Below are 115756 nucleotides of genomic sequence, written 5' to 3'. Positions count from 1 at the left end.
GGAGATGATTGCCCCCTCCCATAAGACATAAAGGAGGAGCAAACGGATGTGAGCTTTTGCAGGAAGCAATTTAGTTCATCTGGTCGGTAAAAGCTCTGGAAAAGTTCTGTTTTGGCCTTGCCCTGCGTGTGGCAATTAGTTCTCTGGCAGCATTCCAAGGGAGATAAGGTGGGTGTTTGTAAACACTCCCCTGAAAGACTGTTTGAGAAGCCTTTCGGACTGGGAATGACAATAATTCGCAGCCGTATGAAGTAAAGAGGGTAGAAAGGCTGGGCCTACTTGTAAAGTTTGAAAAAGCGCTTTTATTGAAATGTCCCCGCCCACCTCCCCACCCTCCAAAAAAGGTGCATTTCAAACACGAAAACCAAAACGGGGGTGGGGGGTGTTAGTGCTTCGTAACAGATGTGCCTGAATATCAGTTTCACACGTCACGAAAAAGAGAAAAAGGCGGCCGATGCTTGGTAGTAATTATATTTCTTTACAAAATCAGCTCCGATGCATAAACTTGATTGTACATGACATTTACATTAGAAAAAATGGGGTACAGCTCCTCAAAGCCTTGGGGTGGGGTGGGGGCGGGAATGGGGCGCTGATCCCTTTAACCAAATGTCGCCCCACAGTTAGGACACGTTCGTTGTCTCAAAGCGAGGCAAAAGATGATCCCGACGGGGAAAAAAAAGATGGCGCACAGGATGCCGAGACAGGTAAAGGTATCTTCCAGCACGCCAACTCTGCGAAAGGAAACCACACAACAGGAGTTACTGCACTGCGATGAAACCCAGGTGTTGCACACATAACAGGTGGTCCTCGACTTACGACAGTTCCATTTATAGTGGCCGTTCAAAGTTAACAATGGCACTGAAAACAGGGGTTTGGGACAGTTTTTCACGCCTGCAACCTTTTGCAGCCTCCCCATGGTTTATATTCAAATTCTTGACAACGGACTCATACTTACAACCGTTGCTGTGTCCCCCCGATAATCCCCTTTTGAGACTTTCTGACAAGCAAAGTCCATGTGGGGGGCCGGGGAGACAGATTCACTTAACGACCAGGGTTACTAATTTATCCACTGCAGTGATTCGCTTAACAACCGGGACAATGGAAGTCATAAAGTAGGGCAAAACTGAACTGCCTCACTGAGCAACTGAAATGCTGGGCTCGATTGCGGTTGTAAGTCGAGGACTGTACTACCGCCCCAGAGTGTTAACAATACACACACACACGCTCATTCTGTAGGGTGGTTTTCCCTCAGCGTCGGCCATTTTGAGATGCGTGGACTTCAACTCCCAGAATTCCAATGCACAAGGCTCCTCCCTTGATTTATGACCACAACGGAGCCCAAAATGTCTCGTCGCTAAGCAAGGCAGTGAAGTGAGCCTTGCCCCATTTTACAACTTTTCTGCCACAGCTGTTAAGCGAATCCCTGCAAGTCGTTAAGTGAGTACGGCTGCGGTCCTTAAGTGAATCTGGCTTCCCCCCCATATCGTCTTTGCTCGTTGGAAGCTAGCTGGGAAGATGTGCCATCGCGGGATCAAAATTCAGACTCTTGGCAGCAGTACGCATTTACAACGGTTGCATATGTCCTGGAATCTTGGATTTACCTTCTGTGACCTTCCTGGTGGGGGGAGGGGGGGGGATAGTTCCAACAAGCAAAGTCAGCGGGCGAAGCTGGATTCACTTAAAGACTGATTTGCTTAGCGGCCACGGCAAAAGAGGTCCCAAAATTGGGTGCAAGTGACTTAAAAACGGCCTTCGTTTGCCACGGAGATTCTGGAGAACTAGCCATTAATCTCTCTGCAGTTTTAAACGTTGCAGAAATTTTCTCGGCAAAGATCACAGCTTCGGCGAGAAGGCAGAGCGCCATAAAACTTTCCAATTCGAGAAAGGCTAATCTTAGCTAATACAGTAAGAATTAGCCGGGGAGGGGAGGGGGGGAATAACCTGAGTGACTTTCCCGTGTTTTACAGTTGCCGATCCCCGAGGCCGTCTAAAAATAGGAGAATGTTTACATTCCCGTTTAAAAGCTGGGCTTGCCCTGTTCGGAGTGTCACAGACACTTCAAATCTGAAAAAAAAAAAATCTTTTGGGATTTTAACTAATTCGTCGCGCACCAAGGACGGTTTATTTAACTGAGTTTGTTTTTCGACTTGGCGATTTTACTAAAAAGAAAAAAAATAGCACACCACGGAAAGAAATGAGCATAGAAGGAAATACACAGCACGATAAAACAGGATGTTTGGTCCCAGCTGGGATGTTAAACAGGATCAGGCCTGGTTAATTCCTCGGAGGGGGTAAATCTGGAGACTCCCAGGCCTGTCAAACCAGTCCAGGAAGTAGAAAACATCCCGGAAACCACCATAGAGGCACACATGCAAATCTTTGAACCAACTGTTATTTTGGAAAACCGAGAAACCCCAACGTCCGTAGAGATTCTCCGTCATCCAGGTCACGGTTGTCCCAAAGGACCAAGAGACAACTTGGACTTCCTTTTGTTTTTTTTCTTTTGAAGACGTTTCGCTTCTCCTCCAAGAAGCTTCTTCAGCTCTGACTTGGATGGTGGGGAATGGAAGGATTTATATTCCTTGCAGACAGCTCAGTGGTGAAATCCTACTGGTTCGCACCGGTTCGTGCGAACCAGTAGTGATAAAAGCTACCGCTTGGTCTGAACTGGTATTTCCAACAATCAGCTGTGCCACACGATTTATATTCGCTAGAAAGCAGGAAATTTATAATCAAAGCAGCGGTGAAATCCTTCCGGTTCACACCGGTTCAGGCGAACCGGCAGTGATAAAAGCTACCGGTTGGTCTGAACTGGTATTTCCAACAATCAGCTGTGCCACACGATTTATATTCGCTAGAAAGCAGGAAATCTATCATCAAAGCAGCGGTGAAATCCTTCCGGTTCACACCGGTTCAGGCGAACCAGCAGTGACAAAAGCTACTGGTTCATCCCAACCGGTATTTCCAAAGATCAGCTGTGCTGCATGATTTATATTCGCTAGAAAGCCGGAAATCCTGCTTTCTGGCGAATCTAAATAGCGCGGCACAGCTGTTTCCCCCCCCCCGTCGCTGTTCTACTTACCTTAAGCATCCTTTTTCTGTGTGAAGTGCGCATTTGCCGCGCATTGCGCATTCATGCATGTGTTTGGTGGACTATGCATGTGCATGCAGCGTGCGTTTGGTGCGCACCGGGCATGTGCGGGCACCAAACCATGGAGGATTTCACCACTGAGACAGCTGGTCATTTGCATCCTTTTTAGAGGGTCATTGAGGCCACTTGGAGGTTTATGTGTGTCCTCAGGTATGTCCCCAACCCTGTCGGGATTGATGGGTGCTGTAGTCCCGCGGACTGCTGAAGTTGGCCAAGGCAAGTCCAGACTTGGAGAGGACGTTTCGTTGGGGGGTGTTACTTGGAATCCTGACACGGAAATTCTGATCCCAACAGTCTTGTTTCCTCCCACCCACCCAGATGGGATTCAGCCGGTTCGGGCCTTCCCACCCGGCCACTTCCAGGAATCCTCACCTGCCCTGTTTTGGCTCCCAAGTAAGTGCAGGGAGGCCTCCTAGGCCCAAAATTATGCTCCCAGGGGGGTGCAGGAGGCAGAGTGCTGCCTGTCACACACCCCTGGCCACACCCACTCAGCCGGTCACACCCACTCAGCCGATTGTTAAATTATTTGAATCCCACCACTGCACCCACCCCAAAAAAGGAAACTTACCTGCAAGCTGGACAGCCACCCACGACTATGACAGATGTGGTGGGAGGGGGCTGCTGGATTATTGTATACGTAGTATTGGGATAGTTGTGCGGCTGTGAACTAGCCGGAGCAGTATATCCTGGACAGAGGAAACAAAATGGGAGAGAGAAACAGTTCCGTTTAGTGACCGTTACAACGGCACTGGGAAAAAGTGACTTTCACACTTAGGACCACCACAGCGTCCAAGTGGTCACATGATCAAAATGCAGGTGCTTGGCCACTGGCTCGTATTTATGACGGTCGCTGTATCCCGGGATCACATGATCCCCTTTTGAGACTTTTTGAGAAGCGAAGTCCATGGGGAAGCCATGTTCACTTAACAACCTGGTTAGGTTGTTAAGAGCCTGGTGGCGCAGCAGACTAATAGCCTGTTATTAACATTCAGCTGCCTGCAATTACTGTAAGTTCGAATCTCACCAGGCTCAAGGTTGACTCAGCCTTCCATCCTTTCTAAGGTAGGCAAATTGAGGACCCAGTTTGTGGGGGCAATAAGCTGATTTTGTATAAATATACAAAAGTATGGAGGCTATTGCTTAACGCATTGTAAGCCGCCCAGAGTCTCCAGAGAAGGGCGGCATATAAATCAAATTAAAAAAAAAAAAAGAAAACTGCATGACTCACTTAACAACTGCAGGGATCGGCTTAACGATGGTGGCAAGAAAGGTCATAAATGGGGCCGAGCTCACTTAAGCAATGTCTCACTTAACAACATAAATTTTGGACTCTATTGTCGTAAGTCAAGGACTATCTATACTAGGTAACTAGTGAGCTCCTTGTCCCGTTAGAACTAGAGACATCTCTCCTCCTCTGGTCATTCAATGATCAAGTCTTCATTTCAGAGGTGGACTTGGTCCAAAGAGGGTCAGGAACACCTGAAGTCCAGAAAAAGCCATCGAGAAGAGCAGAAGTTCAAAGCTTGGGAGAAAGTCACCACTGACATGCAAGATCTCCCACCAACCCCCAAAAATTGACCACCAGAGTCCTTTTGGACCTTAAGCGAGTCCCCTTCGCTTGTAGCTATAAGCATTGCTTCTCCCAAATTAAACCAAGACCACAACTCTACTCAACACCACAAAAAGAATCCTCAAAGTATCTCCAACCCTTTTAAAGCTGAAGTCCCCTTTTCTGAGATGTTCTTGGTTGGTTCCATCTCCACGTGTCAACGGTATCCATTCAAACGGAGCTCCGGGAGAAATTCTTCTCAATGCCCCATAAATCATTTTCTTACTCCCCTTAGTAACCTGGTCCTTCTGCTCTTCTTTGTGTCAAGGCCTAATGACATGGTTCTGGGGTTAATGATTAACTTCTCCAAACAGATCGTTGGCAGGACCAGAGCGGGGAGAAAAAGAATAGATCAGCTATTTCCAAAACCTTTTTGCTCTCTGAGCTTGCTTTCTCGCAGACGTTTCATTCCGCAAACTAGCTATCATCATCAATGCTAGTCACAATCCAGTTCAGAGAACATCAAGGACTCCTTATTTCAACCCTGAGCTACAAATATTCTCCTTTATTGGTACTTTTTCCAAACCAGACAAGGAAAAAGCCAAATCATTTTAGATGCACTCAAATTTCAATGCATCTGTTTCTCAACCTTGGAAGCTTGAAGATGGGTGGACTTCAACTCCCAGAATCTCCCAGCCAGCAGCAGGGGAGGACTTCCATTTTAGCCTTCTGGGAGTTGAAGTCCACCCATCTTCAAGCTTCCAAGGTTGAGAAACACCGATTAGCTCATTGCATCCATCTATCTTTTATAAGCCCTGATGCAATTTTCTTGGTGGGGTTTAAATGCAACAAACAGACCAGCTCTGCAGATGTACCAATCATGGTTTCCGCTCTAAAGGGAGGCACAAACCCGGTCCGTTGGGGGTTCAATCCACAAACCATGATTAAAGCAAAGCCAACGTGGTAGACGGACCAAACATTTCTGCGGCGGATATGGTAGCAGGAGTGGTTGTTAACAAATAGCCCCAAATCAGGAGTTTTGTAAACTCTTTTCATATTAATTATTATTATGCCTTATTATGCCTGGCTGGGGAATTCTGGGAGTTAAGTCGATCCATCTTAAAAGTTGCCAAGTTTGAGAAACACGTCGTAAGTCCCTCCTGGCTGGCTTGCACAAGTTTCCAAACCATAACCATGGTTACATATTCGTTCTTTGGTAATAATTATGATTTATTAATGACTTCTGCATTTTATAGAAAGGCCAGGGTTTTTTTCCCCCTCTTTTAAGGCTCCGTGTATCTTTGCCAGCCTGGTGGTTTAAAAAATACAGATGATCCACCAGTCCTCACAGGTTACACTGGCCGAGTTCACACCTTACACTAAACCACGAGCAAACTACAAAATATTCCAACCCTTTCTCCTCCTGAACCACCATCATGGCTCCTAATGGGAAAAAAAAAAGGGGACTTTTCTCATTTTCGAAAGCGATAGTGGAATTCAAAGGCTGGTTTTGAACCAAAGGAAGCGATTACAAAACAAAGTATTTTTTTTTAAGTCCTTGAAAGTTTCAAATGAAGCATCACAAGATTCAACCATGTTACCCAAGGTTTTTTTTTCTTTTCAAATGTGCACATCCAAAAGGCCTCTGAATCACAGATGCCCAGTCAGCAGAACTCAAGTTCCCCAATTTTTAAGCTAAAAAACAACAATAACAATGGGTTCCTTGGTGGGGAAGAAAAAAAAAAAAACTTTGGTAGAAGTTTTTGGGAGAAAAAAAAAGTCCTTCTCCCAACTCAGCTGGCTGTTTTCCACCTGGGTCCTTCCTTTCTTCCTTCCTTCCCTTCCTCTCTAACAAATGTCTTCCTTCCTTCCCAATTCCTTCCTAATTCCTCCCTTCTTAACAAATTCCTTCCTCCCAATTTTTCTTTCTTTCCTTTCTTCCATCTTTCCCTTCCTTTCTTCCTCTCTAACAAATTCCTTCCTTCCTCTCTAACAACTTCCTTCCTTCCTTCCAATTTTTCTTTCTTTCCTTCCCTCTTTCCATTTTTTCCTTCCTTTCTTCCTCTCTAGCAAATTCCTTCCTTCCTTCCTAACAAATTCCTTCCTTCCTAACAAATCCATTCCTTCCTTCCTATTTTTTTCCCCTTCCTTCCTTCTTTCGTGCCCCCCTCTCCACCCCTCTTCGCCAACAAGGCACCTGCACCCCTGCCAGTTATGTCCGGACTGCAATCCCCAACCCCATCGGGATTGATGGGTGCTGTAGTCCCACGGGGCCGCTGAAGTTAGGCAAGGCAAGTCCAGACTTGGAGGAGGAGGAGGAGGAGGAAGAAGGAGAAGAAGAAAGAGAAGAAGTAGGAGAAGGAGAAGAAGGAGTAGGAGTAGAAGTAGGAGAAGAAGGAGAAGGAGGAGGAGTAAGAGAAGGAGGAGGAGGAGGAGGTGAAGGAGAAATAGGAGGAGGAGGAGGAGGAGGAGGAGGAGGAGGAGGTGGTGAAGGAGAAATAGGAGGAGGAGGAGGAGGAGGAGGAGGAGGAGGAGGAGAAGAAGAAGAAGAAGAAGAAGAAGAAGAAGAAGAAGAAGAAGAAGAAGAAGAAGAAGAAGAAGAAGAAGAAGAAGAAGAAGAAGAAGAAGAAGAAGAAGAAGAAGAAGAAGAAGAAGAAGTTCAACCCCACCCCACCCCATACACCCCCCTTTCTCAAGAACTGGGCTTCCCCTTCTCCAGCTGGCAAGCCCGGAAAGCCACTCTCCCTCCCTCTCCCATCCCCCCAGGCGAGAAAGAAACCCCAGGTAACCCTTCTCCTCCCTCCTTTCCCCCCCCTCCCCATCCTTTCCTTTCCTTTCCCACGCCGGAGAGGCACTCTGCCCGCGCTCAGAGGCACTCTTTCCTCAGAGGCAGCACCCTGTCTTCTTCCAAGGGGCGGGAAACCAACCCACCCACCCACCCACCCACCCTTCCTTCCTTCCTTCCTTCCTTCCTTCCTTCCTTCCTTCCCCCTCTTATTCTCACCTGGTCCGGTCCCCGCGGGGAACGGGTAGGGAGGCGCCGGCGGGATGGCCCCATAAGTCTGGGCTGCTGCATAGTTGCCCGCTGGCCCGTAAGGGCTGTAGGGCGGCGGCCGGTCCTGCAGCAGCGGCTTGCTGTCCATCGCGATGGGGGCGGGGGGGGAGTCGGGGGGGCGGACCTGAGAGAAGACTGGAGCTAGCTGGAATTCTCTTTTTTTTTTTTCTTTTAGGTGGGACCGAGGCTCAGACCCGGGAAGGCTGCTGGGTCCCGACTGCAGGCAGCAATTGCACCCAGAGCCGGCGGGGCATGGGGTGGGATAGGGACGGGGAGGGGGGGGGCAACCCCGGAGGAAGCTCCGCTCGGAAGGGTCTCTTCCCACCCCGCCGCAGAAGAAGAAGCAACAGCAGCAATGCAACTGCTTTGTGCCTGCGGGGCGGCGGCAAGTCAGCCCGGTCACAAGACTGGAGGTCACGTGATTTCCTCGGATTGCAACATATTCCTCCCTCCCCCCCCCCCTTTTTTTTTTTTCTTTCTCTTCCTCCTCCTCCTCCTCCTCCTCTTCCCCCTCCCCCTCCCGCCCGGTGACTCCTCCGGAGAGTGGGGAGGGGAGGGGAAAAGTAGGGGAGAAGAAAAAAAAACCTCTTAAAGGGAGGGGAGGAGGCGAATATAAAATAAAATGCTCTTTTTTTATTATTATTATTATTATTATTATTATTATTATTATTATTATTATTATTATTATTATTATTATTTATTGGTTAATCTTTAGTGAGATTCACAGCCTTTGAGGCCGGTTAATAGCTCAGCAGCTCGAGTCCTAACCAAGGACCTAGGAACTGTTATTATTATTATTATTATTATTATTATTATTATTATTATTATTTATTGGTTAATCTTTAGTGAGATTCACAGCCTTTGAGGCCGGTTAATAGCTTAGCAGCTCGAGTCCTAACCAAGGACCTAGGAACTGTTATTATTATTATTATTATTATTATTATTATTATTATTATTATTTATTGGTTAATCTTTAGTGAGATTCACAGCCTTTGAGGCTGGTTAATAGCTCAGCAGCTCGAGTCCTAACCAAGGACCTAGGAACTGTTAAGGTATCGTCGGAGGATGTAAGCTGTTCCGAGTAAGGTGGTTTTTTGTAGAGTCAAAATGTTCAAGTCCGGCAAATTATTATTATTATTATTATTATTATTATTATTATTATTATTATTATTATTATTATTATTTTAATTTGATTTATATGCCGCCCTTCTCCGGAGACTCAGGGCGGCTTACAATGCGTTAAGCAATAGCCTTCATTCTTTTGTATATTTTATACAAAGTCAGCTTATTGCCCCCACAAACTGGGTCCTCATTTCACCTACCTTAGAAAGGATGGAAGGCTGAGTCAACCTTGAGCCTTGGAGAGATTCGAACCAGCAGAAATTGCAGGCAGCTGTGTTAATAACAGGGTGCACTAAACCCCTGTACTATCAATTAATTTTTTATTATAGACAAACATACACATACAAACATAGACGTTTAAACAAACTATACATAAACTAACTATACAGTGAAATCAAGTCATAGAGCTTGAACTTTGAAAACAGAGCTACTTCGGTAATTATATATCTATATATCTGTATATATTATCCTTCATCACGTATCAATGTTTATATAACGATATTTCATTTTATTTCCTTATTTTTGTATCATTGGGTGGTATTCCCTTATTTCGTGTTCTTTTTATCTAACCAGTTGTACCATTTTTACCAAATTAAGTAATAGTCTGAATCTTCTTTTCCCTGTATTTCTTTGGTCAGTTTATCCATTTCCGCACATTCCATTGTTTTTTTGTATTATTTTTTCTTCTGGTGGCGTATCTTCCAATTTCCACATTTGTGCGAAAACGATTCTAGCTGGGGTTAGGATGTGTATTATCAAGTATTGTGTCTCTTTTTTATAGTCCTTTGTCAGTATTCCTAATAGGTATGTTTGCGGTCTGAGGGGTATTATTATTATTATTATTATTATTATTATTATTATTATTATTTATTAGTTAATCTTTAGTGAGATTCACAGCCTTTGAGGCTGGTTAATAGCTCAGCAGCTCGAGTCCTAACCAAGGACCTAGGAACTGTTAAGGTATCGTCGGATTATTATTATTATTATTATTATTATTATTCTAAATGTTTTATAAACAAACATTTTTTTAAAAAAACTTTTTTTTAAAAAAAAACTTTTTTGATTGAATTAAAAACATCACACAACCCAGAAAAAAAAAAAAAGAAGAAGAACAACACAAAACAGGACACAACATATACAATATGTTGTATATATATACAACATATACAATATGTTGTATATATAGAACATATATGTATATATAACATATACAATACAAGTAAAACAGGACAGAACATATCCAACATTTAAAGGCGATATCTTATTTCTTAAGGAAAATAACATCGGTAAATTTTTAAATTTTTGTTTTTTAAAATGTTATCTAATTTGAGGTTCTGTTTTAATTGGGCCGAACTATGTTATAATAATAATTTGAATTAGCAATTTTATGATGTTTTGTGTATCTATGTTTTTTCTTGACCGTACACTGCCTTGAGTCCTACGGGAGAAAGGCGGTATAGAAATGTAATAAATAAATTAAATAAATAAATAAATAAATAAATTGTATTTCTCAGTATATATCCCCACCTCTCGCCTTATATAACGATACTTTTTGAAGTTTTGTTGTGACTCTGTTGTGTCTCATTGCTACACGATTAGGTTCAAATCTTTTAGGATCATCTTATTTTTATTTGGGTTTCCTTTTCTCCAGCCGTTGATACCACTTTTGCCAAACCAAATTCTTCCTTTTCTTGGATTTCTTTAGTGAGTTTGTCCATCTCGGCACATTCCATTATTTTTTATTTATTGATTTATTTGTTTTAATTTGTATAGCGCCCTTCTCCAGCAGGACTCAGGGCGGTGAACAGCCAGAATAAAACAGAACATACAAAATTTAAAAAGTTTAAAAATAATTAAATATTTTGGCCGCAATTTAAAACAACCCAATTAAAATCAATTAAATTTAACCAAAAACCGTGGGATCAAGCCAGCCCGGTATTATTCGATATTATTTTATCTTAGATTTGATCCAGTGGTGAAATCCATTTTTTTTACTACCAGTTCTCTGGGCGTGGCTTGGTGGGCATGGCAGGGGAAGGATACTGCAAAATCCGCATTCCTACCTCACTCCTGGGGGAAGGATAGTGCAAAATCCCCGTTCCCACCCCACTCCAGGGGAAGGATAGTGCAAAATCCCCATTCCCACCCCACTCTAGGGGAAGGATACTGCTAAATCCCCATTCCCACCCCACTTCACAGGAAGGATACTGCAAAATCCCCATTCCCACCCCACTCCAGGGGAAGGATACTGCAAAATCCCCATTCCCACCCCACTCCAGGGAAAGGATACTGCAAAATCCCCATTCCCAGCCCACTCCAGGGGAAGGATACTGCAAAACCCTCATTCCCACCCCACTCCAGGGGGAAGGATACTGCAAAATCCCCATTCCCACCCCACTCCAGGGAAAGGATACTGCAAAATCCCCATTCCTGGTGTGTGATTTAGCACACGTGGGCGAACCCGGCCAGTTTTAACTTATGGAAGAGACCAACCCTGGAACAAACCAAGGTTTGGTACCCCCCCTCCTGAACCCCTCCTGTGTGTTTTTAGGCCAGCAGCAAACCCCAGAAAAATGCTTGTTTCATAGGCTTGAAATCTTCCTGTTCCAAAGAAGCGAGTGGAGGGGGGGAGAAAACACCCCAAATTGCAGAAGATCCTGCCTTGGGATCCTTTCCCCACGACCTGCCGACACGTGTCTTGTCAGAAGCTTGTCCACTCCCGGATCGTGACGTCACACGGCCAAGAGAACAGCTGCTGCTTCCATCCGCCCGCAAAGAAGGGGGCGGGGGGAATGGAACGCTGTGTAACCATCTGATTCTCCCGCCGGCCAATCGGAGCCGAGGCGTCCGTGCTGCCAGCCAATTAGGAGGCGCCCCTTCAGTGGTGGTGGTGGTGGTGGGGAGGAGCGTTCTATTTCCTTGTGTTGCAGCTTTTGCTGCGCGTTTGCTCGCCGGCCGCGGAAGAGGCGAAGCCAAAGCGAACCGGAGGATCAGGTAGAAAAGAGACGGCTGGGGGAGAAAGAGGGATCCGATGCAACCCCTTCCTTTCTGGAGTGATCGTTTAGAAGATCCCCCCCTTCCCTCCCCAGAACCCCTTGGTTGTGATGGGCTACTATAGAAATCGAAGCAATCAATTAAATTAAATTAAATTAAATTAAATTAAATTAAATTAAATTAAATTAAATTAAATTAAATTAATTATTATATTATATTATATTATATTATATTATATTTATTATATTATATTTATTATATTTATTATATTATATTATATTATATTTATTATATTATTATATTATATTATATTATATTATATTATATTATATTATATTATATTATATTATATTAATTAAACTTTCAAAAACCAGGGTCTCCTTCGACCGCTTTTGCCATGACTAGCATCCGCACGTTGCCATTAAACTCCCCCACTCCCAAGATTGCCTCGGTTTTTACAGGGCGTGTTAAAAGAGGAGGGTAACAGTAACAAGAGCTGGAAGGGCTCCTTGGAGGTCATCTAGTCCAACCCGCCTCGGCGGTGCAGCGGACTAAAGTGCTGTTAAGCTAAGCTAGCGCTTAGCTGCCTGCTGTTAGTGCAAGTTCGGAATCTCACCAGGTTCAAGGTGGGACTCAGCCTTCCATCCTTTCGAGGTAGGTAAATTGAGGACCCGGATTAAGCCAGCTTTGTATAGAACAACACCGCTTGGGGGGGATGCCCTAATAAGCAGGTATATACGTAAAAAGTATGCAGGCTGTTGCTATAATGCATTGTAAGCCGCCCTGAGTCTAGGGAGAAGGGCGGCGTATAAATTGGACAAATAAATAAATAAATAAATAAATAAATAAATAAATAAATAATAAATAAATTCACCGCAGGAGAGCTGTCCTAGGGATTCGAACCGCCGAACTGCCGAACCTTTCTGATCGATAAGCTCAGTGTCTTAGCCACTGAGCCACCTAAGGGACAGCTGGTGACCTTTAGGTTATTTTTATTTCATTTTTTATTCCGCCTTGATTATTTTCTAGCCCAACTCCGGCACGAGTTCCCACCCACTATCCCTCTTCATTTCTCCCCCCCCCCTTTTCTCATAATAGTAGAATCGCAGGTGTGATGGGCAGCTGTAGAAACCGTTAAATCAAATAATATGCCCCCCCTTTTTTTCCTGGAGACTTTCTTCTTCCCCCCCTCCATCATCTGAACCCCAAAATCCCTTTACAATTGACTGGCTTTTCATTGGAAAGGAGCCAGCTGGCGTCTCGGGGTTTGGTTTAACTCTGGACCAAGTCCAGTTGGATTGAAGGGGAAGGGATATAGGCGTAGAGCTGGCTTTCCTGCAAATGCGATTAAAAAATAAATAAATCTAATCCGAAGTGCTGCCTGGAACTCCCGGATAGAGAGAGAAAGAGAGAGAGAGAGAGAGAGAGAGAGAGAGAGAGAGAGAGAGGGTTGCCAAGGCGACAAATCAAAACAATGTTTTGGGGGATAATAAATGAGCATTATTTAAGATATAGTGCAGAGTTGTGTTTTTGTGTTCCCGTTCCAGCTGACTTGCTGGTTGATCCTGCTTTGCCTACCGTATGACGTCCCTTTATATTGTTTTTTGCTGCCCCTTTGATCTGACCCATTTCTGTGAATTGTGGGACATTTTTCCTATTGCAGCCACCTCCCCCAGACCCTGTTCTGACTCCGGAAAGTAAAACTGGCCTTTGAGAGTAACCAGATTAGGGATGAGTCCTGTGTAACCCCCCTTAAAATAGAGCGTTTGTAGCATAAGGTGGAATTGTGAGGTCCTTGGTGATTTCTGAACTTGGTGGTTTTCTTGAAGATGAGCCAACTAGGTAACATCATCAGTGCTAGAAAGGAATGCAGGATGGAGGAGGAGGAGGACTGTGTGGTCCTTGGTGATTTCTGGGCTTGATGGTTTTCTTGTAGACGTTTCATGACCAAACTAGGTAACATCATCAGTGCTAGAGGCGACTTGTGAAGAGGAGGAGGACGAGGAGGACTGTGGGGTCCTTGGTGCTCTCTGAACTTGGTGGTTTTCTTGAAGATGAGCCAACTAGGTAACATCATCAGTGCTAGAAAGGAGTGCAGGATGCAGGGAGGAGGAGGAGGACTGTGTGGTCCTCGGTGATTTCTGGGCTTGGTGCGGCAGTGAAATCTGGCTCACGCGAACTGGTAGAAGGCTCCGCCCACCCGCTGGGACATTATTACGTCCTGTTTTTGACCCTCTGTGCATGTGCAGAAGGCTCTCTCTCCGCATGCGCAGAAGAGGCACATGTGAGCGTAGCGAGCGAGCGCTCGCGCTCACATTTCCGAACCGGTAGCGAAGGTAAGTGCGTTTCACCACTGGCTTGCTGGTTTTCTTGTGGACATTTCGTGACCCGACTAGGTAACATCATCAGTGCTAGAAAGGAGTGCAGGGAGGTGGTGGTTGAGGTCCTTGGTGCTTTCTGGGTTTGGTGGTTTTCCTGCAGACGTTTCATGAACCAACTAGCTAACATCATCAGGGCTAGAAGGAAGTGAGGTTGCTCTCTTTACATACAAGTGGCTTGTCAGTATCCGTGCTTGTCAGTATCCGTGCTTGTTCCTTGATTATAGTGTTGTTTATTGTTTCAATAAAGGAGAATATTTGTAACAAAATAAGACATCCCCTGATAATAAGCCCAATCGGGCTTTTAAGCGCATGCACTAAAATAAGCCTCCTCCGAAAATAAGCCCTCCCCGAAAATATTTAAACACATGCGCAGCCGGTTCCCGCCATTTCCTCTGGTTTCCTCCACGCGCCCCAAAATAATAAGACCTCCCCGAAAATAAGGCCAAGCGCTTATTTCGGGGTTCAAAAAAATATAAGACAGGGTCTTATTTTCGGGGAAACACGGTAGGTAACATCAATACTAGTGTTTATTATATGATTGTCTGAGTTGGTAGTTCCTTGATTGGAGCCTTAATTGTTGGGTCAGATATTAATCTTGATGTTAATCTCTGTTTATCTGGGTGTTGAGTGCTGGGAAGGAGGTCTTTCGGTCTCTATTTGCTTTTTGATTGCTTCTTTTGAACAGTGTGTAAATGACATTTATCTCTCTGTGCCTGTTGATGGCTGATTTGTCTGAGGCTTCCAGGAATCTGCTAACGTGTGTTTTGTTTTTTTTTTTGGACTGGCGATGCTCACAGCTTCCCCGATTGAAACGATGGCAAAGTCTTTTCCAAGTGTTGCGCAATTAAAGAGTAAACCCCTTACCCATCTCTGCCCCTTGTATTTTCCAGCCATGAGCAGCTCCCAATCGCTCCTGTGGGCTGTGGATATTTTTGGGAGAGTGTACACATTATCCACTACCGGCCAGTACTGGGAGCTGTGTAAAGATGGAGAACTGGAAGTGAAACGAGTTTCGGCCGTCAAACAATGCTGTTGGGGACTCGTTTGCGACCATCAAATCTACGTTTATGTCCACTCCAGTGATGTCCCCATCCGGTTCAAAGAAGAAACCTATGAGAATCAGGTACAGAGAGCGCAGACTTAGAGAAGGGGTCTTGGGCAGGGGTGAAATGCTACCCGTTCATACCGGTTTGAGCAAACCGGTAGCAGCAGTGGTGGGTGGTTCGGTGAATTGGTAGCGGCGGCAGCACGAGGCTCCACCCACCCGCTCGGAGGTCATTACTTCCTGGTTTTAACCAGGAAGTAACCTGTTTTTTACCCTCTGCACATGCGCAGAAGGCTTTGCGCATGCGCAGAGAGTCGAAAATTGCACATGATGCATGTGTGCACTTCCGAACCGGTTGGGAAGGTAAGTAGATTTCCCCCATGGTCTTGGGGGGGGGGGGGTGTCATCCAACCCAACTCTCTTTTGTGCTCGGTGCAGACTCCGCTAAAGGATTTTTTGAGCCATCTGGCTTGACGATTCTCCGTCCAGGAGAATTTCCACTTCAAGTGGCAGCCTGTTCCACTAGTTGACGGCTTTGTAGAGTCAGAAAGCAGCCTCTAAATTCTAACAAAATCTGCTGTTGGATGAGGTCATTGGGATGTGTGACTGTTTCTTCCTTTGCCCCCCTTCTCTGGTAGCGCTGGAACCCGGTGGTGGGCTTTTGCGACAGTCTGCTGCCCAGCGACCGCTGGCAATGGAGTGACGTGAGTGGGCTGAAGCATCAGCAGCTGGAAAGCTTTGTGCTGCCGTCCCCTCACTGGGAGTGGGAGTCTGACTGGTACGTGGATGAAAATTTTGGAGGGGAAGCCACAGAGAAAGGGGTAGGTGAACCGTATGGGATCTGCCTTCTTTGGGGGAAAAGCCGTGTTTAAAAGGGAATGTGGGCCTGGAAAAGTTACTGTCAGACTTCGATGCTATCTCAAAATAAATGAATTTCCAAACTGCCAATCTTTAAGGAAATCTTTTCTTTATTCGAGCACAGCAACCGGATCATGACTCAATGCGGACAAGACTGACCTTTTGCCCCCCCCAATCCCTCCCTTTCCGATCCCCAATTCTCTGCTTCTCATTGGCTATCTTCCAAGTCACTTTCCAAACTTCTTGTCTCGTCATTTCACAGGAATGTCTCCCCCCCTCCTCATTTCCACGACGACCGGGCTTCAAAGGGATTTAGCAGGCAAAAGTTCAGAGCTTATCTCTCCTCTCTATGCCAGCGCTGAGGCGCTGACAGTTACTTCAGTTCAGGGGTGAAATCCAGCAGGTTCGAGCAGAAATTTTGAGTAGTTTGGAGAACCGGCAAATACCACCTCTGGCTGGTCCCAGAGTGGGGTGGGAATGGGGATTTTGCAGTCTCCTTCCCCTGGACTGGGGAGGGAATGGAGATTCTGCAATAGCCTTCTCCTGCCATGCCCACCAAGCCACGCCCACCAAGCCACACCCACAGAACCGATCATGTGAATAGGAAAATGCAATTTTCTTTTTTCCCGTTCCCTCTACTCATAATAAATTACTGGGAAAATGCCCTGCCCCATCTCACAAAGTTACCCAAAGTTTTAACAAGCCTATTTTGTAAATCCATTTTTTTAAAAAATGACACGGGTTATTGTCTTAATTTGTTATTTGTATATCCCTTTTAAGACATGCTTCAGTTTATTTTCCTTTTTTTTTCTGACCGTGGTTTGATCAAAGAGGCTATTCATTCGCTCCTCTTTCAGAGCTCAAAAATTGCTGGAGGCTGCTGCTTCTGGCAAGGAGCAGCTGTCGGTAGCACTTGTGGGCAATCTCACGTCCTCTCCTTATCCGGAGTGGAATTATAAAAAACAAGACAACTCACTGGCTCTCCCTTCCTTCCTTCCTTCCTTCCTTCCTTCCTTCCTTCCTTCCTTCCTTCCTTCCTTCCTTCCTTCCCAAGCTATAGCAGAGTTATATACTGCTTTACAGCCCTCTCTAAGCAGGTTACAGAGTCAGCTTATTGCCCCCAATAATCTGGGTCCTCATTTTACCCACCTCAGAAGGATGGAAGGCTGAGTCAACCTTGAGCCGGTCAGGATCGAACTCCTGGCAGTGGGCAGTCAGCTTGAAATTCTGCATTCTAACCACTGTGCCACCATGGCTGGCTTCCTTCCTTCCTTCCTTCCTTCCCTCTCCTCTCCTCTCCTCTCCTCTCCTCTCCTCTCCTCTCCTTTCCTTTCCTCTCCTTTCCTCCCCTTTCCTTCACAAGCAATAGTAGACTTATATACCACTTCACAGTGCTTTTACAGCTCTCTCTAAGCGGTTTACAAAGTCAGCCTGTTGCCCCCAACAATCTGGGTCCTCATTTTACCAACCTCGGAAGGATGGAAGGCTGAGCCTGGTGAGATTTGAACTGCCAAATTGCAGGCAGCCAGTGATTAGCAGAGGTAGCCCTTCAGTACTGCACTCTAAGTCATAAAATGGGGGCAAAACTCACTTAACAAGTGTGTCACTTAGCAACAGGAATGTTGGGGTCGTAAGTCAAGGACTACTTGTACTTTGAGCTCTTTGCAGCCTTGATTCTCACGGGCTCATCACGTTCTACCTCTGTCACTTTGTTCTTCTTTTGAAGGGCTGGACCTACGCCATCGACTTCCCAGCTACGTACACCAAGGACAAGCGATGGAATTCCTGCGTCCGACGAAGAAAGTGGATTCGGTACAGAAGGTACAAAGCGCGGGACACCTGGGCAAAGGTGTGTGCTGCTTTCTTTCTCTCTCTTTTTCTTCTTTTTTTCTCGCAATGTCTGATATGTCCAGAGTTGGTTGAGCGTGGCTTCCTGAGAAAGCATAAATCACAATCTTAAGTCCCCAAAAAAACCTCTTTTTATTGAGACGGCTGTGAATTACGGTCATTCACAGCCCGTAACGATTCACAAACAGTCTGTGCAGATTCCGACTGAGGTCTGCTCGAGTGGCCACAGTCGTTCAGGGTAATGTTGGTAAGCACCCACCTTTTATCTCCCTTGAACCGCTGCCAGAGACCTAATTGTCAATTTCGTTTTGCAAGGCCAAACGGAGCACAGAGTCAAACGGAGCTTCTCAGAGCTTGAACGGACTATATGAACTAATTGCTTCCTGCAAAGGCTCACGTCCGTTTGCTCCTCTTTTATGTCTTACGGGACAGGCCAATCAACTCCAAGCCTTACTCCTGAGTCGCCCTTTTTTTTCCTTAATTGTTTTTGCCTTCTGGCAGATCACAACAAAGTGTGGCCGAGCACTTCTGCTTTGTTCAGGTAGCTGTAGTTTCTTGGGTGCTGAAAGGCAGATAAAAGTGAGGATTGTCCCCTCTCTAGATTGTTTAAGGATATTTGCAATTTTCCCACAATACCTCTTGGGAGAAAAAAATATAGATCTTGTGGTTTTTAATAAGAATTAGAAACCATGTTTTGTTTTTCCTAATCGATTTTTCTGGCAGGCCTCTCTGCTGTTTCTCATTTTAGAAGGTACTGTGGGGTTTCCAGAGTAGAGGATGTCCCATCATGTGGAGTTCAGCAAGGACTTCTGAATGCATTCTTCTGGCCTTCAGAAGAACCATTCAATAACTCTTAAGTCTTTCTCCTTTCCTTTTTTTTTTTTTTAAAAAAATTTTTTGAGATAGATTCCACCCCATCAAGATTCGAAGCAGTTACCAGATCCTTTTAATGACATCTCCGTGGGAGGCTGGGAAATCACCGATGAACCTCTGGGTCGACTCTCGGTCTGGACTGTCACTCTACAAGGCAAAGTAATGCCCCCTTCTTAATTATGCACTATGTGAAAATTCCTTCCCCCCCTTTTCTCTTATTGATTGATTGATTGGTTCGATTTATATGCCGCCCTTCTCCGGAGACTCAGGGCGGCTTACAATGCATTAAGCAATAGCCTTCATACTTTTGTATATACCTGCTTAGTAGAACTTTCGGCCCCCCTTAAGCGGTGTTCTTTTTTATATATATATATACAAAGTCAGCTTATTGCCCCCACAATCCGGGTCCTCATTTTACCTACCTCGAAAGGATGGAAGGCTGAGTCAACCTTGAGCCTGGTGAGATTTGAACTTGCAGTAATTGCAGGCAGCTGGTGTTACTTAACAGCACTTTATTTATTTTATTTTATTTTTATTTGATTTGATTTATATACCGTCCTACTCCCGATGGACTCAGGGCGGTGAACAGGCACAAGATAAAACACATAGAATACAAAAATTTAAGAGCAGAAGTAAAATCGGATTAAATCAATTTAGCCCAAGACAAATTTAAAACCCCAGGTTAAGAACAAATTAAAATTTTACATTAAAATTTACATTAAAAAGAGAATGGGAGAGGTTAGGCCAGACCAGCCTGGTGAAATAAAAAGGTCTTGAGAGCGCGGCGGAAGGTGCGTAGATCCGGGATCCTCCGTATCTCCGGGGGGAGCTCGTTCCAGATAGTAGGTGCCCCCACAGAGAAGGCCCTCCCCCTGGGGGCTGCCAGTCGACACTGCTTGGCTGACGGCACCCGGAGGAGCCCCTCTCTGTGAGAGCGTACCGGCCGATGGGAGGCTGTTTGTGGTAGTAGGCGGTCCCGTAAGTAACCAGGTCCTAAGCCATGGGGCACTCTAAAGGTGGTAACCAAAACCTTGAAGCGCACCCGGAAGACCACCGGGAGCCAGTGCAGCTCGCGCAGGAGAGGTGTTACTTTATTCAACAAATAAGAATGAAAAACAGGCAAGAGAGTTCAGAAGGAGCTCTTAACTTCTAGATTTTGCTTGGTAAGGAGGATAAATCAAAATAGGTCATTAAACATGACTTTAGTTTTCTTAATGTTGAGTTTCAAGCCAACTTTTTCACTCTCCTTCTTCACCCGCATCAAGAGGCTCTTTAGTTCCTCTTCGCTTTCTGCCATTAGAGTGGTGGTATCTGCATATCTGAGGTTGTTGATATTTCTCCTGGCAATCTTAATTCCAACTTTTGATTCATCTAGTCCCACCTTTCTCATGATGTGCTCTGCATATAAGTTAAATAGGCAGGGCGACGGCACACAGCCTTGCCGAGGTCAGTGCCTCTCTACATGTATATACCGTATTTTTCGGAGTATAAGACAAACCCTTGTCCCCCCCCTAAAAGGGGGTGAAAATTTGGGTGCGTCTTATACACCGAATGTAGCCCTGCCCACCCGCCAGCCCCCACCCTTTGGCCTCTGCCTCCCAGCAATTTACCTCCTTGCAGCAAACAGCAAGAAGAAACAGCCCATTTCAGCTTCAGCACAGCCTAATTAGCACAAGTTGATTGTCCCATGGATCGGCCTCCCGACTCTCAGCTGTTTTGCTGCAGCCTCTGCTGATTGCTGCAAGGAGGTAAATTGCTGGGAGCAATTTTTTTTTCCTTGTGCTAATCAAGCTATGCTGAAAACGAAACTGAAAGTAAAGCAGGCTGTTTGCTGTTTGCTGCAATGAGGCAAAATTGCTGGGAGGCAGAGGCAGATTTCTTTTTCTTGTTTTCCTCACCAAAAAAGGTAGGTGCGTCTTATAGTCCGGAGCGTCTTATACTTTGAAAAATACGGTAAATGTTTGCCTCCTTCTGAACAATTGTGCCTGAAAAAACGACCTTGTCTTCCTAGATCTGGTATCGAAACGATGTCACTCATCACAATCCAGAAGGATCTTCCTGGAGCTTAATCCCTGCTCCAGCCGAAGTCATACAGATCAGCTGCGGACCGTACGATCTCCTCTGGGCCACCTGCTGGGAAGGACAGGCGATTGTGAGAGAAGGGATCGACCGAAACAACCCCCAGGGTAGGCCCATGGGTGACCCCAAGGGAGCTGGTTCTCTGCTGTGGAGTTGTTCTGAGCTAGGCTCCCTTAAAAAGCGGGAAGCAGGAGTGGGTCCTGGCAAAACCTCTTTTATTTACACGACTGCGAATTCCTTTCATTCACAGTCAGCACGGCCTGTCCAAACAGTTCTTCAAAGGAATATTTATCAACACAGACCTTATCTCGCTTGGCAAGCTGCCATGTAACTTGTTTCCAAATACAGAGTAAGGCCAAACTTGGCACAGAGTCTCTTAGAGTCACGAACAGAACTTTCCACTCTTGAAACGACCGAACAAACGAATTGTTTCCTGCAAAAGCCCCCTCCCCGTTCACTCCCCTTTTGTTTCCTCTGGGAGGGGCCAATCACCTCCAAGGTGTGGCTTTACTCCCGAGTTGACCCTGCTTTCTGAGTTGTTCTCGTCTTCTGGCAGCTCTGAGCATGCTCACACTGGGAACGGGCTCCAGCTGCTCCTCTGCCTCACTACTGTCTATCTCCCTCTCTGCCTCCAACGCAGAGCCCTCGTCTGAGCTTTCCCCAGCCCCCAGGACCGGCCCATGTTCCTCCCCAACCTCCTCGCTATTTGACTCTGCTACCAGCTCCGCTGGCTGCCAGTGGGCTACAACAGGAGTTGGGATCATCCTTCTATTGATTTCTGCCTCTTTTCTTTGGGCAGGAACGTCATGGACAATTGTGGATCCACCAGTTGCCGACAATGGGATTTCGCACGTGTCTGTTGGAGTGAACGTAGTCTGGGCGGTCACAAAAGACAGAAAAGTGAGTGGCTTTTGGAGCTGTATAGGTTGGCTAAGTGGCTAGTCCTGTTGATTGTAGGAGAATTTTAAAAGACTGATCTTTTTTTTAACAAAGTATTTGTATTATACATTTTCCTTGGTTATACATAACGTTTCCATTTCTGCAACGGCAGTGTACTGTCTGTATCAAATCTCTTTTAAATACACATATTGCGTATTATTTGAGTATTGAATATTATTGAGTCTGTCATCTAGACCTCTATAATTGTCTGGTTTGGCTGTGCAACCCAACAAGACAGACACAGACTTCAGAGGATAATTAGAACTGCAGAAAAAACAATTCCTACCAACCTGCCTTCCATTGAGGACCTGTATACTGCACGAGTCAAAAAGAGGGCTGGGAAAATATCTACAGACCCCTCGCATCCTGAACATAAACTGTTCCAACTCCTACCCTCAAAACAAGGCTATAGAGCACTGCACACCAGAACAACTAGACACAAGGACAGTTTTTCCCCCAACGCCATCACTCTGCTAAACAAATAATTCCCTCAACACTGTCAAACTATTCACTAAGTCTGCACTACTATTAATCTTCTCATCGTTCCCACCACCCATCTCCTCCCATTTATGGCTGTAACCTTGTTGCTTGTATCCTTACGATTTATATTGATATTGTTCCTGATTGCTTTTTTTTTTTTTTTTTTAATTTGATTCATATGCCGCCCTTCTCCGGAGACTCAGGGCGGCTTACAATGCGTTAAGCAATAGCCTTCATACTTTTGTATATTTATACAAAGTCAGCTTATTGCCCCCACAAACTGGGTCCTCATTTCACCTACCTTAGAAAGGATGGAAGGCTGAGTCAACCTTGAGCCTTGGCGAGATTCGAACCCTGCAGTAATTGCAGGCAGCTGGTCTTAAGCAGCTTAATAACAGGGTGCCTTAAACCCTTGTACTACCAAGGCTATTCCCTATGACTATCATTAAGTGTTGTACCTTATGATTCTTGACAAATATATCTTCTCTTTTATGTACACTGAGAGCATGTGCACCAAAGACAAATTCCTTGTGTGTCCAATCACACTTGGCCAATAAAAAAATAAACTTAAAAAAATTCTATAGTTTTATACACACTATAATTACAACCATTATTCTCATAATACTTGCAATATAAGACAGATTTTTTATCCACTGCAAATGTTTACCTGAATAAAGATGGCCCATTCTGGGATTTATCTCAAGCAAATCTGGGATGAGACTGTTGCTCTTATTCATAACTTGTTCCAATGTCAGGATTTTAAGGGGCTCATTTTGGTCGGGGAAACCCCAAAGCTTCCATCCCTGACGTGAGGATTTTTCTCATCTAGATCTGGTTCAGGCGTGGGGTGAACTCCTACAATCCTTGTGGCACCAGCTGGGTTGAGATGATTGGTGAAATGCAGATGGTGGACGTGGGCTTAAATGACCAGGTGAGTCTCAACGGGGGGTGGGGTGGGGAGGTAGATTTTCCAAAGAAGTAACTGAGAACTCAACTGCATGTTGCTTCATTTGCACGTAGTTAAGATAAGCATTTTTGCAGTTTTCACTCTCTGGTTATGTCTGCTTCCCAACAACATCCTCCAGGAGAAAGTCAAAGGATGGATAGTTTCATGGTTGGATATCCCTTCTGGAGGGCAGATATGATGCTTCCTGTTCATCTCTCCTCTCCTCCCTTCCCCTCCCCTTCCTTCCCTCCTTTCCTCCTTCCCTTTATCTCTCTCTCTCTTCCTTTCCTCTCCTCTCCTCCCCTTCCTTCCTTCCTTCCTCCTTCCCTCTGTCCCTCTGTCTCTCTCTTCCTCTCCTCTTCTCCTTCCTTATTTTATATTCCCTCTCCTCTCCTCCTTATTTTATATTTCCTCTCTTTTCTCCTCTCCTTATTTTATATTTCCTTCTCTCTCTTCTCCTCTTCTCCTTCCTTATTTTATATTCCCTCTCCTCTCCTCCTTATTTTATATTTCCTTCTCTCTCTTCTCCTCTTCTCTCTCCTCTTCTCCTTCCTTATTTTATATTCCCTCTCCTCTCCTCCTTATTTTATATTTCCTCTCTTTTCTCCTCTCCTCCTTATTTTATATTTCCTTCTCTCTCCTCTCCTCTTTCCTTATTTTATATTCCCTCTCCTCTCCTCTCCTCTCCTCTCCTCTCCTCTCCTCTCCTCTCCTCCTCATTTTATATTTCCTTCTGTCTCCTTTCCTCGCCTCTCCTCCTCCCCTCCTTCCTTATTTTATATATCCTTCTCTCTCCTCCCCTCCCCTCCTTTTATCTTCCTTTCCTTTTCCCCCCTTCCCTTCCGACGCAGGTTTGGGGGATCAGCTGTGAGGACCGAGCGATCTATTTCCGTCAAGGCGTCACGCCAAGCGAGCTGAGCGGGAAAATGTGGAAAGCCATTGCCTGCAACCGAGAGAGCGACCAATCTCAAACCGGCAGCTCCACCAGCCTCCTTAGGTAAGCAACCGTTATCCAAAGCAGAGTACAGAACACCCAATGTTACAACCAGGGGTGAAATGCTCCTGGTTCGGACCGGATCACCCAATCCGGTAGCGATGGCGGCGGGTGGTTCGGAGAACCGGTAGCAAAAATCCCTGCGCCCCCCCACCCCTCACCATGCCCAGCTGAGCCGCACGATCATCAGAGGCTTTTTTTTTTTTCACTTTTAAATGCATTTTTTCTACAATCTCTTCCGACGAAAAAATGCGTTTAAAAGTAAAAAAATAAAAGCCTCTGATGATCGCGCGGCTCAGCTGGGATCGTCAGAGGCTTTTCAAAGCATTTTTTTCTGCAACCTCTTGGCCGAAGAGGTGGTTTAAAAAAAAATGCTTTGAAAAGTCTCTGACGATCCCAGCTGAGTTGCCTGATCGGCAGAGAGGCTTTTCAAAGCATTAGAAAAAATGCTTTGAAAAGTTAAAAAAAAAAAAAGCCTCTGATGATTGCGCGGCTCAGCTGGGATCGTCAGAGGCTTTTCAAAGCATTTTTTTTCTGCAACCTCTTGGCCGAAGAGATGGTTAAAAAAAATGCTTTGAAAAGTCTCTGACGATCCCAGCTGAGTTGCCTGATCGGTAGAGAGGCTTTTCAAAGCATTAGAAAAAAATGCTTTGAAAAGTTAAAAAAAAAAAAAAAAGCTGGCCACGCCCACCCAGTCACATTACCCTCCACCACCACCAAGCCACGCCCAAATTTGGTAGTAACAAATTTTACATTTCACCCCTGGTGTGCATGGGCATGCTGGAAACCAGAACAGCTGGCAATGGCGCATGTGCCCACAGAGAGGGCTGTGCACGCATGCCATAAGTTCGCCATCATGGCTTTATTTGATGTTGCAAGAAAAAAATAATTTTGGGGGGGGGGGAAAGACATACAAACTTAAATTAAATTATTAAACTCACCAGTGTTTCCATCCACCACAACTGGGATAACAGAGAGTAAGATCTGTTTTTCCCCTCTTGCGTCTCCAGCGCCGGCTGCTTCTTTACGGACGACATCAAAGAACAAAGCCCCTCCGTCTTCCAGAGCGATGGAGAGTCCCAAGCGGAGCCAGAATCCCTTGTGAACGATGCTCACCTTCCTGGACCTGGTCCCGAGACCCCTAAGAGCCCCCATCCGGTCCCGGAGCTGGATATTGACCCGTTAGCCACCGTTCTGGATGAAGCCGCCGCCGGATCAGATGGAGATCATCAAGCCGGCCCAGATAATAAACCTCTCTCCAATCTGGACTCGCTTCCACCGAAGCCTCAGTGGACCAACATCGACCTAAAAGAGGCCAGCAGGATGTCCAAAGCGACTGTGCTTGCCGAGACCTCCAGTTTGTCTTCATTCTTACCGGCTGGGGTCGAGGATCATTTTGTGACCGATGATCTTCCCCTCTGGATTTGGGTCTCCAGCAGAGGCTGCCTTGTAGATTCGCAGAGCCCGCTAAAATGGTTCACAGCTCAGTCAGGTGGGTGGTGATAGCAATAGCGCTTAGACTTATATGCCGCTTCGTAGTGCTTTTGCAGCCCTCTCGAAGCGGTTTACAGAGTCAGCCTGGAGGAGCAGTCAGGTATCAATTTTTTTCAGGACCATCGTAAATGGTTGAAAGTTGAGAACTAAATTTTTGTGTGTACTTGTTTTTAATCCTTGTTACCATCTGCCACTCAAGAGTCGTTGGGAGTGGAGCAGGATAGAAATACCAAAAACTTTCTAAGGGAAGAATGAAATAAGGAAAGGAAAGGAAAGGAAAGGAAAGGAAAGGAAAGGAAAGGAAAGGAAAGGAAAGGAAAGGAAAGGAAAGGAAAGGAAAGGAAAGGAAAGGAAAGGAGTTGGAATGGAATGGAATGGAATGGAGTTGGAATGGAATGGAATGGAATGGAATGGAATGGAATGGAATGGAATGGAATGGAATGGAATGGAGTTGGAATGGAATGGAATGGAGTTGGAATGGAGTTGGAATGGAGTGGAGTTGGAATGGAGTTGGAATGGAGTTGGAAGGGACCTTGGAGGTCTTCTAGTCCAACCCCCTGCTTAGGCAGGAAACCCTACACCACTTCAGACAAATGGTTATCCAACATCTTCTTAAAAACTTCCAGTGTTGGAGCATTCACAACTTCTGGAGGCAAATTGTTCCACTGATTAATTGTTCTCACTGTCAGGAAATTCCTCCTTAGTTCTAAGTTGCTTCTCTCCTTGATTAGTTTCCACCCGTTGCTTCTTGTCCTGCCCTCAGGTGCTTTGGAGAATAGCTTGACTCCCTCTTCTTTGGGGCAGCCCCTGAGATATTGGAAGACTGCTATCGATCACTGCTTGATCGGGAATTCTCTTTTTTTTTCCTCCCCTGTTATAGCTTTAACCTCCTGCTCTCAATCCTTGGCACTTTCCATCAGCCCCAGCCATACTGCCCAATGGAGGAAGCAAATATTTCGCCAGCTGTCGGAAAGGACCCACCGAGAGTTGGACAATTTCAGACATTACGAACAGGCGGTGGAGCAGGTAAAGTAGAGGGGAGGGGGTAACAGGGTTTTGGGCCAATAACTAGGAGACACTGAGTTCTGGTACTGTATTAGCCATGAAACCCGCTCAGTGACTTTGGGCCAATCACTAGGAGTCAGTGAGTTCTAGTTCCGTCTTAGCCATGAAAGCCAGCTCAATGACTGGGCCAATCACCAGGAGACTGTGAGTTCTAGTCCCGCCTTAGCCATGAAAACCAACTCAATGACTTTGGGCCAATCACCAGGAGACTGTGAGTTCTAGTCCCGCCTTAGCCATGAAAACCAACTCAATGACTTTGGGCCAATCACCAGGAGACTGGGAGTTCTAGTCCCGCCTTAGGCATGAAAGCCAGCTCAGTGACTTTGGGCCAATCACTTGGAGTCAGTGAGTTTTAGTTCTGTCTTAGCCATGAAAGCTAGCTGAATGACTTTGGGCCAATCACCAGGAGACTGTGAGTTCTAGTTCCATCTTAGCCATGAAAGCCAGCTCAATGACTTTGGGCCAATCACCAGGAGACTGTGAATTCTAATCCCGCCTTAGGCATGAAAGCCAGCTGGGTGACTTTGGGCCAATCACCAGAAGATGGTGAGTTCTAATCTTAACTTTAGGCATGAAAGCCAACTAGGCGACTTTGGGCGAATCACCAGGAGACTGAGAGTTCTAGTCCCACTTAAGGCATGAAAGCCAACCGGGTGACTTTGGACCCCAGTCCCTCTCTTTCTCAGCCCGACCCACCTTACAGGATTGTTGTGGAGAAAATAGGAGGAAAACGCGACAAATACGTTCGCCGTTCTGAGTTATTTGTAAAAATAAGAAAGGCGGGATACAAAATAAATATAAATCAATAAACGAGTGGCCCACGTTTCATCATTTTGCCTTGGGTCTTTCAAACGCTGCCTCCTTCGATATAGAATTGATCCAAGAAGTTAACTAGATTGAAGGGAGGCGATGAGTTTTGCTCTTAGCTGATTCTGATGGAATGATGGATGTTTGTCTCTTTCCAGTCCGTCTGGGTCAAAACCGGATCGTTGCAGTGGTGGAGAAGTTGGAAGCCGTATCGTTGGGTTGACGTGCAGGTGGCCCTGGAACAATTCACTGCGAACGATGGGACCCGGGACAGCATTCTCTTTGTCTACTACACGCACAACGAGGAAAAGAAGGTAGGCTTGTCCGAGCCGCGGGGGTTGAATTCGCACCCAGTTCTTGACTCCCCCGATTTGACACAAAAATGCAGGTCATCCTTGACTTATGACCCCAGCTGGGAGCAGAACTGCCATGGCTAAGCAATGCAGCCGTTGAGTGAGTCAACACACGACCTCGTCTATTTTACGGACTGCTTGGCCATTGTTGTTAAGCGAATCGCTCCCGTTGTTTGTTTGTTTTTAAATTATTTTTAAACAAACATACATAAAACCATCTTCAGTTGCAAACAGTGTGTCGGTTGGTTACAAGTCTTTTGTGCATCATTTACCAAATTCATAGCTTGCAATTTACAATTTCCCTAGATTCTCATATCATCGACCTAATATATATCTACATATTTTTATCCTCATTAATCATTTATTTAACTGTGACTATTTCTTCCCTCATTATCATTCAAAGTATTCTTAAGATTTGAGTTCATTTTTATTATCGCGTTCATTTCATCCTCCTGAATCTATCCAATAATAATACATCTGTATGTTATATTTCACACAGTTCTACGATTCTTGTATTGTGAAAGTCTCTATCATATTTCATTTCCATGTGTTTTTATCTAACCATTGATAAAATAGGTCTCATATCTCATAGTATTGTTTATCTTCTTGTTCTCTAATTTCAAATGTCAATTTGCTCATTTCAGCACATTCCATTATTTTCCCATTGTTAAGCGAATTGTGCCGTCTTTCAGCTTCTTCCATGGACTTTGCTTGTTGGAAGGTTTAAGAGATTAACCGAGTTGGAAGGGACCTTATAGGTCATCTAGTCCAACCCCCCACCCACCCCACCCGCCCAAGGTTGCAGAGGGTGATCATGTGACCCTGCAAGCTGCCGCACCGGTTGAAAATTCATGTCGTAGGAGCAGAACATTTTTTTTTTTTATCGTCGCAGCTTTTATCGTTGCTTGTCAATTTTCCAATTTCTGTTCTGAGAAATTAAGTAGGGATAAAATGAAGAAGATCCCGAAGCATTGGGATTACGGCAAATTGAAACTGTCTCAGAAATTTTGCAATGAAAAAACAATGAAACGTTGATTCTGGTTTTTGCTGATTAGATTAGGTTTCTTGCTATAGAAAGGGTTGTGGCAAAGTAAAAAAACGGAGGTTGTAATGTTATCTTTTACTGTGCTAAAGAGAATTGGAAGTCAGTGCCTTTTTCTTTCTTCCTTCCCTCTTTACTCCATACTTTCTTTTTTTTTTCCCCTTCCCCCGCCTAGTTTTCTAGTACTTTTTAAATTTTCTCTTTGTATTTTTATCTATTGATAAACCGCAATAAACACGCATGAAAAATGTCTCGGAAATAAACGCACAGCCGGTGGCCTTGAAATATGCACATTTGAAGTGTGATTTCGAAAAATGTCCACTAGAGAGCAATATTACCAAGCAGAAACTTTGCGCTGTGCAAAATGAAGCGTGTAACACACATTTTAGCACCTTTTGCGTTATTCTTCTACTTCTTGGGGTACCAAACTGAACTCGGGGACACATCCGCATTGTTCCTATGCCAACCATAGGAAAACCTGCATTTTCTGAGGTATCTTTTTTTCTCACTCTAGCCTACAGCTGTTGTGACCTCGGCTTACTGAGTCGTTACAAGGCACAATTAGTCCCAAAAAACCCTATTTTATTGTAACAGCTGAGAATTGCGTTCATTCCCAGCTGAGTCCCAATTAGTTGCAAAACAAGTCCTTTGGAAGAAGTCCTTTGGGATAATCACCAACCTTTATCTTCTTTGACACCCTGCCAAAGGCCTTATTTGGCAAAGCCCCACGGAGTTCGGAAACAAACAAGAGATGCCGACTGGAAACCGAGTTAGCAACATTGCTTTTCTGCAAAAGGCCCCAAGTGCCTTTGTTTCTCTTTTAAGCCTTATGGGAGGGGCCAATCATCTCCTGGCCTTACTCCTGAGTCGTCCCTTTTGCTTTAGCTGCTCTTGCTTTCTGGCAGTTCTGCGCATGCATGCACTAGGAACAGGCTCCTCCTGTTCCTCTGCCTCTCTGCTGTCCGACTGGGGGCTCCGGAATCCATGCATCACTCCCAGATGGCCCTGGCCCCATCTTTGCCTCCAATGCAGAGCCCTCGTCCGGGCCTTCCCCAGACTCCAGGACTGGCCCATGTTCCTCCCCAGCCTCCTCACTGTCCGACTCCGCTGCCAGCTCCGCAGGCTGCTGGCAGACCCCAACAACAACCTAAATAGTCCCGAGTTATAACCAAGCCAAATTCTACTTAGCCACCAGAGAAAGACAATTTGGGAACCCTGTGTTCTGACCTAGGCTTTCTTAAAAAGCACAAAGCAGAGTCTTGGTCCCGGCAAAACCCCTTTTATTTACACGACACTGAATTCCTTTCATTCACAGTCAGCAAGGCGTGGCAAACAGTCTTTCAGAGGGATATTTATCAACACAGACCTTATCTCGCTTGGAAAGCTGCCATGTCAATAGTTTCCAAACGCAGGGCAAGGCAAAACTTGGTACAGAGTCTCTGGGATTCACGGGCAAATCTTCCCACTCTTGAAACAAACGAACGAACGAATTGTTTCCTGCAAAAGTCCCCTCCCCATTCGCTCCTCTTTTGTTTCCTATGGGAGGGGCCCATCACCTTCAAGGTGTGGCTTTACTCCCAAGCCGACCTTGCTTTCTGAGTTGTTCTTGTCTTCTGGCAGCTCTGAGCATGCTCACACTGGGAACAGGCTCCAGCTGTTCCTCTGCCTCACTACTGTCTATCTCCCTCTCTACCTCCGATGCAGAGCCCTCGTCCGAGCTTTCCCCAGCCCCCAGGACTGGCCCATGTTCCTCCCCAACCTCCTCACTGTCCGACTCTGCTGCCAGCTCTGCTGGTTGCCGGCATGCCACAATACCCTGGTGAACTGTGAAACTTTTCTGCTTTTAGACCTAAAACAGTATTTCTCAATCATGGTAGCTTTAAGATGCGTGGACTTCAACTCCCAGAATTCCCGAGCCGAGCATTAGCTAAACTGTAGCCCAGTGCTTCTCATGTTCCCATTTTTTAAAGTGTACTCCTTAACTTGAAGATCTGATTTTGACATGTTCTCTGCGTTCCCCAGTACATCCACATGTTCCTCAACGAAGTCACCATCCTAGTTGAGATTCTGAATGAGGCCAAACATTCGTTCGCTCTCTATACACCGGAGAGGACTAAGCAACGGTGGCCCGTCCGTCTAGCTGCAAGCACCGAACAAGAAATGCACGACTGGGTATGTTTAGAGATGTTTTCCAAAGCTGATCAAATGTAGAATAGAATAGAATAGAATAGAATAGAATAGAATAGAGTAGAGTAGAGTAGAGTAGAGTAGAGTAGAGTAGAGTAGAGTAGAGTAGAGTAGAGTAAGTAGAGCAGAGCAGAGCAGAGCAGAGCAGAGCAGAGCAGAGCAGAGTAGAATAGGAATAGGAATAGGAATAGGAATAGGAATAGGAATAGGAATAGGAATTAATTAGAATAGAACAGAACAGAACAACAGAATAGAATAGAATCGAGTAGGAATAGGAGTAGGAACAGGAATAAGAATAAGAATAGGAATAAGAAAGAATATGAATAGAGTACAATACAATACAAAATACAATACAATACACAATAGAATACAGTACAATACAAAATAAATACAAAATACAATACAATACAAAATACAATACATAATAGAATACAAAATACAATACAATACAATACAATACAATACAATACAATACAATACAATACAATACAATTTGGACACACAAGGAATTTGTCTTTGGTGCATACGCTCTCAGTGTACATAAAAAGACAAGATACATTTGTCAAGAATCATAAGGTACAACACTTACCTTATGAGATCAAAATTTCTCTTCTCCAGCAAGCAACATCCAGATGAGCAAGAGATTAATACCAGGATTAACACTAGATTAGCAAGCAAGAAGTAAGCCATACCCCAATCAAAGAACCACCAATTCAGAAGAGCAACCTTATAGTAAACAACAGCCTAGTCAAGGAACCACCGAGAAAATTCCCACCAACACTGATGCTTGTATACAAACACAGAGCAAACCCCTACTAGCCCTGATGATGTTACTTAGTTGGGTCATGAAACGTCTGCAAGACAGCCACCAAGCTCAGAGAGCACCAAGGACCCTACAATTCAATCCTGAGCTACAAGTATCCTCATCTAAGGTTAGGAAGTGTTTGAACCATGTCTTATCTCTTTCCCAATTCCTTTTGTGTCTCCCAGCTGGCCCTACTGAACATGTCTTGTTGTGAGGGCCGGCAGCTCCAGGGCCCTCCTTCTCCTGAAGCCATCTGGTCGCTGACCTGCAAAGGCGACATCTTTGTGAGCGAGCCCATCCCTGACCTGGAGGCCCTAACACAGCCGATGCCTTGTGATCAAATGTGAGTAACCTTGACCTCAAATCTCCCTTGCTAAATAAAATGATTTTGGAACCGAGAATAATCTCTCTCTTTTGGAGAACTCTTAGCGCGGTATGATGGGATGGAGATGAACCAAGGGACAGGTGTCAGAGTAATGATTTAAGAGCTGACCAGCTGCTACGACGATGTAATACTGGGAATGAGTCAGCAAGGTTTTTGGGCTGATATCACTTTAAGAGCCTGTAATAAGAAGAGACCTGTTGGGGCGTATCTCATTCTCTCCTTGTGTGCTTCCGTGCTGCAATTGCTGTTTGTTTGAGATCTGACTGAAGTACGTGTATGTATATATTCTTTGTAGATAAAACCACTATTTGAAATGCAAACCTCCGTTTACTGTATTTGCTCCTGGGTTGTCTCACGTAGTCACACTGCGCGCACTTTGACAACAGGGATTAGAATGAGTGGGCCGTTCTCCTTGTAGGTTTTGGCGCCAAGTCGGGGGACATCTTCGCCTGATTGAATGCAACAGCGATGGCATTGTGTGGGGAGTGGGTTATGACCACACCGCCTGGATTTACACTGGTGGTTACGGAGGAAGTTTTTTGTCGGGTAAGAAATATCCCTTCCAGTCAATCCTCCTTCAGTTGAACATGGGGAGGAAGTCCCTGCCAATTTTACAAGAACATCTGGCTCGTTCACTCTCGCTCACCCAGAACAGTGTTTTTCAACCTCAGCTGTTTTAAGATATGTGGACTTCAACTCCCAGAATTCATGTTGGCTGGGGAATTCTGCGAGTTGAAGTCCTCCTAGAGTTTTGGGTGATTTACTAATTCGCCTGGATTAATTTATTAGGGTGCTATACTTCAAAGGGACACGGTGGCTCGGTGGCTAAGACGTTGAGCTTGTCGATCAAAAGGTCGGCAGTTCAGCGGTTCGAATCCCTAGTGCCGCGTAACAGGGTGAGCTCCCGTGACTTGTCCCAGCTTCTGCCATCCTAGCAGTTCGAAAGCACGTAAAAAATGCAAGTAGAAAAATAGGGACCACCTCTGGTGGGAAGGGAACAGCGTTCCGTGCGCCTTTGGCATTGAGTCATGCCGGCCACATGACCACGGAGACATCTTTGGACAGCGCTGGCTCTTCGGCTTTGAAACGGAGATGAGCAGCGCCCCCTAGAGTCAGGAACGACTAGCACATATGTGCGAGGGGAACCTGTACCTTTATTTCAACCATCCTCTATATTTGCTATAATTCATGGCCTTGTGTTAATACTTTCAGTTTTTAGGTGGGAGAGAACGATTCAATCGTAAGTCAAAAAAAAAAACAGGAAAGGAAAAGGAAATAGAGGGATAATTTTCATGGCTTGTCTTAAACAGGCTTGGCAGGCAGCCCTGAGAATATTCATCCACAGACAGATGTAAAGAGCATCTATATTTACGAAAATCAGCGGTGGAATCCTGTCACGGGCTACAGTAACAGGTAGGAAAAGCAGACAAAATTCTGTTTTGGACAGCCTGTTGCACCTGGTCATTTTCATCATCATCTTTTAATGACCCCATAATCAGTGGTGAAATTCAATTTTTTTTACTACCGGTTCTGTGGGCATGGCTTGGTGGGCGTAGTGTGGCTTGGTGGGCGTGGCAGGGGAAGGATACTGCAAACTCTCCATTTCCACCCTACTCCAGGGGAAGGATACTGCAAAATCCCCGTTCCCACCTCACTCCTGGGGAAGGATACTGCAAAATCCCCATTCCCACCCCACTCCTGGGGGAAGGATATTGCAAAATCTCCATTCCCACCTCACTCTGGGACCAGCCAGAGATGGTATTTGCCAGTTCTCCAAACTACTCACAATTTCCGCTACCGGTACTCCAGAACCTGCTGGATGTCAACCCTGCCCATATTCCTTTGCATCGGGGTGGAGTCTGGGAAACTGAACGGAGCTGAGTGTTTACTGGCCGGATGCCCTTCCTGTCACCAGTGCGGAGTTGTTGTTTTTTTCCCCAGCAGATATATTCTCATTGTGCCCAGAGAGAGAGAGAAATATCTGCCTCTACCTAGGATCGAACTCACAGCCTCCTGATTGTGAGGCGAGAACTCCACTTCTAGGCCACTGCACTACTTTATCTGGTCATTTTCATGTCCTAAAAAAATGAACATCTTGTCAATTTGCATTCTTTTTAAAAAAAAAAATCTGCCCGCAAGGCAGATTTGCTGAATCTTGTGTCTGTTTGCCTTAACAGAGGCCTGCCCACCGACAGGTATATGTGGAGCGATGCTTCTGGCTTACGCGAATGTACCAAAGCTAACACCAAGGCCCCATCACCGCAATGGTCTTGGGTAAGTGGACTTGCTCTGTGGCCCTTGGTACCGACAAAGGAGAATATTTGTAGCTCAGGGTTGAAATCAGAGATCCTTGGTGCTCTTTGAACTTGGTTGTTTTCCTTCCAGACGTTTCATGACCCCATTAGGTAACATCATCAGTGCTAGAAGGAAGTGGGGTATGCGGCGAGGAGGAGGACAATGACTGTGGGATCCTTGGTGCTCCCTGAGCTTGGTTGTATTTAGGAAGACGTTTCATGATCCATCTAGTTAACATCATCAGTGCTAGAAGGGAGCGGGACTTGTGGAGAGGAGGAAAGGGAGGAGGAGGAGGAGGAGGAGGAGAATGGCTGTGGGATCCTTGATGCTCTCATTTCATGATCCATCTAGTTAACATCATCAGTGCTAGAAGGGAGCGGGACTTGTGGAGAGGAGGGAAGGGAGGAGAAGGAGGAGGAGGAGGAGAATGGCTGTGGGATCCTTGATGCTGTCATTTCATGACCCAACTAGTTAACATCGTCAGTGCTAGAAGGGAGCGGGACTTGTGGAGAGGAGGAAGACTGCGGGATCCTTGGTGCTCTCTGAGCTTGGTTATATTTAGGCAGACATTTCATGACCCAACTAGGTAACATCATCAGTGCTAGAAGGGAGTGGGGATTGCAGGACGGAAGAGGAGGAGAAGGAGGAAGGGGAGGACTGTGGGGTCCTTGGTGCTTCTGAGCTTGGTTATATTTAGGCAAATGTTTCATGACCCAACTAAGTAAGTGCCACCGGCCAGTTGCTCTCCAAGTTTCCGGGGTTCCGGCATGTTCCGGTTTGGGCACTTGGTGCCAAAAAGGTTCGCCATCCCTGTTCTATTGGCTTGCCCTGTCAGTGTTGCCCTTGGTATCCCTGACAATTGCCTCAGAGCCTGGAAAAGAACTCTGGTCTTATTCCAATTCCCACAATCCCCTCTCTCAGCATCATCGGGGAGCATTCTGGGAAGTCAACAGCTGATGATTATTATTTTTTGGGCAGGGATTCCAGAGCCAGGCAGGGGAATAAAATTTAATTCTGTTATTATTATTTTTTTTTTCCTTTTGTCTCTGCCACGCAGGTGTCCGACTGGGCCGTCGATTTCAGCGTTTCGGGCGGGACCGACCGAGAAGGTTGGCAGTACGCGTCAGACTTTCCCGCGTAAGGATGTTGATTTTCTTTCTTTCCCCCTCACTCCAAGTAACTGGGTTAAATCATGGGACCGATTGCCCCCCCACCCCTTTTTTGCCTGAAATGCTTACAGGGTTTCCTACAAAAAGGACCTCCGAGGTCCCTTTTGATGTGGGGATGGTGTGACCTCAGTTGTCGGCAAACCGCACTGGGTAAACAACGTCAAAACACAAAGTCCTAATCTTATCAGGAATGTAGAAACAGGATGTCTGGCAGAGACCCTATATCAAGATATACAAGGCATGGGGGCCCAACACGCAGGCATTGTTTGTCACAGAAAATAACATGAGGGAAACACGAGGGATCCATATGGAATTCACGAGCTTTCTGTAGCCAATCAGGACAAGTAAACGTTTATTTATTTATTTATTTATTTGATTTGATTTGATTTCTATACCGCCCTACTCCTGAAGGACTCAGGGCGGTGCACAGCCAAACAATAAAACACATACATACAAAATTTAAAAGTAGAATAAAATCAAATTAAATAATTTTGGCCCCGACAAATTTAAAACCCCGAACTTTTAAAACCAATTTAGAATTGAATGTATAAAATACTAAAAGATATTTAAAAATTAAAAATCTTTTATAAAAGAGGGAGAAAATTAGGCCAGGCCCGCCTGGTGAAATAGTAAGGTCTTTAAAGCGCGGCGGGAGGTGCACAGATCCGGGATCCTCCGTATCTCTGGGGGGAGATTGATGTTTTGCCATGATAGTTGTAAAAGGACAATAAAAGGAAGCCTTCTGGATGGAGTGAGGTGCCTTCCCCAAGGTACCTCACACCGAGGTGCCTTGATCAAGGTGCCTTCCCACCCGAGGGGCCTTCCCGTGAACCGTCATCCTGCCTACGCGTCTTTCATCATCGAAACAACATTTTGACTTTTGTTATTCTGTCCCTCTCTGTTCCAACAGGTCTTATCACGGCTACAAAACAATGAAGGACTTTGTGCGCCGGAGACGCTGGTCCAGGTAACTCATGTCACCTTTTGCAGGTCCATTTAAAGCAGGCCATTGTCTCCCACTCCTTCCCGTCTTCGTTTGCAGGGAACTCCTTGTTTCTTCTCTTGGTTTTTTTGTTTCTTTAAAACATCGGACGCCATTCCAAAGACAATGTTTGCTTTGGCCGGTAGATGAGGGTGTTGGCGTCTCCTAAAAAGATAAGTAGATAGACCTCCAAACCAGCTTTTCCTCGCATGCTGGGCCTTTTTTAAAATTTATTTATAATTTTTTTTATTTTCTTTTAATACAAACGTTCCATCATTGATTAAACGGTGTGTCGTCCGTGTACAAATTTTATGTGTCGTAACAGTTAAAGGTTACCACCATATTCACTGTTTATATCTACTCTTATTTTAATACTAATACTTGATACTTAACATATCTATTGTTGTAACATTTCTCTTCTTAACTTATTTATTATTATTGTTTATTGTTTATTGGTTTGATTTATATGCCGCCCTTCTCCGGAGACTCAGGGCGGCTTACAATGCGTTAAGCAATAGCCTTCATCCTTTTGTATATTTATACAAAGTCAGCTTATTGCCCCCACAAACTGGGTCCTCAATTTACCTACCTTAGAAAGGATGGAAGGCTGAGTCAACCTTGAGCCTGGTGGGATTCAAACTTCCAGTTAAGCAATAGCCTTCATACTTTTGTATATACCTGCTTAGTAGGGCTTTCAGCCCCCCTAAGCGGTGTTTTTTTTTATACAAAGTCAGCTTATTGCCCCCACAATCCAGGTCCTCATTTTACCTACCTCAAAAGGATGGAAGGCTGAGTCAAACTTGAGCCTGGTGAGATTTGAACTCGCAGTAATTGCAGGCTGCTGGCAGCTAAGTGCTGTTTAACAGCGCTTTAGTCCGCTGCTCCACCAAGGGCTTTATTTTTAAAAAAAATGTTTTAATTAATTTTACAACAACACAACACAACATACAAAACACAAACGCACAATATGTGTTTCTTTTTACGTTTCAGTTTCGTTCCTCTTGCTTTCTACTTCCTACATTTTCCATTTTTCTCATCTTCTATTATCTTTATTGTCCCTTTATTTCCAGTTTTATTCATTTACAGTATTGTACACATTTGTCGCATCATTTATTCACTTTTACTTTCCCTAATCTCGAGCCATTCGTACCACTTAGTCCATACTTGATAATATTCTGTCTCTTCCTTTTCTTTTATTTCTTTCGTTAATTTATCCATAAATTAATTTAATTTAACTTATTTGACTTTATTATACATTACTTTCGTATTTATTCTCTCTAACCATTGATAAAATAAATCCCATATATTATAATAATCTGATTCTTCCTTTCCTTCTATTGCAAGCGTTAATCTATTCATTTCCGCACATTCCAATATGTTCTTAATCGCATTTTCATCTTTGGAATCGCTTCTCCTTTCCAATTCTGTGCAAGTACAATTCTAGCTGCAGTTATTACATGAATAATCAAATATACATTTTCTTTACTGTAATTTTCTGGTAAAATCCCCAACAGGAATATCTCAGGTTTTAAATCAATATGCTGTTGCATCATCTTCTCCAACCACATACAAATTCTTGCCCAGTATTTTATTTTTTTGCTTCTGCACACGTCTACTACATATGATCCCATCCGTTTCAGTTTTAATTTGAAATTGGTTTTAATTGGGTTGTTTTAAATTGTGGGCCCAAAAGTAATTATTTAATTACCTTTTAAATTGTTTTTTAAATTTTGTATGCTCTGTTTTATCTCGGCTGTTCACCGCCCTGAGTCCTGCTGGAGAAGGGCGGTATACAAATCAAATAAAATAAATAAAATAAATAAAATAAAATAAATAAAATAAATAAATATGATAATACGATCCCGGTGTCTGATGGCATTTCCAACATTTAGTCCCAACATCGCTGGGCCTTTTACGCCTCAGTTGGAAAGCAATTTTTACCTCAGTGAGTGCCACGTTGAGGGAAGGAAGGCCCTAAAACTGAAGCCGTTGTTGAATCTGTTTACATTTTTGCACCAAGTTATGTTTTGCTTGGATCGGGGCTTTCCTGATTAAATGGCAAGGGGACAGTAAGATATACATCATAGCTCATTTGTTCTTTCTTTCTGTATACGAGAGTCCGGGTGGAATGTTTTTCTGAAAGAAGCCAATGAATGATTCAGCCAGGGTGCAATTGGCTGAAGGCCATTCTTTAAGTTTCGATAGAAGAGAATATTTGTAGCTCGGGGTTGACCTGATGAGGGGTCCTTGGCGCTCTCTGAGCTTGGTGGTTGCCTTGCAGATGTTCCAGGACCCAACTAGGTGGTATCATCAGTGCTAGAAAGGAGTGGTTTTGTGGATGGAGGAGGAGAAGAGGAAGAGAAAGGGGAGGAGGAGGAGAAGGAAGAGGAGGGAAAGGAGGAGAGGTGAGGAAAAGGAAAAGGAGAAGAGAGGAAAAGGAAAAGGAGGATGAAGAAGAGGAGGGAAAGGAGGAGAGGAGAGGAAAAGGAGGAGGAGGAGGAAAGGAAGAGAAGGGGAGGAAGAAGACCAGAGGAAGAGGACTATGGGGTCCTGGGTGCTCTCTGACCTTGGTGGTTTTCTTGCAGATGTTCCATGACCCAACTAGGTAACATCATCAGTGCTAGAAAGGAGTGGTTTTGTGGATGGAGAAGGAGAAGAGGAAGAGAAAAGGGGGAGGAGGAGGAGGAGAGGGAAGAGGAAGAAAAGGAGAAGAGGAGAGGGGAGGAAGAGGACTATGGGGTCCTTGGTATTCTCTGAGCTTGGTGGTTTTCTTGTAGACATTTCATGACCCAATTAGGTAACACCATCAGTGTTAGAAGGGAGTTGGGTTTGTAGACTTCAGGAAGAAGAAGAGGATGGTGGGGGGTCCTTGGTGCTCTCTGAGCTTGGTGGCTTTCTTGCAGATGTTCCAGGACCCAACTAGGTAACATAATCAGTGCTAAAAAGGAGTTGTTTTGTGGATGGAGGAGGAGAAGAGGAAGAGGAAGGGGGAGGAGAAGAAGGGGAGGAAGAGGACCAGAGGAAGAGGAGTGGGGTTTGTGGGGAGGAGGAGGAAGAGGAGGAGTGAGAAAGAGAAGGAAGAGGGGAAGAAGTAGAAAGGAGGAGGAGGAGGAGGAAGAGAAGACAGGAGGAGGAAGAGGAGGAGGACTGTAGAGTCTTTATTGATTCCTCAGCTTGATGGTTTTCTTGCAAGAAAACCTTCTTCCTCCTCCTGTCTTCTCTTCCTCCTCCTCCTCCTTTGACCCAACTAGGTAACATCGTCAGTGCTAGAAGGGAATGAGGTTTGCAGAGAGGAGGACGACGGCCAGTCGCACTGAATCTGACCGGACACTGGTAAGATCTCATATTAAGAATTACCTAGTGGCGATAAAAGCAGCAAAATGTACTCATCTTGCTGCTCTTATTGCGTCATCAGATAACCGCCCGGCCGCCCTGTTTAGGGTGACCCGCTCCCTGCTCCATCAGGAAGCGAGGGAGGACCCCTTGGAGGGAAGAGCCGAGGACTTTGTTCAGTATCTGTATGACAAAATCACTCAGATTCGGGAAGATCTGGACTCCGACTGGGTAGATCCAGGGGGGATGACGGGGGCAGGTCCTGAGAATGTTATCTGGGATGAGTTTGACTCTGTGACCCCTGAGGACGTGGACAGGATTCTGGGTAGACTGAATGCGACCACATATTTGTTGGACCCGTGCCCCTCCTGGTTAGTGCTGGCTTCTCGGGAGGTGACGCGAGGCTGGCTCCAGGGGATTATAAATGCTTCATTGAGTGAGGGTGTCTTTCCCGCTGCCTTGAAAGAGGCGGTGGTGAGACCTCTCCTCAAGAAGCCTTCCCTGGACCCAGCAACATTGGCTAATTATCGTCCAGTCTCCAACCTTCGCTTTGTTGCGAAGGTTGTTGAGAGTGTGGTGGCACGACAGTTTCCCCGGTACCTGGATGAAACGACGTATCTAGACCCGTTCCAGTCGGGCTTCAGGCCTGGGTACAGCACGGAAACGGCATTGGTCGCGTTGGTGGATGATCTCTGGAGGGCTCGGGATAGAGGTTGTTCCTCTATCCTGGTCCTATTAGATCTCTCAGCGGCTTTTGATACCATCGACCATGGTATCATGCTGCACCGGTTGGAAGGGTTGGGGGTGGGAGGCACCGTATTACGGTGGTTCTCCTCCTTTCTCTCCGACCGGTCGCAGTCTGTGTTGACAGGGGGGCAGAGGTCGACCCCGAGGCCCCTTATATGTGGGGTGCCACAGGGATCGGTCCTCTCGCCCCTTTTGTTCAACATTTATGTGAAGCCGCTGGGCGAGATCATCCGTGGTTTCGGGGTGGAGTACCATCAGTACGCTGACGACACCCAGCTGTACATCTCCACCCCAGACCACCCCAACGATGCCCTTGAAGTGATGTCCCGGTGCCTGGAGGCCGTACGGATCTGGATGGGGAGAAACCGGCTCAGACTCAACCCATCCAAGACCGAGTGGCTGTGGTTTCCGACGTCCCGATATAGTCAGCTGGTGCCATCGCTGACTATTGGGGGCGAAGCATTGGCCCCCACGGAGAGGGCTCGCAACTTGGGTGTCCTCCTGGATTCACGGCTGTCTTTAGAAGAGCACTTGACGGCCGTGACCGGGAGGATTTTTCATCAGGTTCGCCTGATTCGCCAGTTGCGCCCCTTTCTGGATCGGGACTCGTTACGCACGGTCACTCATGCCCTCGTCACCTCCCGTCTGGACTATTGTAACGCTCTCTACATGGGGCTCCCCTTGAGGAGCACTCGGAGGCTCCAACTGGCGCAGAGTGCGGCCGCGCGGGTGGTGATGGGAGCGACGTGGCGCTCCCATGTAACGCCCCTCCTGCGCGAGCTGCACTGGCTCCCGGTGGTCTTCCGAGTGCGCTTCAAGGTTTTGGTTATCACCTTTAGAGCGCTCCATGGCCTAGGACCTGGTTATCTACGGGACCGCCTGCTACCACCAATAGCCTCCCACCGACCAGTACGCTCCCATAGAGAGGGGCTCCTCCGGGTGCCGTCGGCCAAACAATGTCGACTGGCGGCCCCCAGGGGGAGAGCCTTCTCTGTGGGGGCACCTACTATCTGGAACGAGCTCCCCCCCGAGATACGGAGGATTCCGGATCTGCGCACCTTCCGTCGCACGCTTAAGACGTTTCTATTCCAGCAAGCCGGCCTGACTTAAACTTCTCCGTTTTTAAATGGGAATTTTAAATTCGGTTTTAAATTATTGGGGTTTTAAATATGGTTCAGCCAAATTTATTTAATTTGTTTTATCTCTATTTTAAATTTTGTATTTATATGTTTTATTTTTATGGCTGTTCACCGCCCTGAGTCCTTCGGGAGTAGGGCGGTATACAAATTCAATAAAAACAAAAACAAAAAAAAAAACAAACTGTGGGGGCCCTTGTTGCTCTCTGAGCTTGGCGATCTTCTTGCAGTTTCATTACCCTACGAGGTAAGATCTTCAGGGCTGAAAACGTGCCTCACATCCTCTTTTTTTCTTTTCTTTTTTTATTTCCAGGAAATGTAAAATTGTCACAAGTGGACCCTGGCTGGAAGGGCCTCCAATCGCTTTGCGAGATGTTTCTATCATGTCACAACCTCCTGGGTCAAAGGAAGAGTTTGTTCCTCTTTGGGCCATCAGCGACAAGGGAGACGTGCTATGCCGGCTTCAAGTCACACCCCAAAACCCAGCGGTTAAAATCTTTCCTCCTCTTTGATATTGTTTTATTGCAAACCAGTAGTTATTTTAATCTCCCGAGGATCCTTCCTTAACTCTGCTGCCAGATCCGCTGGCCGCTGGCGGGCCACAACAGACCCAAAGAAGAGATGGGAAGGGATGGAGATAGAAGTTCATCTCTTGAAGGTCTCCCAAGACTCACAAAGGTTTTCTCTTCCCAACAGGGCACCTCCTGGCTGCACGTGGGGACAGACCAACCCTTCGTTTCAGTCACTATAGGAATGTTTCACCAAGTCTGGGCCGTCGCCCAAGATGGCTCGGCATTCTGTCGTGGTTCAGTGTCTTCCAAAAAACCAGAAGGTGAGTTTTTAGACGGTCGAGGGTGAAGGGATGGAAACGAATCAAGGAGAGAAGCAACTCAAAACTAAGAAGAAATTTCCTGACAGTGGGAACAATTAACCAGTTGAACAAGTTGCCTCCAGAAGTTGTGAATGCTCCAACGCTGGAGGTTTTTAAGAGACTGGACAACCATTTGTCTGAAATGGTATATGGTTTCCTGCCTGAGCAGGGGGTTGGACTAGAAGACCTCCAAGGTCCCTTCCAACTCTGTTATTCTATTCTATTCTATTCTATTCTATTCTATTCTATTCTATTCTATTCTACTCTACTCTACTCTACTCTACTCTACTCTACTCTACTCTACTCTACCCTACCCTACCCTACCCTACCCTACCCTACCCTACTCTTATTCTACTCTACTCTTATTCTACTCTACTCTACTCTTCATTCCTATATCCTATCCTTTTCTATTACATTCTATTCTACTCTATTATTCTACTGTCCTCTTTTTCTAGTCTACTATTATATTCTACTCTACTCCTATTCTATTCTACTCTACTCTACTCTACCCTACCCTACTCTTATTCTACTCTACTCTTATTCTACTCTACTCTACTCTTCATTCCTATATCCTATCCTTTTCTATTACATTCTATTCTACTCTATTATTCTACTGTCCTCTTTTTCTAGTCTACTATTATATTCTACTCTACTCCTATTCTATTCTACTCTACTCTACTCTACCCTACCCTACTCTTATTCTACTCTACTCTTATTCTACTCTACTCTACTCTTCATTCCTATATCCTATCCTTTTCTATTACATTCTATTCTACTCTACTATTCTACTGTCCTCTTTTTGTACTCTACTTTTATATTTTACTCTACTCTTATTCTATTCTATTCTATTCTATTCTATTCTATTCTATTCTATTCTATTCTATTCTATTCTACTCTATTCTACTCTATTCTTTTCTATTCTATTCTATTCTAGTCCACTCCACTCTACTCTTATGGTTCTGTTCTGTTCTTTTTCTTTTCTGTTCTGTTCTATCCTATCCCAAAAAGATAAAGCAGTTTGCCAACTCTGGTTTCCTGCGCATCTAATGCTCAACCAGGCCCAAAGTCACCCAGCCGGTTTTCATACCTAAGATAGGCTTAAAACTCACTGTCTCCTAGTTTTTTTTTAATCCAGCCTCTTAACCACAACACCAAACTGACACAACCCACAGTTCCTGCTGTGTTTTGAACCAGTCACATTTAGGTTAGAAGACGGAAGTTGTTGATATTTTTTTGCAAGGAACAAAGTAAATGCTTTTTAAGTTTCCCACCAGTTAAAAGAGGGGAAAGGATGACATTTTTCCCTTGCACAAAGGGTTAAAAGCCAAAATCAGGGTTTTTTTCAGCCTTTGCCCGTTAATCCCACCCAACAAAATAGAAAACGTTGGCTTCACACAACATAAATTTTTAAATCGTTTGATTTGTTTTATAAATTGGGTGTTTTAAATTTGTTTTTCGGCCAAAATATTTAATAATTTTAATGGACTTTTAATGTTTGTATTATCTGTATTTTATCTTGACTGTTCACCGCCCTGAGTCCTCCGGGAGTAGGGCGGTATAGAAATTTGATAAATAAATGGCGATCGTTGAACGTAGTCCAAGAAGCCTGCCAATTGCTAAAATTGGCCGCCTCGAACAAGTCAAGTTTGTATTTCAGTGGCTGCCTTAATTCGATGAATTCAAATGAATAACAAGGAAGGAAATTATTCTTGTTTATTTTTACTTCTTGCGGGTTTTCTGGGAATATCCAGGCGAATGCTGGTACCACGTTCCTTCCCCCGTGAAGCAGAAGTTAAAGCAAGCCTCTGTGGGACGAACGGCAGTCCTGGCTGTGGATAAAAACGGTAAGGAGAGAATCCTCTGTTCCTGGTTGTTTTTTTTTGTTGTTTTTTTAAAGGTGGTTTTGAAAATAAATAAATAAAACCGGTTTCTTTGAATGGCTGGCCAGTTGTGTAAGTGCTCCATTGGAAAGGAAGTGCAACGACATTATTAAAAGCACTGCACAATCCGTAATCGTTTCTGGTTAGCAATTGAATTGTTAACCGTTCATTCATTAGCAATTGTTAACATGTTATAATAGCACTGAAAAAAATGTGATTTATGAGCCAGTCCCAGGGGTGGAGCTGCTGGGGGTTCGCAGGGGTTCGGGAGAACCTGTAGCTAAGATTCTGTGCAGTTCGAAGAACCCCCAAGTCCCACTCCTGGCTGGCCCCATCCACCCTGCCCCACCCCTCCCAAGAGTCCCCACGCAGCCCGTTTTGGATGCAGGTAAGAGCAGGGCGCACCTGGAGGCTTGGGGAGGGCAAAAAACGGGCCTACCGGAAGTTCGGGAAGGCCGGAAACTGGCCCGTTGCTGGCCTCCAGAGGGCCTCCGGAGCCTGGGGAGGCTCTTTTCGCCCTCCCAGAGGCTTGAGAAAATCCTTTGGAGCCTGGGGAGGGCAAAAAGGTCCCCCCGCAACCATGGTGTAGGAGGCCGACTAGACCACGCCCACCATGGCCACGCCCACCCAGCAACCGGGCAGAGAACCCCTTGCTAACATTTTTGAAGCCCACCCCTGGCCAGTCCTCATACTTATGACCAATACCACAGTCACACGATCAAAAGTCTGGGGCTTTGTAATTGGCATGTGTTTACGATGGTTGCAACATTCCCCAGAATCCCCACTTGTGATCTTCCAAAGCAAAATCAATGGAGAAAGGTGGATTCGCTTCATGACCGCATGATTTACTTAATAACTGCCGTGATTCCTTTTAACGGTGGCAAAAAAAAGGGTCATAACACGAGTCTCTTAACAACTGCCTTGCTTAGCCATGAAAATTAATTGTCGTCATAAATTGAGGACTACCTGTGCCAGATTAACCGACTCTTCTCTGACTACAAAGACATACGAGGAATAAGATAACCAACAGATAGATAGATAGATAGATAGATAGATAGATAGATAGATAGATAGATAGATAGGAGTTTATTTCTTGCTTGGTCTGAAATTTCTCAACGCCATTTTGTCTTCAATAGGTAATCTGTGGTTTCGTGCTGGAATCACACCGAGTTACCCTCAAGGATCTAGTTGGGATCACATTTCAAACAACGTCCGGAAAGTTTCTGTTGGACCCTTGGATCAGGTGTGGCCATAGTAGAAAAATATCTCTTTTAAGAACCTAAGCCAGTGTTTTCTTAACCTTAGCCATTTTAAGATGAGTAGACGTCAACTCCCAGAATTCCCCAGCCAGCACAGCTTATCCTTTCTTTCAGGATAATCGTTGAACTCGGTGTTGGTCAACCATAGCAACTTCAAAACGTGTGGACTTCAACTCCCAGAATTCTGTGTTGGCTGGGGAATTCTGGGAGTTGAAGTTTCGCTTCTCATCCAAGAAGCTTTTCCAGTTCTCTAGAAACTGGAGGAAATTCTAGGAAATGGGCCCCTTCTGATCGGGGTTACCTGCCATGGTAGATATTTTATGACATGAAAAATACCCCTCCAGGCTGCCATTTTGTGAGAACACCTCCGCCATCTTCTCCCGGTTCAAAATTCCCCATTTGGGCTCCAAAAGGAAAGCCCATTTTTTCACATGGGCATTACATGTTAATGAAGGGTGGCTTCTAATGCCTCTCTGGTTATATTTTGTTTTTTTTAGATCTGGGTGATAGCTGACAAAGTCCAAGGGAGTCACAGCCTGAGCTGTGGAACTGTCTGCCATCGGACCGGGGTCCAGCCTCTGGAACCCAAGGGGGTCTCTTGGGACTACGGCATTGGGGTGAGCATCAAAAACACAAACCATTTGTTCCAGGGCTGGGATTCAGCCGGTTCGAACCGGTTCAGGCAAACCGGATGCTAATTTTACATCTGGTTCGCCGAACCGGTAGTTGCAAGGACTGGCTGGCCCCGCCCACCCCTCCCCTCCCAGGAGTCTCAATGCGGCCTGTTTTGGATACGAGGTAAGTGCAGGGCCCACGCGGATGCTCTGGGAGGGCGTAAAACGGGCCTCCCAGAAGTCCGAAAATGAGCCCGTTTCCCGCCTCCAGAGCCCGGGGGAGGCCATTTTCACCCTCCCGAAGGCTCAAGTAAAGCCTCCGGAGCCTGGGGAGGGCAAAAACACTCCCCCCCCCCCGCTGTGGTGCAGGAGTAGGCCATGCCTGAATGGCCACGCCCACCCAGCAGCCTAATACTAATAACCAATCTAATACTTTACACCCTCTTCTTAGTTTGCTTAAACTCTGTTAAATACATCAACTATTTTCTATATTTTACTCATCTACTTATATTTCTAATTTTTATATTTATCCTCTTAACCGTCGATTAAACGTTTCCCATATCGCATAATAACCCGTTCGCTCTTTTTCTTTAATTGCCAGTGTTAATCTATTCATTTCTGCACATTCTAATATTTTTCCTTATCATATTCTCCTCTGTAGGAATCTCTTCGCTTTTCCAGTTTTGTGCAAATACAATTCTAGCTGAGGTTATTACGTGAATAATCAAATATACATTTTCTTTACTATAAACGTCTGGTAAAATCCCCAACAGGAATATTTCAAGTTTCAAGTTAATATGTTGTTGTATCAACTTTTCCAACCACGTTAGTAGTAGACTGCTCCCGATTCTGTCCGGTTCTTGAGAATAGTAGTAAAAACTATACTATATAGTTGACATCATATTTGGTGATCTGCGCATGTGCTGAATCTTCCAATATTTTTTCATTCCTCTCATTCCTGACTTCGCAGGGAGGATGGGAACACATCACCGTACGAGGAAACGCGACCGAAAGAACCAAGATGGCAGCTCAAGAAGGTCCAAGCAGCTCTCCTGGTAACCTTAGTAGCTTAGAGGGTCACGGAAGCTACCAGCCCCAAACCACCATTTTTGTAGATGGCGTCCAAAGTTTGGACCGAAACGCTGTCCAGTGTTGACTCTAAAGTTTCCACCTTCTGCTCATACCGCGTTGTCCTGGATCACGGAAGCTACAACTGAAGACTAGGCTTGTCTTTGAACGCTCGCTCTTGAGGGTGCAAAAGAGACTCAAGTCAACTCCAAGCATGCAGTCTACCGACCCTTCCATCTTGTGTCCCCTTGGCGTGAGAGAGCAGGAGTCGACTCCCATCCTCGTTCGAAAGGGATGCTCCAACCTGGGGGGGGGGGTGAGGTGTCTCCCAGATGTATGTGGTTGTGTGATTTCCCAGAAATCCCCCCACTTCTCAATGAGCATTCTGGGAGTTAAGATTCAACTCACCCGCCCCCAATGGAGAAGATACAAGATGGAGAAGATCTGATTTGGAGGCCGTTGAACGGAGAGACTGCATGTCCATCACCTCAGTGGGGGAACTGGATGTGTGTGTGTGTATGTGTGTGTGAATTCTGCTTGTGTTGTTGTTTTAATCCCTTAATTTATTGTGGTATTTCTTAGGCCTGGTAGAATCTGATGTTCTCCAGGAGCCCTAGATTCGTTCCCATCAACTAAGCCTTGATTTATGCTGGCCAGTGTATGACCCAACAATGTAGGGGATCAGGGTCGATTAACCCTTTCTATGATAAGCCCCCACTTGGAGTATCTTTGACCCCCGATCCCTGGCTTTCTTAGATGTTCCACAGGCAGGACCTGATCTATGATGAGCCAGCCTCCCTCACAGGGTTGACATGAATAAACTGAGCCGGTTAGTTGATTCTATAGCAAGCACTTCTCTATATATTTCTTCGAAGTCCCCAGGGGTCCTACCTTCATCACCCAATGATGAGAAGCAGCTGGGGGTTGAAAGCCAAGATTGGCAGCTGGCAACCCCTGGGTGAAATACAGCTGTGAAAATGGTCAATGGCTCCCTTCTGCCAGTTGATTTACAGCTGTTTCTCAATCTCAGCAACTCTTTCTTTCTTTCTTTCTTTCATTCATTCTTTCTTCCTTTCTTTTTTCTCCTTCCCTCCCTCCCTCCCTTCCTCCACCTCCACCTCCCTCCCTCCCTCTCTCTCTCTCTCTCTTTCTTTCTTTCTTTCTTTCTTTCTTTCTTTCTTTCTTTTCCTTTTTCTGTCTCCCTCCTTCCTCTCCTACCCTCCCTCCCTTCCTCCCTCTTCCTCCCTCCGTTCCTTTCTTTCTTTCTCTCTCCCTCCCTCCTTCCACTTCCCTCCCTCTCTTTCTCTTTTTCTTCCTTCCTTTCTCTTTCCCTTTTCTTTCTTTTTCTTCCTTTCTCCCTCTCTTTCCACTTCCTTCCCTCCATCTTTCTTTCTTTCTTTCTTTCTTTCTTCTTTCTTTCTTTCTTTCTTCTTCCTTCCTTCTTTTATTCCTTCCTTTCTTTCTTTCTTTCTTCCTTCCTTTCTTTCCTTTTCTTCCTTTTCTTTCTTTCTTTCTTTCTTTCTTTCTTTTCCTTTTTCTGTCTCCCTCCTTCCCCTCCTACCCTCCCTCCCTTCCTCCCTCTTCCTCCCTCCGTTCCTTTCTTTCTTTCTCTCTCCCTCCCTCCTTCCACTTCCCTCCCTCTCTCTTTTTCTTCCTTCCTTTCTCTTTCCCTTTTCTTTCTTTTTCTTCCTTTTTCCCTCTCTTTCCACTTCCTTCCTTCCCTCCATCTTTCTTTCTTTCTTTCTTTCTTTCTTTCTTTCTTTCTTTCTTTCTTTCTTTCTTTCTCTTTTTTTCTTTCTTTCTTTCTTTCTTTCTTTCTTTCTTTCTTTCTTTCTTTCTTTCTTTCTTTCTTATTCTGTCTGTCTCCTACCCGCCCTTCCCTCCCTCTTCCTTCCTTCCTTTCCTTCTTTCTTTCCGCAAAAGTGCACTAAAATAGCTAAGCGAAGGACATCCTGCCTCCTTGTTGGGTCCTGTTGACCTTAATCAAAAGAAGGAGGCACCTCTCCAGTTGCGTCTCTTCTCTCATCTGCCTCTTGAGCGAGCGAGAGAGAGAGACAGCAGCACCGTGGCTCAGTCGCAGAGCCGTTTTGTATTCGAAATCATCGATAACTTTTACATTTCTTTCCCCTTTAGCGCACGTAACTCTGACACCCAAGTAAACGGAGGGAAGAAATACAGGAGGGGCGAATGTCTTCTAAGCATCATGTTCTCAAAAACGGGGATGGGGAGGAATAGCTGTTCGGTTTTAAAAGCAGGAAGCTTCCTTTTGCACCGGTGTCCGGTTTTTAAGAGTGATATTTTTGTATTTATTGCTATGGGGGGGGAAAGGGGAGGGAGAAGAAAGAAAAAATTGTGGCACGCATGGCTCTTGATACGTGGACACCCGTTTATGAAATATTCACATTTTATTCGATGTTCAAGCAAAAGGGGAACATGTTTTGCCTTCCCACCACTGTGGACACAGATGGGGTTTTTTTTTCCTCTGCTGAGGAGCGAGAAGTAAAGAATGTACGTGTACACCTAAATAAATAATTCACCCACGCCAAAAATCGAAACCCAACGAAATGTAGAAATGGCCCAGAGAGGACAATAAAAATCAGATCGGTTGTAAACCCTGCACATTTTCCTTTCTTCATTTGAACGTTTCCTTTCTTTTAAATTGAATTGGGAAAAACAGCAGCGGTCCGTTTTGGGAGGAGGATGCGTCCATCTCAGAATAGGCAAAGATGCTGCGGGGAGCAGATTGTTCCCTAAAATAATTCAGGGTTCCCCCCTCCCCCAAATATCTGAAAAACCAAACTTCGCATTATCTAATCAAATGGCCTGATATGTTTTTTTTTTGCAAGCACCGAGCTTTGGGGGAAATATAACAGCACAGAACGCTGCGTCTTAGCCACTGAGCCACCGCATCCCTTATGTAGTTGAGATTAGGGATTTAATTTTTTTTAAAAAAAATTGAATGCAGAATGCAACCAGGTTTTTCCAAAAAAAAAAAATGATGGGTTCAAGCTGAATCCGAAGAAGACGGGGGAAGTTATTGAATCACTTTAATCTGGGTAAGTAATTCTTTTACTTTTACTTTTATTTGATTTATATACCGCCCTACTCCCGAAGGACTCAGGGCGGTGAACAGCCAACAATAAAATACATACATACAAAATTTAAAAAGCAGAGATAAAATCAAATTAAATAGTTTGGCCCAGACAAATTTAAAACCCCAATCAATTTAAAACAAATTTAAACTTTGAATATTAAAATACTAAAAAATATTTAAAAATGTTTAAAAAGAGGGAGAAAGTTAGGCCAGGCTATTGATAATTCTATTATCAAATGCAACTTTTCATCAGGCCATCCTGTGTCGTTTCTTCCCTGTTTTGCTTTTTCCATCAAATAGACTCACTAGAAGACAGAGCCAGTTTGAACTAGTGGTTTAGGCGCCAAACTACTGTAGAAACCAGGAGACTCTGAGTTCTAGTCCTGCCTTAGCCATGAAAGGTGACCAGGTGGCTTTGAGCCAATCACCAGGTGACCATGAGTTCTAGTCCCGCCTTAGCCATGAAAAGTGGCTGGGTGACTTTGGGCCAGGAGACTGTGAGTTCTAGTCCCGCCTTAGGCATGAAAGGTGACTGGGTGATTGAGCCAATCACCAGGAGACTGTGAGTTCTAGTCCCACTTTAGGCATGAAAGACGGCTGGGTGACTTTGAGCCAATGATGCTTTCTCGTTCCAATCCACCTCATAGGGCTGTTGTTGGGAAAAAGAGGAGGAAGCTGTGTAGGATATATTGGCTGCCTTGAATTATTTGAAAAAAAAATAATAATAAAAGTGCGATGCAAATTAAAATAATAAACTTGTCCTCCCGTGCCCCAAATAGAAGGAACTGGATATAAATCATATGGCAATATTTTCTACACAGAAGTGGTGGGGAGAGGATAATATTTCTCTCTGAGTTAAATGGCGCTCTATGTGTCAGTCAGAGTTACTTTCCGCACACCTTCCAGGATTCCTAGTTTTGGAATTGAGCAAAGAGTCAACCACCGTGTAAAACTGTGATTTTTACAAGCAGGGTTGGTTGAGTTGTTACAACCAACTGTTTCAAGCCGGAAGAGATGTGAGCAGATTGCAGCAAAGAGAATCGAGAGAAAGGGGTGGGGGTTTTTTTCCCTTCCTTCCAAACTCGCTTTTCTGCTCTGCCCTATAAGTGTCTTCTACGGAGATTAAGAGGAGCGATGTTTGGGTTGGCACCAAAGGTGGAAAGTGGATACTGTAATATCTTTACCTGCTTAATTTGCGCAAAGCCGTTTTCGATCGTTCCTGGGTTGGGCGCAACAGGTCAAAAAGTTTTCAAACTCCTCGCTCATTGAGGAGGGTCTGAAGCTGGGAAGATAAGTGTGAATAACAGAGTTGGAAGGGATCTTGGAGGTCTTCTAGTCCAACCCCCTGATTCAAGCAGGACACCCTGGGCCGTTTCGGACAAATGGCGGCCCAATCCCTTCTTAAAAACCTCCAGTGATGAAGCACCCACAACTTGTTCTCCATGTCAAGAAATTTCTCCTTCGTTCTAAGTTGGTTCTCTCTTTGGTTAGTTTCCCCCCCCCCCATTGCTTCTTATTTTACCTTCAGGCAGGGGTGGGGCTGCTGGGGGTTTGCAGGGGTTCGGGAGAACCTCTAGCTAAGATTCTGTGCAGTTCGGAGAACCCCCCCAAATCCCACTTCTGCCTGGCCCCGCCTACCCTGCCCCATCCTTCACAGGAGTCCCCACGCGGCCCATTTTGGATGCAGGTAAGTGCAGGGCACGCACGGAGGCTCGGAGAGGGCAAAAAATGGATGTTTGGGCCTCGTTTCCAGCCTCCAGAAGGCCCCTGGAATGTAGAATAGAATATATAGAGTAGAGTAGAGTAGAGTAGAGTAGAGTAGAGTAGAGTAGAGTAGAGTAGAATAGAAGACTAATACAATGTAGAATAGAATATATAGAGTAGAGTAGAGTAGAGTAGAGTAGAGTAGAATACAATACAATACAATACAATACAATACAATACAATACAATACAATACAATACAATACAATACAATACAAGATAGAATAGAGACTAATACAACGTAGAATAGAATATATAGAATAGAGTAGAATACTATGCAATAGAATAGAATAGAATAGAATAGAATAGAATAGAATAGAATAGAATACAATACAATACAATACAATACAATACAATACAATACAATACAATACAATACAATACAATACAATACAATACAAGATAGAATAGAGACTAATAAATGTAGAATAGAATATATAGAGTAGAGTAGAGTAGAGTAGAATAGAATAGAATAGAATAGAATAGAATAGAATAGAATAGAATAGAATAGAATAGAATAGAATAGAATAGAATAGAATAGAATAGAATTTTTAGAATTTTAGAATTTTAGAATTGAGCTGGAAGGGATCTTGGAGGTCTTCTAATCCAGCCCCCTGATCAACCAGGAGACTCTATATAAGAATCAGTGTTGGAAGCAGTAGAAGAACTGGGATCAGAATTTCCATGTTCAATTCTGTGTCCAACCTCCAACTTTGGAACAGGGAAGATGGACTTATCTGAGATTTGACTCCAGGGGACATCTTAAGCGTGTTCCTTAAGTCCCACAGAACGCAACAAAGCAGGGGTGGGGTGGGGTTTCTAGAGATTCAACTTGATGCCCCTTCTGCTGGCTCCAAACAACAGCCCAGTCTTCAACTCTGCCTTGAACCCCATCCAGCAGGATGTCGTGTCCCTACCCAGCGTGACATCCGCGCCCGAAATGCCAACCGAGAACAATCCAGGTCTCCGTAAATGAGTGAACTTAAAACAATGCCCGTAGGAAGCAGTGATCAAACTCTTGGAGAAGAGATTCAAGTTCTCCGCAGCCACCCTTAAAAATCAACCTGTTCTCGGTGAAGACGGCATTGTTTGCGTTTAATAAGACTTTCTCCTGTTCGTCCTAAGTGATGCAGAAGATTCGACTTTGATCAAGGGCGCCTCTGCCAAAGCGGTAAACAACGGTGACCTTTTCCAACCATTCTTTGTTGCACCTTTTCCACGGCTTTGTTCTCCTGCAAACGGGGACATTTTGAATGTCACCCAAAGGCAAAGCGGAGAGGGTGCACAATCACCGGGCTGTTGGAAACAATCCTCTGATATGCTGTGACTGTCCATAGCTGGACAAATTGTGCTGGCTTGCATCGCTCGCTCCCAAAAATAATACCGGTAGTTCTGCAGAATTTTTTATTTATTTATTTGTGTTTTTAATGTTAAAAAAAAAAAAATGTGGAGTGGGTTAGGAGGGTGGCTGAATCAGGACATCCAATTAAGGCAGCTATTGTTCTTAGGTTCCCACCCACCCCCAGAAGGAAACAGGGGGGGAAAAAAACCGACTTTAAATAAAATGTTCTTTATTCTTAAAAAAAAGAAAAAAACGCACGCACACAACTGGCTCCTAAACAGCTACCAAATAAGACCCTGTCTTATATTTTTTTTGAACCCCGAAATAAGTGCTTGGCCTTATTTTCGGGGAGGTCTTATTATTTTGGGGCGCATGGAGCAAGACGGGGCTCCTCTTGCCGTCTGGGGAATTCTGGGGAATTCTGGGAATTGAAGTCCATCTCTTCAATTTGCCAATTCTGGGAATTGAAGTCCACCTCTTCAATTTGCCATCTCTTCCATTTGAGAAACATTTATCTAGAACAGTGATGGCTAACCTTTTTACCGTTGCATGCCAAAAGCGGGGGGAGCACAGGGGGGTCACGCACGCGTGTGCCCACACCCATAATCCAATGCGCCCCCCCACACCCACCCATGCATGCGTGCGCGGCCCACCTCCGTGCTCCCCCTACTTGGCATGGCATGGTGGGCCCGGTAGGCCTGTTTTTCACCCTCCCCAGGTACCAGAGCCTTTCTTGGAGCCTGGCAAGGGAGAAAAAAGCCTTCCCTACCCACCCCAGAGGCCTCTGGAGACCGGAAAAGGCCCGTTTGCCGACTTCTGGTGGGACTGGAAGGCCCGAAAATCAGCTATGCGTGCCGGAGCTGAGCTAGGGCAACGCTTGCGTGCCCACTGATATCGTTCTGTTCACCATCACGGGTCTAGAATATAGCTTATTAATGAGATGCACAAGACAATTTTTCTTCCTTTTACAATGGCTGATACTCTTTCATGGTTTGGCTGTGTGGGGCAATGGTGGCAGGGGAAGCTGGGAGTTGTAGTCCAGTTTATGGGGAGGGATAATATTTGAGTTGACGTCCAGGCCCAGCCTTCTTCAAGTGGGCAAGTTTGAGAAACACTGCTCTTGCGGATAGAGATATGGCCAGAGGCGGCCTCTCTATTTTCATCTCAATGTTCTAGAAGAACAAATCTGAGTTTTCCCTTGGATGTTTAAAGCTAAGGATAGATCTGGACCTTGTTTCAGTCTTCAGAGTTCCCACTTCTACAAAAAAAACAATTTTGTCAACTCTGTACATGGAAGTTGTCACATGACAACTCTGTCACAAGAGCCTTGGTAGTACAGTGGTCTAAGGCACCCTGTTATTAAGCTGGTTATTAAGACCAGCTGCCTGCAATTACTGCAGGTTCGAATCTCGCCAAGGCTCAAGGTTGACTCAGCCTTCCATCCTTTCTAAGGTAGGTAAATTGAGGACCCAGTTTGTGGGGGCAATAAGCTGACTTTGCATAAATATATACAAAAGTATGAAGGCTATTGCTTAGCGCATTGTAAGCCGCCCTGAGTCTCCGGAGAAGGGCGGCATATAAATCAATTTTTTTTAAAAAAAACAAAAAAACAAAAACGTTAGAGGACTTCCAGAAAGTGGTCAAGGCAGGGGTGAAATGCTCCAGGTTCGGACCAGATCGCCCGATCCGGTAGTGATGGCGGCGCCTGGTTTGGAGAACTGGTAGCAAAAATCTCTGCACCCGCCCCCCCCCCATGCCCAGCTGAGCCATGCAATCATCAGAGGCTTTTTTTAAATTATTTTTAAAAGCATTTTCTCTACAACCAATTCCGCCGAAAAAATGTTTTTAAAAGTAATTTTTTTAAAAAAGCCTCTGATCACGCAGCTCAGCTGGGATCGTCAGAGGCTTTTAAAAGCATTTTTTCTACAACCTCTTCGGCCACGCCCACCCATTCACATACCCCCCCACCAAGCCACGCCCACAGAACCGGTAGTAACAAATTTTACATGTCACCACTGGATCAAGGGTGTTACACTCATCCAGTCTCCATGAATAGCTTGGAGAAACATCTGCTCATCTTCAACAGCAGAACGTGAATCCCAGAATACAGAAATGAAGACCAAAACACTCTTGACTATTTAATTCATTGATTGCAAACACAAATCTTCCGTCAGCATGCAAAATACAGACAGCTAAATGAGAGGCTATTTATGTTTATTAAAAAATATTAAAACATAAAACATAAGACTATGTAGATCAAAAAAATCTAAAAATGGGGACAAGGGAACATTTATTCTCTATCCATTACTGTGGTTCTATCCTGAAGCGCCAATTTCTATTGGAATAAAAAAGTTACTTTGTCCTGATCCCAAAGGTGTTAAAACTCCTTTTTTGTACAATGTCTGTCATCTAGAATTTAGAATTTAGAATAACAGAAGGGACCTTGGAGGTCTTCTAGTCCAACCCCCTGCTTAGGCAGGAAACCCTACACCACTTAAGACAAATGGTTATCCAACCTCTTCTTAAAAATTTCCAGTATTGGAGCATTTACAACTTCTGGAGGCAAGTTGTTCCACTGATTAATTGTTCTAACTGTCAGGAAATTTCTCCTTAGTTCTAAGTTGCTTCTCTCCTTGATTAGTTTCCATTCATTGCTTCTTGTCCTGCCTTCAGATGCTCTGGAGAATAGCTTGACTCCCTCTTCTTTGGGGCAGCCCCTGAGATATCGGAAGATTGCTATCATGTCTCCCCTAATCCTTCTTTTCATTAAACTAGACATACCCAGTTCCTGCAACTGTTCTCCGTATGTTTTAGCCTCCAGTCCCCTAATCCTCTTTGTTGCTCTTCTCTGCACTCTTTCTAGAGTCTCCACATCTTTTTTTACATCGTGGCTACCAAAACTGGATGCAGGATTCCAAGCGTGGCCTTACCAAGGCCTTAGAAAGTGGTATTAACACTTGATAATGCATCTAGAGTCCTGCACGCTGATTTATCAATTAAAAACGCATATACAACATTCATACAAATTCTAATAACTAACGTGAGTTTATCTAGTTTGAGCGTAAAGTCAGAAACGTGGGGGGGGGGGGTCTATTAATCTCCAGATATTGAGGAGCTAAAATCAGTAACAGAGTTGGAAGGGACCTTGGAGGTCATTTAGTCCAACCCTCAGCTCACACAGGAGACCTGTACTAAGGATTCGAACCGCCGAGCTGTCGACCTTTTCTGATCAACAAGCTCGGTGTCTTAGCCACTGAGCCACCTAGTGTTACATTGAGTCACCTCATGTTACATAACACACATGCTTGCAGCATTTACAGTCATTGTAGGAATATTGGCTTCTTCTTTTTTTTAAGAAATTCAAAAATGCTTACTTTTTAAGAAACTAAACTATATAAAAAAAATCTGGATGGATTATAACAATATCAGAGAGCTTGGAGGTCTTCTAATTCAAATCCCCTGCACAAGCTGGAGACCCTATGGGACCTATAAGACTCTATACTTATGCACGTAAAATGGATTCATGCAGGGGTGAAATGCTCCCGGTTCAGACCGGATCGCCCGATCCGGTAGCGATGGTGGTGGGTGGTTCGGAGAACCGGTAGCAAAAATCCCTGCGGCCCCCCCACCATGCCCAGCTGAGCTGCACGATCATCAGAGGCTTTTTTTTTTTACTTTTCAAAGCATTTTTTCTACAACCTCTTCCGCCGAAAAAGATGCTTTTAAAAGTTAAAAGAAAAAAAAGCCTCTGATGATCGCAGGCAACTCAGCTGGGATCGTCAGAGGCTTTTCAAAGCATTTTTTTCTGCAACCTCTTGGCCGAAGATGTGGTAAAAAAAGTGCTTTGAAAAGCCTCTCTGATGATCCCAGCTGAGTTGCCTGATCGTGAGAGAGGCTTTTCAAACCATTTTTTTCTGCAACCTCTTCGGCCGAAGAAGTGGTTAAAAAAATAATTTGAAAAGCCTCTGACGATCCCAGCTGAGTTGCCTGATTGTCAGAGAGGCTTTTCAAAGCATTTTTTTCTGCAACCTCTTCCACCGAAAAAAATGCTTTTAAAAGTTAAAAAAAAAAAAAAGCCTCTGATGATCGTGCAGCTCAGCTGGGATCGTCAGAGGCTTTTCAAAGCAATTTTTTCTGCAACCTCTCCGGCTGAAGAGGTGGTTAAAAAAATGCTTTGAAAAGCCTCTGACAATCCCAGCTGAGTTGCCTGATTGTCAGAGAGGCTTTTCAAAGCATTTTTTTCTGCAACCTCTTCAGCCGAAGAGATTGCAGAAAAAATGCTTTGAAAAGTTAAAAAAGAAAAAAAAAGTTGACCACGCCCACCCAGTCACATTATCCCCGCCCACCCACCAAGCCACGCCCACAGAACCGGTGGTAACAAATTTTACATTTCACCCCTGGATTCATGCCCAGGTCCTCTCATAAATCAGAAGTTCAAAACTGGGTTTCCATTTTGCAAAACTACGGAGAAAAGTCACACATGTCCACTTGACGTGTCGGATGTCTTCCTGGACCCTGGAAGACCACTGCAGATGTACAGCTTTAGCTGCCTTGTCTGAAGCTATGAATTTGGGTGGAGTACTTCTGAAGCTGCTCCTTCGGTTCATCTCCTTCCTCATACTGCTGTTGATAGTGTTCGTAGAGTTTGGACTTGCCTTCAGAGCCCGTGCCTTCAACCGCCGGGTGGTGTCCGTTGGACATCCTGAGAATGGTGGATGTGAGGGACTTAATGTAGTTCTTGGCCAACGTGAGCGTCTCGATTTTGGAGAGCTTGTTCTCCGCTCGGACGTGAGGGATGACTTCTCTCAACGCTTGGAAGGCGTTGTTGAGTTTGTGCATGCGTTGGCGTTCGCGCTCGTTGCTCTCCAGCCTCCGCAAGCGCCGATCCTTGCTGCTCCAAGGAAGTTTGGAGGTCCCCTTTGGGCTTTCCTTGTTCCTCTTTTCTTTACGCCGTGAATATTTCAGAAGATCATCTCTGTTCTGGGTGGGTTCTTGGCCTAAAGTCTCTTCGCTGACCGCGTTCCGACGCTTGGTTCCTTTGCTTTTGGCCTTCATGGTTGGTGCAACCAAAGATCTAGAAACTAGACTTTCATCTCCTAGCAGAAGGAACACCCAACGTCAACCCAAGGATGGATCCTTTTTTGAACAAAGACCTCAACTTGAGGGTTTATCTAGTTACATCTTCATCTTCTTCAGCTGTCAGCTCAACCAAGTCTTGGTCTAGACATGCCAGGATCCATGGAAGTTGGGGAATCCTGTGTATGATAATAAAAAAAAGATCACTAGATCACTTTTGAGAGATTTCTTTAATGAAAAATTCTCTAGAGGTGAAAGAAACAATGCCCACATAGAACATTTCCACTCTCAAGCTATATTTTGATTTTGCAAGGACTTTCTTGCATGGGAGAGATTTACGATAGTTTAAACACAAGAAGACATCTTGTCTTCTTGTGTTTACAAATGGCAATTCACTCAACCACTTTTGTTTGTCTACCTATTTCCATTCTTAAGGGGCGCTTATAGATCGTGTGAAAACCTTTACATCAAACCTTACTTCTCTCACGTATTAAAATCACCCAGAAGGATCAACTTCTGAGATATTTTGAACTTCTACGGAAGATCTACAACAGTATTTCCCAACCTTTGATTGATTTTAAGAGTGTCTGGACTTCAGCTCCCAGAATTCCACAGCCAACAAGTTGCCAACATTGAGAAAACACTGATCTACAGTAATTCTGTCCCCAGGTTTCTTGGCACTTAAATAAGAATGAAAACATAATATATTTACAAAAAAAGAAAGGAGTGGCCTCCAGAGTTGTCAGTGCTCCGTTATGGTGGTTTTCAAAAATAGGTTGGACAACTTTTTGATTGGGATGGTATAAGGCAGGGGTCTCCAACCTTGGCAACTTTAAGACTGATGTCAGCACTTCAAGCTGCATTTACTCTAGTGCTGACATAAGAAGGAGAAGCGAAGGCGTCTGGAAAGGGACGTTTGACTTTTCACCTACTTGTTTTCCCTGGAGATAATATCCCCTAGGAGATGAGATGGGAGGGGGGAAATTCCTTTGAGCTGGAGTAAATTAGGGGTAGAATGACTTGGAAGATGGCCAATGAGTGCAGGGGAGTGGGGAATGGAAAGGGAGGGTTTTGGGGCTGGAAATCAGTGTTGGCTTCGATTTGAGTCAGGTTAGAATGTCGTGCTTAATAAATAAGGAGTTTTTCTTCAAAGACTGTGTTTGAAATGCAATTTATTTGAGACGACCTCGAAACTTGACAACTTGTGGACTTTAACTCCTAGAATTCTGGGAGTTGAAGTCCACAAGTCTTAAAGTTGCCAAGATTGGAGACCCCTGGTATAAGGTCTCCTGACTTGAGCAGAGGGTTGGGTCGAAGACTCCAAAGATTTCCCTCTTGATTCTATGTTTTATCATTTGCACCCAAAATGTCAATGTTATTTCTAAATGGACATACACACAACCTAGCATACGGGAGAAAGAAGCATCCACAGGTCCAAAAGGTCTGTGTTCTCCCTTTTTTTTTATGATCACGTAATCCCTAGTAATAATAATTATCTGCTGCTAACTGCGCATAGGCATCAGGAAGGGCACCCGTCCAGTAAATGCTCAGCTTTATCCAGTCACCCCGATTCTACCCCAAATTAAGGCATTACCGGGTGGTTAAAAAAAAAGGGAGTACGTAGCAATAATAATACCTTACATATAATTATATAATAATGGGTTAATGAGATCCAACGGCATGGGCCACCAATTTGGTTGAACTGAACTGATATCACCCTTCTTTACAATTGTTTTACTTTCTTGAGCTTTGGGGCTGAGAAACCCTTTACAGGGAATCCCAAACTCTGCTTTGTTTCAAATGAAGAGAAGATGTTTTTGTGGCAGGCTGTCCATCAAAGTCCACTTTCTTGCAAGCTTTTCAAATACATATATTTCAAGGTTGGGCATACCTTTAAAAACGTTTGTTGCTCTTAAAAGGTAAAGGTTCCCCTCGCACATAGGTGCTAGTCGTTCCTAACTCTAGGGGCCGGTGCTCATCTCCGTTTCAAAGCCGAAGAGCCAGCGCTGTCCGAAGACGTCTCCGTGGTCATGTGGCCGGCATGACTCAACCCCAAAGGCGCACGGAACGCTGTTACCTTCCCACCAAAGGTGGTCCCTCTTTTTCTACTTGCATTTTTTTACGTGCTTTCGAACTGCTAGGTTGGCAGAAGCTGAGAGAAGCGACGGGAGCTTACCCCGTTACGCGGCACCAGGGATTCGAACCGCTGAACTGCTGACCTTTCGATCGACAAGCTCAGCATCTTAGCCACTGAGCCACCGCGTCGTTGCTCTTACTGCCTTGCTTTCGAAGGGTGAAATAGCTAGATACAGAACCTTATCATCAAGGTATTGGCCAAGGCAGCCAAAATTGCAAATTATTGGACAGGATTCAAAGAGGAATGCAAAGGGGGGCTCTGCAGAGCTGAGAAAACTTCCCAGGTACAAACACCCAAATTAAAATCTCGGATCATGAAACAAAGTTGAATGAAAGACCTTGAGTGAAATCCACAGCCCACGGGTGCTCACGGAGCCGCACCCCCCCCAGCCAAGAATTGTTATAAGGTAAAGCAATGTACAATGTACAACACAGAACAATCTAATCGCTTGTCCTTGCAACAAAGGTTAATCAGCTGTTCACCTCCAAAAAGAAAGAGGAGGAGGGGAAGGGAAGGGAAAGGAAGGGAAGGGAAGGGAAGGGAAGAGAATTCGGACGTCATATAACTCCTCGGTCCTTTGGATGGAACAGGTGGGGGAGAGACATCGAATTAAACCAGCATTATTATCTTTTCCCCCATTTTCAGCTCACCTGTTGGTGCAAAATGTATTCGGTTCGACCCAGGAGGATTTCTACATGGGCCTGGCCATTGTAATAAACCACAATTCTTAGCTTGCAGATCGGCGGGGTTGCCAACCTAGGTCTGTGCCCGGGCAAAGTGAACTGGTCATTGAATAACTCTTCTGTATCCTCTCTCTATACAGAAGAGGATGGTTAAAATATTATACTTACGTTATAAGCTGTATACATTTTGACTCGGTCAATACTCTATTCAGAAAAAAATGTACTGTTTGTTTGTATGTTTGTTTTAAAAAATAAAAACTTTTTTAAAAAAAGAATAACTCTTCTGTAGAGTCATACGGGGGTAACGTTCTCATCTCAGACTAAAAAATCATAATATCCCCCCTTTTTTTTTTTTGGAGAGGTTCAGAAATTGGCTCCTTGGTGTGCTTTTCCCGTATTCGAGACCCAGAAAACGCTGAATGAAAAGGACTAGGGGATGACACGATAGCGGTATACCAAAATCTAAGGGGGTGCCATAAAGAGGGGGGGGGTCAATCTATTCTCCAAAGCACCTGAAGGGAGGCGAAGCGATGGATGGAAACTAATCAAGGAGAGAAGCAACTTAGAACTAAAGAGAAATTTCCTGGCAGTTAGAATAGTTAATCGGTGGAACAACTTGCCTCCAGAAATTGTGGATACTCCAACATTGGAAGTTTTTAAGATGTTGGACAACCATTTGACTGAAGTGGTGTAGGGTTTCCTGCCTAGGCAGGGGGTTGGACTAGAAGACCTCCAAGGTCCCTTCCAACTCTTGTTATTGTTAAGATAACTGTGCAAAGAAAGTCTTCAATTTAGGGGAAGAGGATTTTTAAAGACATTTCAAGAGAGTTTTTTTTTGTAGACTGCCGTGCGAGAGCCACTTATCAATTTGATCACCCCCTTCTTTCATTCCCAAATATTTGCCCACGATGGCTCTGAATGGAAGAGGCCAGAAATGATTCGAGATTCCTTACCTGAAACAGGTGCCAATGGCATCCTTCAACCGTTCCAACTTGGCATGGATCATAAAAAACGCAAACCGGGCCTCAGCAGGAGAAGGTGACCCATCTCCCAGGAAGCCAGCTGTCTGCCCATCCCCATCTGCTACGGACTGTTCACCTGGGCTAGGACACGTCACTTTAATGCACTAACAGGTAAGGAGGCGGAGTCTGGCATGGCCAAGTCTACTGCAAATAAGCCAAGAACGGCAAGGTTTTTGAGCAGAATATTTTCCCCGTCTGGCTGCAGCTCAACTTGGGATTCTAGAACTGAGGCCCAGAACTTGGGGCGATGGTGTTCTTCTGGAATGGCGCAAGGCAGAAAAGTTGGGGTGCTGCTGATGGCCAACGTTGGAGGACTCGAGCCCTTCAGTCAACCGCAGCTTTTAAGTCTCTGGTTGCACATGGTGTTTTTTTTTTTTTGAGCATGGAAAGGAAGGTGGCACCAAGCACCATAATCATTTCTGAAGTTCCTCAGCTTTTCTTTTAAGTTGCCGAGTTTCCTAGATGCATTCGTTTACAACTCTGGGACTCTCTTCAGGTGGGGCAGCTGTGGTTGGAGGGCAAGCGCCAATCCAGGACACAGAGGCGAAAGCAGGAGCGTGACGTTCGATCCTCAAAAGCTGAGGTTCCGATCCATAGATTTTTGTTGGTGGGAAAACCCGTTTGGCTCAAATAAGGAGGACTTGTGAAAGATCCAAGGGAAAAAAAAATTAAAGAGATTGAAAGGAAGGGAGAAAGGAAGAAGTGTAGTTTAATGTTGTTCTCTTTGGGTGCAGGCCAAGCTACAAACTGGTTCACCTGCTTGCTTCTTTCTGATCCCCTTCCCCCCCACAGCACACACAGACACGCAACTCCACACACACACACACGCACTCCGGCCAATATCAGATTTCATATCTACTTAAGAATTCATTTATTCAACCTCCAAACATTATGCTTTTCTAACTTTGGCAAACATTATTGTAGAACAAAGTAATCACAGACCTTCTCAGGCCAAGAAGCCAAAGTGAAGAAGACAATACAGTTCCCGGGATGATTTTGCCTTCTTTAAATGGCACCTTTTATGGAGAAAATCTATGTGGTCGCCATCAATCAATCAATCAATGTCACGCACCATGGAACGCATCAAAACAGAAGGAACGTCAGATTCCAGGCTTATAAATATATAGCTTTATTTTTATTTTGAATATTAAATAAGGTTCTTTAAATTACAAGCAGCCTTAGATCACACTATGCATGATCAATATACAGTAGAAATCTTAACAGTTTTAAAATTTACACACAGTTTAAAGATAAATTCGACCTGGAATTTAATTAGCTAGCATATTGCCACGAACCTCATCGCTGTATTAAACCCCCAATCGGAAAAATGTCTCCCCCTATGATTTTTGTTACATAAATTTCCTGATGTACAAATAGAATAAAACGTCGTATATATATATACACACAGAATTGAAACCGTTTTTATCATTACCCACCACTGTGCAAGATCAGACAAATGGCTAAACAGAACCGGACGTCTTAAATTCATTCAAGTTTTAACTGAATAATAATAAAATAAAATAACGATTAAAAACCAGGCTGTGGAACAGAACATTTTGTTACCTGCTCTTCATCAAAGATGAAGTCGCATAAAAATGCGACTAATAAATCAAATGTTTCTCCTGTAGCATATTTCCTGAAAGACATTTTAATTTTCTTTTTCTTTTTTTTTCCTCTTCAGAAGTGAGTATTTTATACAAATTAAAGCTGAGGCGATTTGTTTCCTCTGTTTTTTTTTTTTATTATTAAGGCTATTTCTCCCAAAGCAGTAACAGTTCTACTTCCAATCTAAATAGCCCCTTTGCCCACGCCCCCCCGTAAAATTTTACACAATTGTTTTTCTCTATCAAAACCCCCCGAGTTGCTCTCTCTTGCTCTCTTGCTCTCTCTCAAAAAAAGGAAAAACAAAATCTACATACTAATTAATCTAAAACAGTGTTTAAAATGTATACACAGGCAGCTTTCATTAGTGTCATTTTCATTTTCTTTAAAAAAGAAAACTTTCATTCCCCCTCCCAAAAATCAGCAGCGTTTATTTATAAAGGACGGAACTCGGAAAGGATTTAGCCATTAAAAGCCTAACTACAAATATTCAATGGGGGGGGGGGGCTTTCCGTAGAACGGGAACCTCCGTTAGTGCTACTACTGGTCCATCCCCATCCCCCCCCCCCCCCCGGCAACAAAAGAAAGGTTGACAGACTGGTTTATCTTGGGAGCTTTTGAGTCCTCCTGAAATTGCGTCCTTAGGGATCGTTCTAACAGCAGCTCTACCGTAAACAAAGCATTCGCCTATGTAAGAGAACTGTGTCGAGACAACCCAAGCTTGACGTATCTTCTTTGCAAGTTACTCCAACCAAGGTCCTGGTTTGCAAAGCTTCTAGGCTCCTGATCCCACCTATATTTTAGTGCGAACGGCCATTCACCAGCACCGGCTCTTGGCATAAACCCTCAGTTCTCCTGCGGAATCTCAGAAACTAGGACCAGAGGACAGCTGGAGCTGCTGAAAACATCTGGCGAGGCTCAGCTGCCTTCAGCTAATGTGGGACTTTCAACTTTAATTTTAAAAGCTTGAAGACCTAAAGAGATGCATGTAGATTTCAAGCTCAAGGAAAGGATTTCTGACGCAGCCTGGGGCATGGTGTACCTGAAACGATACCTTCTCAATGAAAACACAAAGAGTTGCCCCGGGTTTATCCAAAAATAGGCGTTTGCAATTCGTGTTCAAAGTTTAGACATGGGATTAAAGTGAAGTGAAGTGGGATGAGGGGCAAGGCGACAGAAAGATGCCCCGAGAATCTGGAGAAAATCCTGTAATGTAGAATGCAGGTTGGGTCAAGTCGGATTCCGATACTCAATTGCAAGACTCCGAAATGAAGGGAAGACTGCTAACATCCACTTCACTCAACCTTACCAAATGGTATTTGCCATTAAGGTGTCTTCTGCCCTGAAGGGAGCATTGATCTAACAGGTTTGAAAGGCATCCTTGAGGACAAGCTGCCACAAACAACGTCCCAAGTTCCAACCACACCGAGGCCAAGGGCCTAGGCAGCTCTGCGACCCAACGGCAACAGTTGAGAAGGCTCAGCTTTGAGTTCCCTACGTATCACAATTTTATAAAAGAGGTCTCACTTCAGACTGCGAGTTTCTCCAAGAGTGGAGAAGGCCAGATCCAAGGCTTTCAGTTAAGAAGGAATTTGGTGCCTGGAGAAGTTGGATCTGTCAAGGGCCACCACGTCAAGAGCAGAGCTCTCTAAGGCATGGGGTCTTCAACCTTGGCAACTTTAAGACTTGTGGACTTCCAACTGCCAGAATTCCTCAGCCAGCTTTGCTGGCAGTTGAAGTCCACTAGGCTTAAAGTTGCCAAGGTTGGAGACCCCATGCTCTAAGGCAGAGGTCTTCAAACTTGGCAACTTTAAGACTTGTGGACTTCAACTCCCAGAATTCTGGGAGTTGAAATCCACAAGTCTTAAAGTTGCCAAGTTTGAAGACCTCTGCTCTAAGGCATGTTGGCAGGTGCTGAAACTGAACTCAAGAAGCATAAACATGCTACTGTTTTGGGGAGTTCTTAAGATGCCTACACGTCAATGCTCTACCACTCCCTGGCATGTTTCACGCATGACCGTTTCTACCCTTTGCATCGCTTCCAAGAACTAAGATCGGGGAAGGGTTTAAAAACATCCATGTTTCTTTCCAGTCCTTTCCACCAGATTATTTTTTTTTCATTCTATCTTGTTCAAGAAATTCTCAAAAATTCATTCCTTCAGCAGCTCGTTTTGTACGATGACCCAATGGCTTTACAAACAGGTTGCAAGCATGTTCTTCCTCTACCAAACTGTGGGGTGCAAATTACACAAAGCAGCACAAATGCTTGTTTTTAGCACGAGGATACGTTTTAAAGAGAGACAGCAAGAACTGTTTTACTGAGAAGCAAAGCTGCTTGCTCACGTAAGGTGTAACTTAAAAGCTGTGCTTGTCACAACCAGGGCCTTCTCCTATTTTGGGAACATTCCGGATAGATTTACACAAAGTTGACTGGAGCTCAGAAAAGATCCTCTGAGCAGGGCTAGAACCTCGGGGTTGAATGAAATACTGCCTATTAGCCCACACGTTGCAACTTGCATCCTGAAAGACCTTGGGACAATTAAGTTTTGGAACTCATGCAAGAGAAAACTTTAACATCAGTCATGGCAAAGACCTACTGAAGATTGTTGTGATCCATGCTCATGTTTAAGACCCAGGAAGACCCAGAGAGCTCAAACTTGTGCAAGCTTCTTTTTTTTTACAGGACTTCAAAAAGGAAGATCACTGATGGCAGAAGTGAAAGCATCTTCTATCAGACTGCGACCAGAACCGTGGACGGATCCTTAAAAGTTGACATGGACAATGCCAACGTACAAGTTGTCTGGTAATCAAAGAAGATCGTTCAGACAGGGATTGCACATGGGCAGACACACACACACAAACATCCAACAAAAAGCCAGACAATTTGCCCTACAAAAAAAAAAACAAGGAAAAACCCAAAACCAGTTCACCATCACCATTTTTAGCCAACCGCAAATAAAAATAAGTCAACCGATCCCCCGTTAATTGTAAGTGAGAATTATCTTCCTTTCTGTCTCCAAGTGGGTGGCCTTTTTAGAAACACAAAAAGTGGCAGACATCCTTAAAAAGAAAACAATAACTCAAGTTCTGTATTCTCCGACGAGTCGATTCGATTCGTGGGAAAAAGACACACGGGAGTAAAACGAAACCCATTTACAATAAGCCGGTACTACAATTCCCATTGATCCAGAATGCTTTGTACAGTGCGAAGGGGCTGGGCAAGGACACAACTAGCATGCCTACAGCTAAGCAAGGAGCGAAACCTGCAAAATATGGCTTGCTACACAACAGCTCTCAGCTCGATCAAGGAATGTAGTACATCCGCAGCTCGACTATATACAATTTTACACGTTCGTACAGATAATACATGGCTACTACACCCCCCCTTCCAAAAACAAACAAACAAAAAAAGTATATTACAATCCTATATATAAACCGGAACATCACTGTGGTACAAATCATCTGGAGGATTATTTCAAGTACTGGGAGAGAGCTAGCATAGGGAGGTCTGTTTTTGATATATATATATATATATATATATCATTTATATATATACATATATTTAAAGAGGAAATGCCAAATGCACTGCTTTTCCAAAATAGTACACCGTGAAATACATCCATTCCAAATTCTGCTCCTGACTGCGTGTTTCCCTCAATCGCTGTATCCAGTTATTGGATTGTAGGACTTCAATAGGTCTTCAGATGCAGCTTTTTTTTTTCCTTTTTAAATGGCTCTTAGTCCAAAGCGGAGGTATTTCCCCCGCAATCCCAAGGACAGACCGAGAGAAGGTTCAGCTCTTAATCTTTTTCTCCATCTTCACTGCTCCCTGTTGAGGAAACAAAGTTATTGCAATTACGAATAACTTGAGAGAGAGAGAGAGAGAGAGTGAGTCTGCTTGAAGGACCCTCTAAATTAGTGTTTCTCAACCTTGGCCACTTTAAAGATGCGCGGACTTCAACTCCCAGAATTCCCCAGCCAGGGCCAAGGTTGAGAAACACTGGCTTAACTCTGCAGATTTATTTATTTTTTTAGGCCTAATTTGTTGTGGTAATTTCTAGCAGGCTAACCGAATCGAAATGAAAGTGGGAGAATCTTTACAAATTACCTGCGCAAAAGGTGTGTTGCTCCATATCGATGTTATAACAGTTTTCCCCAAGGGTTAGGATCAGTTTTTGCCCCCCACCCTTTCTTTACAAGGGACAGCCTAATGTACAAGGCAGTATTCTCCACCTCCTATTACAAAAAAAGGCGGACACACCTGCCAGCCTCCCAAGCACAACTGTCTACATCGCACGCTTCAAGGTCACCGCTGGGGGACATCAAAGAAAGCTGCCCTATGAGTTACCGGCTAAAACAAGCAACGCGGCTTATCTAATCAGCGCTTCGACCAAATGCAAACAGTATTTCTTGAGGGAATCGGAGCGCTGACCCAAACATTGAGTGCCAGGCCATTTACACAGGAGAAGAAAAAAAAAAATGTCCCAATTCCATGCTTTAAAACAATGAAAATGAGCCAATGAAGAGCCTGATTATTTAGTCTGCTTTGCCGATGTGTAGAAAACTCCTAGCTTTCAAAATCATGCTGACGTGAGGATTAGAAGGCCTCCAAGGTCCCTTCCAACTTTGTTATTCTATTCTATTCTATTCTATTCTATTCTATTCTATTCTATTCTATTCTATTCTATTCTATTCTATTCTATTCTATTCTATTCTTATTCTACATTCTATTCTTATTCTACATTCTATTCTATTCTATTCTATTCTTATTCTACATTCTATTCTATTCTATTCTATTCTATTCTATTCTATTCTTATTCTATTTTTTTCCTTGAAGACGTTTCCCTTCTCATCCGAGAAGCTTCTTCAGTTCTGAGAAGAACATCTTCAGAAGTGAAGAAGCTTCTTGGATGAGAAGGGAAACGTCTTCAGGGGAAAAACAAAAAGTCCAGCTGCCTTCTTTAAAAAGCAACTTTTGGGATTTCTGCTTGTTAAGAGCGGCCAAGCCATGGGCTGGAAGAAAATACTCACCTCCCTGTTCGATATCGGAGTCTGTCAGGTGAGTGAGCGAAAAGCTTGCAATGTTTGCCGGTGAGATAGAGAACCTGGAGTAAGGGGAAGGGCGGAACCAGTCCTGCTCAGGGCTTCGGGGCGGCGGCGGAGGGGAGAGGTACTTTGAGGTCTGAAGAGAAGACGACTTGGAACTGATGAGTGTGCTGGCGGCCTTCAAGATCACGGAGGGACCAGGGGAAGGGAAGTCATCGTCCCACTCAAAACCTCCTGGAACAAGCACGTTTCAGACAAAGAAGAGGGACATCTGATGTCCATTAAAACTTATCGAAACCAATGGTTCTTCTCGATCAATCGTGCTTCAAATCAACCGCACAGTTCTAGCACTGATGGTGTTACCTAGTTGGGTCGTGAAACGTCTAACAAGAAACCCGCCAAGCTCAGAGAGCACCAAGGGCCCCACAATCCTCCTCCTCTTCCTTCTCCACCTTCCCCCTCTCCCTCCTCCTCTCCCCAAACCCTATTCCCTTCTAACCCTGATGATGTTCTCTAGTTGGGTCATGAAACGTCTGTAAGAAAATCACCAAGCTCCGAGAGCACCAAGGACCCCACAGTCCTCCTCCTCCTCTCCACAAATCCCCTTCCCTTCTAGCACTGATGGTGTTACCTAGTTGGGTCATGGAACATCTCCAAGGAAGCTCAGAGAGCACCAAGGACTCCTCAGGTCAACCCCGAGCTACAAATATTCTCCTTTATTGGTCTCATGATTTTAAAATGCCCTGAATAAAGAGCTTCCCAACTACCATTTAGCCTTCTGCATGCGAAGTAAACTAACTGTCAGCACTTCAAGCTGCATTTAGTCTAGTGCTGACATAAGAAGGAGAAGCAGAGGCGTCTGGAAAGGGACGTTTGACTTTTCACCTACTTATTTTCCCTGGAGATAATATCCCCTAGGAGATAGGATGGGAGGGGGGAAATTCCTTTGAGCTGGAGCAGTAGATTAGGGGTAGAGTGACTTGGAAGATGGCCAATGAGTACAGAGGAGTGGGGAAAGGAAAGGGAGGGTTTTGGGTCAGGAAGTCAGTGTTGGCTATGATGGAGTCAGAGTTAGAATGTCATGCTTAATAAATGGGAGTTTTTCATGAAAGACTTTGTTTGAAATGCAATTTATTTGAGACGACCTCGAAACCTGACACTAACATTATTTGTATCACCTTCCTAGAGGGTGCTTATTTTGATGGATTTTGGAATTGTCAGATAAGGGAACAGAATGGTTATTAAAAAAAAAAATAAAAGGAAGCAAGCATGGATGTGATAAAAAGCAAGTTCGGCTTGCCCTAGAAAATTTGACGTTTGGAGAAATTCAACTGGAAAATAAAGCTTTTGCGGATGTTAAGAGGAACGGTATTGGCTGACAATTCCAAAACTTAGGTTTTCTTGTAGGGGGAACCTATTTTTCTACTTGTGTCCAAAAACAAACAGGATCTATACCTTCTTCGTCCGTAGAACTTTCTGAACTGGTGAATTTATTCAAGTAACCAAAACCGGCAGGCAGGGCAGGAGTGTGATTAGAGTTTGATTCGGCAATACGCTTTCCGAGTTCTTTGGTTGGTGTTTCCTAAAAAAAGGATCACAAGAAATGCAACAAGAAATTGAACTTACTGCGAGTTCAATTCTCAACAGGCTCAAGGTCGACTCAGCCTTCCATCCTTTCTAAGGTGGGTAAAATGAGGACCCGGTTTGTGGGAGCAATAAGCTGACTTTTTATAAAAATATACAAAAGTATGAAGGCTATTGCTTAACGCATTGTAAGCCGCCCTGAGTCTTCGGAGAAGGGCGGCATATAAAAATAAATAATAATAAAAATAATAAAAATAAAACTAGCGTCTTACAGGTAATCCTCGACTGTTGTGTTTGTTTAGTGAGCGTTCAAAGTGACACAACTGTTGTAGCAGGGGTGAAATCCAATTTTTTCCCCCTACTGGATCTGTGGGTGTGGCTTGGTGGGCGTGGCAGGGGAAGGATATTGCAAAATCTCCATTCCCTCCCCTCCTGGGGGAAGGATATTGCAAAATCCCCATTCCCACCCCACTCTGGGGCCAGCCAGAGGTGGTATTTGCCGGTTCTCCAAACTACTCAAAATTTCCGCTACCGGTTCTTCAGAACCTGTTAGAACCTGCTGGATTTCACCCCTGCATTGTAGCATCCCCATGGTCACATGATCAAAATCCAGACACTTGGCAACTGGCATGTACTTATGACTGCTGCAGTGCCCCCCCCCAGTCATGTGATCACCTTTTGCGACCTCCTGACAAAGTCAACCGGGAAGCCAGATTCACTGAACAACTAATTTAACAAGTGCAGTGACTCACTTAACAACGGTGGGAAGAAAGGCCGTAAAATGGGGCAAACCTCACCTTTAACAACTGCCTCGCTTAGCAATGGAAATGTTGGGCTTAATTGTGGTCGTACGTCGAGGACTACCTGCATAATTCTACCACACAGCAAGGCATGGTTTTTCCAAGTGCCTTCGGAAGTTGTGGGAGCTTCATCAGCGGAAGCTTTCAAGAAGAGACTGGACTGCCATTTGTCAGAAATGGTGTTGGGTCTCCTGCTTGGGCAGGGGGTTGGACTAGATGACCTGCAAGGTCCCTTCCAACTCTGTCTATATTCTTCTCAACCTTAGCAACTTTAAGACATGTGGACTTCCAACTTCCAGAATTCTCCAGCCACCATTGCTGGATGGGGAATTCTGAGAATTGCAGTCCTTACACGTCTTAAATTACAAAGCTGAGAAACGACAATCTGAACACAGGACTCTGTAGAAACAGTGGAATCTTAAATCCTTAAACCCTTCTTCAAGACGACTCTCTGTTGCTGCCCTGACCTCTCACCTCCTTCTCACTGTCATCTTTGAGGGTGTTCTGAACTAGGCCTCCTGAGTCAGTAAAGCTCACGAGTCGTCCCAAAAACCTGTTTTGTTTTAACAGCTGTGAATTCTGTTCATTCACAGATGAGTCCCCAATAGTTGTAGAGAGTCCTTCGGGATAAGGCTGATAATCACCCACTTTTATCTCCCTTGACACGCTGCCAAAGACCTAATTGGCAAAACCACATGGAGTCCAGAATCAAACAGAGCTTCAGACTTTAAACTGAACAGAATTAACAACGTTGTTTCCTGCAAAGGCCCACGTGCCTTTGCTCCTCTTTTAAGTCTTATGGGAGGGGCCAATCATCTCCCAGCCCTACTCCCGAGTCGTCCCTTTTGTTTTAGCTGGCTTCTGGCAGCTCTGTGCATGTGCGCACTGGGAACAGGCTCCCCCTGTTCCTCTGCCTCGCTGAGGTCCGACTCTGGAGGCTCTGGAGTCCGCACAGAACTCCCAGATGGCCCTTTCTCTGCCTCCGACGCAGAGCCCTCATCCGAGCCTTCCCCAGACTCCAGGACTGGCACATGTTCCTCCCCAGCCTCCTCAGGTCCCAGGCTGCTGGCGGACCACAACAGAGGGACATGAACCCTGTCACTGACTGGACTTGGGTGTCACACCAAGCCAGGCTAATGTTGTCGTGCTGAGTGTGCCCCTCCACAACCAACTGCCTTGGGAACAGACAGTGGCTGCCAGCTAGGGTAGAATCTAGTCTGTCTTTCTTTACTCAGGACATACACTTCCTTCTTCCTTACCTAGGCAGGGAAGGAAGCAACCTTTTTTTAAAGAAGAGTCTATTCTGAAATCCAATAATTAAACCAAAAAAAAAAAAAAAGGGAAGATACCTGATCAAATAGATATAAGGTGACATCGTCAAAGAATGTTACGGCTTTTTTTCCATTCTTCTGAAAGGCGTCGGTTGAGTGGTTCTCCTGCGGTTGCTTTGGCTGTTTCAGCAAGCTTCTTAGGTGCTTCCCATCACTTCCATCGCTGATGATCTCCGGCACGGGGTGCACCATAATGTCCTCGTCGCTGTCCGAGCTAAGCCCTTGGAGGTGGAAACTCTTCATGTCGTCCTCAGAATCGTCGCTGTTCCCATCTTCCTCGTCGGCATCCTCTTCGTCTAAGGAGAGCTCCAGCATCCCAGAAACATCAAGCTTCCCCAGATACTTTCCTTCGATGTCTGGTTCTTTCAATTTATGGCCTTCAAGCTGGCCCAATATGGATTTCTCAAAGAGTTCGGGAGCACCGTACAAGGGGGGCGTCAGCTTCAGATCGCCCTCGGGGAAAAAATCCGCCGTACTGGTGCCTGTGCAAGATACACTTTTGGGGAAATCCTCATATATTTCATCTTCATCTGTATGTTCTAGGTCAGGGACAAGGGGGTGGCAGCGTTGTACCTTCAGCTTTATGAATCCACTCCTGCTTTGTTTCATCTGACTCGTCTTCTCCTCCTCCTTTCACCTCCAGCTGTGAGGTCAAGTCATTGACAAACTGATAATTAGCTATTTCACCGCCCCTAGAAGGGTTTTTTGTATCCCCGGCATTTTCCATTTCAAAGGAATCAGCGTGGTTCTTGGTTAATACTGTTGATTTTTTCGATAGATGCGTAACCTCAGATTTCTTCTCTATCTCCGAATCGTTATCGGAAAAGTAGGCCGAATCTCTGTATGAATTATGGACGCCCTCCAAAGCTGCTCGAGGAGTGGTTTCAAAATTATCCACGTTCGTCGGGTCGGCGTAAGAATTGACATCCGCCGACACGATGATTGTGGGGTTCTCCCGCACGAGATCTCCACCCAATTCACTAGAACTGCTGCCAACCAGATGCGAAGTCCATTCGGGAGATTCCAGGTTTTCCGTTTCGTAGCCGCTATCGGCAGGTTTATCAGGCGGTAAACATTTCCGGGGACTCTCTAAAACTTCGTTCATGTCTAATGTCTCAAATGAGTCTGGCGTATCGACCAGTTGTCCCAGGCTCGGGGTTGAACCTGATGAACTGTCTTCTAATAGGCTATCGTGGCTAATGCGATCTGTGGGAAGATGACTTTCCGGATCATACTTTTCACCTTGAGAGGTTCTGTCGCTTTCTTTCAGAACGTAGATGTTATCTTGTTCGGGTTTCTCAGGGTTTAAATCAGGGGTCAACTCCCAGGAGTTACTGCCGTGTTGAAGTTCCTGTTTCTTTTCTTTTCTTTCTTCTTGAGCATTGAGTGAGACACCAGGGCAGGAGCCAACGCCATGGGTCTGGTTTTTGACATGTGTGGAATGGACATCCGTTGAACCGAGATCGGAGACGCGTTCCGTTTCAAGGAGAGAAGAGGCAACATTGTGGGTAGAGTTACCACCAACTTCTCTGTTAGGAGGATTTTTCTCCGGGCTAGAAAAAGACAACAGGAGTTTATCGACCCCAGGGGAACCAGAAAGCGTCCCTATCGGCTCAAGAAGGTCCATTTTAGTGTCATGAACTTTCCCACTCATGTTACATTCAACTCCCAAAGAGTTCGTATTTGGTGGGTCTGGTTTATCTGTTCGGTCGTGAGCTCCACTGAGGTTGCCACCACTTTCGTCCCTCGCTGTCCACTTCAACAGATTCTTCTCCTGAAGAAAAAGGAAGTTATCGGATAGCTCCTCTAAAGTCAGTTGGCTAAATTCGGATTCCTCTGAGGTATCTTCTTGCAAGTAATCAACTTCGTTTTGAGAAGCGAGCGGGGAGCTTCCCTTCTTGAGCAAGCCACGGGTGGATTCCTCAAGATCCGAGCATGAAATTGCTTCCCGCTCCAGATGGATATCATTTACATCTGCTAAATCCAGTCTATTGATTCGATTTGCCAACCATTCATTTTTGGTGATACCACCATTTTGGGAATGGCTAACCAGACCAACTCTGTGTAAATTCTCTTCCTTGGGATCTGTACTATTACAGAAAATGTCCCCATCTGTACTAGATTCATCCGCAAAGTGTTCTAGAACCACGAAGTGACAATTTTGGTCTTTCAGAACTTCAGCGTTGTCGTCCACTTCTGTTGTCAATTCGGCAACCTGGTGGTCGAAGTTGATGCTCCTAAGGCCTCCAATTTTTTCTTCTAATTGGATGTAATAATCGCTTCCAATCGAAGGTTTACGGGCGTTAAAGACGGGAAGTTCTCCAGGCACCAGGAGGGAAACCTCCTGCCCACTTTCAACCTGAGCTCCAGGTCCTTGGTCGGTCAGCGTGTTCTCAAATACCTCCACCGGGAAGAAGATGTTTGTGTAAGTCTTCGTTTCGACGGGGTTTGACTGGTTAGATTCAAAGTGGTCGAGTTTGGCCGTCTCCCAGATGTATTCAAAGTTGAGTCCTCGGCTTGTTTCGGTTACGGTGAGAACCTCTTCCATCTCACGGCCAAATCGGCTGCCGTTGAAATGATCCAGGATGGGAAAAGCGGAACTCCCCAACGGTTCTCGGTTTGAAATGTTTGGCTTGAGATCGTCCCACTGTTCGGGATCAATGACAGAATCCCTTTGACTTTGCATGCAGAGATAGACCAAAAGCTTATGGACTTCCTCGGAGGTGGCTCGCTTTTCTGGAGACAGCCAGCAGAACTGCAGGACTTCATACCTGGAAGGATGAGATTTCAAATGTACTGTTTGTAACGAGGAAATCATTTCAGGTCAAGAGCTCTTTGCAAGCGTTTCCTAAAGTAACCTTGCTTTTCAAAAAGTGATTTTAACTGGAAAGTTTTTATTCTTTAATTTTTCAAAATTACAAATCGGAGAACAATTTTGAACTCTGGGAGGGGCAATCAACAAATGGCCTGGATCTCAGCTTCCTTTCCTTTCCTTCTTTCCTTTTTCCTTTCCTTTCCTTTCCTCCCTCCATTTTCTTTTCCTTTCCTTTCCTTCCTCCATTTTCTTTTCCTTTCCTTTCCTTTTTCCTTTCCTTTCCTCCTTCCATTTTCTTTTCCTTCCCTTCCCTACCTTTCCCGTCCCTTCTTCCCTCCCTCCATTTTCTTTTCTTTTCCCTTCCCTTCCTTACATTTCCCTTCCCTTCTTTACATTTCCCTTTCTTCCCCCATTTTCCTTTCCTTTCCTCCCTCCATTTTCCTTTCCTCCTCCATTTTCCTTTCCTTTCCTTTTCCTTCCCTTCCCTTCTTTCCTCCATCCTTCATTTGTAGGCTAAGAACATGCTTGAAGCTTTCTCAACTACTCTGAAACTCTTATTGTATAACAGAGCTTGACTGAAAGTCAAAAACGTGGTGCTTTTTTACCATCGATCAGAATACGGCTGCTCGAGTGGTGGTTGTGACAGCTTGGTCTGCTTTTCTTTGATGACTTGCGTCAAAACCTCCTCATCGGAGAGCTCAGAATAAGGCTTGGTGGCGCCACTGAAAAGTTCCCACAGCGTCACTCCCAGGGCCCTGGAAAAAGAGAAGGCTTCAGTAAGATGTCCATTCACTAATGGAAGGCCGGCTTTTTTGTTCTTGCCTGTTCAGATTTTCAGAAGATTTACTACTTGAGAGCAGGTTGGAACAAATATTAGGAACCGACTCATGTTGTGCCTCTCTGTATCACAAAAAAAACAGTAGTGTAGAGGGTCTTAAATTTTAAAATACAGCTGGGGTTGGGGGGAGACTTACCGTATTTTTATAAAACACACTCCCCCCCAAAAGAGGGTGAAAATTTGGGTGCGCCTTATACACCGAATGTAGCCCCGCCCACCTGCCAGCCCCCACCCTTTGGCCTCTGCCTCCCAGCAATTTACCTCCTTGCAGCAAACAGCAAGTTTCAGCTTCAGCACAGCTCGATTAGCACAAGCAGCTGATTGTCGGTTGGATCGGCCTCCCGACCATCAGCTGTTTCAGGCTGCAGGGATTGCCATTGCCTATTGCCGCCTCCGTGCGCCCCATTTTCGGCCTCCGCTGTTTGCTGAAAGGAGGCAAATTGCTGGGAGGCAGAGGTAGATTTTTTTTTTTCTTGTTTTCCTCCCCAAAAAAGGTAGGTGCGTCTTATAGTCCGGAGCGTCTTATACTCCGAAAAATATGGTAATTTGTAGGACTGGATGAAAACGATGCCCTTATGAGGGAGATTTTGTTTACAATGGTAGATTTTACAGTATCTAGAATTTGGGTGATTTTTTATCGTCAAGTGTGCTAAGTGTTAGAGCTACTGGGATCATAAACATCAAGTTATAGAATCATCCGATTGATTTTGTGATCTATGAAGCCACAGTTCTTCCCCGGTCCTCCCTCCCCCTCCCTATAACTTTGGTTTTTTCCTACCAGACGTTGCTGTACTTCGTCTGTTCTGCTGTTAACAACCGGTCCTGAAAGCTGGTCACCAGTTCTGGAGCTGTCCACCGGAGGGGTATGAATTTATTTTCATCCGTTTCGATGTAATCCTCCTAGACATTAAAAAAAAAACACACACACACCTTAAAGGATGGCTGTATCAAATGCAATTAGCCGCCTTTCCTATTTATTTAGATGAACCCATCTAAATCTATTTAGTTCTAATAGATCTATCTCGGATCTATTAAACAAGAGTCTTTCCCACTATTGAAAAGTGTCCTAGGAATTAGAAATCCCTCCCTTCCTGGCTTTTTGCAGAAGTGAAAAAGCAGCATAAGAATATTATAAACAGTTTTAAAAAATCAGAAGGAAAATGTGGGTATCCTCTCTGGGCTTGGTTGTTTTCTTGCAGACGTTTCATGACCCAACTAGATAACATCATCAGTGCTAAAAAGGAGTGGGGTTTGCTCTCTGTTTCTCTTCTAGCACTGATGATGTTCCCTACTTTGGTCATGAAACGTCTGCAAGGAAACAGCCAAGCTCAGAAAGCACCAAGGACCCTACAGTTCAACCCTGAGCTACACGCACTCTCCTCTATCAGTCAGAAAAATGTTATTGGGCATACTGTATTCTTGTAGCATTTTCTGGAATATGGTCTTCAGAGGTTAAGAGATACGGGAAATCTTTCTGTGCCAGCCTAATTAAGCTGCATCCAGACAGGATTAGAACGGGGGAGGGGGGGAATGAAAATATTTGCACACCCTCCCTAATGTTGCCCTGAGTCAACACGGACCCAAAAGATACACCGATGTTGGCAAAACCAGTTAGGAAATAAAGAATGGGGGTACTTTAAGGCAGCATGGCAATTTCTAATAACTATTGGCAAGTCAGTTATCAGTACACATACCAATGTAGTGGCTACTACATGAAATATCCCCCAACAACTGAGTAACAGGATTTTAGATAAAAAATGGATACTGTCAAAATCAGGTTTTTAATATGAGCGCTTCTAAATGTGTGGACTTACCTTGTACCTACTGAATCCTATTCCATAATCTCCAATTTTTACATTTAGGTCAGATGTGAGGAAGCAATTCCTTAAAGCTAAATCTCTGTAAAAAAACAACAACAGAATATTGCAATGAGAAAAAAACAAAGGTTCAAGAACGTAACTAAGCTACCAGGCCTATCTCTGAGAACACGAGGCTAAATTTCAGCTTTAAATTCAGCTTGGTTCTAAAGTGCCATAGCAACAATCATTCAACAGTTATATTTGCCTCCCTATTTTAAATCTGAAGGATCAGCATTGTGTGTTGCAAAGAGACTTTCTATTTCTTGGCAAGTATCCTTTGAGTCAGAGATCTCAGGTCAACCTTAGCAAACAGCACCATCTGGAGCAATGTTTCCCAATCTTGGCAACTCTTAAGAAGTCTGGACTTCAACTCCCAGAATTCCCCAGCTATCCATGACACTAGACTTCATTGAGTCTATATATAAAAAGAATCACCCCAATCATAAAATTTTTCCCATGTCTTGAAATACATCAACTCCTCTTTATCTTTTATTGTTAGTGTTAATCTATTCATTTCTGCATATTCTAAAATTTTCTTTATAATTTCTCCTTCCAACGGGATTTTATCTGCTTTCCAATTGGTTGGAAAGGAAATATGAATAAGGGTATAGATATAAAATAGATAGAGAACAGATGGGAGAAAACAATTAAAAAAATAGATACCCAGATGATGCCAAGTAAAAGGAGAAAGGGGAGTGGGGGTAAAAGAGAAAAAAAAGTGAGGTATTATAAAAATGTACACAAATGATGAAATAAAAATAAATATTAATTGAATAAGAAATTGAATTGAGAATAAAGATAATTAGAAAATCAGGGCTGCTCGAATACCACTTTAGATTGAACTGAAAAGAGAAACAACAAGAGAGAGGGGAAGGAGTAGAGCGAGAGGAAGGAAGAAGAGAGGAGAGGAGAAAGAAGAAAGGGAAAAGGAAAAGGAGATGAAGAAAAGGGAGGGGAAAGAGGAGTAGAAGAGAAGGTTAGAAGGGGGGAAGAAGAGAGGAGTGGGGGAAAGGAAGGGGAAGAAGGAAAGAGAAGGAGAGGAAAAAAGAAGAAAGTAGGAGGAGAAAGAGGAAGGAAGAAAAGGGGAGGAAAAGAAGAAAGGTTGGAGTAAAGGTAAATGGTAAAAGAGCAGCCCCGAAAAAGTAAAAAGTAAAAAGTAAAAATGAAAGTTAAAAGATAAGGTGAATGAAAAATGATGGATAAATGACTGTACGTGTAAATGTGTTTATGAGAAATAAAAATAAAAAACTTTAAAAAATTTTTTAAAAAGAACCACCCCGGCATTCAAGACTCACCCGTGCACAAAATTGTGTTTGTGCATCGTGACAAGTCCTGCCACAATCTCGCAGGCCATCCTCTGTAGCAGCATTATTTGAGAGTCTCCTTTAATGTTATCCTGCTCGTTGCAGAGATAGGTTTTTAGGTCACCCTGAAAAAAACAATTTGAGAATGGTTATAAACAGCCTCTCCTGCCAACGGGCAGTTAACAGGTATTTAAGAAAACAGCAACTAAACACATAGTTTTAGTACCTGCCCATCAACAACATCACTAGCAGTAGTTATAAATAAACTGGTGCTTAAGAGAGCACTGTCATTAAGTTTCAAGTCCCTTAAGGTAGCATACAAGAGACACATAGAAACATGCTGGTTTAAAGCCATCCAGCAGTTAAACTCCACAGTTACGATATGAACCATGTGATGAAACAGTTTGTCTACCACTCTTCTTTCGAAGAAAAAAGGGAAAGGGGTTAGGAGTTAAGAGAGAGGGGAAATTATAAATTGGATCACTGGGCAAAGAAAGGCTGGGGCGCTGTGATGTTTGTCAGTTCCACAATAATAGTTCAGGTCTTCTGGAATCTTTTTAAAATGGGAATATTATATCCAGAGACTTGTTATACCCATGATGAAATCAGAATCTTCTCCGGAGAAATCAGCTTTAATACAGACACACAGCAACATGTTCCAGTCACAAAAGCACCTCAAATCAATATTTTAATTGTTCGAAGGCTTAAAATGTTGCAAGGTCCAGAAAAAGGAGAAAAATATTTCCTAGGAGCCAAAAAGACATTAGTTAAGGCTGGCTAGAAAAAAAAATGAAAGAAACACTGAACAGAACTGACTAGAGGGCAGTGCAACACTAGATAAAAAAAAAGACAATTTTATTTATTTGTTTTTTTATTAGTCATATTTCTATGCTGCCCACTTTTCGAGGACTCTGGGCGTTTTACACCAAAGACAGTATACTAAATAGCATATTGCCCCACAACAATCTGAGTCCTCATTTTACCCACCTCGGAAGGATGGAAGGCTGAGTAAACCTTGAGCCTGGTGAGATTTGATCCGCTGATCTGCTGAACTAGCAGTCAGCTGAAGTAGCTGCAGTACTGCACTCTAACCACTGCGCCACCTCGGCACTTTTTCCAGAAAGGGTGGGGAGGGTGGGGAAGACTTGCTATGGATTTGCAAATTAAGGCTCAACATGTTGCGAACTCTAAAGTCCATTTATTCATTCATTTTTTTTAAACCAGTTACTTTTCTTAAGATGCCTTGACTCTAAATGCCTCAAAATCAAAATGCACAGCAGGTTTTTTTCTACAAGCTGGAGAAACTAAGAATCACACAAGGAGGTACCGCACTTTGAATGTGGCTTGCAAAAAGGGGCTTCGGAGCATGAACGAAGCGCTTCTCTGCAACCCCCTCCAAGCGAGCGCATGCAATTCCAGAAAAAAAGACTCAGTGGCTTTAAGGTCAACGGAGATGGAAAAGTCATCCAAGGTCATGGTCGTCCCGGAGGTGCTTTTCCAAAAGGGAAATGGGATTTGCTTCGTTTTTCCCTTCGAGACGCTTCGCTTCTCACCCTTCAGTTCCCCTGTTCAGTCAGAGCTGGAGAAGCTCCTTGGACGAGAAGCGAAACGTCCTCAAGGAAAAAACAAAGGAAGTCCACTTGCCCTTTTGTAAATAACACTTTTAGGACAACGGCTTTAAGAGGCTGCAGGCGAGTGCGTTCTTGCCACTTTCCAAAGCAACATTATGGAGGCTGAATTGGAAGCTTTGCAAGGCCCTGTAATGCGCCTTCCTCGCCCTTGTATGTTGAGAGAGCCAGCTGGCCTGATTTGCTAAAGGTGAATTCCGGGTGAAAGGCATAGCCTTAAGACATTACCGCTCAAGACACAGCAGGCAGAGACATCTCTGTTTTCCAATTTAATTACAGGCTTTCTTTCTCATTAGCAAACAGAGAGGCAGGCAGACAGGGCAGGGATATATTTGCTTCGGATACTGGCATCCCAGAGGATGTAAGGCCTCCCTCGGGAACAGCTCCAGAGCAATCCTTGTTCATTAGCTGCGGAGTGCTTGAAGTGACATCTTTCTAATCTTTGACAAGTCCACGCATGACATCTTCAGTGTCAAGGTCTCAACGGGGCATCTCAGGAAGGCATTACAGGTAGTCCTTGACGTATTTCATTTAGCGACTACGCGAAGTTATACGACGGTGCTTTTCAGATCTTTGGGATGGCAAGAATTGCTCCGGCCAACACCGGCACTGTTACAACTGATTCTTTTTCCGCATTTGCTTGATCTTTTATTTGAACGTCTTTATATTTCTTCGATGTTTTTAAAAGTTTTTTTCCCCCTTCTCATCAGTAGTAATAGAAATAGTAGTAGTAACATGTGGCCGGTGTCATAGGGTGATACTGAGCATCACTGAAGGGTCTGAACCAGTGTTTCTCAACCTTGGCATCTTGAAGAGGTGTGGACTTCAACTTCCAGAATTCCTCAGGGCTGACTGGGGAATTCTGGGAATTGAAGTCCACACCTCTTCAAGATGAGAAGGTGAGAGAAACACTGATCTAAATCAGCAGCTTCTAACCTTTTGGGCACCAGGGGCCTGTTCTGGGGGGGGGGGAATTTCCATTGACCGGAGGGTTGGGTGAAGTTTTGCACGCAACCTAGAACTCACGCATACGAAGATGAAGCTTCACTTGCTTGCATGGCTCTGTCCTAATGGGCCGTGAATCGGTACTGGTCTAAATCATACAGTTTGGAGAAGAAGAAACTGATGAAGTCAAATGGCCAAAATCATTCCAGATAATCAGTGAGGGAACAAGGAGATATTTGGGCAGGTAAGGAAAAGGACTGCAACTATCGTTTGAGATGATGAAAGAAAATGGATTAGAACCAAAGGTTAAAGACTGATTTAGGCCTTTCTTCACATTAGGAGGAGAAGAAGTGACGGAGCAAAAAGACGGAACAAAGATTCCCTATTCTAGCTACGGTATAAACTTCCCGTCTCTAGAAGTAAAAAGGCAAGAGTTCACCCTTGAAAAATTCATCTTCCGTAAGTTCAAGACAAGAAACCAGAAGGGACAGAAGACACCAGCAGGGACCAAAAAGCTAATTTTCCACCTTCCTGTTGTTGTTAGTTGCGAAGTCGTGTCCGACCCATCGCGAAACCATGGACAATGTTCCTCCAGGCCTTCCTGTCCTCTACCATCCTCTGGAGTCCATTTAAATTCACACCAATTGCTTCAGTGACTCCATCCAGCCACCTCGTTCTCTGCCGTCCCCTTCTTCTTTTGCCCTCCATCGTTCCCAGCATTAGGCTCTTCTCCAGGGAGTCCTTCCTTCTCATTAGGTGGCCAAAGTATTTGAGTTTTCTCTTCAGGATCTGGCCTTCTAAGGAGGAGTCAGGGTTGATCTCCTCTAGGACTGACCGGTTGGATCGCCTTGCAGTCCAAGGGACTCGCAGGAGTCTTCTCCAGCACCAGAGTTCAAAGGCCTCCATTCTTTGGCCTTCTCAGCCTTCCTTATGGTCCAACTTTCACAGTCATCCATTGCAACTGGGAAAACCATAGCCTTGACTATACACACTTTTGTTGGCAGGGTGATGTCTCTGCTTTTTAGTATGCTGTCTAGATTTGCCATAGCTTTCCTCCCCAGGAGCAAGCCTCTTTTAATTTCTTGGCTGCAGTCCCCATCTGCAGTGATCTTGGAGCCCAGGAAAATAAAATCTTTCACTACCTCCATTTCTGGTATCTGCATATAGGTTTCTCAAGAGACACCTCAAGAGGTCTGGTACTCAATTTCTTTAAGAACTTGCCACAATTTGTTGTGATCCACACAATCAAAGGCTTTAGCACAATCAATGAAGCAGAAGTAGATGTTTTTCTGGAACTCCCTAGCTTTCTCCGTGATCCAGAGTATGTTGGCAATTTGATCTCTAGTTCCTCTGCCTCTTCGAAATCCTGCCTGTACTTCTAGTAGTTCTCGATCCACATACTGCTGGAGCCTAGCTTGTAGGATTTTAAGCATAACCTTACTAGCATGTGAATCCACCTTCCTGCCAGGTTACTAAAATCAGAGACTTCCTCCACAAGCCAGACGGGCTTGCCAAGCAAGCTAACCTGGCAATAGAAACAGCACAACCACTTTATAATACAGATCTCTGCTCACCATTCGTCATTCTATCAACAAGGAATTTGGTGTGCCGACTGGCCACACATCATCGGCTAATTTATTACTGCTATTAAGCCGGTTACTACCCTATTTTTAACCCGGGGGTAACCTGGATGACAGACAGGAAACAAAACACCCTTAGTTAATTATAGATGAAGTGGGACCGTGTAAGCTTACTACACAATTATCCTGGACAAAAAGAGAGTAGAGAGCAATTGCTCATTTAGAAAAGACCAGACGCTCTAATTTAGGAATAGGTAAACAAGAGGTGACTAACAAGGTGATTGGAGTGCATGGCAATAGCAATAGCAATAGCACTTAAGACTTACATACTGCTTCACAGGGCTTTACAGCTCTCTCTAAGCGATTACAGAGTCAGCCTATTGCACCCAACAATCTGGATCCTTATTTTACCAACCTCAGAAGGATGGAAGGCTGAGTCAACCTTGAGCCGGTCAGGATCGAACTGCAAAACTGCTGGCAGTCGGCAGTCAGCAGAATTAGCCTGCAATACTGCATTCTAACCACTGCGCCACCACGGCTCATAACACCAGTCATGTCTCTAGAAAGCAAAATCACGAACCTGCGTCTCACTTATTTTGGCCACATCAGATGGAAGAATTCCCTGGGGGAAAACAGTTACGTTTGGGAATGGAGTTAGCGGTAAAAGGAAACCAGGCTGTCAAAGAAACACGATGGTTGGAGATTATCAAAGCTGACACCAGCCAGAGCATAGGACAATTTCAAGAAGCAGTGCAAGCAGAGACCTGTCCAACAGAATCTCTAAGAGTCAGGCACGACCGAATGGATAACATCTTCACCACCAGATAACTAGCTAAATTAATTAGACCTAGATAAATGAGAACACTCCCACCAATGCTGACAAAAGCAGACCGAGTTTGCCATTCCGAAATCCTGCTTCAACCCCTTTCTGGAATGCCAGCACCAACTGCCACGTGGGAATGTAGAGCCAAGTAACCAGGACTCATCTGCTTAAGTCAAAAAAGAAGCTTTTTACCACCTCATTTTACGAATGTTCATGCGTCTAGTTGTAGCTATAAATGTATGTGTTCGCAGGGCTGAGGGGCACAAATGCAAATTAACACTCGCAGCACCTCCCACTCGTTTTCTCACTTACAAAAAGCCACACTCATCTCACATACGTGCAACGAGGCAAGTGTTTTCGCAGCTGCTGTATATTTATGCTCTTCTGCTTCCAAGGCAAGCTTGAATTTGATTAAAAGAAGACAGTGCCACAGGAGTTTCTTCCAATGGCCATAATTAAAAGAGCAGGTAGGCTTATGGGACTCCGGCCCCTTCATATGCAAAGTTTATTGCATCGCATTCTGTCCCGAGAAGCAAAGTCCTTGTGTGAATTACATGCATGGAATCAAAGTCCGGAATCATCGCGGTTTCTGCTGCTATTTAACCTGAACATTAAGGAAGTGCTTTCTTTTTAAGTTTAATATGCCAAAGCTTCTTGCAAACGAGCTGAATTATCAGAACCGTGAAAACACACAGATGCAATATATATATATATATATCTCCAAGCAGTATGCATTTTCCACCAGAAAAGGCGGGGGGGGGGAGAGAAGAAGATAATGCCCTCCCTCAGAGGCCAGGAAATTAAATGAAAAATAATTAGCACTGAATATCTCTAGAGATGCAAGAAATTATTACAGAATTAGTATAAAGAGGGCAGACCAATCTAGATTTATGTATTTCAGAGAGGGGTGTGTGTGTAAGAGAGAGAGAGGGAGGGAGGGAGAGAGAGAGGGAAATGAATCTGAAAGGGCAGCTTTGCTAGGAAATGCAATTGCTGTCACGTGGCTGAATAATGATTGTAATATATTCTGTTTGCATGCAAATGTATTGAAACATTAAAAAGATGTTAGAAGATCAACCTGTCTTGCAAAAGTACCTCCACCTTAGCAGATCTCTATCTGACCTTTATTCTATTTTATCAGACCAGTTAATCGTTTCTATTGTCGACTTGTCTTGTTTATTCTAGCTACCTGAAATGCAAGCCAGGGTTCGGATGAAGCTATGGACAAGAGCAACAGGTCATCTGGCATTCCTCTCACCTAAGACTACCCCCCCAATGGTGCTTCCTTCCCCAGCTCGCTGCTCCAGGGGAACGAAGAAAAAAAAAAAAAGGACCTTCCTCAGATTCACAGAATTTCTAAGGGAACCCGAATGGATCTCGAACTGAGATTTCATTTACTCACCAGGTCACAAAATTCAAATACCAACAGATAAGGAATAGCTTCCACGTACTGGCCGGTACAGCGGAGAATATTGGGATGCTGAAGGATACTGTAAAGAAAAGTCCAGAAAAGAAATATAAAGATCACGAACAATTTCAACATGGCTTAGGACCTGGTTATTTACGGGACCACCTACTACCACCAGTAGCCTCCCACCGGCCGGTACGCTCTCATAGAGAGGGGCTCCTCCAAGTGCCGTCAGCCAAACAATGTCGACTGGCGGCCCCTAGGGGGAGAGCCTTCTCTGTGGGGGCACCTACTATCTGGAACGAGCTCCCCCCGGAGGATCCCGGATCTGCACACCTTCCACCGCGCTCTAAAGACCTTTTTATTCCATCAGGCGGGCCTGGCCTAATCTTTTCCCTCTATTTAATTATGTAAATTTTAATTGGTTTTTAAATGATTGGGGTTTTAAATTTGTTTGGGCCAAATTTGTTTAATTTGATTTTACTTTGTTTTTAAATTTTGTATCTATGTATTTTTACTGTTTGGCTGTTCTTCGGGAGTAGGGCGGTATATAAATTAAATAAATAAATAAAAAATGAATAAATTTGCATTTGTGACCTGAGACATTGAAAACTTGAGGGGGAGAAAGGAGAATTATTCTCAGTCCGCTGATATATTGGGAAAACATTTTAAAACTGAACCCAATGAAACATTTTGCAGACGTGAACACCGTTAGCAAATCTCTATACGTCCTCCTATTCCCAAATGTTGACTAACCAGAACTCTTGGCTCACCTTCCTACAATTAAACCTGGCTTGAGATTTTGGGAATGGGTGAAGTAGCATGCCTTACTTGCTCCAAATGTATCCTTAGCAAAGGCCTAAGAGGCTACTCACAAATATGGCTCCCCATGTCTCAAAAACCGCTCCTGCTCCTTGGGATTGGCACTGGCTTTTAACTCCTTCACGATGACTCTGGTTACGCTGGTGCCGGTGTAAACTTCCCCCAGCAGAACCTGAAAAGCAAAAGAATCAAATCTCAGTTCCACTTCGAAGAGAAGAACAATCCTGGCAGGCGTGGCTGGCTGGCTGGGGAATTCTGGGAGTTGACGTCCACAGGTTTTAAAGGTTGCCAAGGTTGGACATCCATGCCCTAAAGCTTCTGACGGTGAAGATGGCCAGCTTACACTTCACAACCGTTTCAAGAGATTTGTTGTTGTGGGTTCACTTTTTACCACTAAAAATATTTTAAGTGACAGGTAAACGAACAGAAGAATTGTAATATTCAGGGCACCGATTTCTTACCTTTCCAAACCAGCCATTTCCTATTTCTTGGATATAATTTAGATTCTGCCGAGCAACCTGAGATTTCAGGTCTTCTGTGATAGATAGAAAGAAAGAAAACACGTTAAAAGAAGCATTAAAATTTTGTTTGGCTAGATAAACAATTTTTCAGAGAAATCCAATATAACTCTTACGTTACAATACAGCAGGACAAAATCATACTTGTCCTGTCCTGTCCTACCCTACCCGTCCTACGCTATCCTATCTTATCATAAGTAATTTGAAGTTGAATGTTGTGTGAACAGACTTCCTGGCATTCTCTGTGTCTCGCTTCCAACATCTGCTCCGAGATATGTAGTGAGATTAGAAATTGTTCAGTTGAGGTAACAGCATCTGGCAGTGAAACGAGACCACTGGATACAACCCAATATTTGTTTTCCTTCCGTGTACAGTAAGTAGCACAATCAATGATGTTATGAATCAAACAATTCTGATTCCACTGAGTAGGAAAACAGGGAGTCAAGCTATTCTCTAAAGCACCTGAAGGCAAGAAGCAATGGATGGAAACCAATCAAGGAGAGAAGCAAACTAGAACTCAGGAGAAATCTGTCTCTACCACCCAACAGGGTATACTGGAGGGTAAGCCATACTGAACTCAGCCGGATTTTAAGGACCATCCTTTCCAAGTTAAATGAGATTTCTTCAAAGCTGCATCCGCAATATTTAAGTATTAGACAGCCAGAGTGTTTAGCTAACTGTTTGACCAAGTCATCCTTCATGTTGTATCCGTGCCAGTGATTATAATATGACCCTGTGCTGGGGCACAACAGCCTGGCTAGGATCCAAAACCTCAAAAAGTAAGCAGGTCTACCTCTCTTGCTCATACCCAAGTTTGAATCTGTGCCTAGAATAGCAAGAAGAAATATTGGAGAACCAACGGGTGCCATGAGGGAATACTGGAGGGGATAGGAAAGGAAGGGCAATTGCCGGATAGGGAAGATATTCATACCTGTTGGAAGTTGGAATTGGGATGGAGCTGGGAGAGAAACACTAGGTACCGTAAGGGTAAACACTTCCGCTGGAGACTGAATTGTTGGGGTGTCTTCTGCGGGCGGGGTGAAGTCTAGTTCATCATCAAAATTGTCTTCAAATTCCTACCAAGGCAAAGACAAAGAGATTAGCAGACTAACATAGACATGCCCTATATACAAAGAACCTGATTTGCCTATGAAAAGCCAAACCCAGTTTATAAATCTCGGTTGCATCACTATATAGAGCACAGGCATCAAACGCTCCTAAGCCAAAGGCTAATGCCATAATGCCATGTTTTATAGAAGAATACCCATTAGTCTTTTGTTAAGAAAAAGATTAGTCAACTTTGGGTTTGCTTAGGGCAGTGTTTCTCAACTTCAGCAATTTTAAGACATGGAGACTTCAGCTCCCAGAATTTCCCAGCCAGCCTTGAAGTTCACATATTTTAAGATTGCTAAGGCTGAGAACCTTGATGTAGGGTGTTTCATTCAATGCGTGATTGATGTGTTTCTTGAATACAGTGGCCTCCCAGATGCTGGTAAACATCAGCTGTTAAACCCCCCCATACTAATTAGGACTGCTGGAAACAGATGTTCAGCCATCTAGAGATACTCTATCCTTTGTGAATTTAGTACCTATAAAAAAGAATATTTGTAGCTCAGGGTTGACATGAGGGGCCCTTGGTGATCTCTGAGCTTGGTGGGTTTTTCGCAGACGTTTCATTACCCAGCTAGGTAACATCATCAGTGCTAAAAGAGAGTGGAGTTTTCTCTCTGTTTTTCTTCTAAAACTGTAAGAAAACAAGCAAGCTCAGAGAGCACCAAGGACCCCTCATGTTAGCACCTATACTTCCACAGATTGCAGAATTTATAATTCCAATACATTTATTTATTTATTTTTATTTATTATGACATTTATTTGTTGACCGTCCCGTGTCAAATGACTCTGGACAGTTTACAGCATAAGCATAATAGGAACTGGACCAAAATAACTGTGTCCCCTAGTAGTTCAGAGATAAGATAAAACATTTTTCCTTTGCCAAAAAGGATGATTTTAACCGCCATATAATTTTCAAAGGTTCTTACACATTTTAAGATACAAGGATAGCAACGCGCCGCTAAAACACAGCCTCAAAGTACGCCTCACCGTAGCACAAAAATAACTTCATACCAACCATACGTTATCACTAAAAATACATTCATGGCTTAAGCTGCACATGGGTATGGCTGCCAAAAAGATTTTGCTTCGCTTTTTTTTTTCCCCACATGAATGTACACTGAACTTGCAACCCTAGTTTTGATAAACCGGGCTTAATGGCAAAACACACCGGGCACCATATTTCTTCGAGAAACCATAATTTTTGTCAGCCGTGGCTGCAGAGCTAATCTTAATTTAGCTACACCACCTTTTAGACCGAAGGAAATAAGGAGTGTCGGATTCTGCAACCCAGGGACAAAAAGGATGAAAATCGCCTTTGAACAGAAACTGCCCTGCATAACCTTTGATCCACCACACTGAAGGCAAATCCTGGTTTTATGACTCTGGCTTGTTATCCTTCTACACAGCACAATACCAGGTTCTGCATCACCCAAAACGAAACACAGGCAAAGTTGTGAGATGCCAGCCGTTCTTTATTTATTAATTGATTCATGAAAATGGACCTGAGCCATTTTTAGTCCCTCTGGATGACGCTAAGTTTCGTGGCAAACAGCTGAACAATAGAAACACCACGTTCCCCTAATTTTAACACAGTTGTTAAGTGAATCTGGGTTTCCCTGTTGATTTTGCTGGTAAGAAGATTGCAAGACGACGATTTTTATCTCAAGAGACAAGTATTACAAGCCATGTTATGATTACAATTTCGAAGCACAGAACTAGTTTCACTCTCCACCCCCAGTCCTGATGTTTCAATTTTTGCTGGATTCTGCTCAATTTGTTTCTTATAAAATCCACATGGATTTCTATTTAATTTTGTGTGTGTCATGTGATTCGTGGGACAGCTTCTTTCTACTTCAGCCCACACACACTGGTGTCATTTTGCTATCCTAGGATAGCTGGAAAGGAGGTAAAGTTAACACGAGGAAGAGATGGACACCCAAGGAAAAGAATATGACTGACTGAGGATCTTTTTGAGCTCAATGTTCATTCAGGTGTTCGAAGGAATGTGGTTTCCTATCTCCTTCTTTGCATGCCCAGAATCCAAATCCATTCGTATCTTGTACGTTCTGGAGTTGCCTGTTGTATAAACAAGTGTGAAGCAACCTCACAACACGATGGCATCTTGCTGACCTTGAAAAGCCAAGCAAGGGTGAGACTTGCTCAAAATTATTTTGGAATACATTAGCTCTTTCTTAGCTTCCCTGCTTAAATGTGGCAAAAATTCAAACTTGTTCCAAACGCACAACAATTCTAAATGATTTAAAATGACTTGGCGAAACCACTTTTAAGAAAAACAATCTCAGGCTTCATTTGAATAAGGTGACATTTAATATTCCCGAGTATATTTATCTTTGTCGGTATCTTTGCTATGCTGCCAGTGCAATCAAATGCAGGCAGCCCTTGACTTAACGTTAGTTCATTTAGTGACCGTTCAAAGTTACGCCACTGAAAAAAGTGACTTACAATTATTTTTCCACATTTTTATGACCATTGCAGCATCCCCATGGTCACCTGATCAAAATACTTGGCAACTCACATTTACGACGGTTGCAATGTCCCCCCCCAGGGTCACGTGATCCCCTTTTGCGACCTTCTGACAAGCAAAGTCAATGGGGAAGCCAGATTCACTCAACAACCATGTAACTAACTTAACAACCGCAATGGTTCACTTAACATCTGTGTCAAGAAAGGTCTTAAAGCGAGGCAAAAACTCACTTTAATTAGGAACAGAAATTTTGGGCTCAATCAATTTGTGGTTAAGGACTACCCGTACAATGAACAAAAGGATTTATTGATACCACTCACCTTGAAGTTAATCTCTTGGTCTTTACAGCAGGAGATACAGTTTACAAGCAGCAGTATCAAAACTAAGAGGCCGCCGGCAGAAAGAACCACCAAGGAGTAGGAAATTTCAAAGGCTGCCTCTTCTCCTGGAAAATAAATGGGGCTTACATTAATGCGGTTTAGTACACTATACAGCAGGGGTCCCCAACCTTTTGGACCTCAGGGACCACTACATTCATAATTTTAAATTCCACAGACCACTAATATGATCTGCCTAATGACCGGCTGGGTGGGCGTGGCTAGGTGGTCATGTGACTGTGTGGGCGTGGCCAACTCAATGTCACTCACGTCAAGGGACATCTCGCCAGCCTCTACTCATCCCTTCCACCCACTTCTCTCCTGCCCGCCCAGCTCCTTAGCGTCCCAACAGGAAGCAGTTGTTGGAGCTAAGCAGCCACCATGAGAAAGAGTTGGCAAAACAGCTGCTCAGTTCAAATTGGATCTGACCAAGAAGGAGGCTCAGCAGATGCACCTCACTGAGGACTAGGAGCATTGGGTTTCCAAGCAGAGGGAAGACCTGCAGGAGTGCAAGGCCAGGGATCGGCACCTGGAGGCTCAGAGGGCTGAGATGGTCAGCCAGTTCCAGGCCATGAAGCTGTCCCATTGGAATGAGGCCCTCCGGCTCATCGCCACCAGCGGTGCTTCCCTCCAGCCTTCGCCCAAAGCTCTGTACCAGGAGGCTGAAGCAGCCAAGTCGGAATTTCTGCCCCACTCCGACCCACATAAAAAGACCCCGAAGGGGGAGACTCTCTGCACCAACACAAACGTTCATTGCATGTATCCATCCCAGGGGCCGTAGTTTGAGGGCCCCTGATTTAGTGCAATATAAAAAATGCAAATAATTTTTCTGCGGACCACTAAAATTTTCTCACGGACCACCGGTGGTCCACGGACCACCAGTTGGTGACCGCTGCTATACAGCATAGCAAAACCTGAAAACTTCAGGGGAAAGGAATTTAACATTTCTCGTAATTTATTTTGATAATAAATCCCTGCTTGCTGGCATGTTTAAGGAATCTTTTGCGAGGAAAAGAGCATAAATAATAAGCGATCAGGTTTTAAGGATCAGAGAACCTCAATTTACGGCTTTTGGTTTCTGACAATTCCTCTTCCTACGCACATATCTAATTTAACACAATAATTAGCAGTAGGATTCCTTCTTTGTTTCCTTCTTGCAGCCCGTCAACTAGATTATTGCTAGCAGACAAGACTTTGTGTGTATATCTTTTTATTGTTTGTTTGTTATCCTGGGCATAAAATGGGTTATGTGCTTTCAATCCACCATAGAATATCTTGCACTAGAAACAAATTATTACACGTGAACGGGTTTCAAATTATCTAAATTAGAGCATGTGGGGCAGGGGTGGGTTCTAAATTTTTTTACTACCGGTTCTGTGGGTGTGGCTTATTTTGTGGGTGTGGCTTGGAGGTCATGTGACTATGTGGACGTGGCTAGCTGGTCAGAGTCATTTCTGGAAGGTCCTCGCACTTACGACCAGTCCTCTCACTTACAACCCGACTCATTTGTTTGCTTTTAACACTGATCAGCTGTAGGGCGGCCCTTTGAAGCCCCAGGGCAAGAGTTTAAACAGTTTTTTTCCCTCTAGTCATCAGCTGGGACTCAGGAGGCAGCAATAGATTGGGTGTGGGACCAAATAAAAGGTAAGAATAACGTGGGGGGGGAGGGCGGGGGGGGGGGAGAACCAGTTCGGTGACGTCATATTGTCACCGCTACCGGCTCGGCCGAACCGGACCGAACCGGGAGGAACCCACCACTGATGTGGGGTAACAGCAACAGGATCTTCACATTCAACAGGATGTCTCCAGCTGTTGGAGGTTGGGAAAAGACAGATTTTCTCTGTGAACTTTCTCTGCAGCATCTGACTGGACACACCTTAAACCAGAGGTTAGATGAAGATGGGATTTTGTCCAAGATTATTACATCTTTCTCTCAACTAACAGAAGTTAGAAGTCTTCCAAATATGACACAGGCACAGACTAAAAAGATTCTTAATTATGATGTCTTGGAGGGATCCACTGATGGCGTGCATTGGCAATTATTTTTAAATTACCGCCTAAAGCTTATTTGCCAAGCTGTTAATGAAGTATTATAATTTGTTTTGATTAGAACAAAAAGCTCTTTTTAAGTGTAATAGGAGCACTATGAGATGAATATATAAAAAGGTATCCAAATGTTGCTACAGAATTTCTATCCCACTCTTTAGGATACAATCTTTGATACAATCAATAAAAATCTCTAAAAGAAATTATACAGAAGAGAAAGGAGACCGAGAAGGATGAAATGACTCGAAATCAAGCTGTAAGATTAATTTCTGAGGTTAAATTCCAGTTTTTAAATATCAGCCAGATATGATAGGCAATAAATAAATAAATATTCCAGTAATACTCTTGTTTCCACCTAGGAAGAATCAAAATTATATTTCGGTGAAAAAGAGTGCTTTGAAAATTCAACAAAATGCCCAGTGTAGTTCAGCCTTGTGATACATAGCCTCCACTAAAAAAAAATAATAGCCTGAAGAAATAATTTACAGGTAGTCCTCGCCTTACGACCGCAACTGAGCCCAGGATTTAGGTTGCCGAGGGAGAAATTTGTTGCGTTTTGCCTCATTTTACAACCTTTCTTGCCACATTTGTTAAGCGAATCACAGCAACGGTTAAAATTAGTCAGATGGTCGTTAAGTGAATCTGGCTTCCCCACCGACTTTGCAAAAGGGAATCACGCGATCCCGGGGCACTATATCCATCATAAATATGAGTCAGTCGTCAAGAATACGAACGTAAGCACAGAGATGTGGTGAAAAACGGTGTGAAAAATGGTCGTGCGTCCATTTTTTCATTGGCGTTATAACTTCGAACAGTCGCTGTGAACTGTTGTAAATCGAGGACTACCTATCCTGAATGCCAATGCAGTCGTCCAGCATTTATGTATTTTTTTCTTCAAAAATCAGTTCCACATTTTATGATAGGAATAAAAAAAAAACCCTACACTTCAGGCCAGGGGACTCCAATCTTGGCAAGTTTAAGCCTGGCGGACTTCAACTCCCAGAATTCCCATCACGGGAATTCGCCATCACGGCCCTACCCCACTTCTGACAAATGGCAGTCCAATCTCGTCTTGAAAATTCAATTAACGACCGTGCTACTAATTTAATAACTGCAGGGATTCACTTAACAACTGTGGTTGTAAAATGGGGCAAAATTCACTTAACGAACGTTTCGCTTTGCAACAGGAATATGGAGAATCTCAATTGTGGTCGTAAATCGAGAACTACCTGTACAGGCACAAACACACACACCCCAACCCCCGCATTCTGGGTTAGAAATCTCACTGAGAATAAAACTACAGTCCTGATTTGACAGCAGGGATGTGGGAGTCTCAAAAGCAGAAGAATTGTACCACTGAATGAATAATCCCAGTGGACAGAGTGGCTAAGATGCTCTCCTTAAAATTAGGAGAGACCAAGGGTTTAAAGCTCCCCTCTAAAGGGGCTTAGCTGGAGATCACCCAAAAGAGATCCAAGAGCAAGCCTTTAAACTCTACTTTCATCTGCATATTTGCCTTGAGGGTCTCTAAGAGACAGGCTCACGCAGGCAGGCCTCGTGTTGCGCTAGAAGTCATCCCGAAACATAAGCAAAGTCATGAATGTAAATTAATTTTTAAGGGAGCGTGCCTGAACCTGAGAAGGACCTGCTTTCTTCATCTTGGTTACCTTTCTGACTACTGGTGGAAAAACGTTCGTCCTGCTGCAATTTTATCTAGACTGCTTGGATAGGAAGCCCTCCTCGCTTGTTAAGAGTTGGCTTACGGAGTTTGACTCACAAAAAGGAGACGTCGAAGGGGCTGTTCTTGAAGTTTAGTTTATTGTCATTGCGCCTCATACAACTAAATTAAATGCCATCTTTCGTGTACATCATACATACTTTTCTTTTCCATCAAGCAGGGCTGGCGTGAAACCCCCCCCCCTTTTTTTTTTTAGCCTTTTTTAGCTTTTTAAATTGTCAAATGGGTTTTAGTTTTCAATGTTTTAAATTTTGGGCCACAGTTATATAATTCTTTTAATAATTTTAAATTTTGTATTGGTATGTGTTTTAGTTCTGGCTGTGCACCGCCCTGAGTCCACTAGGAGAAGGGCGGGATATAAATCGAATAAAATAAATAAATAAAATAAATAAATACATAAGAAAACTATAAAAATAAAACAATGACACACATCCTTCACATTCTATGCAATTAAATTGAAAACCCCCAATACTGCTTTAGTGTTACACTATACAGTAAAATCCAATATAGTTACTGCTCTGGGATAGAAGCTGATTTGCCTATCTGCCTATTTGTCCTTGTTTTTATTGTCCTGTACCGTCTGCCAGGTGGTAATAGTTCAAACAAAAAAAAGGGTGCCCAGGATGAGATGGATATCTAAGAATGTGTTGAACTTTCTTAAGGCAGCGGGAGCTATAAAGCTTTTCCAAAGAGGGGAGGGGGCAACCCATGATCCTCTGGGCAATGACGTTGACCCTCTGGACCTCTGTCCTATCTGCCACTGTGCAATTGGCAAACCATACATAGGTACAGGAAGTTAAAATACTCCCTATGGTGCAGCGGTAGAAGGTTACCTGACTTCTTCATAATGGCGGCTTTGACCTTCATGGAGCTAAACATTAAGGTGCCAGAAGTCTATGGAGATTCTCAGTCCTCCAGGTCATGGTTGTCCCGAAGGTGCTATTTCAGGAGGCAACTGGACTTTCTGTTTTTTTTCGCTGACGTTGTTTCGCTCTGACCAGCTGTCTGCAAGGAATATAAACCCTTAAATTCCCTACCCATGCAGTCAGACCTGAAGAAGCTTCTTGGATGGGTAGTGAAATGTCTTCAAAAACAAAAACAAGAAAGTCCACTTGTCTCTTGGAAAAAAAACACCTTTGGGACATTAAGGTTCCAGAGTCCTTGAAAGATGGATGACAGTTTTCAATTTGCACCATTAATTCCTAGCTAAGGGTTTTCTTTTGAATATGTTTAAGTGAGGTAAACTGTCTGTCACAGATTGTCCTCATTTAGCAATCAAAGCTGGGACTGGCAAATTGGACTTTAAGAGAACTGGCCGCTAAGTGAAACAGTGAATTTGTTTACCATCTCAGTTCAGCTTCTTTGCTTTACAAAGATCGTCAATTTGAGGATTAATCAAAAAATTATTTTTTTCATCAACGTCGTAACTGTGAGTGGTTGTTGTACGAGGCAGTCGCTCCAGGAGGCCTAGCTATGATACCCCCTCCTTTAAAAAAAAAAAAAAAAAGTGATGGTGCCCCAGCTTCAAATTCCTCTTGGGTATCCTGAATAATACAATCTTGTTTTCTTGGACTTTTCATAGGTTAGAATTCTGCTTTGTTCTTATTAATGGATAAATTTACTTTTAGCAAGAAATGCACACTCTGGAAAATGGATTGTTACGTGCAATACTTTCAATGACTGCCAATGCCATTTCAACCTGGACATATCCAAAATGAACATTCTTCCCTACTTCTAAGAATTATTCTGAGTCTTCATCTCGGAAATACTTTTCTTAAATGTTAGCCAGGTAAGTTTTAATATAATGCCAATGCTACTCTTGTGCAGAGACAAAATAATAATTTGAAAAAGTGGCACCCTGAAAGAGGGAAGGAGCTTTGTACACAGGCACAACATATGTTCATAATGCAAATGTACAATCAGAAGTTTAAACAAATGGTTATTTCAGGCCTATTTGTAGGAGTACAAGGAAAGACGGAAATTAGCTAGAAGAACAGGGAAGAGCGTGCCACAATTATAACACACCCAATGTGAAGTTGCTAAGTCACCTTGCCTCTCCCTTAACAAACAAAATAAACGCAGCTATTAAGCCCGCTTTCCACTCAGAAAGCAGTACATGTAAAAAGATGTGTTAATCCCAGTAGTCTGCTCAGGACTGCCTTGAGCCAATCAGAGCCTCTGATATTGAAGGTGATCAGCCAATCAAGTCTAGTAGGGTTATTCAGGCCATGGGAATTTGCTCATCACCACCAGGTTTATTCTATTTTTTAAAAAAAAACAGACATGCATGCCCTCAAAATCTCATAACAGCTTTTATAACCTGGTTATGTTTCAGATGTGTTGAGGCTTCAGCTTCCCTATTTCCCACCGTGGAGCGAGGAAGTACCCCAGTTTCACAAAGACTCAAGTCCGGAAATTGAACTTCGAATGCAATTCAATCCAAGCTCCAAAGCAGATTTTTTTTTTTACCTCCCCTGGAATAATCAGACATATTCCATACTGCTGAAAAGGTTTTGCTCATCACAAAAGCTATTTTATCAAATCAATTCACTTTCTCAAATTAACATGAATTATCGCATCGATGATCCAAACAAAATCAGAGCCAGTTTGCATACCGGTAGGATAGTCAAATCACTGTTTTAATGTGGTTTGCACACTTATGAACCACAGACATAAAACTGCTGCATAACCACCCCAAAGAAGCCACAGACACAATTCCTGGTCTGCTTTACTCCTGTCATAATCTCAGGGGCAATCCGGCAAATCTCCCTATTCCCTTTCCATGCTCCAGATAATCTAGAATTCTAAATCTCTCAGCAATATAGCAAACTCAAAATAGCAAATCCGTGGATGCTTCTCGGCTACCTTCTCGGCTAATATAAGCAACCTATTATCCGCAGGATGGTTGAATGTTTCTAATCGTTAACCACAAGGCAACTGCAAAAGGCAGCTATGCAAGCAGCCGAAAAGCTGGAGATGAGTTTTCACTTCTGCCTTTCCAGGTTCCTGTGAAACGGGCAGGAGATCTGGTCAATTATTTTTCAATGCACTGTGACTGAACCTTTTACCAGACCTTCAACAACAGCTGCCAAGGACAAAAGGAGAGAAAGGGGGGGGGGGAATAAGCAGGTCCCAAGTAGCAGCCAAGAAAAGAGGGGAGAGATTTGCTCCTGTCAGGATAGAGGTATAGCACAGTATGGATACCTGCAGTGTAATTTGTATATAACCTATAGAGCAAAAGATAGGTGCCAATCCATCAAAAGATTTGTGGTTGGTTATATATGTTCCTTTCCTGACTTAAAAACAGGAGAGGAAAAAGCAGAAAAAACAATGGCTACCAACCTGCCTTCCATTGAGGACCTGTATACTGCACAAGTCAAAAAGAGGGCTGGGAAAATATTTACAGACTCCTCGCATCCTGGACATAAACTGTTTCAACTCCTACCCTCAAAACGACGCTATAGAGCACTGCACACCAGAACAACTAGACACAAGGACAGTTTTTTCCAGAATGCCATCACTCTGCTTAACAACTAATTCCCACAACACTGTCAAACTATTCACTAAGTCTGTATTACTATTAATCTAACACTTCATTTTACTGGAAGTTGCATTTTCCATTTCAAACATTGCCCATGGCATGGGGAAAAATAGATCTGTAAAATGTTTTAAGAAAAGAGAGAACTCTGAACCATGAAGATCACACTGTAACCTAAAGCAAAAACAGACATCTGGTAAATTCAATGATGCAGGGCAGTGAGAACACAGGGAGGTATGTAACAAAACTGGAGTAGCAAGAAACAAAATCCTTGTGTACAGAAAACAGGAAGAAGTTGTCTGCGTACTGAAGACCAAACCCCCAAAGAAAGCATAATAAAAGAAGGGGTGGGGGGAAAATCTCAAAACAACAATCAGAGCAGCTCAGAAAGAAAAGGTGGATCATTGTAATTCCGTACAGACCTGGAATTGAACAGAAAGTACCCCAAATTTTAGGACATTCAACTGAAGGGGCAATATTCTATCACAGTACGTGTATTTTTGTGCTCACAATGTTCAATCTACACACAGGACCCACACAGAGTCAGGCAAGCTTGCTAATCTTATGTTTGGCAGATGGGAGTGCTTTAATGGTCACTCAGTGAAGTTGGCCAAAACATCTGGATCCCACCACTTTGAGAAGGCTTAAGAAGAGCAACACAACTGCAGTAGCATCCTCTTATATCTGTGTCTCTTAAAGTTGGCATGTGTGAACTTCAACTCCCAGAATTGAAGTTGAAGAACATATGAAGAACCGTTGCAGGAACTGGGTATGTCTAGTTTAATGCAAAGAAGGATTAGGAGTGACATGATAGCAGTCTTCCAATATCTCAGGGGTTGCCACAAAGAAGAGGGAGTCAAGCTGTTCTCCAAAGCACCTGAGAGCAGGACAAAAAGCAATGGGTGGAAACTCATCAAGGAGAGAAGCAACTTAGGAGAAATTTTCTGACAGTTAGAACAATTCATCAGTGGAACAACTTGCCTCCAGAAGTTGTGAATGCTCCAACACTGGAAGTTTTTAAGAAGAGGTTGGATAACCATTTGTCTGAAGTGGTGTAGGGTTCCTGCCTACGCAGGGGGTTGGACTACAAGACCTCCAAGGTCCCTTCCAACTTGGTTATTCTATTCTATTCTAATTCCCCAGCCAGCCAGGAGTTGAATTCCGCAGATCTTAAAGTTGCCAAGTTTGAGATCATCAAGCAGGTATACTTGGAAAGCAAAGCAAAAATCTATCGTTACATTTTAAAGCAGTATTTCATTCCTTGCCAAATGTAAAACTTGCGTCTCATGACATGAGATCAAAGGTGCTTTGCTTTCACACCTGAATGTACACTTTGACCACACATTCACTGACTTTCTAGAAAAAAAAAAGCAGATATCTTCATTCAATTCTGGGATTGCAAGGACGGACTCTGATAAATCAGTTACTAAGAAGAACAAATTTCCTTCGCTTTTATTAATAGCATAGCCAAGGGACATGGCACCAAAACTGACAAAAACACTGCTTAGATTCTTCCTCCAGTGTTCTGCTGGTTTATGCATTTCATCATCCAGTTCTGAACAGGACTACAGTACTTGTCCCAGTTTGAGTAATGGAAATGTAAGGCAGTAAATCTTTATATATTCATGACGATTGCTCTTGAAACCCATCTAACACTGGAAGTTTTTAAGAAGAGATTGGACAACCATTTGTCTAAAATGGTATAGGGTTTCCTACCTGAGCAGAAGGTTGGACTAGAAAACCTCCAAGATCCCTACCAATTCTGTTATTCTGTTCTGTTATTCAACACTATACATTTAATTTGAAAGCTGTTATGTTCAACAACGGAGCTGGCATCTAGCAAGGGTGCACAGAACCAAAGTCTTAGTACAGTTTGTGGCAATTTTGTTACAAATAAGACGACGTTCTACTTTAAAAGCAGAAGGAAATTTATCAAGGGATAGGTACACCAGTCAGTTTTAAGGTAGCCACACTTCCTGTTTCAACATAGAAACTGTGACAGTGCGAGAACGGAAGGTATTGCACATCATGGTTCCTATGCCAAACCAAAATACAATATATTTACACTTTGAAAGCTCCTCACAACAATACCAAGAACCCTTTCAAATGTTGACATTTGGTTGTTTTAAAATCCATTTTTGTCCCTGCTGAATTTATACTTCATGAACCACATTCAACTCGAGGGAAAAAATACGGAAGAAGAAAGGTTCCATCAGTTGCAGCAAAAGATAGATGTGAAAACATTAGGATAAGCTACTTTTGATTTCTACTAAACTTCAATGACAATAATCTTCTCAGGGCAATTATAATTTATTTCAAGACCTTTTCAAGACCTGAGATGAATAGAGATTAGAGATGAATAGAACAAAGATGACTCAATTAATCAAGCTAAGAGATTTAATTGTATTACTTCCCTTAAGACTAGTTAGCATCTGAATCACTATGAGGAACCGTTTCATAAAATGTTTGAAGTCCAAAAGGCATGTTAATAACCAATAAGTTGTTTCTAAAAAGAATGAACACATTCAGAAAGGTTATGCCCACAGTTATTAGTCACCACTGGTTACAAACTGAATTTCTAGGTTTAGATACAGAATGACGTTGAATGATTTGTGGGGTTCTTAAATACCTGGGAACAAATGGAACCAAGACAGGATAGTGTTTCGAATAGTGATAAAATAGTGATTCTTATCCATTTTAGTTCCTTTTTTTATATTGTGTTACTAAATATGTGTGTTCTTTGCCTACACAATAGGCTTGCTCCAGTGGAGGAAAATCTTTACGCGTGTGTAAAGGAAGATTTGATGATGATAGCGTATAAGTACTTATTTTTGTCTCTCTTGTATTCGCAGAGGTCAAGAGTTTCATGGCATTTTAAAAATTAACCTGCTTAACATAGCTCTTTTCAGAAACTAAAGCATACCATCACTATTGGCATGAGGCATTTTGTTAACTGGGTAAGTTTTAGACATCAACACACAGGCACATAAAATCAGGCCAAAATGCAAAAAAAATCTTAAGGTTGTGATGTTTCTACCCAAAACTCAGGTTTGCTTAGAAAATATGCGAAGTGTGATTTATAACAGCAGAACTGAACAATCTTTCTTTTATCCTCACTCCCCCCACCCTTTCCCTCCGTGTAAGGTGAGATTCTTCCTTTCTCACATCAACACACACACCTGCAAATATATAAGGGGGGAGGGGAGAGAGAGAGGGAGAGGGGGGGGGAGTGAGTAAGAGAGAGATTACACCTACATTCTTTGCTCTTTCCATATTTTCTACCTAAGCCCCTTGCAATTTCTAGGATGTACCCCAATGGAAGATACAAATAATGAACAGTAATAACTGATTGTGGTCAGAAAATGGATATTAATGATGAAGTAGTGCCATAAGAAAAGGATCAGAAGAATGGATTAGAGAAGACATGAAAGCAGACCAAGAGGCCAAAGACTTAAAACAGAAAGATGGTGAACATCTGGAAGAATGTCATCAGTCAGCTATTCCGTAATGGAAAAGACTACTTTGGGAAATGCAGATGTTTAAAGCAGAAACTGGCCAGACACTTGTTAAGGAATGAGAATTCCTGCAAAGGGCAGGGGCTGGGACTTGATGATCCCCAAAGACCCTTCCCAAACATTCTATGATTTTATATCGGAAGAATTTCCTAACCCTGTGAGATGCTCAGCCACGAACTAGGCTGCTTCAGGAGACTGTGGAGTCTCCTTCACTCCAGATGTTTAAACAGAAACGTTTCAACATGATGGCAGGGTTCTAATATTTGAGGGGCTGCCACAAGGAAGAGGCGGTCAACCTATTTTCCAAAGCCTCTGAAGGCAGGACAAGCAGCAATGGATCTTGAAATGAAACTAATCAAACCAAACCAGATTATTTATCATTAATTATAGTTATTATTGCATTCTAGCTTTCTCCAGATATACTGGCCTACCAGGGCAACACTTACAGGCGGGAGAATGGATGCTGGAGTCTTGGGGGGGAGAGGGATCCATGCAAGGTTCTAAACTGGTGGAGAAGGAGGAGGTCCATAATGGGAATGGCAATCAGAGAAAGACAAGACACCCCTGTCCCCCCCCCCCCCAAAATGAGGAAAAGTGCTGCCCAGAGTCACAAGGGGGTGAGGGAGATGGGCAGATATATAATTTTTCTTTCTTTCTTTCTTTCTTTCTTTCTTTCTTTCTTTCTTTCTTTCTTTCTCCCTCTCTCTCTCTCTCCCTCCCTCCCTCCCTTCCTTCCTTCCTTCCCCTTTCTTTTTTTCTTTCTTTGATTTATATGGCTATATTTATTTATTTACTTATTGGATTTATATGGTGATAATATTTATCTATTGGATGTATATGGCTATATTTATTTATTTACTTAGTGGACTTATATGGCAATAATATTGATTGATTGGATTTATAGAGCTATATTTATTTATTTACTTACTTAGTGGACCAATATGGCAATAATATTTATTGACTGATTGATTGGATTTACAGGGCTATATTTATTTATTTACTTACTGGATTTATACGGCAATACTATTTGATTGATTGATTGGATTCATAGGGCTATATTTATTGATCGGATTTACTGATCGGTTGGCTTAACTGACTGGATTTCTCTGGCCCTTGACTCACCTTCAGCGACTCTGGGCAGCTTACAAACCATAAAACCATACCCAATAGATAATCATCCCAATATAATCTATATAAAAGACTATAAATATAATAATATAATATAATATAATATAATATAATATAATATAATATAATATAATATAATATAATAAATATAATAATATAATATAATATAATATAATATAATATAATAAATATAATATAATATAATTAATAGAATATAATATAATTAATAGAATAGAATAGAATAATATAATGAATAGAATATAATGAATAGAATAGAATAGAATAGAATAGAATAGAATAGAATAGAATAGAATAGAATAGAATCGAATCACAACCCCGCGACAACCTGCAGTCAAACGAACCCCTTGAGGGTCTCCATTCCCCCTCTGGGGTCCCTCCGTCTGCCCCCCCCCCCACACATCCAGAATGGATGAATCCACGAATCACATAGATAGCTGGGGTGGGGGGGGGAACCCCACCCATCACCTCGACTGAAACCCCCCCCCATCCGCTTTCCCTGCAGGGGCTTCAGACGCCCCCCTCCACTTCTCCCCCCCCCCCATTCTGGCCTTTCCGGGCTTCACAACAACCCTGCCAGGTAGGCCTGGCTGAACCATTCGATGCGAACGCGGGGGGGGGGAAGGAAGGAAGGAAGGAAGGAAGGGGGGGTCATGGCGGCGGCGGCGGGGGGGGCAATCTATCCCCGCCTCTCCTCAAACGCCCCCTCCCCCGCCCTGTTTTTTTCCCTTGGGGGGGGTATCTTTCCGCCCTTCCCGGCTTCTCACCTGGCCCCGCCTGGGGCAGCGGAGCCGCCTGCCCGCCGCCCAGCCACCAGCAGAGGAGTCCGAGGCCGCCCCAGCCGAGCTCGGGGAGCAGCAGCCGGCCCGGCATCCCTCCGCCGCCTCACGGGACTCCTCAGCGCGGCCGGGCCTGTCTCGCCCTCAGCCCGCGGGGCTCGGAAAGGGTCGGCATTGGGTTCTCCCGCCGGAGAAGGACGGCGCCGAACAGCAGCAGCAGCAGCAGAAGGCCGAGGAGGGAGCCCCGCCGTTTCCCTCACGCGGCACGGCCGGCAACGGCGCCTCGCCTCATCCCCGCCGCCGCCGCTGCTGCCGCCATCTTCCGGGTTACCTGAGAGAAGGCGACGCCGGGATTGGCCGCCGGAGACGGATTGGCTGGCCGGCGCGCCAATCGGCGTGGGATCCGCTCCCCGAGGAGGCGGCCCGGTGAGGGGTGGAGGGAGGGAGGGAGGGAGTCCCCCGTGGAGTGACAGTCGCGCCGCAGCCAACCGGAGGCGTTGCCCCGCCTCCTCCGCGTTAAGACAGCAGCGCGTGGTGGTGGTGGGGGGGATGAAGGGGTGGGAGGGAGGGGGAGGGGAAAGAAGGTGAAGCTGCAAGAGGCGGGCTTTGGTTCCTCAGATTGGCAGGAGAAGCGAGCAATTAAATTTTGCCTTTTTTTTATTTTTTTATTATCCCCCCACCTCCAAGTGAGGGAGAGGAGGACTGAGTTCGCGGCTGAGATTTATACTTGGCAGGAGGCGCCACCAATCGGATAAGAGCGAGGGCGGGCCTGGAAAGAAAGAAGGCTTTTTGAGAGACTGTTCCCAATTCGAACCTTCCGAATGCACTCTGTGCATGCTCAAGGGTGTGTGTGTGTGTGTCTGTGATGTTTTATTTCTGCACTTTATTCTGCGGCTATGGCTTGATATCTCAAATCACCCAACTATGGCTATACAAACATCTTGAGCTACGTAGGAAAAAACCCTGACTAGAAAAGTATTATACATATTTACCTACGAATTAAAAGAACAATATATATATATATATATATATATATAGTGTTTTACCGAGACACCTGGTCTACTCCAACATGTTGCAGTTGCATCCATAACAAACCATTTTTATACCAAATATATTTTGCTGATAAAGAAATAAAGGGAGACTGGTATAGATCTATTTCAAGCTTCTTAGCTCTCATCAGCCAGCCTTACCCTAAATGCATTACTGTTCTAGCCAGGGTTTTTCCTACGTAAATCAAGATGTTTCTATAACCATAGTTAAGTGACATCCCAAATCACTATTTTCTAGGCTTTATCAGACATATAAGCAGCATTATGCTGTCTGCTGCAAGACGTAAGGGAGACTAAAACAGATCTATTTCTGCCTTATTTGACTTCATCAGTTAGCCACACCCTCATTTTAACAATAGATAGATAGATAGATAGATAGATAGATAGATAGATAGATAGATAGATAAGTCAAGGGAGATTTGCAGACTGGGAGACATAACACAGAAGGAAAGGGCGTGGGAAGGAGAAAGGAAAAATGCAAACATCCATGCTTATCATTAAACTCTTTTTCCTTATCATAACTGGTACCTGCAGGAGCTTGGAGTTAAGGGTAAGGTGAATGACTGGTGTTCCTTGAGTCGCAGCCGCTGCCCAAATTTCTATCTCGGGGCAACCTGACAAATAATATATAATATAATGCAATGCAATGCAATGCAATGCAATGCAATGCAATGCAATGCAATGCAATGCAATGCAATATAATAATATAATATAATAATATAATATAATATAATATAATATAATATAATATAATATAATATAATATAATATAATATAATATAATATAATATAATATAATATAATATAATATAATAATAATATAATATAATAAATATAATTAGCAACTAAGATGATGCAAAGCTAGAGTCTCCTCCTAGCACGGCATCCTTTTTCCTCTGCTGACCGGAAGTCCGATTCCCCCACCATAGAGTCTGCTCCTAGCACGGCGTCCTTTTTCCTCTACCTGTCCTAACCGAAAGCCCTATCAATTGTGGAGCCGACCAGCAACAGGGTGCCGCAGCAGAAGGATAAAAGAGCCACATGCGGCTCCAGAGCCGCAGGTTGCTGACCACTGGGCTAATCTAAAGAAAAGAAGAATTAGGGGTGGCATGATAGCAGTAGTCCAGTATTTTGAGGGGCAAAGAAGAGGGGATCAAATTATTCTCCAAAGTGCCAAAGGGCAGGACAAGAAACAATGGTTGGAAACTGATCAAAGAGAGAAGCAACCTGGAATTAAGGAGAAACTTCCTAACAGTGAGGACAATTAACCAGTGGAACAGCTTGCCACCAGAAATTGTGGGCGCTCCATCACTGGAGGTTTTTAAGAAGAGATTGGACAGTCACTTATCTGAGATAGATTATATAGATTGTATAGGTTCTCCAAGGGGATGGACTAAAAGACCTCCAAGGTCCCTTCCAGTTCTATTCTATTCTAATTAAAAATTAGTCTGTGAATATGATGCTTGAGTACAATGCTCAGTCAGCTAATTCTGCAATATTTGCACAGGAGAAAAAAAAAACTCTTAGGTAATCTGTAATGGCTTAATTTTGGAAAAAAAAATAGTTTTCTGTTTGTGAAATCAACTGGAGGCACAAGCCTTGCATACCTTTCCAAGATCAGCCAAACCCAGCTAAATGCAAATTAAACTTGTTTAACTTATATAGCAGCGCAAGTTAAACTGGTTACTGAATAGATCCTTCTCATTATAAAAGAGCAAATGACGATTCCTCACTATTTGTGTGGCAAACATCCTAGGACCGTGGCACATGTGTCAGAGGTGGCATGCAGAGCCCTCTCTGTGGGCGGGTACGCTGCCGCCAGCTGATCTTTTGGTTTCCAGCACGCCAGCCAGCTGATCTTTTGGTTTCCGGCACGCCAGCCAGCTGATCTTTTGGTTTCCGGCACGCCAGCCAGCTGATCTTTTGGTTTCCGGCACGCCAGCCAGCTGATCTTTTGGTTTCCGGCACGCCAGCCAGCTGATCTTTTGGTTTCCGGCACGCCAGCCAGCTGATCTTTTGGTTTCCGGCACGCCAGCCAGCTGATCTTTTGGTTTCCGGCACGCCAGCCAGCTGATCTTTTGGTTTCCGGCACGCCAGCCAGCTGATCTTTTGGTTTCCGGCACGCCAGCCAGCTGATCTTTTGGTTTCCGGCACGCCAGCCAGTTGATCTTTTGGTTTCCAGCGCGCCGGCCAGCTGATCTTCGCACGTGCCAGTCGGAGCCCTGGAAATCCGAAGACCAGCTTGCACATGGTCACCTAGTCTTTGGGTTTCCATGGCTCCACCACATGCGAAGACCAGCTGGCACATGCACACTGCACAGCTGTTCTTCGAGTTTCTGGGGCTGCAGGAACATGTGCAGTGCACGTTCTGGTTTGGGCACTTGGTGCCGAAATGGTTCGCCATTACTGTCCTAGGAAGTGGTTTGAACCAGGGGTGAAATCCAGCAGGTTCTGACAGGTTCTGGAGAAGTGGTAGCGGAAATTTTGAGCAGTTTGGAGAACCAGTAGCGTGTTGTGGCTCCGATCCCCGAGCCCATCTTATCAGAGGAAGAAGGCTCCGAACATGAAGGAGAGGAGCCGGCCAGGCCTCCCTCTCCAGGCCCCTCCTCTCTGGCAATGTCTCAGGTGTCTGCCGAGGGAGAGGAGATTGACCAGGAGCCAGGTGTCTCCGATGACAGCGATGAGGGGGATAAGTCGTTCCTGGATCCACGCCAACGAAGGCGAGATAAACGTTTGCAGCAGATGAGGAGGCGTGCCAGGGATTAAGCTGAGTCACTGGACCACACCCCACAGGCTATATAAGAGAGTGTGGTGGCCATTTAGACTCTGTGACGGACAAAGCTAACTTCTGGCTAGTCACTTTGTACAACGCCTGATCTGCTGAAGGTTCCATGTTTGAGCTGGACTGTTTTGAAAACTGTGTGTATTCGTTGGTGTTATCTGGTGGAGGAACACTCCCTCTTCTTGTAGTAAAGCACTTGGCAGACGGTTATCGTATTGCTGCCAAGTTCCTGATAACGAACCTTGTGTGTGCCGAGTACTTCTTTAACCCCCGGCTGGCTGTTTGTGTGTGTGTGGGGACGGGGACAGAACATACCTGTAGTCAAGGACTGAACAAGTCCTTAGCAGTTTAACAGAAGCATTTTTACTGAACACTGGAAATTTTTAAGAAGATGTTGGATAAACATTTGCCTGGAGTGGTGTAGGGTTTGCTGCCTAAGCAGGGGGTTGGACTAGAAGACCTCCAAGGTCCCTTCCGACTCTGTTATTCTATTCTATTTTTCCCTTTCCATCTCTATATTTCAGGTAGACTGAGCCAGACTCTCTGCAAAAGGAGAAATACGTTTTAAAAAACCAAGCAGAAAGAGAGAGAGAGAGAGAGAGAGAGAGAGAGAAACATCCCACCTCTTGTTCGTGATCCAATTAACATCCTCTAAAAAAAGATTTTTTTTAAAACACTTCCCACGCCAAGCAATTTGCGTAATCATGCTGGTGACAATAGCGGTGCATAATTAAGAAACCTGCAGCTGTTCGGGTTAGATAACCCAATTTTGGTACGAAGGGGGAAAAAAAATAATTCTTCTACTTCAACAAGAAAGCGACTTGTTTAAAAAGCTTTTATACAGGTTAGGTAAAGGTAAAGTTTCCCCTCGCGCGTATGTGCTAGTCGTTCCCGATTCTAGGGGGCGGTGCTCATCTCCGTTCCAAAGCCGAAGAGCCAGCGCTGTCCGAAGACGTCTCCGTGGTCATGTGGCCGGCATGACTCAACGCCAAAGGCGCACGGAACGCTGTTCCCTTCCCACCAAAGGTGGCCCCTATTTTTCTACTTGCATTTTTTTTTACGTGCTTTTGAACTGCTAGGTTGGCAGAAGCTGGGACAAGAAACGGGAGCTCACCCCGTTACACGGCACTAGGGATTCGAACTGCTGAACTGCCGACCTTTCGATTGACAAGATCAGTGTCTTAGCCACTGAGCCACCGCGTCTCACTTTTATACAGGTTAAAGCACCCGTTTAAATCTGCCTTCGTCTCACACTTTTGATACTTCTTGTGTTCAGCTACTACTACTACAGGCAGTCCTCAACTTAATGACCTCAGGGGAGCCCAGAATTGATGTCGTTCAGTGAGAAATTTGTTAAATGAGTTTTTCGTCCCATTTCTTGCCCCAGTTGTTAAGTGAAACCACTGCAATTGCAAAGTTAATGATACAGTTGTTAAGCGAACCGGGCTTAGGTCGCAAAATGGATCACATGACCCCCCCGGGACGCTGCGACCGTCATAGATGTGAGTCTGTTGCCAAGCATCCGAATGTAAATCACGTGACTGTGGGGATGCAGCAACGGTCATAAGTGTGAAAAATGGTCCTAAGTCACTTTTTCCAGTCACTAAGTGAAATGTTGTAAGTCGAGGACTACCTGTATAGCACCAGGTTCCATGAGCCAGCTAATTGGAGCTGTCGATGATTTTTAGTGCCGTCGTAACATCAAACGGTCACTAAGCGAATTACTACCTCAAACGGTCACTAAGCGAATTAACGGTCATTGCTATCTTTCACAACCACAGTGGTTCACTTAACAACCGTGGCAAGAAAGGTCGTCAAATTTAAGCTGCCCTGAGTCCCCGGAGAAGGGCGGCATATAAATTGAACTAATAAATAAATAAATAAATAAATGGAGCAAAAAATTCACTTCACCAATGTTTTGCTCAGCAATAGAAATTTTGGGTTGGTCGTGGTCGTACGTCGAGGACTTACGAATTTTGAGGTTTGCGGTCGTAAGTCGAGGACTCCCTGTAGAGAAGGGTTTTGTTTGAAGGCCCAACCGTTGCTTTTAATTTAATTTCTTTTAACGCAAGGATGAATTGCCCTGATTATAAGCAGAATAATGAATTTTTTTTTTTGCCTTAGTCTGTTGAATTGCTTTTACTGCTCAGCAATGCTCCAGGGCCACGAAGCAGAGAGAGAGAGAGAGAAAAAAAAACACGGTGGAATTAATTAGAATAATGACTTTTGATTGCTAGGAAAGCGGTTTATATAATTTAGTTCTCCAATTATTTCACCTGCCTCAGAATTGGCTTTTTTTTTTTTAATTTGATTTATATGCCGCCCTTCTCCGGAGACTCAGGGCGGCTTACAATGCGTTAAGCAATAGCCTTCATACTTTTGTATATTTTATACAAAGTCAGCTTATTGCCCCCACAAACTGGGTCCTCATTTCACCTACCTTAGAAAAGATGGAAGGCTGAGTCAACCTTGAGCCTTGGAGAGATTCGAACCAGCAGAAATTGCAGGCAGCTGTGTTAATAACAGGGATGTTATCTAGGGATGAGTCAGCGCCCGGCATGATTGACTGCCGTAGAAACACGAGTGTAGGCTAGAATCCGTAATGATGCCATTTTTGTCGTGACATCATCGTGCACGCGATGCCCCATTGGCAATATCTTGCCACGTGAGAGATCTTTCCTCCTTCTAAGACAGAAGTCAGCAACGTGCGGCTCTGGAGCTGCATGTGGCTCTTTCATCCCTCTGCTGCGGCTCCCTGTCGCCAGTCAGCTCCACAATTGATAGGGCTTTTCGGTTAGGACAGGTAGAAGAAAAAGGATGCCACGCTAGGAGGAGACTTTATGGTGGGGGAACCAGACTTCTGGTCAGCTCCAGAATTAAACAGGGGGCTCCTGGTTAGGACCTTGGTGGCTCTTTGAGTATTTAAGGTTGCCTACCCCTGTTCTAAGACAACGTTTTTCAACCTTGACCAACTTTTTAAGATGGGCGGACTTCTAGATTTTCAGTAGAAGAGAATATCTGTAACTCAGGGCCCTTGATGCTCTCTGAGCTTGGCTGATCTCTGGCAGATGTTGCAAGACCCAACTAGGTAACAGTACCAGTGTAAAGGGGTGTACGGTTTGTTCCCCCAGTTTATGTACAATAATAGCTTGTCCTGCCAGTGTGGTTTTCTCCTTGGTAGTTCCTTGATTAGGGTATTGTTTTCTGCTTGATTGTTTGTCTGGTGTTAATCCCTGCTTATCTAGATGTCGATTGCTAGAAAGGATTATGTTCTATTTTTTGTTTGTTTGTTTCCTTGAGGTGTCTGCTAATCTGGCTAGCTGAGTTGGGGTTTTTTTGTTTTTTGTTTTCATTATACCATGCAAACCCTTGAGATTATTTTGAATAATAATCAAATTCCTGCCTCCTTCTCCTTCATGAGAAGGAGGCAGGAATGATAGAGAAGAGAGCTGGTGAGTCAATACTAATAACCCACCTTATCTGGATTTCGAAGCTCAAGCAAGATTGGATTGGGTTAATATTTAGATGGGAAACGGGGCTCTGTCAAGAAAATTATTTGGCACAATGGAAAGAAACCTCTGGGAATGATTGATCGACGCAGATTGATGATATGTCATGGTATATGGTGGGCTGGCGATTTTTTTTTTTTAATTTGATTTATATGCCGCCCTTCTCTGGAGACTCAGGGCGGCTTACAATGTGCTCAGCAATAGCCTTCATCCTTTTGTATATTTATACAAAGTCAGCTTATTGCCCCCACAAACTGGGTCCTCATTTTACCTACCTTAGAAAGGATGGAAGGCTGAGTCAACCTTGAGCCTTGGCGAGATTCGAACCTGCAGTAATTGCAGGCAGCTGGTCTTAATAACAGGGTGCCTTAGACCACTGTACTACCAAGGCTCTTTTTAAATTTAAATTTAAATTTAAATTTTTAAATTTCCCAACAAGAGCATTTTTTTGTAAACTGCAAACTAGCAGGATCTGGAGCACCACATCCAAACTTCACGAGAACTTCTAAACCAGCAAAAAACCTGGTTCCCCCAGATTGCCACTAGATGGCGCCCTGTCACAAGAGGACTAAGTGGACCATCGTGTCCCCAGTGAAGTGGGGATCTGTAGGTCCTTCAACAGAGCAGATAATCCCTGCATACATGCTCAGGCCAACAATACCCATCATTCTGGAAGAAACCAAGGATTCGGCATCTCTGCCCTCACTGACATGGAAAGGCAAGAGGAGGAGCATTCTTGTGGTCCATGGGTGGACCTCCATCTAGGAGAACCAGCTGGGCACATCCTTGGAGTCCAACAGGGGTGTAACCTTGGAAGGAAGCCGAAGGAAGACTGGTTTGTTCTCAGGTATAACATCCCATTCGTTCTTTGTTCTTCTTCAAGGAGTATTCTTGGAACTAACCTTGGTGTTGAGCGTCTCCACGGCGTTGACGTTCTTCAAATTCTCTGGGCTTCCTTGTGAATGCCAGCAGCATCTGTGGAATCCGAGCAAGGGCTCTAAATCTTCAAATGCCACCTGTGTGGCCTGCAGATTCCTTCCCACGTCCTCGCCCTATCCTGAAGGGCCGTCTCTTCTCCCGTTACAAGGCCAGATAATTGGAGCAATGGGTCTCCTCCGGGACTGTGAAAGGAGGTTGGATATTAGGAGGGGGTGGGAGGGTATCACCTCCCCCTCCAAAAGGCATTTGGGGAGCCCACCGATGCTCCCCTAAGTGGATAAGATAGAGAGAGGAAGGAAGGAAGGAAGATAGAGATGGGTACAAAGAAAGAAGGAGGGAGGGAGGGAGAAAGAGATGGAAAGAGGAAGGAAGGAAGACGCTGATAGAAAGAGGAAGGAAGGGAGAGATGGGTGCAAGGAAGGGAAAGAGGGAAGAAGGAAGGGAAAGAGAAAGGAAGGAAAAAGGGAGGGCAGAAAGGAAGGAAGGAAAAGATGGAAAGGAGGGACGGAAAGAGGAAGGAAGGCTCTGATAGAAAGGAAGGAAGGAAAAAAGGGAGGGAAGGAAAGAAGGAATGAAAAGATGGAAAGGAGGGACGGAAAGAGGAAGGAAGGCTCTGATAGAAAGAAAGGAAGGAAGGAAAAAAGGGAGGGAAGGAAAGAAGGAAGGAAGGAAAAGATGGAAATGAGGGAGGGAGGAAGAGAAAGAGGAAGGAAGGGTCTGATAGAAAGAAAGGAAGGAAGGAAAAAAGGGAGGGAAGGAAAGAAGGAAAGAAGGAAGGAAGGAAGGAAGGAAGGAAGGAAGGAAGGAAGGAAGGAAGGAAGGAAGGAAGGAAAAGATGGAAATGAGGAAGGAAGGAAAAGAGGAAGGAAGGGTCTGATAGAAAGAAAGGAAGGAAGGAAAAAGGAGGGAGGAAAGAAGGAAGGAAGGAAAAGATGGAAATGAGGGAAGGAGGAAGAGAAAGAGGAAGGAGGGGTCTAATAGAAAGAAAGGAAAGAAGGAAAAAGGAGGGAAGGAAAGAAGGAAAGAAGGAAGGAAGGAAAAGATGGAAATGAGGGGGAAAGGAAGAGAAAGAGGAAGGAGGGGTCTGATAGAAAGAAAGGAAGGAAGGAAAAAGGGAGGAAAGGAAGGAAGGAAGGAAGGAAGGAAGGAAGGAAGGAAAAGGTGGACACAAGGGAAGGAGGAAGGGATGGAAAGAGAAAGGAAGGAAAGGAGGAAGGAGAAGGAAGGAAGGGCTTGTTTGAAGAAGGCCATTGCGTCCATTGAGGAGGTCTCCATGAAGCCCCTTGACTTTGCAGATTCAAGGTCTTCCACGCGCACCAGAAGATGCAAGGAGATGGAGCACCTCTTCCCAACAGGCTGCTTCAACGTCGTCTGGAGGCATCATCCAGGCGTCTGCCCAGCCCCATGTTTTCCAACCTTGGCTACTTCAATTCAGCTCCTGAATTCCCCAACCCACATGGCGAGGTGCTGAACATTCCCCACGGCTGAAAGTGACCAAGTTATTTTTGTGGGGGGTGGGAAATCTCCTGTCCTACTCAGAAGAACCACCAGAGGAGACCTCAAAAGCCTCACAGGGACGGATCTCACCAGCCTAGCAGCTTCAAAGAAGGTTGTGGCCTTCCGCTTTCACGCACCATCTCCAGACGCTAAGTCCCCAACCTTTCGGACCTCAGGGACCACTAAATTCATAATTTTAAATCCCGCGGACCACTGATATGATCTGCCTAATGACCGGCTGGGTGGGTGGGCGTGGCTAGGTGGCCATGTGACTGGGTAGGTGTGGCCAACTCAGTGTCACTCACGTCGAGGGGCACCTTGCCAGCCTCTGTTCGCCTCTCCCCTCCTGGCCACTCCTTACCTCCCCGCCCGGGCTCCTTAGGGCCCCAACCGGAAGCAGTTGTTGGAGCTAAGCAGCCACCACGAGAAAGAGTTAGCAAAACAGCTCAGTTCAAATTGGATCTGGCCGAGAAGGAGGCTCAGCAGAAGCACCTCACTGAGGACTAGGAGCATAGGCTTTCCAAGCAGAGGAAAGACCTGCGGGAGTGCAAGGCCAGGTATCGGCACCTGGAGGCTCAGCGGGCTGAGATGATCAGCCAGTTCCACTGGAACGAGGCCCTCCGGCTCTTTGCCACCAGCGGCATTTCCCTCCAGCCTTCACCCAAAGCCCCACACCAGGAGGTCGAAGCAGACCCCAAGTCGGAATTTCTGCCCCCCTCCGACCCACACAAAAAGATCCCGAAGGGGGAGACTCTCTGCAGCAACACAAACGTTCATTTCATGTATCCATCCCAGGGGCCGTAGTCTGAGGACCCCTGATTTAGTGCAATATTAAAAATGCAAATAATTTTTCTGCAGACCCCCAAAATTGGTGACCGCTGCGCTAAGTAAATCAATAAAGCCACCGGTGAGGTGGAAAATCTTGATCCTACGGGCAGCGGTGAGCAGGCGACCTTCTCCCTTGAGGCTGCCCCATATAAGTCCCGAAGTCCGAGACAGTCCAGCCGGTGTTTGCTTCAACTTCCCCAGGACTCCAGCTGCCTCCAAGGATGACTCATTTCCAAGGAATGTGGGGCACCAGATCCAGGGACCCAGGCGGCCCCCCTTGTCTGGGGGCTGCTGAGCGGGTCTCGCTGATCTCCACAAACGCCCTGTCATGGGGGAGGGGGAGAAGGAGCCAAGGGAGCCAGGCCGGTCCCACGCATCCCTCCCTCCCTCCCGTGGTGTCTGGACCGCGACCAAGTCCTCCCCTTACCATTATGCAACCGGGCCAAGGGGAACCCAACACCCGGACAAATTTAGCCTGGCCCGAATGCATCTGTGCAGAGTTGGCTACCTGGGAGTATACAGGCACAAATCATAGACATAGAGTTGTGTGTGTCATTATGTGTATGGCGTGTAGATCTGTGTGTGAATA

General features: G+C 44.3%; 4 protein-coding genes across 4 annotated transcripts; 1 reads left to right on the top strand and 3 right to left on the bottom strand.

The window, feature by feature from the left end:
- Positions 1 to 455: 455 nt before the first annotated feature.
- Positions 456 to 8058, bottom strand: BRI3 (brain protein I3). Its single transcript, XM_070954989.1, has 3 exons — positions 7705 to 8058; positions 3720 to 3837; positions 456 to 731 (listed from the first exon to the last, which is right to left on the bottom strand). Exons 1-3 carry the CDS (start codon positions 7841 to 7843, stop codon positions 599 to 601), a joined length of 390 nt encoding a protein of 129 aa, XP_070811090.1. The 5' UTR covers positions 7844 to 8058; the 3' UTR covers positions 456 to 598.
- A 3792-nt stretch (positions 8059 to 11850) lies between these two features.
- On the top strand, positions 11851 to 48821 carry TECPR1 (tectonin beta-propeller repeat containing 1). Its single transcript, XM_070955149.1, has 25 exons — positions 11851 to 11871; positions 15143 to 15375; positions 15936 to 16118; positions 17882 to 18004; positions 18910 to 19035; positions 20888 to 21062; positions 21755 to 21855; positions 23204 to 23305; positions 24172 to 24317; positions 25325 to 25806; positions 26689 to 26834; positions 27839 to 27994; positions 31098 to 31247; positions 32253 to 32410; positions 32871 to 32998; positions 33763 to 33865; positions 34630 to 34726; positions 35805 to 35884; positions 36827 to 36883; positions 42428 to 42602; positions 42811 to 42946; positions 44737 to 44829; positions 46002 to 46108; positions 46622 to 46741; positions 47709 to 48821. The coding sequence occupies exons 2-25, from the start codon at positions 15145 to 15147 to the stop codon at positions 47892 to 47894; spliced, it is 3561 nt and encodes a 1186-aa protein (XP_070811250.1). The 5' UTR covers positions 11851 to 11871; positions 15143 to 15144; the 3' UTR covers positions 47895 to 48821.
- A 9726-nt stretch (positions 48822 to 58547) lies between these two features.
- Positions 58548 to 59060, bottom strand: BHLHA15 (basic helix-loop-helix family member a15). The gene has a single exon (XM_070955265.1). The coding sequence runs from the start codon at positions 59058 to 59060 to the stop codon at positions 58548 to 58550; it is 513 nt and encodes a 170-aa protein (XP_070811366.1).
- A 7344-nt stretch (positions 59061 to 66404) lies between these two features.
- On the bottom strand, positions 66405 to 92083 carry LMTK2 (lemur tyrosine kinase 2). The gene is given in 14 exon segments (XM_070955345.1): positions 66405 to 68354; positions 69557 to 69805; positions 71027 to 71153; positions 73305 to 73844; positions 73846 to 76057; positions 76707 to 76856; positions 77718 to 77839; positions 78754 to 78838; positions 80094 to 80227; positions 86481 to 86568; positions 87362 to 87480; positions 87770 to 87843; positions 88758 to 88902; positions 92072 to 92083. Coding segments are annotated over 14 exon segments (4086 nt in total). The 3' UTR covers positions 66405 to 68325.
- Positions 92084 to 115756: the final 23673 nt, after the last annotated feature.

The sequence above is a fragment of the Pituophis catenifer genome, unplaced genomic scaffold (genome assembly GCF_029215685.1).
Source record: "Pituophis catenifer annectens isolate HBS135680 unplaced genomic scaffold, rPitCat1.0.hap2 SCAF_16, whole genome shotgun sequence".
Classification (NCBI taxonomy): Eukaryota; Metazoa; Chordata; class Lepidosauria; order Squamata; family Colubridae; genus Pituophis; species Pituophis catenifer.
Note: the sequence above shows the minus strand (reverse complement) of the source record. Positions and strands in the feature narration are given on the sequence as shown.

Bases quoted from the DNA above. Each gene is read 5' to 3' on its own strand.
- BRI3 (XM_070954989.1), bottom strand. From the start codon at position 7,843: ATGGACAGCAAGCCGCTGCTGCAGGACCGGCCGCCGCCCTACAGCCCT. The intron at 3,838-7,704 runs GTGAGAATAAGA...TCCTCTGTCCAG, and splicing joins CCCCGCGGGGACCGGACCAG to GATATACTGCTCCGGCTAGT. The intron at 732-3,719 runs GTAAGTTTCCTT...TTCCTTTCGCAG, and splicing joins GGTGGCTGTCCAGCTTGCAG to AGTTGGCGTGCTGGAAGATA.
- TECPR1 (XM_070955149.1), top strand. From the start codon at position 15,145: ATGAGCAGCTCCCAATCGCTCCTGTGGGCTGTGGATATTTTTGGGAGA. The intron at 15,376-15,935 runs GTACAGAGAGCG...CTTCTCTGGTAG, and splicing joins AAGAAACCTATGAGAATCAG to CGCTGGAACCCGGTGGTGGG. The intron at 16,119-17,881 runs GTAGGTGAACCG...CTTCTTTTGAAG, and splicing joins GGGAAGCCACAGAGAAAGGG to GGCTGGACCTACGCCATCGA.
- BHLHA15 (XM_070955265.1), bottom strand. From the start codon at position 59,060: ATGAAGGCCAAAAGCAAAGGAACCAAGCGTCGGAACGCGGTCAGCGAA.